General features: G+C 45.6%; 3 protein-coding genes across 6 annotated transcripts; 1 reads left to right on the plus strand and 2 right to left on the minus strand.

Moving 5' to 3' along the window:
- The first annotated feature begins 918 nt into the window (after window positions 1-918).
- LOC139418853 (NACHT, LRR and PYD domains-containing protein 3-like) lies at window positions 919-48,598 on the plus strand. 3 transcript variants are annotated; one of them, XM_071168608.1, is made up of 14 exons: window positions 1,167-1,437; window positions 5,043-5,189; window positions 6,273-6,386; window positions 7,167-7,608; window positions 8,037-8,253; window positions 8,431-10,201; window positions 10,405-10,566; window positions 10,800-10,973; window positions 11,090-11,263; window positions 44,069-44,242; window positions 44,409-44,582; window positions 44,697-44,743; window positions 46,068-46,445; window positions 48,544-48,598. In XM_071168608.1, the coding sequence occupies exons 2-14, from the start codon at window positions 5,071-5,073 to the stop codon at window positions 48,546-48,548; spliced, it is 3,951 nt and encodes a 1,316-aa protein (XP_071024709.1). In that variant the 5' UTR covers window positions 1,167-1,437; window positions 5,043-5,070; the 3' UTR covers window positions 48,549-48,598. The 3 variants fall into 3 exon arrangements, with proteins under 3 accessions (XP_071024708.1, XP_071024707.1, XP_071024709.1); XM_071168607.1 differs by lacking the exon at window positions 48,544-48,598 and having other exon boundaries at window positions 919-1,437; window positions 46,068-46,729; XM_071168606.1 differs by lacking the exon at window positions 48,544-48,598 and having other exon boundaries at window positions 1,093-1,194; window positions 46,068-46,729.
- A 1,227-nt stretch (window positions 48,599-49,825) lies between these two features.
- Window positions 49,826-58,740, minus strand: LOC139418854 (cytochrome P450 4V2-like). The gene is made up of 11 exons (XM_071168609.1): window positions 58,442-58,740; window positions 55,303-55,415; window positions 54,491-54,576; window positions 53,910-54,100; window positions 53,679-53,748; window positions 53,244-53,370; window positions 52,806-52,979; window positions 52,617-52,719; window positions 51,223-51,357; window positions 50,761-50,940; window positions 49,826-50,303 (listed from the first exon to the last, which is right to left on the minus strand). The coding sequence occupies exons 1-11, from the start codon at window positions 58,698-58,700 to the stop codon at window positions 50,134-50,136; spliced, it is 1,608 nt and encodes a 535-aa protein (XP_071024710.1). The 5' UTR covers window positions 58,701-58,740; the 3' UTR covers window positions 49,826-50,133.
- A 2,561-nt stretch (window positions 58,741-61,301) lies between these two features.
- On the minus strand, window positions 61,302-68,408 carry LOC139418855 (toll-like receptor 3). Of its 2 annotated transcripts, none has more exons than XM_071168610.1 (5): window positions 68,206-68,408; window positions 67,359-67,854; window positions 66,866-67,063; window positions 64,505-66,357; window positions 61,302-63,507 (listed from the first exon to the last, which is right to left on the minus strand). In XM_071168610.1, the coding sequence occupies exons 2-5, from the start codon at window positions 67,818-67,820 to the stop codon at window positions 63,279-63,281; spliced, it is 2,742 nt and encodes a 913-aa protein (XP_071024711.1). In that variant the 5' UTR covers window positions 67,821-67,854; window positions 68,206-68,408; the 3' UTR covers window positions 61,302-63,278. The 2 variants fall into 2 exon arrangements, with proteins under 2 accessions (XP_071024711.1, XP_071024712.1); XM_071168611.1 differs by having other exon boundaries at window positions 67,467-67,854; window positions 68,206-68,377.
- Between the last annotated feature and the right edge of the window lie 43,576 nt (window positions 68,409-111,984).

Here is a 111,984-nt window from a genome sequence, read left to right on the forward strand (position 1 = left end):
AGTTTATTTCTGTGATAAAAGCCGTTCCCAATGGTCTAACTACACTTATTAAAAGTCATCTTAACTTTGGGAATGATCACAAAGTTTATCGAGAACTCAGATTGGAAGGCGTGGGCTTACTTGAGAAATATTGTTGTAATAAATATATAAGACAAATTCTTCATTCACATAACCAACTTACACCGAGAGGAACATTTTTCTGGAACACGCTTATTCCTGACATTGTCTGGAAAAATGCATGGTTAAGACCTTACAAATACTGTATACCAAACAAAGTTAAGGAAGTGCACTTCAACATTTTGCATAAGATATATCCATGTAATTCTATGATGTCCAAATTTGTGGCTATTGATGATATCTGCGTTTTCTGTGAAAAAGAAGGTGAGAATCTGTCTCACTTGTTCTTTGAATGTAAATTTGTGTCCGAATTTTGGGAAAACCTTGCAAAGTACTTATTTACCATTATGAACACTGCCTATAATTTTAACATAAAATATATAATATGTTACTATTGCAATGATAACAAAACCACTGAAATGATTGTTAATGTTTTTATTCTAGTTGCCAAATACTTTATACACAAACAAAAATTCAAAAGATCTATACCAAAATTACACATTTTTCTGATTTAATTTAATTATCGTATTAAAACACTAACCCTAGTGAATAACAACAAGAATAACACCTTCATGAATCATTATAATAAGATATTTTCAGAGTGAGTATAATTGCACTTAAATTGTTTCTTTTTTGTATTTTATTTATATTTTGTGTATGTTTGAGCATTGTTAATACCTGTGTTTGGTTTGCTAGACATGTCTGATGTAGCAATGTAAGTTTATTTTTGTATTATGAATAATACATTTAAAAAATATATATATATTCTTTTTAAATGGCTACTTTCCATACTGAGGAGTTGGCAACGCCGTTTCCAACCCTACTTGCAAGGGTGCTCGAAGACCCGTCCTCCCACGTTCCCATTGAGCATGTTTAGGGATCAGATCTGTTTTATTTTTTTACATAAAAGTTGTTTGATTTAGTTTATTAGTATTAATATTTTTTGATAGTTTGGTAGTTGTTTTGGTGTTTTGTTCCTTTTTTGGGAATCTTGTTTGCATCCTGCACAGTAGGTGGCAGAATGCAAATTAAATTGTGCGATCGCTAATATAACATAGAAGAACTACAATAACTACAGTAAGTGCAATGTATGGTTCTGAATCATAATTCAAAGGTAACGCGAAGCAAATTCACCACTTGAATAATGTGATTTGTATGATGATTTCCACCTTTTAATCGGTTGATTGTAGTGTAATCGGGTTCGGGTTTCCGCAACAAATACTTTTTTTTGAAATCGAAAGTAAATCTTTTGAATGACACAGCGGATTTGACTGCTAAGCTACCAGGCTGAGGACATGTTGCTGGGTGTTGGCCTCTAAGGTTGGTGTTGTTGTTTTTTGTATTTGATTTAATGGTGTGTATGGTTGTTAAATAATTGCCATATAAAAGCCTACTGTGGTGGTAGACCAATATATAGTACTTTTAGCTGATTTTAAGAGTGTCTGGCCTTGTTGTGACCTATAGGTTTGCATTCATTAAAATAGTTTTGCTTTTCATCTATATGTATGTTGCAGACAATGTTGTAGTACTCGGTCTCGAGACGACAATTTGAGTGTCTCGGTCTTGTCTCGGTGTCGGACACAGTCGTACTCGGTCTCAGCCAGTGATGTAGGAGAGTGCACCTTTTGTAAAACACAATGGGACAGTGGTGTAGTGGATGCTATGCGCAGGTATACGCCTTATACTCACTTCTTAATACCCACTGATGTATATCAAAGTCGTTTGGTGGAGGTATATGAATGATCAATTATGTAGTACAATAGTGAAATCATGCACAAAGTAGCCTACACAATCGCAAAACACGTGTAGGCTGTACATATTGTCCAATTTCAGGGGAATATCATCTGCATTCAGCAAGAGCGTGCAGGTATGGGATCAATATCATGCCAAATGTATTGTGAACTGACAGCATGCTTTTTGTATTCGTGTATCTGTACGAATAAGTACCAATCCTCAAATGTAAATCACCAATCCGCATATCTCTGCTATGTGCAAATCTTTATGGAAGCCATTTTACTTAAGGCCCTTAGAAATGACCTGCATATCTGCAGTTATAAAACAATTCTAATGCAATATATCGATTTACAAATACAAATCAAACAGTGTTTGTTTGTGGATAGTGAATTGTATTTGTGGATAGTGATTTACATTTGTGAAAGGGGATTTACATTTGTGGATTGGTGATTTACATTTGTGGATTGGTACTTATAGATCACTACCTTACAAGTTGTACTTAATAATACGTGTTTCACTACTTATTTACTATGTACATGAGTGGTAAGTCAGGACTGATGTTGACTGATTTCCTTATATGAATTGTAACTCAGTAAAATCTCTGACATTTTTGCATGTTGCATTTATATTTCTGTTCAGTGCACATAATATTAAATTGTCTTTATACTGTATTTCACTCAATTTTAGGTCCCACAGGCTGTCCCAACACATAATGACATGCAAGTGAATTCTGACAGTGTAAAAGGCCCCTAGATGAATCTAAAATGTTGTATTCTGTACTGATTTGAAGAGAAACAAGTTATTACTGTGCTTGATAAGATTAAAGACTCTCTCAGGGGACCCTATTTTCATTTTAGGGGAACCCATGTGGGTCCTGGACCCTAGGTTTGGGAACCACTGTACCCACTATACTACTAACCTCTCTCCCTGCTTGCTTCAATGCTTCCTCTCTCTGTGTATCTATTTGCCTCCTCCATTGCAGCCTGATTCACCACCGTCTGTCTCACTATTCTCTACAAAGAAAAGGTATTTTGTTATGAGAACTTATAGTAGCCCATCTTTTGATTATAGCTAGCTTAATTTCAGTCAACTGCTCCTGCTGAGGTCAGGCTCTGTTCAACGTTAGCTGCTAATGTCGTCCTTCTAGCCACCTAGTTATAGCTAGCTACCTGGCTAATAGCCAGAGTCCTTGAGGTAACTAGCTAGCTAGACATCTGACTGAAATATCAGCGACTATTTACCAGTTGTACACTAATTTTCCAAGAGTCACGGGGGTTTGGGGGATGTCTGTTGACACGGCAAGAGTCGAGGGATGTTAAATGAATTCCCACTGACAGTGGCATTGTAGGTCTGGGCTGAGGTACACTACATGACCAAAAGTGTGTGGACACCTGCTCGTCGAACATCTCATCCCAAAATCATGGGCCTTAATATGGAGTTCGTCCCCCTTTTGCTGCTATAACAGCCTCCATTCTTCTGGGAAGGCTTTCCATTAGATGGAACATTGCTGCGGAGAATTGCTTCTATTCAGCCACAAGAGCATTAGTGAGGTCGGGCACTGATGTGGGGCAATTTTACCTGGTTCGCAGTCGGCGTTCCAATTCATCCCAAAGGTGTTCGATGGGGTTGTGGACAGGGCTCTGTGCAGACTTGTCAAGTTCTTCCACACCGATCTTGACAAACCATTTCTGTAAGGACCTCGCTTAGTGCACAGGGGCATTGTCATCCTGAAACAGGAAAGGGCCTTCCCCAAACTGTTGCCAAAAAGTTGGAAGCACAGAATCGTCTAGAATGTCATTGTATGCTCTAGCGTAAAGATGTCCCTTCACTTGAATTAAGGGGCCTAGCCCAAACCATGAAAAATAGCCCCAGACCATTATTCCTCCTCCACCAAACTTTACAGTTGGCACTATGCATTCCGTAAGGTAGCGTTCTCCTGGCATCTGCCAAACCCAGATTAGTCCGTCGGACTGCCAGATGGTGAAGTGTGAGTCATCACTCCAGAGAAGGCGTTTCCACTGCTCCAGAGTCCAATGCCGGTGAGCTTTACACCATTCCAGCTGACGCTTGGTATTGCACATGGTGATCCTAGACTTGTGCGCGGCTGCTCGGCCATGGAAACCCATTTCATCAAGCTCCCGACTAATACTTCTTCTCCTGGCATCCGCCAAACCCTGATTAGTCCGTCGGACTGCCAGATGGTGAAGTGTGAGTCATCACTCCAGAGAAGGCGTTTCCACTGCTCCAGAGTCCAATGGCGGTGAGCTTTACACCATTCCAGCTGACGCTTGGTATTGCACATGGTGATCTTAGACTTGTGTGCTGCTGCTCGGCCATGGAAACCCATTTCATCAAGCTCCCGACTAATACTTCTTGCGCTGACCTTGCTTCCAGAGGCAGTTTGGAACTCGGTAGTGAGTGTTGCAATCGAGGACAGATGATTTTTACATGCTTCAGCACTCAGCGGTCCCGTTCTGCACTCGGCGGTCCCGTTCGGTTCCGCTTGTGGGACCTACTACTTCGCGGCTGAGCTCGTTGCCCCTAGGTGTTTCCACTTCACAATAACAGCACTGACAGTTGACCGGAATACCTGTTCTAGGTGCCCAGCTTGTCTCTGTCTGAACTACCTTCACTGCTTCTGCATACGAGATGTTACACTCACTTCTCACCTGCTGCACTTCCACCTGTCTTTTCATCACTGCACAACTCTGATATGCCACACTATGGGCTCCCCCAAAGTTACAGCACTTTAACTGGACCCCATCTCCACATTCCTCATATGCATGTTCTCCCCCACACATCTCCTTTTGCCTGTGCACACCGTGCCCAAACCTTTCACAATTATAGCAACGCAGTGGTTTCTGAACATAAGCTTGCACATAGTAACTCATATACCCAATCCTAACTTTTCCCTTCAAGTGGTCCTTTATTTATTTAATGGTAACTATTTCTGGAACTCCCTTGGCTCACTGCCGTCCGGTTTTATCCGGCATGCTACTGTCAACCACTAGTTTACATACCTGCTTGAGTTTGAGCACCTTTTTTGATGCTGTTTAGCATTGATATACACCACCACCACCAAACTTCCATCGCAAAAAACTTAATCGGCCTAATGGCCAACAGCCGGCGCTTATGGAAAGCACTGTTGTTCATTGTTGGTTGATAAGTGTATTTCCCGTTGATCTGTTCAGTCTGTAGGTGTGACCCACTGCCTCTAAAATGAGTCTCTCTGGGGAGAGAGGGGAGGGGACCGCTGCCTCTAAAATGAGTCTCTGGGAAGAGAGAGGAGGGACCGCTGCCTCTAAAATGAGCCTCCCTCAAGACATCCGCTCTGAGAGGTAAAACGTTCATTCTGAAATATACATTTTCCTTTATGTAATATTTTTTTCAACCGTACATACTTACACGGACAAAGACAACATACAGACGCACACGAACATCAACAATGTCACACCTGCCCAGACCCACCTGTTCTCACCCCTATCTTCAATACCTGCATTACTGTCCGCCACAAGTCCTCAAATTGCACCATTTTGTTTCTCTCCGTCACCCACACTCTTTCAATATTTAGATAATGAAGCATGTGATTTTTCCATTGTCTTAACGATGGTATTTAAGTATACTTTTTTTCAAGATGATTGACGAGAAGAGTATCCTCCAACCCATCGGGTAGCTCACTGCACCCTCATATTTTGGGGCGGCAAGTAGCCTAGTGGTTAGAGCGTTGGATTAGTAACCGAAAGGTTGCAAGATCGAATCGCTGAGCTGACATGGTAAAAAGCTGTCGTTCTGCCCTTGAACAAGGCAGTTAACCCACTGTTCCTAGGCCGTCATTGAAAATAAGAATTTGTTCTTAACTGACTTGCCTAGTTAAATAAAGATACAAAAAATATAAATAACATGGCTTAAAATATGCAGACAGACGGATTAAAAGTACATTTACATTGTAATACTTCTGACAGCCAACTTTCTAACTCTGCCGATAACCTTTGAACTTTATAGCATTCCCAGAAAGCAAGAATTATTGAGTCATTGTTAGTTTTACACTTAAGACATGACGTTGCCGTTGTGCTATAGAATTTGTGAAACGTGTCTAATATATTCCACACGTTAATTTATACGGGATTAAGCGTACATTTTCATTAACTCATTTCGTAAGTTGAGTTCCAACATTCCCTCCATCTTGTGCCAATATCAGTTATTTTTAAGTCTTGTTCCAATAGTTTATATTATTTAACTAAGAGGTTGTCAGTTGGATATGCTCTCTGCAAGGTTTTGTATAGCTTACCTATCATATGAACATCCTTTTCTGACTCAAATAAGATTGCTCCAATGTCCAAAAGATGTATACATTCTGAGTTACAGTTATGGAACTGTTGAAACATAGTTGTTGAGGTGGTCTGTTTCCCTGTTTTGTTTAGTGTCCAGCATCACCGAGCAGAGTCATCTACACCCAGCCTGTTATCAATGAAGAGTGACAACTCAATGTTTCTTCCACCTACTTTCAACCAGGAAACACAAACCGCTGACAAAGGGTATGATAAGATATAAGCTACACTTGGGTAGACAATGGGTAATTGATGAAGCTTGGGTAGAGGATGGGTAATTGATGAAGCTTGGGTAGAGGATGGGTAATTGATGAAGCTTGGGTAGAGGATGGGTAATTGATGAAGCTTGGGTAGAGGATGGGTAATTGATGAAGCTTGGGTAGACGATGGGTAATTGATGAAGCTTGGGTAGAGGATGGGTAATTGATGAAGCTTGGGTAGAGGATGGGTAATTGATGAAGCTTGGGTAGAGGATGGGTAATTGATGAAGCTTGGATGGCGGATGGGTGATGAAACTGGAAGTCACATGTTAATGTTTCCATGGCTTTCTCCAGAGTCAGAAAGAGAGCAAAGTCACCTACACCCAGCCTGTTATCAATGAAGAGTGACAACTCAATGTTTCTTCCACCTACTTTCAACCAGCACCCCCTAAATGACAAAAGGATGGAAAGACATAAGCTCACAAATCAAATAACTATAGGCATAATAGAACAATGTCCAGAACACTTACTATTGCTATAGTTCTTGAATAAAACGGTTTATTGCAACTCACTGTATGGTCGTAAGAAATGCCTAATAAAAACACTATTTTTGAGAGGTAAACAGCAACATGCATCTCATGACTCGTCAGGACATAAATAAAGTGAATATGACAATGCATTGCAATAACACTCAACTTATGGCTCATTTATGCCTTGTGGTTCATTTGCATTGAACAAGCAGGTTGAGAAAGACATATAAACTGTTCTCCCTTCCTCATCTCTTTAGTGGGCTAACAATAGACCTGTGTGCCAAGTGTAAAAGAGGGCCAAAGGATCAGGTATCCATCCCCGGTGGACACAGTTACTGCAAGCAGTGCGTAAGTGTCTTGGTCTCACCTAAACCTCTCCAACATCAGCACTCCGAGTCAAGTCACCACTACGCTGGACCTGGAGACGTGGCCTGTGATCTCTGCACTGAGAAAAAGCTCAAAGCTGTGAGGTCCTGTCTGAACTGCACTGCCTCCTATTGTGAGAGCCACGTAAGGCAGCATTACATAGTAGCGGCACTGCAAAAACACACCCTGGTGGAGGTGACAGGAAACCTGGAGCAGAAACTCTGCCAGCTGCACCACAAAGCTCTGGAAGTCTTCTGTAAGACCGACCAGATACTCGTCTGTAATGTATGTGCCGTGGAGGACCACAGAGGCCACAGAAAATGCTACATAGAGGTAAGAAATGATGTTCTGTATCTATTCTTACTAGAGGAACACAACATTGAATAACCATCCCACTGGGCAAAAATGTTGAATCAACGTTGTTTCCACGTCATTTGAACACCCCAAAAATAAATGTGACGACGTTGAGTCAACGTGGAAAACTGACTGGATTTGAAAAGTCATCAACGTAGAAGCATTTCGGATTTTTTTCACCCAAATTTGAACCTAAATCCAATGACATGTTGAGGTGTTTTGTTAAATTCACGTTAGTTGACAACTCAACCAAATGTAAATCAAAACTAGACGTAGAACTGACGTCTGTTCCCAGTGGGATCTAGCGTTGTAGGCTGAACAACTTTTAAATCTTTCTCTTATCTTGCGGTCTTGTTTATATATTGACAGCTTTTTCACCAGATTGCTTTCCTCTGCCTTTTTCGTAGATCCCCATGTTGTTGGACACTTCATCTCTACTAGGTCAGTCACTGAAAAACATGAGTGATTTGAATCTCTTCAAAAATCATCTGATCCATTGTTACCCAGAGTGCTTTGAGACCCAGCTGGACAATGAAGATGTTCGAGATTTGGTTGAGAAGATGCTGGAGAGTTTTGGAACCGAGGGTGCCTTGAAGATCACACTGAACTTTCTAGACATAAGAAGTAAGACTGCATTTCAGACAAAGGATCAAAGGGGGTTACAACCACCATCTCTTACACTTCAACCTCCATTTATCTAAATCACTTCTAACGACATTGTCTTGATAAATTAGTTTCACTTTTGAACTACTGTATCTTCTTGTTTTGTGGTAACTGATATCAATCGTATTCTTTTCCTAGATAAAACTCTTTGGAAAGCCAGGGAAATTAAAACTAAACTGGGACAGAAGTTTCAACAAATATTTCAAGGAATTGGACACCATGGAAAGCAAACTCTCTTAAATGACATCTACACAGAGCTCTACATCACAGAAGGTGGAAGTGGAGAGGTCAATAATGAACATGAGGTGAGACATATCGAGGCGGTTTCTAAGGAACAAACCACACAAAAGACCGCAATCAAATGCAACAACATCTTCAAAAGGTTACCTGGACAAAGAAAACCTATCAGGACTGTGCTGACCAAAGGAATCGCTGGCATTGGAAAAACTGTTTCTGTGCAGAAGTTCATCCTTGACTGGGCAGAGGGAAAAGCAAATCAAGATATTCATTTCATATTTCCTCTTCCTTTCCGCGACCTTAACCTGAAAAAGGGTCAATATAGTCTGATGCAACTTCTGCAATACTACTGCCCAGATCTAAAAGATATTGACAGCATTCAGTGTGGTGAAATCAAAACTCTTTTCATTTTTGACGGTCTGGATGAGTGTCGACATCCTCTAAATTTCCAGAACAATGAGGACCTGTATGACATCACAGAGCCAACCTCAGTAGATGTGCTGCTGACAAACCTCATCAAAGGGAACCTGCTTCCCTCTTCTCATCTCTGGATAACCACACGGCCAGCAGCAGCCAATCAGATACCCTTTGAGTGTGTTCACCAGGTGACCGAAGTAAAAGGTTTCAGTGACCCACAGAAGGAGGAGTACTTCAGGAAGACAATCGGTGATGAGGACCTGGCCAGCAGAATCATCACACAGATGAAGACATCAAAAAGCCTCTACATCATGTGCCACATGCCAGTCTTCTGTTGGATATCAGCCACTGTCCTTGAAACAATGCTAAAAGAAACAAAGAATGTCGAAGTCCCCAAATCTCTGACACAGATGAACACCCACTTCCTGCTCATCCAAACCAGTGTGAAAAACAAAAAGTACAACAAAGCCACAGAGAAAAACCCAAAGAAACTGTCTCAGTCAGACAAAGGCATGATCCTGAAACTAGGAAATCTGGCTTTCCAACAGTTGCAGAAGGGTAACCTTATCTTCTATGAGGAAGACCTGACAGAGTGTGGCATCGATGTCACAGAGGCATCAGAGTACTCAGCCTTGTGTACAGAAATGTTTAAAGACAAATGTGGGCTATACGAAGACAAGGTCTTCAGCTTTGTCCATCTGAGCATTCAAGAGTTTCTGGCAGCAGTATATGCTTTAGAGTCATGGCTGGGGAAGTCTGAAAATGTGTTTGATGAATCATTCAAGTGTGACAAGTTGTCTGACTTACACATGAGTGCAGTGGACAAAGCCTTGCAGAGTAAGAATGGACACCTGGACCTGTTCCTTCGATTTCTTCTGGGCCTCTCACTGGAGTCCAATCAGAATCTCTTAAAAGGCCTTCTGACAAGGAGAGGAGGTCAAACACCGAGCATTGAGGAAACATTCAAGTACCTTTCAGACAAGATTAAGATGGAATCCTCACCAGAAAGGATCATCAACTTGTTCCACTGTCTGAATGAACTTGGGGATAACTCTGTAGTTGAAGAGATCCAGACCTCCCTGCGATCAGGAAGTCTTTCAGAAACAAAGCTACAACCTCACCAATGTTCAGCCCTGGCCTTTGTGTTACTGATGTCAGAGGGGGTGCTGGATGAGTTTGACCTGAAGACATATAACACATCAGTGGAAGGTCGTCTGAGGTTGCTGCCGGTAGTGAAAACCTGCAAGAAAGCATCGTAAGTTGTGTTGTATAATGAGATGCCGGACACCCGACATTAAACTCAGAAAATATAGGTGTAGATTGACCATCATCTGAGCTACTCTAAACATTGCATTTGTTTGAAGTAAGAGACTCCTTTTTCATTGTGTTTATGCATGTCATATTATTATTATTATTATTAAGGTTTTGAATATCTAAAAGTGTAATACATCTCTTTAGACTGGCTGGCTGTGACCTCACATATCCATCCTGTTGGACTCTGGCCTCAGCCCTGCGGACACCAAACTGCCCCCTGACAGAGCTAGACCTCAGCTACAATGACCTGGGAGACAGAGGAGTGAAGCTGCTATTCAGTCCACTCCACAACATACAGACACTTATGTGAGCATCCTGTGTGTGTGTGTGTGTGTGTGTGTGTGTGTGTGTGTGTGTGTGTGTGTGTGTGTGTGTGTGTGTGTGTGTGTGTGTGTGTGTGTGTGTGTGTGTGTGTGTGTGTGTGTGTGTGTGTGTGTGTGTGTGTGTGTGTGTGTGTGTGTGTGTGTGTGTGTGTGTGTGTGTGTGTGTGTGTGTGTGTGTGTGTATAATGTTAAAGTGTGTCCTCCTTTCCACTACAGTCTAGGTCCATGTGGTCTGACAGAGGGTTGCTGTTCATATCTGGCCTCAGTCCTGAGTGCACCCAACTCACAACTGAAACAACTGGAGCTGAGATACAACAACCTGCAGGACTCAGGAGTTACACTGCTGTGTGCTGGACTGAAGGATTCAAACTGCAAACTGCAGACACTAGGGTACGTGTGTTTGTGCGCGCTGCATGCACATGTTTGTTTATGTTCATGTACTATTGTGTGTGCGTGTGTGTGAGTAAGATCGTGTTAGCTATACAATGTTCCTCTACTCCCTCCAGCCTAAGTCAGTGTGGTCTGACAGAGGGTTGCTGTTCAGATCTGGCCTCAGTCCTGAGTGCACCCACCTCACAACTGAAACAACTGGAGCTGAGAGACAACAACCTGCAGGACTCAGGAGTTACACTGCTTTCTGATGGTCTGGTGGATCCAAACTGTAAACTACAGAAACTAGGGTAAGTGTGTGTGTGTGCACGTGTGTGTGTTAGGGCTAGTGTTGCACAGTTTACCAAACGTAGGTGCTTTTTCGATACTTAACATGACAAATGGTTCTGTTCTTACTTTCCTCCGGCCTGCCCAACTTAGCCTGCACTGTGCTGCATTATGTTAGCACCCCACTTAGCCTGCACTGTGCTGCATCATGTTAGCTCCCCACTTAACCTGCACTGTGCTGCATCATGTTAGCTCCCCACTTAGCCTGCACTGTGCTGCATCATGTTAGCACCCCACTTAGCCAGCACTGGGCTGCATCATGTTATCTCCCCACTTAGCCAGCACTGGGCTGCATCATGTTAGCTCCCCACTTAGCCAGCACTGGGCTGCATCATGTTAGCTCCCCACTTAGCCAGCACTGGGCTGCATCATGTTAGCTCCCCACTTAGCCAGCACTGGGCTGTATAATGTTAGCTCCCCACTTAGCCAGCACTGGGCTGCATCATGTTATCTCCCCACTTAGCCAGCACTGGGCTGCATCATGTTAGCTCCCCACTTAGCCTGCACTGTGCTGCATCAAGTTGGCTCCCCACTTAGCCAGCACTGGGTTGCATCATGTTAGCTCCCCACTTAGCCTGCACTGTGCTGCATCAAGTTAGCTCCCCACTTAGCCTGCACTGTGCTGCATCATGTTAGCTCCCCACTTAGCCAGCACTGGGCTGCATCATGTTAGCTCCGCACTTAGCCAGCACTGGGCTGCATCATGTTAGCTCCCCACTTAGCCAGCACTGGGCTGCATCATGTTAGCTCCCCACTTAACCTGCATCATGTTAACTACCCACTTAACCTTCACTGGACTGCATCATGTTAGCTCCCCACTTAGCCAGCACTGGGCTGCATCAAGTTAGCTACCCACTTAGCCTGCACTGTGCTGTATCATGTTAGCTCCCCACTTAGCCTGCACTGGGTTACATCATGTTAGCTCCCCACTTAGCCTGCACTGGGCTGCATCAAGTTAGCTCCCCACTTAGCCTGCACTGTGCTGCATCATGTTAGCTCCCCACTTAGCCAGCACTGGGCTGCATCATGTTAGCTCCGCACTTAGCCAGCACTGGGCTGCATCATGTTAGCTCCCCACTTAGCCAGCACTGGGCTGCATCATGTTAGCTCCCCACTTAACCTGCATCATGTTAGCTACCCACTTAACCTTCACTGGACTGCATCATGTTAGCTCCCCACTTAGCCAGCACTGGGCTGCATCATGTTAGCTCCCCACTTAACCTGCATCATGTTAACTACCCACTTAACCTTCACTGGACTGCATCATGTTAGCTCCCCACTTAGCCAGCACTGGGCTGCATCATGTTAGCTCCCCACTTAGCCTGCACTGGGTTACATCATGTTAGCTCCCCACTTAGCCTGCACTGGGCTGCATCAAGTTAGCTCCCCACTTAGCCTGCACTGTGCTGCATCATGTTAGCTCCCCACTTAGCCAGCACTGGGCTGCATCATGTTATCTCCCCACTTAGCCAGCACTGGGCTGCATCATGTTAGCTCCCCACTTAGCCAGCACTGGGCTGCATCATGTTAGCTCCCCACTTAGCCAGCACTGGGCTGCATCATGTTAGCTCCCCACTTAGCCAGCACTGGGCTGTATAATGTTAGCTCCCCACTTAGCCAGCACTGGGCTGCATCATGTTATCTCCCCACTTAGCCAGCACTGGGCTGCATCATGTTAGCTCCCCACTTAGCCTGCACTGTGCTGCATCAAGTTGGCTCCCCACTTAGCCAGCACTGGGTTGCATCATGTTAGCTCCCCACTTAGCCTGCACTGGGCTGCATCAAGTTAGCTCCCCACTTAGCCTGCACTGTGCTGCATCATGTTAGCTCCCCACTTAGCCAGCACTGGGCTGCATCATGTTAGCTCCGCACTTAGCCAGCACTGGGCTGCATCATGTTAGCTCCCCACTTAGCCAGCACTGGGCTGCATCATGTTAGCTCCCCACTTAACCTGCATCATGTTAGCTACCCACTTAACCTTCACTGGACTGCATCATGTTAGCTCCCCACTTAGCCAGCACTGGGCTGCATCAAGTTAGCTACCCACTTAGCCTGCACTGTGCTGTATCATGTTAGCTCCCCACTTAGCCTGCACTGGGTTACATCATGTTAGCTCCCCACTTAGCCTGCACTGGGCTGCATCAAGTTAGCTCCCCACTTAGCCTGCACTGTGCTGCATCATGTTAGCTCCCCACTTAGCCAGCACTGGGCTGCATCATGTTAGCTCTGCACTTAGCCAGCACTGGGCTGCATCATGTTAGCTCCCCACTTAGCCAGCACTGGGCTGCATCATGTTAGCTCCCCACTTAACCTGCATCATGTTAGCTACCCACTTAACCTTCACTGGACTGCATCATGTTAGCTCCCCACTTAGCCAGCACTGGGCTGCATCATGTTAGCTCCCCACTTAACCTGCATCATGTTAACTACCCACTTAACCTTCACTGGACTGCATCATGTTAGCTCCCCACTTAGCCAGCACTGGGCTGCATCATGTTAGCTCCCCACTTAGCCTGCACTGGGTTACATCATGTTAGCTCCCCACCCAGCACTGGGCTGCATCATGTTAGCTACCCACTTAACCTTCACTGGACTGCATCATGTTAGCTCCCCACTTAGCCAGCACTGGGCTGCATCATGTTAGCTACTGCACTTAGCCTGCATCATGTTAGCTCCCCACTTAGCCTGCACTGGGTTACATCATGTTAGCTCCCCACTTAGCCTGCACTGGGCTGCATCAAGTTAGCTCCCCACTTAGCCTGCACTGTGCTGCATCATGTTAGCTCCCCACTTAGCCAGCACTGGGCTGCATCATGTTAGCTCCGCACTTAGCCAGCACTGGGCTGCATCATGTTAGCTCCCCACTTAGCCAGCACTGGGCTGCATCATGTTAGCTCCCCACTTAACCTGCATCATGTTAGCTACCCACTTAACCTTCACTGGACTGCATCATGTTAGCTCCCCACTTAGCCAGCACTGGGCTGCATCATGTTAGCTCCCCACTTAACCTGCATCATGTTAACTACCCACTTAACCTTCACTGGACTGCATCATGTTAGCTCCCCACTTAGCCAGCACTGGGCTGCATCATGTTAGCTACCCACTTAACCTTCACTGGACTGCATCATGTTAGCTCCCCACTTAGCCAGCACTGGGCTGCATCATGTTAGCTACCCACTTAGCCTGCACTGTGCTGCATCAAGTTGGCTCCCCACTTAGCCAGCACTGGGCTGCATCAAGTTAGCTCCCCACTTAGCCTGCACTGTGCTGTATCATGTTAGCTCCCCACTTAGCCAGCACTGGGCTGCATCATGTTAGATACCCACTTAACCTGCACTGGGCTGCATCATGTTAGCTCCCCACTTAGCCAGCACTGGGCTGCATCATGTTAGCTTCCCACTTAACCTGCATCATGTTAGCTCCCCACTTAGCCTGCACTGTGCTGTATCATGTTAGCTCCCCACTTAGCCAGCACTGGGCTGCATCATGTTAGCTACCCACTTAACCTGCACTGGGCTGCATCATGTTATCTCCCCACTTAGCCAGCACTGGGCTGCATTATGTTAGCTCCCCACTTAGCCTGCACTGTGCTGCATCAAGTTGGCTCCCCACTTAGCCTGCACTGTGCTGTATCATGTTAGCTCCCCACTTAGCCAGCACTGGGTTGCATCATGTTAGCTCCCCACTTAGCCTGCACTGGGCTGCATCAAGTTAGCTCCCCACTTAGCCTGCACTGTGCTGCATCATGTTAGCTACCCACTTAACCTGCACTGGGCTGCATCATGTTAGCTCCCCACTTAGCCAGCACTGGGCTGCATCATGTTAGCTCCCCACTTAGCCAGCACTGGGCTGCATCACGTTAGCTCCCCACTTAGCCAGCACTTGGCTGCATCATGTTAGCTCCCCACTTAGCCAGCACTGGGCTGCATCATGTTAGCTCCCCACTTAGCCAGCACTGTGCTGCATCATGTTAGCTCCCCACTTAACCTGCATCATGTTAAATACCCACTTAACCTTCACTGGACTGCATCATGTTAGCTCCCCACTTAGCCAGCACTGGGCTGTATCATGTTAGCTCCCCACTTAGCCAGCACTGGGCTGCATCATGTTATCTCCCCACTTAGCCAGCACTGGGCTGCATCATGTTAGCTCCCCACTTAGCCTGCACTGTGCTGCATCATGCTAGCTCCCCACTTAGCCAGCACTGGGCTGCATCATGTTAGCTTCCCACTTAACCTGCATCATGTTAGCTACCCACTTAACCTTCACTGGACTGCATCATGTTAGCTCCCCACTTAGCCAGCACTGGGCTGCATCATGTTAGCTACCCACTTAGCCTGCACTGTGCTGCATCAAGTTGGCTCCCCACTTAGCCAGCACTGGGCTGCATCAAGTTAGCTCCCCACTTAGCCTGCACTGTGCTGTATCATGTTAGCTCCCCACTTAGCCAGCACTGGGCTGCATCATGTTAGCTACCCACTTAACCTGCACTGGGCTGCATCATGTTAGCTCCCCACTTAGCCAGCACTGGGCTGCATCATGTTAGCTCCCCACTTAGCCAGCACTGGGCTGCATCATGTTAGCTCCCCACTTAGCCTGCACTGGGCTGCATCAAGTTAGCTCCCCACTTAGCCTGCACTGTGCTGCATCATGTTAGCTCCCCACTTAGCCAGCACTGGGCTGCATCATGTTAGCTCCGCACTTAGCCAGCACTGGGCTGCATCATGTTAGCTCCCCACTTAGCCAGCACTGGGCTGCATCATGTTAGCTCCCCACTTAACCTGCATCATGTTAGCTAACCACTTAACCTTCACTGGACTGCATTATGTTAGCTCCCCACTTAGCCAGCACTGGGCTGCATCATGTTAGCTACCCACTTAAACTGCACTGGGCTGCATCATGTTAGCTCCCCACTTAGCCAGCACTGGGCTGCATCATGTTAGCTCCCCACTTAGCCAGCACTGGGCTGCATCATGTTAGCTCCCCACTTAGCCAGCACTGGGCTGCATCATGTTATCTCCCCACTTAGCCAGCACTGGGCTGCATCATGTTAGCTCCCCACTTAGCCAGCACTGGGCTGCATCATGTTAGCTCGCCACTTAACCTGCATCATGTTAGCTACCCACTTAACCTTCACTGGACTGCATCATGTTAGCTCCCCACTTAGCCAGCACTGTGCTGCATCATGTTAGCTACCCACTTAACCTGCACTGTGCTGTATCAAGTTAGCTCCCCACTTAGCCTGCACTGTGCTGCATCATGTTAGCTCCCCACTTAGCCAGCACTGGGCTGCATCATGTTAGCTCCGCACTTAGCCAGCACTGGGCTGCATTATGTTAGCTCCCCACTTAGCCAGCACTGGGCTGCATCATGTTAGCTCCCCACTTAACCTGCATCATGTTAGCTACCCACTTAACCTTCACTGGACTGCATCATGTTAGCTCCCCACTTAGCCAGCATCATGTTAAATACCCACTTAACCTTCACTGGACTGCATCATGTTAGCTCCCCACTTAGCCAGCACTGGGCTGCATCATGTTAGCTCCCCACTTAGCCAGCAATGGGCTCCATCATGTTAGCTCCCCACTTAGCCAGCACTGGGCTGTATCATGTTAGCTCCCCACTTAGCCAGCACTGGGCTGCATCATGTTATCTCCCCACTTAGCCAGCACTGGGCTGCATCATGTTAGCTCCCCACTTAGCCTGCACTGTGCTGCATCATGTTAGCTCCCCACTTAGCCAGCACTGGGCTGCATCATGTTAGCTCCCCACTTAGCCTGCACTGTGCTGTATCATGTTAGCTCCCCACTTAGCCAGCACTGGGCTGCATCATGTTATCTCCCCACTTAGCCAGCACTGGGCTGCATCATGTTAGCTCCCCACTTAGCCTGCACTGTGCTGCATCATGTTAGCTCCCCACTTAGCCAGCACTGGGCTGCATCATGTTAGCTCCCCACTTAACCTGCATCATGTTAGCTACCCACTTAACCTGCACTGGGCTGCATCATGTTAGCTCCCCACTTAGCCAGCACTGGGCTGCATCATGTTAGCTCCCCACTTAACCTGCATCATGTTTGCTACCCACTTAACCTTCACTGGACTGCATCATGTTAGCTCCCCACTTAGCCAGCACTGGGCTGCATCATGTTAGCTACCCACTTAACCTGCACTGGGCTGCATCATGTTAGCTCCCCACTTAGCCAGCACTGGGCTGCATCATGTTAGCTCCCCACTTAGCCAGCACTGGGCTGCATCATGTTAGCTCCCCACTTAGCCAGCACTGGGCTGTATCATGTTAGCTCCCCACTTAGCCAGCACTGGGCTGCATCATGTTATCTCCCCACTTAGCCAGCACTGGGCTGCATCATGTTAGCTCCCCACTTAACCTGCACTGGGCTGCATCATGTTAGCTCCCCACTTAGCCAGCACTGGGCTGCATCATGTTAGCTCCCCACTTAGCCAGCACTGGGCTGTATCATGTTAGCTCCCCACTTAGCCAGCACTGGGCTGCATCATGTTATCTCCCCACTTAGCCAGCACTGGGCTGCATCATGTTAGCTCCCCACTTAGCCTGCACTGTGCTGCATCATGTTAGCTCCCCACTTAGCCAGCACTGGGCTGCATCATGTTAGCTCCCCACTTAACCTGCATCATGTTTGCTACCCACTTAACCTTCACTGGACTGCATCATGTTAGCTCCCCACTTAGCCAGCACTGGGCTGCATCATGTTAGCTACCCACTTAACCTGCACTGGGCTGCATCATGTTAGCTCCCCACTTAGCCAGCACTGGGCTGCATCATGTTAGCTCCCCACTTAGCCAGCACTGGGCTGCATCATGTTAGCTCCCCACTTAGCCAGCACTGGGCTGTATCATGTTAGCTCCCCACTTAGCCAGCACTGGGCTGCATCATGTTATCTCCCCACTTAGCCAGCACTGGGCTGCATCATGTTAGCTCCCCACTTAGCCTGCACTGTGCTGCATCAAGTTGGCTCCCCACTTAGCCAGCACTGGGCTGCATCAAGTTAGCTCCCCACTTAGCCTGCACTGTGCTGTATCATGTTAGCTCCCCACTTAGCCAGCACTGGGTTGCATCATGTTAGCTCCCCACTTAGCCAGCACTGGGCTGTATCATGTTAGCTCCCCACTTAGCCAGCACTGGGCTGCATCATGTTATCTCCCCACTTAGCCAGCACTGGGCTGCATCATGTTAGCTCCCCACTTAGCCTGCACTGTGCTGCATCATGTTAGCTCCCCACTTAGCCAGCACTGGGCTGCATCATGTTAGCTCCCCACTTAACCTGCATCATGTTTGCTACCCACTTAACCTTCACTGGACTGCATCATGTTAGCTCCCCACTTTGCCAGCACTGGGCTGCATCATGTTAGCTCCCCACTTAGCCAGCACTGGGCTGCATCATGTTAGCTCCCCACTTAACCTGCATCATGTTAGCTACCCACTTAACCTGCACTGGGCTGCATCATGTTAGCTCCCCACTTAGCCAGCACTGGGCTGCATCATGTTAGCTCCCCACTTAGCCAGCACTGGGCTGTATCATGTTAGCTCCCCACTTAGCCAGCACTGGGCTGCATCATGTTATCTCCCCACTTAGCCAGCACTGGGCTGCATCATGTTAGCTCCCCACTTAGCCTGCACTGTGCTGCATCATGTTAGCTCCCCACTTAGCCAGCACTGGGCTGCATCATGTTAGCTCCCCACTTAGCCTGCACTGGGCTGCATCATGTTAGCTCCCCACTTAGCCAGCACTGGGCTGCATCATGTTAGCTCCCCACTTAACCTGCATCATGTTAGCTCCCCACTTAGCCAGCACTGGGCTGCATCATGTTAGCTCCCCACTTAGCCAGCACTGGGCTGCATCATGTTAGCTCCCCACTTAGCCAGCACTGGGCTGTATCATGTTAGCTCCCCACTTAGCCAGCACTGGGCTGCATCATGTTATCTCCCCACTTAGCCAGCATTGGGCTGCATCATGTTAGCTCCCCACTTAGCCTGCACTGTGCTGCATCAAGTTGGCTCCCCACTTAGCCAGCACTGGGCTGCATCAAGTTAGCTCCCCACTTAGCCTGCACTGTGCTGTATCATGTTAGCTCCCCACTTAGCCTGCACTGTGCTGCATCAAGTTGGCTCCCCACTTAGCCAGCACTGGGCTGCATCAAGTTAGCTCCCCACTTAACCTGCATCATGTTAGCTACCCACTTAACCTTCACTGGACTGCATCATGTTAGCTCCCCACTTAGCCAGCACTGGGCTGCATCATGTTAGCTACCCACTTAACCTGCACTGGGCTGCATCATGTTAGCTCCCCACTTAGCCAGCACTGGGCTGCATCATGTTAGCTCCCCACTTAGCCAGCACTGGGCTGTATCATGTTAGCTCCCCACTTAGCCAGCACTGGGCTGCGTCATGTTATCTCCCCACTTAGCCAGCACTGGGCTGCATCATGTTATCTCCCCACTTAGCCTGCACTGTGCTGCATCATGTTAGCTCCCCACTTAGCCAGCACTGGGCTGCATCATGTTAGCTCCCCACTTAACCTGCATCATGTTTGCTACCCACTTAACCTTCACTGGACTGCATCATGTTAGCTCCCCACTTAGCCAGCACTGGGCTGCATCATGTTAGCTACCCACTTAACCTGCACTGGGCTGCATCATGTTAGCTCCCCACTTAGCCAGCACTGGACTGCATCATGTTAGCTCCCCACTTAGCCAGCACTGGGCTGCATCATGTTAGCTCCCCACTTAGCCAGCACTGGGCTGTATCATGTTAGCTCCCCACTTAGCCAGCACTGGGCTGCATCATGTTATCTCCCCACTTAGCCAGCACTGGGCTGCATCATGTTAGCTCCCCACTTAGCCTGCACTGTGCTGCATCAAGTTGGCTCCCCACTTAGCCAGCACTGGGCTGCATCAAGTTAGCTCCCCACTTAGCCTGCACTGTGCTGTATCATGTTAGCTCCCCACTTAGCCAGCACTGGGTTGCATCATGTTAGCTCCCCACTTAGCCAGCACTGGGCTGTATCATGTTAGCTCCCCACTTAGCCAGCACTGGGCTGCATCATGTTATCTCCCCACTTAGCCAGCACTGGGCTGCATCATGTTAGCTCCCCACTTAGCCTGCACTGTGCTGCATCATGTTAGCTCCCCACTTAGCCAGCACTGGGCTGCATCATGTTAGCTCCCCACTTAACCTGCATCATGTTTGCTACCCACTTAACCTTCACTGGACTGCATCATGTTAGCTCCCCACTTAGCCAGCACTGGGCTGCATCATGTTAGCTACCCACTTAACCTGCACTGGGCTGCATCATGTTAGCTCCCCACTTAGCCAGCACTGGGCTGCATCATGTTAGCTCCCCACTTAGCCAGCACTGGGCTGCATCATGTTAGCTCCCCACTTAGCCAGCACTGGGCTGTATCATGTTAGCTCCCCACTTAGCCAGCACTGGGCTGCATCATGTTATCTCCCCACTTAGCCAGCACTGGGCTGCATCATGTTAGCTCCCCACTTAGCCTGCACTGTGCTGCATCAAGTTGGCTCCCCACTTAGCCAGCACTGGGCTGCATCAAGTTAGCTCCCCACTTAGCCTGCACTGTGCTGTATCATGTTAGCTCCCCACTTAGCCAGCACTGGGTTGCATCATGTTAGCTCCCCAATAAGCCTGCACTGGGCTGCATCAAGTTAGCTCCCCACTTAGCCTGCACTGTGCTGCATCATGTTAGCTCCCCACTTAGCCTGCACTGTGCTGTATCATGTTAGCTCCCCACTTAGCCAGCACTGGGTTGCATCATGTTAGCTCCCCACTTAGCCTGCACTGGGCTGCATCAAGTTAGCTCCCCACTTAGCCTGCACTGTGCTGCATCATGTTAGCTCCCCACTTAGCCAGCACTGGGCTGCATCATGTTAGCTCCGCACTTAGCCAGCACTGGGCTGCATCATGTTAGCTCCCCACTTAGCCAGCACTGGGCTGCATCATGTTAGCTCCCCACTTAACCTGCATCATGTTAGCTACCCACTTAACCTTCACTGGACTGCATCATGTTAGCTCCCCACTTAGCCAGCACTGTGCTGCATCATGTTAGCTACCCACTTAACCTGCACTGGGCTGCATCATGTTATCTCCCCACTTAGCCAGCACTGGGCTGCATCATGTTAGCTCCCCACTTAGCCTGCACTGTGCTGCATCAAGTTGGCTCCCCACTTAGCCAGCACTGGGCTGCATCAAGTTAGCTCCCCACTTAGCCTGCACTGTGCTGTATCATGTTAGCTCCCCACTTAGCCAGCACTGGGTTGCATCATGTTAGCTCCCCACTTAGCCTGCACTGGGCTGCATCAAGTTAGCTCCCCACTTAGCCTGCACTGTGCAGCATCATGTTAGCTCCCCACTTAGCCAGCACTGGGCTGCATCATGTTAGCTCCGCACTTAGCCAGCACTGGGCTGCATTATGTTAGCTCCCCACTTAGCCAGCACTGGGCTGCATCATGTTAGCTCCCCACTTAACCTGCATCATGTTAGCTACCCACTTAACCTTCACTGGACTGCATCATGTTAGCTCCCCACTTAGCCAGCACTGGGCTGCATCATGTTAGCTACCCACTTAACCTGCACTGGGCTGCATCATGTTAGCTCCCCACTTAGCCAGCACTGGGCTGCATCATGTTAGCTCCCCACTTAGCCAGCACTGGGCTGTATCATGTTAGCTCCCCACTTAGCCAGCACTGGGCTGCATCATGTTATCTCCCCACTTAGCCTGCACTGGGCTGCATCAAGTTAGCTCCCCACTTAGCCTGCACTGTGCTGCATCATGTTAGCTCCCCACTTAGCCAGCACTGGGCTGCATCATGTTAGCTCCGCACTTAGCCAGCACTGGGCTGCATCATGTTAGCTCCCCACTTAGCCAGCACTGGGCTGCATCATGTTAGCTCCCCACTTAACCTGCATCATGTTAGCTACCCACTTAACCTTCACTGGACTGCATTATGTTAGCTCCCCACTTAGCCAGCACTGGGCTGCATCATGTTAGCTACCCACTTAAACTGCACTGGGCTGCATCATGTTAGCTCCCCACTTAGCCAGCACTGGGCTGCATCATGTTAGCTCCCCACTTAGCCAGCACTGGGCTGCATCATGTTAGCTCCCCACTTAGCCAGCACTGGGCTGTATCATGTTAGCTCCCCACTTAGCCAGCACTGGGCTGCATCATGTTATCTCCCCACTTAGCCAGCACTGGGCTGCATCATGTTAGCTCCCCACTTAGCCAGCACTGGGCTGCATCATGTTAGCTCGCCACTTAACCTGCATCATGTTAGCTACCCACTTAACCTTCACTGGACTGCATCATGTTAGCTCCCCACTTAGCCAGCACTGGGCTGCATCATGTTAGCTCCCCACTTAACCTGCATCATGTTAAATACCCACTTAACCTTCACTGGACTGCATCATGTTAGCTCCCCACTTAGCCAGCACTGGGCTGCATCATGTTAGCTCCCCACTTAGCCAGCACTGGGCTCCATCATGTTAGCTCCCCACTTAGCCAGCACTGGGCTGTATCATGTTAGCTCCCCACTTAGCCAGCACTGGGCTGCATCATGTTAGCTCCCCACTTAACCTGCATCATGTTAGCTACCCACTTAGCCAGCACTGGGCTGCATCATGTTAGCTCCCCACTTAGCCAGCACTGGGCTGCATCATGTTAGCTCCCCACTTAGCCAGCACTGGGCTGTATCATGTTAGCTCCCCACTTAGCCAGCACTGGGCTGCATCATGTTATCTCCCCACTTAGCCAGCACTGGGCTGCATCATGTTAGCTCCCCACTTAGCCTGCACTGTGCTGCATCATGTTAGCTCCCCACTTAGCCAGCACTGGGCTGCATCATGTTAGCTCCCCACTTAGCCTGCACTGTGCTGCATCATGTTAGCTCCCCACTTAGCCAGCACTGGGCTGCATCATGTTAGCTCCCCACTTAACCTGCATCATGTTAGCTCCCCACTTAGCCAGCACTGGGCTGCATCATGTTAGCTCCCCACTTAGCCAGCACTGGGCTGCATCATGTTAGCTCCCCACTTAGCCAGCACTGGGCTGTATCATATTAGCTCCCCACTTAGCCAGCACTGGGCTGCATCATGTTATCTCCCCACTTAGCCAGCACTGGGCTGCATCATGTTAGCTCCCCACTTAGCCTGCACTGTGCTGCATCAAGTTGGCTCCCCACTTAGCCAGCACTGGGCTGCATCAAGTTAGCTCCCCACTTAGCCTGCACTGTGCTGTATCATGTTAGCTCCCCACTTAGCCTGCACTGTGCTGCATCAAGTTGGCTCCCCACTTAGCCAGCACTGGGCTGCATCAAGTTAGCTCCCCACTTAACCTGCATCATGTTAGCTACCCACTTAACCTTCACTGGACTGCATCATGTTAGCTCCCCACTTAGCCAGCACTGGGCTGCATCATGTTAGCTACCCACTTAACCTGCACTGGGCTGCATCATGTTAGCTCCCCACTTAGCCAGCACTGGGCTGCATCATGTTAGCTCCCCACTTAGCCAGCACTGGGCTGTATCATGTTAGCTCCCCACTTAGCCAGCACTGGGCTGCATCATGTTATCTCCCCACTTAGCCAGCACTGGGCTGCATCATGTTAGCTCCCCACTTAGCCTGCACTGTGCTGCATCATGTTAGCTCCCCACTTAGCCAGCACTGGGCTGCATCATGTTAGCTCCCCACTTAGCCTGCACTGTGCTGCATCATGTTAGCTCCCCACTTAGCCAGCACTGGGCTGCATCATGTTAGCTCCCCACTTAACCTGCATCATGTTAGCTACCCACTTAACCTTCACTGGACTGCATCATGTTAGCTCCCCACTTAGCCAGCACTGGGCTGCATCATGTTAGCTACCCACTTAACCTTCACTGGGCTGCATCATGTTAGCTCCCCACTTAGCCAGCACTGGGCTGCATCATGTTAGCTCCCCACTTAGCCAGCACTGGGCTGCATCATGTTAGCTCCCCACTTAGCCAGCACTGGGCTGTATCATGTTAGCTCCCCACTTAGCCAGCACTGGGCTGCATCATGTTATCTCCCCACTTAGCCAGCACTGGGCTGCATCATGTTAGCTCCCCACTTAGCCTGCACTGTGCTGCATCAAGTTGGCTCCCCACTTAGCCAGCACTGGGCTGCATCAAGTTAGCTCCCCACTTAGCCTGCACTGTGCTGTATCATGTTAGCTCCCCACTTAGCCAGCACTGGGTTGCATCATGTTAGCTCCCCACTTAGCCTGCACTGGGCTGCATCAAGTTAGCTCCCCACTTAGCCTGCACTGTGCTGCATCATGTTAGCTCCCCACTTAGCCTGCACTGTGCTGTATCATGTTAGCTCCCCACTTAGCCAGCACTGGGTTGCATCATGTTAGCTCCACACTTAGCCTGCACTGGGCTGCATCAAGTTAGCTCCCCACTTAGCCTGCACTGTGCTGTATCATGTTAGCTCCCCACTTAGCCAGCACTGGGCTGCATCATGTTAGCTCCCCACTTAGCCAGCACTGGGCTGTATCATGTTAGCTCCCCACTTAGCCAGCACTGGGCTGCATCATGTTATCTCCCCACTTAGCCAGCACTGGGCTGCATCATGTTAGCTCCCCACTTAGCCTGCACTGTGCTGCATCATGTTAGCTCCCCACTTAGCCAGCACTGGGCTGCATCATGTTAGCTCCCCACTTAGCCTGCACTGTGCTGCATCATGTTAGCTCCCCACTTAGCCAGCACTGGGCTGCATCATGTTAGCTCCCCACTTAACCTGCATCATGTTAGCTCCCCACTTAGCCAGCACTGGGCTGCATCATGTTAGCTCCCCACTTAGCCAGCACTGGGCTGCATCATGTTAGCTCCCCACTTAGCCAGCACTGGGCTGTATCATGTTAGCTCCCCACTTAGCCAGCACTGGGCTGCATCATGTTATCTCCCCACTTAGCCAGCACTGGGCTGCATCATGTTAGCTCCCCACTTAGCCTGCACTGTGCTGCATCAAGTTGGCTCCCCACTTAGCCAGCACTGGGCTGCATCAAGTTAGCTCCCCACTTAGCCTGCACTGTGCTGTATCATGTTAGCTCCCCACTTAGCCTGCACTGTGCTGCATCAAGTTGGCTCCCCACTTAGCCAGCACTGGGCTGCATCAAGTTAGCTCCCCACTTAACCTGCATCATGTTAGCTACCCACTTAACCTTCACTGGACTGCATCATGTTAGCTCCCCACTTAGCCAGCACTGGGCTGCATCATGTTAGCTACCCACTTAACCTGCACTGGGCTGCATCATGTTAGCTCCCCACTTAGCCAGCACTGGGCTGCATCATGTTAGCTCCCCACTTAGCCAGCACTGGGCTGTATCATGTTAGCTCCCCACTTAGCCAGCACTGGGCTGCATCATGTTATCTCCCCACTTAGCCAGCACTGGGCTGCATCATGTTAGCTCCCCACTTAGCCTGCACTGTGCTGCATCATGTTAGCTCCCCACTTAGCCAGCACTGGGCTGCATCATGTTAGCTCCCCACTTAGCCTGCACTGTGCTGCATCATGTTAGCTCCCCACTTAGCCAGCACTGGGCTGCATCATGTTAGCTCCCCACTTAACCTGCATCATGTTAGCTACCCACTTAACCTTCACTGGACTGCATCATGTTAGCTCCCCACTTAGCCAGCACTGGGCTGCATCATGTTAGCTACCCACTTAACCTGCACTGGGCTGCATCATGTTAGCTCCCCACTTAGCCAGCACTGGGCTGCATCATGTTAGCTCCCCACTTAGCCAGCACTGGGCTGCATCATGTTAGCTCCCCACTTAGCCAGCACTGGGCTGTATCATGTTAGCTCCCCACTTAGCCAGCACTGGGCTGCATCATGTTATCTCCCCACTTAGCCAGCACTGGGCTGCATCATGTTAGCTCCCCACTTAGCCTGCACTGTGCTGCATCAAGTTGGCTCCCCACTTAGCCAGCACTGGGCTGCATCAAGTTAGCTCCCCACTTAGCCTGCACTGTGCTGTATCATGTTAGCTCCCCACTTAGCCAGCACTGGGTTGCATCATGTTAGCTCCCCACTTAGCCTGCACTGGGCTGCATCAAGTTAGCTCCCCACTTAGCCTGCACTGTGCTGCATCATGTTAGCTCCCCACTTAGCCTGCACTGTGCTGTATCATGTTAGCTCCCCACTTAGCCAGCACTGGGTTGCATCATGTTAGCTCCACACTTAGCCTGCACTGGGCTGCATCAAGTTAGCTCCCCACTTAGCCTGCACTGTGCTGCATCATGTTAGCTCCCCACTTAGCCAGCACTGGGCTGCATCATGTTAGCTCCGCACTTAGCCAGCACTGGGCTGCATCATGTTAGCTCCCCACTTGGCCAGCACTGGGCTGCATCATGTTAGCTCCCCACTTAACCTGCATCATGTTAGCTACCCACTTAACCTTCACTGGACTGCATCATGTTAGCTCCCCACTTAGCCAGCACTGTGCTGCATCATGTTAGCTACCCACTTAACCTGCACTGGGCTGCATCATGTTATCTCCCCACTTAGCCAGCACTGGGCTGCATCATGTTAGCTCCCCACTTAGCCTGCACTGTGCTGCATCAAGTTGGCTCCCCACTTAGCCTGCACTGTGCTGTATCATGTTAGCTCCCCACTTAGCCAGCACTGGGTTGCATCATGTTAGCTCCCCACTTAGCCTGCACTGGGCTGCATCAAGTTAGCTCCCCACTTAGCCTGCACTGTGCAGCATCATGTTAGCTCCCCACTTAGCCAGCACTGGGCTGCATCATGTTAGCTCCGCACTTAGCCAGCACTGGGCTGCATTATGTTAGCTCCCCACTTAGCCAGCACTGGGCTGCATCATGTTAGCTCCCCACTTAACCTGCATCATGTTAGCTACCCACTTAACCTTCACTGGACTGCATCATGTTAGCTCCCCACTTAGCCAGCACTGGGCTGCATCATGTTAGCTACCCACTTAACCTGCACTGGGCTGCATCATGTTAGCTCCCCACTTAGCCAGCACTGGGCTGCATCATGTTAGCTCCCCACTTAGCCAGCGCTGGGCTGTATCATGTTAGCTCCCCACTTAGCCAGCACTGGGCTGCATCATGTTATCTCCCCACTTAGCCTGCACTGGGCTGCATCAAGTTAGCTCCCCACTTAGCCTGCACTGTGCTGCATCATGTTAGCTCCCCACTTAGCCTGCACTGGGCTGCATCATGTTAGCTCCGCACTTAGCCAGCACTGGGCTGCATCATGTTAGCTCCCCACTTAGCCAGCACTGGGCTGCATCATGTTAGCTACCCACTTAAACTGCACTGGGCTGCATCATGTTAGCTCCCCACTTAGCCAGCACTGGGCTGCATCATGTTAGCTCCCCACTTAGCCAGCACTGGGCTGCATCATGTTAGCTCCCCACTTAGCCAGCACTGGGCTGTATCATGTTAGCTCCCCACTTAGCCAGCACTGGGCTGCATCATGTTATCTCCCCACTTAGCCAGCACTGGGCTGCATCATGTTAGCTCCCCACTTAGCCAGCACTGGGCTGCATCATGTTAGCTCGCCACTTAACCTGCATCATGTTAGCTACCCACTTAACCTTCACTGGACTGCATCATGTTAGCTCCCCACTTAGCCAGCACTGGGCTGCATCATGTTAGCTCCCCACTTAACCTGCATCATGTTAAATACCCACTTAACCTTCACTGGACTGCATCATGTTAGCTCCCCACTTAGCCAGCACTGGGCTGCATCATGTTAGCTCCCCACTTAGCCAGCACTGGGCTCCATCATGTTAGCTCCGCACTTAGCCAGCACTGGGCTGTATCATGTTAGCTCCCCACTTAGCCAGCACTGGGCTGCATCATGTTATCTCCCCACTTAGCCAGCACTGGGCTGCATCATGTTAGCTCCCCACTTAGCCTGCACTGTGCTGCATCATGTTAGCTCCCCACTTAGCCAGCACTGGGCTGCATCATGTTAGCTCCCCACTTAACCTGCATCATGTTAGCTACCCACTTAACCTTCACTGGACTGCATCATGTTAGCTCCCCACTTAGCCAGCACTGGGCTGCATCATGTTAGCTCCCCACTTAGCCTGCACTGGGCTGCATCATGTTAGCTACCCACTTAACCTGCACTGGGCTGCATCATGTTAGCTCCCCACTTTGCCAGCACTGGGCTGCATCATGTTAGCGCCCCACTTAGCCAGCACTGGGCTGCATCATGTTAGCGCCCCACTTAGCCAGCACTGGGCTGCATCATGTTAGCTCCCCACTTAACCTGCATCATGTTAGCTACCCACTTAACCTTCACTGGACTGCATCATGTTAGCTCCCCACTTAGCCAGCACTGGGCTGCATCATGTTAGCTACCCACTTAACCTGCACTGGGCTGCATCATGTTAGCTCCCCACTTTGCCAGCACTGGGCTGCATCATGTTAGCTCCCCACTTAGCCTGCACTGGGCTGCATCATGTTAGCTCCGCACTTAGCCAGCACTGGGCTGCATCATGTTAGCTCCCCACTTAGCCAGCACTGGGCTGCATCATGTTAGCTCCCCACTTAACCTGCATCATGTTAGCTACCCACTTAACCTTCACTGGACTGCATCATGTTAGCTCCCCACTTAGCCAGCACTGGGCTGCATCATGTTAGCTACCCACTTAACCTGCACTGGGCTGCATCATGTTAGCTCCCCACTTAGCCAGCACTGGGCTGCATCATGTTAGCTCCCCACTTAGCCAGCACTGGGCTGTATCATGTTAGCTCCCCACTTAGCCAGCACTGGGCTGCATCATGTTATCTCCCCACTTAGCCAGCACTGGGCTGCATCATGTTAGCTCCCCACTTAGCCTGCACTGTGCTGCATCATGTTAGCTCCCCACTTAGCCAGCACTGGGCTGCATCATGTTAGCTCCCCACTTAGCCAGCACTGGGCTGCATCATGTTAGCTCCCCACTTAACCTGCATCATGTTAGCTCCCCACTTAGCCAGCACTGGGCTGCATCATGTTAGCTCCCCACTTAGCCAGCACTGGGCTGCATCATGTTAGCTCCCCACTTAGCCAGCACTGGGCTGTATCATGTTAGCTCCCCACTTAGCCAGCACTGGGCTGCATCATGTTATCTCCCCACTTAGCCAGCACTGGGCTGCATCATGTTAGCTCCCCACTTAGCCTGCACTGTGCTGCATCAAGTTGGCTCCCCACTTAGCCAGCACTGGGCTGCATCAAGTTAGCTCCCCACTTAGCCTGCACTGTGCTGTATCATGTTAGCTCCCCACTTAGCCAGCACTGGGTTGCATCATGTTAGCTCCCCACTTAGCCTGCACTGGGCTGCATCAAGTTAGCTCCCCACTTAGCCTGCACTGGGCTGCATCATGTTAGCTCCCCACTTAGCCTGCACTGTGCTGCATCATGTTAGCTCCCCACTTAGCCTGCACTGTGCTGCATCATGTTAGCTCCCCACTTAGCCAGCACTGGGCTGCATCATGTTAGCTCCCCACTTAACCTGCATCATGTTAGCTCCCCACTTAGCCAGCACTGGGCTGCATCATGTTAGCTCCCCACTTAGCCAGCACTGGGCTGCATCATGTTAGCTCCCCACTTAGCCAGCACTGGGCTGTATCATGTTAGCTCCCCACTTAGCCAGCACTGGGCTGCATCATGTTATCTCCCCACTTAGCCAGCACTGGGCTGCATCATGTTAGCTCCCCACTTAGCCTGCACTGTGCTGCATCAAGTTGGCTCCCCACTTAGCCAGCACTGGGCTGCATCAAGTTAGCTCCCCACTTAGCCTGCACTGTGCTGTATCATGTTAGCTCCCCACTTAGCCAGCACTGGGTTGCATCATGTTAGCTCCCCACTTAGCCTGCACTGGGCTGCATCAAGTTAGCTCCCCACTTAGCCTGCACTGGGCTGCATCATGTTAGCTCCCCACTTAGCCAGCACTGGGCTGCATCATGTTAGCTCCCCACTTAACCTGCATCATGTTAGCTACCCACTTAACCTTCACTGGACTGCATTATGTTAGCTCCCCACTTAGCCAGCACTGGGCTGCATCATGTTAGCTACCCACTTAAACTGCACTGGGCTGCATCATGTTAGCTCCCCACTTAGCCAGCACTGGGCTGCATCATGTTAGCTCCCCACTTAGCCAGCACTGGGCTGCATCATGTTAGCTCCCCACTTAGCCAGCACTGGGCTGTATCATGTTAGCTCCCCACTTAGCCAGCACTGGGCTGCATCATGTTATCTCCCCACTTAAACTGCACTGGGCTGCATCATGTTAGCTCCCCACTTAGCCAGCACTGGGCTGCATCATGTTAGCTCCCCACTTAGCCAGCACTGGGCTGCATCATGTTAGCTCCCCACTTAGCCAGCACTGGGCTGTATCATGTTAGCTCCCCACTTAGCCAGCACTGGGCTGCATCATGTTATCTCCCCACTTAGCCAGCACTGGGCTGCATCATGTTAGCTCCCCACTTAGCCAGCACTGGGCTGCATCATGTTAGCTCGCCACTTAACCTGCATCATGTTAGCTACCCACTTAACCTTCACTGGACTGCATCATGTTAGCTCCCCACTTAGCCAGCACTGGGCTGCATCATGTTAGCTACCCACTTAACCTGCACTGTGCTGTATCAAGTTAGCTCCCCACTTAGCCTGCACTGTGCTGCATCATGTTAGCTCCCCACTTAGCCAGCACTGGGCTGCATCATGTTAGCTCCGCACTTAGCCAGCACTGGGCTGCATCATGTTAGCTCCCCACTTAGCCAGCACTGGGCTGCATCATGTTAGCTCCCCACTTAACCTGCATCATGTTAGCTACCCACTTAACCTTCACTGGACTGCATCATGTTAGCTCCCCACTTAGCCAGCACTGGGCTGCATCATGTTAGCTACCCACTTAACCTGCACTGGGCTGCATCATGTTATCTCCCCACTTAGCCAGCACTGGGCTGCATCATGTTAGCTCCCCACTTAGCCTTCACTGTGCTGCATCAAGTTCGCTCCCCACTTAGCCAGCACTGGGCTGCATCATGTTAGCTCCCCACTTAGCCAGCACTGGGCTGTATCATGTTAGCTCCCCACTTAGCCAGCACTGGGCTGCATCATGTTATCTCCCCACTTAGCCAGCACTGGGCTGCATCATGTTAGCTCCCCACTTAGCCAGCACTGGGCTGCATCATGTTAGCTCGCCACTTAACCTGCATCATGTTAGCTACCCACTTAACCTTCACTGGACTGCATCATGTTAGCTCCCCACTTAGCCAGCACTGGGCTGCATCATGTTAGCTCCCCACTTAACCTGCATCATGTTAAATACCCACTTAACCTTCACTGGACTGCATCATGTTAGCTCCCCACTTAGCCAGCACTGGGCTGCATCATGTTAGCTCCCCACTTAGCCAGCACTGGGCTCCATCATGTTAGCTCCGCACTTAGCCAGCACTGGGCTGTATCATGTTAGCTCCCCACTTAGCCAGCACTGGGCTGCATCATGTTATCTCCCCACTTAGCCAGCACTGGGCTGCATCATGTTAGCTCCCCACTTAGCCTGCACTGTGCTGCATCATGTTAGCTCCCCACTTAGCCAGCACTGGGCTGCATCATGTTAGCTCCCCACTTAACCTGCATCATGTTAGCTACCCACTTAACCTTCACTGGACTGCATCATGTTAGCTCCCCACTTAGCCAGCACTGGGCTGCATCATGTTAGCTCCCCACTTAGCCTGCACTGGGCTGCATCATGTTAGCTACCCACTTAACCTGCACTGGGCTGCATCATGTTAGCTCCCCACTTTGCCAGCACTGGGCTGCATCATGTTAGCTCCCCACTTAGCCAGCACTGGGCTGCATCATGTTAGCTCCGCACTTAGCCAGCACTGGGCTGCATCATGTTAGCGCCCCACTTAGCCAGCACTGGGCTGCATCATGTTAGCTCCCCACTTAACCTGCATCATGTTAGCTACCCACTTAACCTTCACTGGACTGCATCATGTTAGCTCCCCACTTAGCCAGCACTGGGCTGCATCATGTTAGCTACCCACTTAACCTGCACTGGGCTGCATCATGTTAGCTCCCCACTTTGCCAGCACTGGGCTGCATCATGTTAGCTCCCCACTTAGCCTGCACTGGGCTGCATCATGTTAGCTCCGCACTTAGCCAGCACTGGGCTGCATCATGTTAGCTCCCCACTTAGCCAGCACTGGGCTGCATCATGTTAGCTCCCCACTTAACCTGCATCATGTTAGCTACCCACTTAACCTTCACTGGACTGCATCATGTTAGCTCCCCACTTAGCCAGCACTGGGCTGCATCATGTTAGCTACCCACTTAACCTGCACTGGGCTGCATCATGTTAGCTCCCCACTTAGCCAGCACTGGGCTGCATCATGTTAGCTCCCCACTTAGCCAGCACTGGGCTGTATCATGTTAGCTCCCCACTTAGCCAGCACTGGGCTGCATCATGTTATCTCCCCACTTAGCCAGCACTGGGCTGCATCATGTTAGCTCCCCACTTAGCCTGCACTGTGCTGCATCATGTTAGCTCCCCACTTAGCCAGCACTGGGCTGCATCATGTTAGCTCCCCACTTAGCCAGCACTGGGCTGCATCATGTTAGCTCCCCACTTAACCTGCATCATGTTAGCTCCCCACTTAGCCAGCACTGGGCTGCATCATGTTAGCTCCCCACTTAGCCAGCACTGGGCTGCATCATGTTAGCTCCCCACTTAGCCAGCACTGGGCTGTATCATGTTAGCTCCCCACTTAGCCAGCACTGGGCTGCATCATGTTATCTCCCCACTTAGCCAGCACTGGGCTGCATCATGTTAGCTCCCCACTTAGCCTGCACTGTGCTGCATCAAGTTGGCTCCCCACTTAGCCAGCACTGGGCTGCATCAAGTTAGCTCCCCACTTAGCCTGCACTGTGCTGTATCATGTTAGCTCCCCACTTAGCCAGCACTGGGTTGCATCATGTTAGCTCCCCACTTAGCCTGCACTGGGCTGCATCAAGTTAGCTCCCCACTTAGCCTGCACTGGGCTGCATCATGTTAGCTCCCCACTTAGCCTGCACTGTGCTGCATCATGTTAGCTCCCCACTTAGCCTGCACTGTGCTGCATCATGTTAGCTCCCCACTTAGCCAGCACTGGGCTGCATCATGTTAGCTCCCCACTTAACCTGCATCATGTTAGCTCCCCACTTAGCCAGCACTGGGCTGCATCATGTTAGCTCCCCACTTAGCCAGCACTGGGCTGCATCATGTTAGCTCCCCACTTAGCCAGCACTGGGCTGTATCATGTTAGCTCCCCACTTAGCCAGCACTGGGCTGCATCATGTTATCTCCCCACTTAGCCAGCACTGGGCTGCATCATGTTAGCTCCCCACTTAGCCTGCACTGTGCTGCATCAAGTTGGCTCCCCACTTAGCCAGCACTGGGCTGCATCAAGTTAGCTCCCCACTTAGCCTGCACTGTGCTGTAACATGTTAGCTCCCCACTTAGCCAGCACTGGGTTGCATCATGTTAGCTCCCCACTTAGCCTGCACTGGGCTGCATCAAGTTAGCTCCCCACTTAGCCTGCACTGGGCTGCATCATGTTAGCTCCCCACTTAGCCAGCACTGGGCTGCATCATGTTAGCTCCCCACTTAACCTGCATCATGTTAGCTACCCACTTAACCTTCACTGGACTGCATTATGTTAGCTCCCCACTTAGCCAGCACTGGGCTGCATCATGTTAGCTACCCACTTAAACTGCACTGGGCTGCATCATGTTAGCTCCCCACTTAGCCAGCACTGGGCTGCATCATGTTAGCTCCCCACTTAGCCAGCACTGGGCTGCATCATGTTAGCTCCCCACTTAGCCAGCACTGGGCTGTATCATGTTAGCTCCCCACTTAGCCAGCACTGGGCTGCATCATGTTATCTCCCCACTTAAACTGCACTGGGCTGCATCATGTTAGCTCCCCACTTAGCCAGCACTGGGCTGCATCATGTTAGCTCCCCACTTAGCCAGCACTGGGCTGCATCATGTTAGCTCCCCACTTAGCCAGCACTGGGCTGTATCATGTTAGCTCCCCACTTAGCCAGCACTGGGCTGCATCATGTTATCTCCCCACTTAGCCAGCACTGGGCTGCATCATGTTAGCTCCCCACTTAGCCAGCACTGGGCTGCATCATGTTAGCTCGCCACTTAACCTGCATCATGTTAGCTACCCACTTAACCTTCACTGGACTGCATCATGTTAGCTCCCCACTTAGCCAGCACTGGGCTGCATCATGTTAGCTACCCACTTAACCTGCACTGTGCTGTATCAAGTTAGCTCCCCACTTAGCCTGCACTGTGCTGCATCATGTTAGCTCCCCACTTAGCCAGCACTGGGCTGCATCATGTTAGCTCCGCACTTAGCCAGCACTGGGCTGCATCATGTTAGCTCCCCACTTAGCCAGCACTGGGCTGCATCATGTTAGCTCCCCACTTAACCTGCATCATGTTAGCTACCCACTTAACCTTCACTGGACTGCATCATGTTAGCTCCCCACTTAGCCAGCACTGGGCTGCATCATGTTAGCTACCCACTTAACCTGCACTGGGCTGCATCATGTTATCTCCCCACTTAGCCAGCACTGGGCTGCATCATGTTAGCTCCCCACTTAGCCTTCACTGTGCTGCATCAAGTTCGCTCCCCACTTAGCCAGCACTGGGCTGCATCAAGTTAGCTCCCCACTTAGCCTGCACTGTGCTGTATCATGTTAGCTCCCCACTTAGCCTGCATTGGGCTGCATCAAGTTAGCTCCCCACTTAGCCTGCACTGTGCTGCATCATGTTAGCTCCCCACTTAGCCAGCACTGGGCTGCATCATGTTAGCTCCGCACTTAGCCAGCACTGGGCTGCATTATGTTAGCTCCCCACTTAGCCAGCACTGGGCTGCATCATGTTAGCTCCCCACTTAACCTGCATCATGTTAGCTACCCACTTAACCTTCACTGGACTGCATCATGTTAGCTCCCCACTTAGCCAGCACTGGGCTGCATCATGTTATCTCCCCACTTAGCCAGCACTGGGCTGCATCATGTTAGCTCCCCACTTAGCCTGCACTGTGCTGCATCAAGTTGGCTCCCCACTTAGCCTGCACTGTGCTGTATCATGTTAGCTCCCCACTTAGCCAGCACTGGGTTGCATCATGTTAGCTCCCCACTTAGCCTGCACTGGGCTGCATCAAGTTAGCTCCCCACTTAGCCTGCACTGTGCTGCATCATGTTAGCTACCCACTTAACCTGCACTGGGCTGCATCATGTTAGCTCCCCACTTAGCCAGCACTGGGCTGCATCATGTTAGCTACCCACTTAACCTGCACTGTGCTGTATCAAGTTAGCTCCCCACTTAGCCTGCACTGTGCTGCATCATGTTAGCTCCCCACTTAGCCAGCACTGGGCTGCATCATGTTAGCTCCGCACTTAGCCAGCACTGGGCTGCATCATGTTAGCTCCCCACTTAGCCAGCACTGGGCTGCATCATGTTAGCTCCCCACTTAGCCAGCACTGGACTGCATCATGTTAGCTCCCCACTTAGCCAGCACTGGGCTGCATCATGTTAGCTACCCACTTAACCTGCACTGGGCTGCATCATGTTATCTCCCCACTTAGCCAGCACTGGGCTGCATCATGTTAGCTCCCCACTTAGCCAGCACTGGGCTGCATCATGTTAGCTCCGCACTTAGCCAGCACTGGGCTGCATCATGTTAGCTCCCCACTTAGCCAGCACTGGGCTGCATCATGTTAGCTCCCCACTTAACCTGCATCATGTTAGCTACCCACTTAACCTTCACTGGACTGCATCATGTTAGCTCCCCACTTAGCCAGCACTGGGCTGCATCATGTTAGCTACCCACTTAACCTGCACTGGGCTGCATCATGTTATCTCCCCACTTAGCCAGCACTGGGCTGCATCATGTTAGCTCCCCACTTAGCCTTCACTGTGCTGCATCAAGTTGGCTCCCCACTTAGCCAGCACTGGGCTGCATCAAGTTAGCTCCCCACTTAGCCTGCACTGTGCTGTATCATGTTAGCTCCCCACTTAGCCTGCATTGGGCTGCATCAAGTTAGCTCCCCACTTAGCCTGCACTGTGCTGCATCATGTTAGCTCCCCACTTAGCCAGCACTGGGCTGCATCATGTTAGCTCCGCACTTAGCCAGCACTGGGCTGCATTATGTTAGCTCCCCACTTAGCCAGCACTGGGCTGCATCATGTTAGCTCCCCACTTAACCTGCATCATGTTAGCTACCCACTTAACCTTCACTGGACTGCATCATGTTAGCTCCCCACTTAGCCAGCACTGGGCTGCATCATGTTAGCTACCCACTTAACCTGCACTGGGCTGCATCATGTTAGCTCCCCACTTAGCCAGCACTGGGCTGTATCATGTTAGCTCCCCACTTAGCCAGCACTGGGCTGCATCATGTTATCTCCCCACTTAGCCAGCACTGGGCTGCATCATGTTAGCTCCCCACTTAGCCTGCACTGTGCTGCATCAAGTTGGCTCCCCACTTAGCCTGCACTGTGCTGTATCATGTTAGCTCCCCACTTAGCCAGCACTGGGTTGCATCATGTTAGCTCCCCACTTAGCCTGCACTGGGCTGCATCAAGTTAGCTCCCCACTTAGCCTGCACTGTGCTGCATCATGTTAGCTACCCACTTAACCTGCACTGGGCTGCATCATGTTAGCTCCCCACTTAGCCAGCACTGGGCTGCATCATGTTAGCTCCCCACTTAGCCAGCACTGGGCTGCATCACGTTAGCTCCCCACTTAGCCAGCACTGGGCTGCATCATGTTAGCTCCCCACTTAGCCAGCACTGGGCTGCATCATGTTAGCTCCCCACTTAGCCAGCACTGGGCTGCATCATGTTAGCTACCCACTTAGCCTGCACTGGGCTGCATCAAGTTAGCTCCCCACTTAGCCTGCACTGTGCTGCATCATGTTAGCTACCCACTTAACCTGCACTGGGCTGCATCATGTTAGCTCCCCACTTAGCCAGCACTGGGCTGCATCATGTTAGCTCCCCACTTAGCCAGCACTGGGCTGCATCACGTTAGCTCCCCACTTAGCCAGCACTGGGCTGCATCATGTTAGCTCCCCACTTAGCCAGCACTGGGCTGCATCATGTTAGCTCCCCACTTAGCCAGCACTGGGCTGCATCATGTTAGCTACCCACTTAACCTTCACTGGACTGCATCATGTTAGCTCCCCACTTAGCCAGCACTGGGCTGTATCATGTTAGCTCCCCACTTAGCCAGCACTGGGCTGCATCATGTTAGCTCCCCATTCATGCTGCTCAGAAAACACACTTGAATAATGCAACACGGCATTGAAACTATTCTTCACCAGAGATGTGGACTCAAATGCTACTCGAGTCACAAATTTTGCAACTTGAGACTTGACTTGGTAAAAAGAGGAAACATTTGCCACTGGACTTCGACTTGAGCATCTATTATGCGTGACTTAACTTGGACTTCATCTGAATGACAATGTAGGCCTGTTTGACCTTCATATCGGAGTGCTGCAGGTTCTGTGCGTTCTGTTCTGTGCCTTGACCAATCAGATTCACTGAAATCACAGGTCCTGCAGGCTGGACACAAAGCAAGTCTTCTAGCAAAGCGCAAAGCGTGTGCCCCTCTCCACTGTCCTCCGGTATTCATTTAGCAAACTTGATAACACATCACAGACACAAGAAAGAACTCTTCACAGAAATGTTGCAGCAGCCTACACCTGAGCAATATGGGAATGTGATTTTCTTCAGCTGCAGGCTACAGCTCCCTGTCCCTTCTTGCGCTCTGGCCGGGGTAAACAAAGTGGGAATGTTATGTTTATAGCCTGTTTATAGCCCATTTATCTGTGTTAGGAGAAAATGTGAACGAGATCAAATTTGGTTTAGTCTATATTCAAACTTGGGCTGGCTAGGCCTCCTTGACTTTTTCAATCCAAAATTGTTAACTGAAATTAATCAAACACAATACTGATCACATAGACTGTGTGAGTTACTTTTTAATTACATATGCAAAGGCTCGGCCCTCTTAGTTCTATTGTCCAACTGCAATGGTTGTCTCCGTGTCTGTGTGAAGGAAACCCCTGTTAGCCTAGTTTTAAAATATAATTCATATGAACAAGTACAAGGTTGCTACAGTTTGACATCGTCCCTAGGGCCAGAGGTTTTTGCAGATTATTTTTTTTAAACCATGTGACCTGATTAGAAAATCTCTGGTCCCACTCCCATCATTGCCCATAGAGAAAAAAAAAAGTTTTTACAACTGATGAACTGTTGCATTCGGTTTCAAGGACTATGTGGTAGTGGGGAAAAAAATGGTTGCATTCGGTTTCAAGGACTATGTGGTAGTGGGAAAAAATGGTTGCATTCGGTTTCAAGGACTTTGGTAGTGGGAAAAAATGGTTGCATTTGGTTTCAAGGACTATGTGGTAGAGGGAAAAAATGGTTGCATTCGGTTTCAAGGACTATGTGGTAGTGGGAAAAATGGTTGCATTCGGTTTCAAGGACTATGTGGTAGAGGGAAAAAATGGTTGCATTCGGTTTCAAGGACTACGTGGTAGTGGAAAAAACTGGTTGCATTCGGTTTCAAGGACTATGTGGTAGAGGGAAAAAATGGTTGCATTCGGTTTCAAGGACTATGTGGTAGTGGGGAAAAATGGTTGCATTCGGTTTCAAGGACTATGTGGTAGTGGGAAAAACTGGTTCCAGTTTGTAAAACATGTGGGTCTAAAAACCCACTGATGCATTGCAATTTGAAAGAAATTGGCATAAAACACTTAACCATTGACTTGAGGACTCGAAACCCAAAATTGGGGACTTGACTCGACCTGAGCTGTGGAACTTAGGACTTTACCATTATTACATGGGACTTGACTCGAGACTCGAGGGTTAAGACTTGAGACTTGCTTAGGACTTGCAAATTGTGACTTGGTCCCATCTTTTAACTACTGTTTGCAAAACAATGTCCATACACAGTACAGACTAGAACACTTTACAATGCAAGGAGATACTGGTAGATTCCAGCTTTTGTAGGCTAACTTTCCTTGCTCGCTTACAGCTGACGGACGATAAGATCAATTCACTACCTTAGTACTTTGTTTTTGATAATCGATAAAGCTAAATATGCTGATTTCAAAGGTGATTGCCACCAAAAGTTTATTAATTTACTTCATCTCACTTCTCTCCCAAATATGATCTATTGCCTCAGCGGACTGTGTGTGTGTGTGTGTGTGTGTGTGTGTGTGTGTGTGTGTGTGTGTGTGTGTGTGTGTGTGTGTGTGTGTGTGTGTGTGTGTGTGTGTGTGTGTGTGTGTGTGTGTGTGTGTGTGTGTGTGTGTGTGTGTGTGTGTGTGTGTGTGTGTGTGTGTGTGTGAGAGAGAGAATAGGGCACGTTTTGCCTCGTCCCAAATGGAACGGAAACAGATTGTTTGTCATCTGTAGCCCCATGCTATCAGCCAAAGCAAGCTCAACTCCTATTGCACACACTCCTATTGAATATGCATTCACCTGCATTGTGAATAGGTCTAGGCTACATCTTGATTTACCCAGTTTATCAATAGAGGTTTACCATTCAAATAAATTATCACCATTTTGTTGTTACGTAATTAGATTGTTTTTTACCAAAGTCAAATTGATTGGATGATCGATTCGTTAATGCACGCAGGGCTGTCTCTGAAAAATGTTGATGTAAACATTTTCAAATGTAATGATATTGGACTCAAAAGATGCCCAACGATTGAACAGAGTTTATCTGTCTGGATCAAGTGCCATTCTGTGACTTTGGCTAATGTGCCTTCTTTTTTTGCCATGGAATCGTGATGGTATCGAGTGTGGTGATACTAGACCTGGTATCGGTAATCGAAGCCAGAATTCTGGTATCATGACAACACTAGTTAGGGCTGCGCAATTAATCTAATTCACATCAAAATTGCAATATTGACATGTGCAATATCCATATCGCAATATTTTGAAACAGCTGCATGTAACGTCCATTTTTATAGTTTACTCTGTTTGTCGTCTCTCTCCCTCTCGCCTCTTGCAGCTGCTTCCCACACACATAAAGACTCCTCCCCACTTTTAGATATAAGTTTGCATGCTGTTCTGTTAATTCAAATGCAGTCAACCGATTGCTCCAAACAAGAACGATGCTGCTTTAAAAAACTGCTACTTAATATACATTTCTGTGATTGAAAAAAATTTGCAGAAGTGTAACAATGTATTCTATATCGCAAATCAAATCGCAATTACATTTTCTGCCCATATCATGCAGTCCAAGCGTGTTTCTTTTGCTCTTTCTTTAGTATATATATATATATATATATATATATACAGTGCCTTGCGAAAGTATTCAGCCCCCTTGAACTTTGCGACCTTTTGCCACATTTCAGGCTTCAAACATAAAGATATAAAACTGTATTTTTTTGTGAAGAATCAACAACAAGTGGGACACAATCATGAAGTGGAACGACATTTATTGGATATTTCAAACTTTTTTAACAAATCAAAAACTGAAAAATTGGGCGTGCAAAATTATTCAGCCCCTTTACTTTCAGTGCAGCAAACTCTCTCCAGAAGTTCAGTGAGGATCTCTGAATGATCCAATGTTGACCTAAATGACTAATGATGATAAATACAATCCACCTGTGTGTAATCAAGTCTCTGTATAAATGCACCTGCACTGTGATAGTCTCAGAGGTCCGTTAAAAGCGCAGAGAGCATCACGAAGAACAAGGAACACACCAGGCAGGTCCGAGATACTGTTGTGAAGAAGTTTAAAGCCGGATTTGGATACAAAAAGATTTCCCAAGCTTTAAACATCCCAAGGAGCACTCTGCAAGCGATAATATTGAAATGGAAGGAGTATCAGACCACTGCAAATCTACCAAGACCTGGCCGTCCCTCTAAACTTTCAGCTCATACAAGGAGAAGACTGATCAGAGATGCAGCCAAGAGGCCCATGATCACTCTGGATGAACTGCAGAGATCTACAGCTGAGGTGGGAGACTCTGTCCATAGGACAACAATCAGTCGTATATTGCACAAATCTGGCCTTTATGGAAGAGTGGCAAGAAGAAAGCCATTTCTTAAAGATATCCATAAAATGTGTCGTTTAAAATTTGCCACAAGCCACCTGGGAGACACACCAAACATGTGGAAGAAGGTGCTCTGGTCAGATGAAACCAAAATTGAACCTTTTGGCAACAATGCAAAACGTTATGTTTGGCGTAAAAGCAACACAGCTCATCACCCTGAACACACCATCCCCACTGTCAAACATGGTGGTGGCAGCATCATGGTTTGGGCCTGCTTTTCTTCAGCAGGGACAGGGAAGATGGTTAAAATTGATGGGAAGATGGATGGAGCCAAATACAGGACCATTCTGGAAGAAAACCTGATGGAGTCTGCAAAAGACCTGAGACTGGGACGGAGATTTGTCTTCCAACAAGACAATGATCCAAAACATAAAGCAAAATCTACAATGGAATGGTTCAAAAATAAACATATCCAGGTGTTAGAATGGCCAAGTCAAAGTCCAGACCTGAATCCAATCGAGAATCTGTGGAAAGAACTGAAAACTGCTGTTCACAAATGCTCTCCATCCAACCTCACTGAGCTCGAGCTGTTTTGCAAGGAGGAATGGGAAAAAATGTCAGTCTCTCGATGTGCAAAACTGATAGAGACATACCCCAAGCGACTTACAGCTGTAATCGCAGCAAAAGGTGGCGCTACAAAGTATTAACTTAAGGGGGCTGAATAATTTTGCACGCCCAATTTTTCAGTTTTTGATTTGTTAAAAAAGTTTGAAATATCCAATAAATGTCGTTCCACTTCATGATTGTGTCCCACTTGTTGTTGATTCTTCACAAAAAAATACAGTTCTTATGTTTATGTTTGAAACCTGAAATGTGGCAAAAGGTCGCAAAGTTCAAGGGGGCCGAATACTTTCGCAAGGCACTGTATGTATATATATATATATATATATATATACACACACATATACATACACACATATACACACACACACACACACACACACACACACAGTGCAGTCAGAATGTATTCAGACCCTTTCCCTTTATCCACATTTTATTATGTTACAGCCTTATTCTAAAATCGATTAAATAGATTTTTCCCCCTCATCAATCTACACACAACACCCCATAATGACAAAGCAAAAACAGGATTTTAGAAATTTTTGCAAATGTATTACAAATAAAAAAACTAAATATTCAGACCCTTTATTCAGTACTTTGTTGAGGAACCTTTGGCAGCGATTACAGCCTCGAGACTTTGGTATGACACTACAAGCTTGGCACACCTGTATTTGGGGAGTTTCTCCCATTCTTCTCTGCAGGTCCTCTCAGGCTCTGTCAGGTTGGATGTGGAGTGTCACTGCACAGCTATTTTCAGGTCTCTCCAGAGATGTTAGATTGGGCTCTGGCTGGGCCACTCAAAGACATTCAGAGACTTGTCCGGAAGCCACTCCTGCGTTGTCTTGGCTGTGTGCTTAGGTTCATTGTTCTGTTGGAAGGTGAACCTTTGCCCCAGTCTGAGGTCCTGAGCGCTCTGGAGCAGGCTTTCATCAAGGATCTCTCTGTACTTTGCTCTGTTAAACATCCCCACAGCATGATGCTGCCTCCATGCTTCACCTTAGGGTGGTGCCAGGTTTCCTCCAGACGTGACGCTTGGCATTCAGGCCAAAGAGTTCAATCTTGGTTTCATCAGACCAGAGCATTTTGTTTCTCATGGTCTGAGAATCCTTTAGGTACCTTTTGGCAAACTCCAAGCAGACTGTCATGTGCCTTTTACTGAGGAGTGGCTTCTGTCTGGTCACTCTACCATAAAGACCTGAAGTGCTGAGAGATGGTTGTCCTTCTGGAAGGTTTTGCCATCTCCACAGAGGAACTCTGGCGCTCTGTCAGAGTGACCATCGGGTTCTTGGTCACTTCCCTGACCAAGGCCCTTCTCCCCCGATTGCTCAGTGGTTCCAAACTTCTTATATTTTAGAATAATGGAGGCCATTGTGTTCTTGGGGACCTTCAATGCTGCAAAAATGTTTTGGTACCCTTCCCCAGATCTGTGCCTTGACACAATACTGTCTCAGAGCTCTACGGACAATTCCTTCGACCTTGTGGCTTGGTTTTTGTTCTGATATGCACTGTCAACTGTGGGACCTTATATAGACAGGTATGTGCCTTTCCAAATCATGTCCAATTAATTGAATTTACCACAGGTGGACTCCAATCATAGAAACAACACAAGGATGATCAATGGAAACAGGATGCACCTGAGCTGAATTTCAATTCTCATAGCAAAGGGTCTGAATACTTATGGAAATAAATGTTTTTGATACATTTGCAAACATTTCTATTAAAAAAAACTGTTTTTGCATTGTCATTATGGGGTATTGTGTGTAGATTGAGGAAAGTTTTTATTTAATCCATTGTAGAATAAGGCTGTTATTGTAACAAAATGTGGATAAAGGGAAGGGGTCTGAATACATTCCGAATGCAACGTGTGTGTGTGTGTGTGTGTGTGTGTGTGTGTGTGTGTGTGTGTGTGTGTGTGTGTGTGTGTGTGTGTGTGTGTGTGTGTGTGTGTGTGTGTGTGTGTGTGGTGTGTGTGTTTATCTGTAATTATCATGAATCCATCCTCAACATACTCTTGTGAACCCATGCTGCAGCCTAAGTCAGTGTGGTCTGACAGAGGGTTGCTGTTCATATCTGGCCTCAGTCCTGAGTGCACCCAACTCACAACTGAAACAACTGGAGCTGAGAGACAACAACCTGCAGGACTCAGGAGTTACACTGCTTTCTGATGGCCTGGCGGATCCAAACTGTGAACTGCAGACACTAGGGTAAGTACAGCTGTTTAAAGAAGAACAATGTTGTGAATTATTTATGTTGTCATTATTGTCTGTCAAAGTCTGGTTTTGTTTGTGTCATGGACAAACGTATACTGTAGATGCCACGTGGTAGATCATTACACCAACCTAGACCGCTGTTGTGTCTGTCCCTCTGTAGACTGTCTGGCTGTGAAGTCACAGGGGAGGGCTGTGCTGCTCTGGCTTCTGCTCTGAGGTCAAACCCCTCCCACCTGAGAGAGCTGGACCTGAGCTACAATCACCCAGGAGACTCTGCAGGGGGACTGCTTTCAGCTGGTAAAGGGGATCCCAGATGCAAACTGATGAAGCTGAAGTAAGAAAACAATTATGCAGACAGTAAGACCTGGTAGTGTGAGGAGCTTTTCTATCACGAGTACGCGTGTGTGTTCCTTGTTACGTAATCACCGTGTTGTTGTTTTTACTACAGTGTGGATCACGGTGCAGAGTGCAGGCTGGTATCCGGGCTGAGAAAATGTAAGTCCCTTCAATTGTAATCAACTGCATCTTCAGAACTACAGATGTAGTAACTAATGCATACTTCCACGTACAAAATAACATTATATACGATTTCGTTTTTTCCGGCGTTGAACAAACAATTGACCTATTTTTTTATATCACATTCAGTATGTCTTACCAGTGTAAGAGATCTTAATTGAAGGGGCAATGTGCAGTTCAAACGACAGCAAGGTGGTAACCCCACCACCGTTTTTTGGTAAACAGCTGAGGGATGGGGCAAGGTGGTAACCCCACCACCGTTTTTTGGTAAACAGCTGAGGGATGGGGCAAGGTGGTAACCCCACCACCGTTTTTTGGTAAACAGCTGAGGGATGGGGCAAGGTGGTAACCCCACCACCGTTTTTTGGTAAACAGCTGAGGGATGGGGCAAGGTGGTAACCCCACCACCGTTTTTTGGTAAACAGCTGAGGGATGGGGCTGGAGAAATTGAACCACTTTCAAATTCATAGAGCCGTGGGTGCAAGGACTGACAATCAATGAGATCAAAGTTATAGTTTGAACCATGTTTTGAGGCTATACAGTGTTTGTTCACAAACATTGGAGTAAAACAAGCTTATATTTTGGGTTCTGATGGGGTACGACCATTGAACTAAGCTCACGAGTCATTTATTAGTTATATTCTTCAAGAATCAATGGATATAAAATATACACTGAGTATACCAAACATTAGGAACACTTTCCTAATATTGAGTTGGCCAACATACACAATCCATGTCTCAAGGCTTAAAAATCCTTCTTTAATCTGTCTCCTCCCCTTCATCTACACTGACTGAAGTGGGTTTAACAGGTGACATCAATACGGGATCATAGCTTTCAGCTGGATTCACCTAGGTCAGTCTGTCGTGGAAAGAACAGGTGTTCTTAATGTTTTGTACACTCTGTGTATATCGCTAACTTAAAAGTCCAAAGATGTATGTAGCGACTGCAGATTGCCCCTTTAACCATACCAGTGTTATACATGCGGTAGAACCTCAAAGAACTCTGGTTCTGGATTTACCTCAAACCCTGAGGTAAAAAATAGCTCTTGAGGTCATCGGGGGTAAAAAAAAAAAAACTGATTGTCAAAAACTATACAAAGTTTCCAGCCAGTAGGAGGGTGTTTGCCTGCTCTCCGTGTTACTGCAAAAAATAAATAATTTTTAAAAAATACTTTTGATTACATCATTGAGAATAATTCACTTAGTTTGACTACAGAACATAGAAAATGACTCGTTTCACTTATGTCGACACTGGTAGGGTGCTGGAGATAATGAATATGATCACGTGTCCCCATTGTCTACAGATGCCTGTCAGCTCACCATGGACCCAAACACAGCAAACGCACACCTGTTACTCTCTGAGGAGAACAGGAAGGTGACACGGGTGGACAAGGAGCAGCATTACGAAGACCATCCAGACAGATTTAAATGGCATCCCCAAGTTCTCTGCAGAGAAGGCCTATCTGGATCTCGATATTACTGGGAGGTGATGTGGGATTGTGGAGAGCCTGACATTGGAGTGACTTACAAAGGAATGAGTCGGATGGGATGGGGGTCTGACAGTTGGATTGGACAAAATACCAAGTCCTGGAGTTTGAACTGCGCTGGTGAAGGTTACTATTACTTTTACAATGCGGGAGGCAATATCACATTCTTCCGTGGTCCTGTTTTGCACAGAGTTGGTGTGTATCTTGACTGGCCTGCTGGTACTTTGTCCTTCTATAGTGTGTCCTTTGGTAAACAGAAACACCTTCACACATTCTACACCACATTCACTGAACCCCTCTATCCTGGGTTTTGGATATACCCACACTCTTCCTTGTCTACATAAGTAGGGGTGCTGCAGCTATCCCTGAAAATTGTTAATAATTTTCCAAAAATGTACAGTGTATAAATACAAATATTTTCCCCTAAATGATATTACTCCTGTCTGAACAGACCAATAAAACTCATTAAAAATACTGAACCAGAGAGCAAAAATCTGAGAATTAGTAGCATCTAGAAAGTTAGCTGTGGATTTTATCGTAAGCACTTCCAGTCAGGAAGGCTGCAGCACATGCAGCAAATATAGAACTTGTTATGGGGCGGCAGGTAGCCTAGTGGTTAGAGCGTTGGGCCAGTAACCGAAATGTTGCTAGATCAAATCCCTGAGCTGACAAGGTAAAAATCTGTCCTTCTGCCCCTGAACAAGGCAGTTAACCCACTGTTCCTAGGTGGTCAATTGTAAATAAGAATTTGTTCTTAACTGACTTGCCTAGTTAAATAAAGGTCACATAAAAAAATGACGTTGTGGTCATGTTGTCAATGGGAACTGCCATCTGTGGATTGTAATTCTATGGTTGGTTGCGGCTGTCAGTTTGCCTTAAACACTATTTCTGAAGGAACAGCACTGTTTTTCAAAGTAGCTTATCTTGAGATAAGATAATTGCAGTGTTTCCCAAACTTGGGGGTCGCCTGACTATAAAATTGCACTTTGTTCATAGAACCGGGGTTACCTGAGTAACCTCATGTAGTCACAAAATATGTTTTTTATTTTTTTATTCCTAAATGTCGATCTAACTTAACGGTTTAAGCTACAAAACATTATGACCCCATCACTGAAAGCTAATACTCTCAGGCACACATACACACACACAAAGGTATGTGGACACCCCTTCAAATTTTGTGATTTGGCTAGTTTAGCCACACCCGTTGCTGACAGGTGTATACAATCATGCACAGCCATGCAATCTTCATAGACAAACATTGGCAGTAGAATGGCCTTACTGAAGAGCTCAGTGACTTTCAACGTGGCATCGTCATAGGATGCCAAACAAGTCAGTTCGTCAAATTTCTGCACCGCTTGAGTTGTCCAGGTCAACTGTAAGTGCTGTTATTTTGAAGGCGAAATGTCGAGGAGCAACAATGGCGCAGGCATAAGGTGGTAGGCCCCACAAGCTCACAGAATAGGACCGCTGAGTGATGAAGTGCCTAGCACGTAAAAATGGTCTGTCCTCGGTTGCAGCACTCACTACCAAGATCCAAACTGCCTCTGGAAGCAATGTCATCACAAGAACTGTTCGTTGGGAACTTCATGGAATGGGTTCCATTGCCGAACAGCCGCGCACACAAGCCTAAGATCACCATGCGCAATGCCAAGCATCGGCTGGTGTGCTGTAAAGCTCGCCGCCATTGGACTCTGGATCAGTGGAAATGCGTTCTCTGGAGTGATAAATCACACTTCACCATCTGGCAGTCCGATGGATGAATCTGGGTTTGGCGGATGCCAGGAGAACGCTACCTGCCTTAATGCATAGTACCAACTTTAACAGTTTTGTGGAGGAGGAATAATGGTCTGGAGCTGTTTTTCATGGTTTGGGCTGGACAGTCTCATAGCAATACCTTGTCATTATGGGGTAGTGTGTGTAGATTGATGAGGAAAATGTTTTATTTCATCCATTTTAGAATAAGGCTGTATAGTAACAAAGTGGGAAAAGTGAAGGGGTCTGAATACTTTCTGAATGCACCAGGGTGGCTACCTTGAAGAATCTCAAATCTCAAATATATTTGGATTTGTTTAAACTTTTTTGGTTCCTACATGATTCCATGTGTGTTATTTCATAGTCTTCACTATTATTCTACAATGTAAAAAATAAAGAAAAACCTTGAGTAGGTGTTCTAAAGCTTTTGACCGGTTGTGTGTGTGTGTGTATGTTTGTGTGTAAATATATATATATATATATATACACACACACACTATGTGTACAAAACAAAGTAACACCTGCTCTTTCCATGAAATAGACTGACCAGATGAATCCAGGTGGAAGCTATGATCCCTTATTGATGTCACTTGTTAAATCCTCTTCAACCAGAGTAGATGAAGTGGAGAAGACCGGTTATAGAAGGATGTCTAAGCCGTGAGACAATTGACATGGATTGTGTACGTGCCATGCAGAAGGTGAAAGCTAGTGCAACTACATTAGGAAGGTGTTCCTAATGTTTTGTGCACTCAGTGTATATATTCCTCTTAATGTTGTACAATCTAGATTGTATGTTTGTCCATTGGCCTGGGCTATTGGTTTGCATTCAAGTCCAGGTTGTTTTTATTGCTCTGTTTCACTGTCAGAGTAGCCACTCATTTCAGTGAAGCTTTTTTATCATGTAAATTACATAGAATTGCTTTTTTTTTTTATATAGCTGATTTTTTTGTGGAAATCCTAAAAAAAAAAACTCTGCTCAACTGTATGCCACTATGCAAATGTGATTATAGATGCATGGAATGCTCCCCCCCCCCCCCCTTGAGTTTTTTTATTTCCATTATAATAAATCATTCCATGCATTTTATAATGCGATTTATAGGGGATTTCAACTCAAAACATTCTTCCCAAGGCTATGCTTGTCTACCCAGACTCATTCATGTTTGCAAGAAAAAGTTGTCTATCCTTTCTTTTGTGAAAAAGATCAAAACCGATTTTGTACGATATCGGGCCTGTTCATTACCATGCTCCTTCCCTGACTTTAGCGTCGAGGACCTGGCATTATGATATTAAAAGGTGACATAGTTCGGCAAGGTTATAATTCAAACCCCCAAAGTAACAAATAAATGCACAAATAAAAATACTCTTATTAAAATATACTATCCAAAGAACAGCTTTGATGTTGGTGAAAATGTTGACATGTTAAAGTAGCAACACATTTTCAAGTTAATAACACATGCCTTATAAATGAAGGTTGTGGTAAAGTGTTATTGGATAGGATAAGTATTCTTGGTAGTATAATTATGTGTTAATATGGTCTGTACCTCAGAAGCAGTGGAGGCTGGTGGGAGGAGCTATAGTAGGAAGGGCTCGTTGTAATGGCTGGAGTAGATTAAATGGAACGGTATCAAACACAAAACTATGGAAACCACCTTTTGACTCTGCTCCATGTATTCCCTTCCAGCCATTACAATGAGCCCGTCCTCCTATAGCTCCTCCCACCAGCCTCCATAAATAAAATAAAAATACCTATCTGAAGTCAATGTTGGGACAATAAATGTTCCCCTAGTTTTCCACTCGTATTTTTCACCTGGAATCTCAAACAATTTTGGATATCAGAAACCTGTTTATGACGATTACAAGAACTTTCTGCGAGTTTTGCAGTCTCGAGTTTTTGATTTTCCTGTTATACAGAGAGAACACAAATGCAATGTAAGCCTATGGGGTAAGGGTTTTATTCGGCCTTGTTTAAATACTTTAAGAATGTTTCCTTCCTTCCTGCCTGGATAGTTAACCTACAGTATTGTGCTATAACTATTTACTTATACCTATCAATTAGTGTTAGATCAGCGATTACTCCCGAGGGAGGAAGGAATGGTCTGTTTTAAAGTATTCAAACAGTTCCCTAGATTATCTAGTGCTGCTGCTTCCTCTTCTCAAGTTTGATCCAGATGCCTTTCTCGGGGCGCAGTATGAGCTCCCCTAGTGGACGGAGGTCCTCGCGCTTCTGACACGCCTCCACGTTGAAGTAGCGCAAGATGGACGCCAGGATCACCTTCTCCTCCATCACGGCAAATCGCTGACCTGAGGGTAGGGATGTAACCAAAGCATGTGAGGATGACATCTTTCATCGGACACACTTTTAATCGTCCATTTTGTTTTCACTATTTCAAATGCCTTATCGTCTTCAACCTTAATCTGTAACCATTATTAAAGTAGGGAGAGCATGTGAGGATGACAACCTCATCGGACACACGTAAACTGAACCACTGTATCAGCAAAACATTTACATAATGTACTGACAAATCATATTCAAAAAATAATCACTCTAAAATGGTTAAATATCACCCCCCCACTGTCGGCCCACTGTCGTAAAAAGTCAATTTGTTCCAAGCTGGTAAAAGATTGCCTGAGATTGATAAATACGAGTGATGTTCTACAACAACGTGACAAATCTTATGTCGTTGATTCTCAAATGTTCTCAAATGTTTGTACTATAGGCGCTATTTAGTTGAATGTCTTGAATGTTTCCTGTTCTCACCGATGCAGTTGCGGAGTCCAGCAGAGAAGGGGATGAAGGCATAAGGATGTCTCCCAACGCAGTTTTCCGGCATGAAGCGTTCCGGGCGGAACTCTTCAGGCTGGGGGAAGTGGCGCGGGTCGCGGTGAAGGGAGTAGGGCATGATGATGGCATTGGCACCTTTGGGAACCTTGAAACCATCTACAGGTGCAAACATGTGAAACAAGTTAGGTTATTAGGTCCACAAAATGTACACGTGAATAAATTAACTAATTAACACAACCACAAAAAAAGAACTAAACAAGATGACTGGAATGGAAAGGCGCTGGCATCTTCCACATGGCACAGGCCACCCGTTGTGAATATGTACATTAATTAGTATGAATTAAAAGTAGTGTATGGCTAAATCCTGTAAATGTAAATCAGTTAGAAAATGAATGACAGACTGAAATAAACATTAATGGTTAAGAAGGTGTCACTCACTGATGTGGCAGTCTTCACAGATGCTGCGGGCGAAGAAGGGGACAGAGGGGAACAGGCGCAGGGACTCTTTGATGACACACTCCAGGTAGTGCAGCTTCTTCAGATCCTCTGTGTTTATTGGCCGGTCGGACACACCTGAGCACGGGGGGGGGGGGGGTAAGAGAAGCGAGTATAGTGACGGGAGACTATGGGATTATAATTACCAAGTACTTCCTGCAGAACCTATGGTCTAGCAGTAATGCGTCCATCTTCTCTAAATACTTCTCCGAGATCAGGGTTCAATCCCAGCGTCTTCTCATTCTGACTGTCTCTCCCACTTACCAGTCACCATTGTCTAAATCAAGTGCAATAAAACTCATTCCACTGAGGGCCGAGTGGCTGTGGGGTTTTCACTCCGCCTTGTACTTGATTGATGAGGAACTCCCCATACTGTACCTGGCTGTCTATGGCTTAACTGAAAGGAAAAAAACTAAAACCTGCAGAAACTAGGCCCTCCATGGAATGCGTTTGACTCTACTGCATACATAATGATAGAACCATGCAAGAAAATGTTGGATTCTGTTGTTTTTTTTTAAACTTAAAATGGCCCCAATTAAGCAAATGTAAAATATTATTTAGGAGTGTTTTTTAAGTGTCATTTTAGGATTTTTTTGCCGTATGGCAACACTGCGACAACGGTAAAAATATCTATATTTTTTTTACCCTAAAAAAACTATTGATAACATACAATTTTTTATTTTCTTATATAAATGAGGTGTTTGAATTATAATTTGATTGTTTTTATTCCTTCACAGTATCATATTTATTTTGTTCTTGTAAAAATAATATACTCTGGCCATATTTATTTTTAAGTAAATAGGATTACTCTGTTATTCACATTTAACAGAATTGTTTTATACACCCATATATAGCAAAAATATTATATTATTACCCAAAAAATACAGAAAATTATGATTTGGCCCCTCTCACCTGAATTGCAGTTCCACTATCGCCCAGATTTGCCGTTTGCCAACAAATGCATTTGGTCAATTTCCCGATAACAAATTCTATGTAAATTGTATTTAATGTTTAATATCACCTCTTAACTAACATGAGATCGAGTTCACATTTTTAATTGCAGGGGAAATGTAAAAATTATTGTTTTATGAGAACAAGGTGAATGGCATGTATGTGCCTGGGAAAGGAAGCCCCATGTGGGTGCATGTCATGTGACTACCAAAGCACATAATTGGCTATTTTACTATTTTACTACCCTCTTCTGTAAAAAGCAATGGTGTTTGTATTTTTTTATTCAGGTAAGCAAGGGGTGAAGAGAAATTATATGTTGCCATACAGCAACAGCAGGCACTAAAGGGTTGAAAAAAAATAAAGGGTTAAAAAGAGGGTTGGATTACCGAACACCTCCTGAAGTTCTTGTTGAACCTTCCTCTGAACCTCTGGATGGGAGCCCAGCAGGTGAATGGCCCAATTCATGGCTGCGGCTGTAGTGTCATGACCCTGTAAGACGGGGACAATAAAAACACCAATGATAAATCTGGAACACATTCTACATGGAGAATGTGATAGTGGTTTTGACCTCTGACCCTGAACATGAAGGTGTCCACTTCCTCCTGGATGTCCTGGTGGGTGAGCTTGTTGCCCTCCTCGTCCGTGGTCTTCAGCAACATGTCCAGGAAGGCCCGCCTCTTCCTCATTCCCTGGTCCGATTCGCTGTCCGACTCGATGTAGGCGATGTATTCCGCCCTCTCGTAGATGACCTGGGGTGTTTTCAGTGAAAACATTTGACGTGTTTCTGAACATTGCAGATAGAAATGTAATGAATAGAGCTGACAGGACTTCTTATTCTATCGTATAGACAATCATTGATGTTCTACACAATGCATTTCTATCTGAACATTCTGTAATGGTCATCCTTCTGAACAGGCCCTTGGCTGGATGAATGGGGTCTGATGGATGACAGCATATTTCCCTGGGTGCAGCTAAATAGTCAAAAGCCCCTTTTTGATTGGCTGATGACTCACATTGGAGGTGAAGGAGTGGAGGACCTTGAGGCTCCTGTTGTGCTCCCAGCCCTCGCCAAAGAAGTTGTAAAACAAGTCAGGCCAGAACCACGGCATCCTCTGTCGCCGTGTGATGATGTCACTCATCCTGGGGACAGTAGGAGGGATGCAAGGTAGAGTAAATTATGTTCATTTGATGCAATTTGATTCCACTCTATTACATTTTCTGCAATTAATATTATCCCCAAACGTCTGTTTATTTGAAACACTTACAGAGTATAACATGTGTGGTACAAGATGGCTACAACTTGCAACCAACTACCAACAGTGCAGACAGAAGGAGAGAGAGAGAGATATGCAGGGACAGGGAGCAATGGTTGGCTGTCAATGCCCTCTACTCCAAAACAAAACCGGGCATGACAACATCTGTCTGTTGCATTCAGGACGAGGACTCACTTGTACACACATTGGACATACTCTGAGTCATAGTTACTCTGAGCGTAGATTTTCTTCCCCATTGCAGTCTCTGAAAGGAAAATCATATGCAGAGATATTTATTGCAAGATTGGTAGCAATTTTGATATATATTTTTAGTTGATTTGAAATGGCCACAAGAATGTGAAATCTTTTTAACCCACTGAGCCTTTGGACCCGCTAGAACCACCCCACATCCAGACCCGGACTCACCACAGATGATGTCGAGAGCACAGAGGGTGATGTGGTTGAAGCAGTTGAAGGGGCCCTTGCCTGCCTCCTTGTCCAGCTTCTCCACCAGCACCTCGGCCTGCTCGTTCATCACCTCCAGGAACTCCGTCAGGATGGAGAAGTGGAAGGTGGGGGTGAGCAACTTCCGCCGCCGCCGCCACTTGACCCCCGTGCTGGGGAGAGGGCGGTGGGGAGCGAGGGAGGATGGGGGGGGAAATAGAGGAAGAGAGAGACAGAGGGGGACAGAGAGAGAGGGTGACAAAGAAAGAGTGAGACAGACAGACAAATAAAGGGAGGGGGAGCAGGGAGAGGGAGATGCAGAACAAGTGACACAGAGAGAGACCGTGTGAGAGAGAGACAAACGATGGAGTTCAGAAAATATGGAGGGAATGTGTTGACTGGAAAGTATTGACGGTTCTCAGAATGTATTGTTCTTTGTCATAAAATAAGGAAGTGTTTTCCCAAGACTTGTCAAAGGCTTATCTAAGAATTCCACGTTCCTATCTTGCGTTATAATACATATTTTCTGTTGTCTCAAATGCGATCTGTTTTGAAACACCCACCTGGTTAGTAGGCCAGTGCCGAGCCAAGGGTGCAGGAACTTGTAAGCATAGGCCTTGTCCATATGAACAGGGTTGTTAAGAACCGTCTACAGAATCGAAAATAATAAATAAAATCAAATAGACAATCAAACAGAAAATAGAATAGAATATGGTTGGCCGGATGTATTTCTCTGAGGGAATGTTGGTCATTGGCATGGCATCATCAACAGACAGTTAACAGCAAATACAAAAAAAATTAAAACCCCAAGTACATCAAAATAATTGTTAAAGTTAATTATTTTTGCTTTAGTAAATTATGATTTTATGGAAAATGCAACACTTCCTCTAGTATAGCCATGCTATTGTTTTTTACTGCTGATCAGTAATTATTTGTTATTCTTCTCTTACTTTTTTGGGGGTATTTTCTTAAAACTGCATTGTTGGTTAAGGGCTTGTAAGTAAGCATTTCATTGTAAGGTTGTATTCGGCGCATGTGACAAATACGTTGATTTTGATTTAGTATTCGATACAGTCTGTGTTTGCATTGGTACGCTTAAACCGAAAACAGCAGGCCAGAATGGGTTTTGCTATTTGATAGCAGTAACCATATATCGGTTGTCAGGCTACCTGTATGTGGTGTAATTACTAACTTATTTATGGAGAGTAGATTTCCATCTCCGGAGTGAAACGATGTAGTGTTCAGTAGACAGAAATGTTGAGGTTTCAAAACAAGTGTGACAACTTGTATGTGTCACCCTATTTAAACATTTTGCAAAACATTCAGGTGTTATGCATCAAGTTGATTCAAGTCAATTCTTTGATTAATAGCCTACCTCAATGGTTTCTGCATGGAACAGAACGAGGAAGGGTACTGGTCCGATCCAAATCTTCAACAGTGGGGAGTCCCTGAACTGCTCTGTGTAGCCAATGACTTGACGGAAGAAATCTGAAGCCAAAGAAAGATAACTCTGAAGTCATTCACTAGTTCATGCTTCTGACTGAGGTAATAGTAGATACATACAGTTGAAGTCGGAAGTTTAAATACACTTAGGTTGGAGTCATTAAAAATCGTTTTTCAACCACTCCACAAATTTCTTGTTAACAAACTATAGTTTTGGCAAGTCGGTTGGGACATCTACTTTGTGCATGACACCAAGTAATTTTTTCCAACAATTGTTTACAGACAGAGTGAATTATAAGAGAAATATTCTATCACAATTCCAGTGAGTCAGAAGTTTACATACACTAAGTTGACTGTGCCTTAAAACAACTTGGAAAATTCCAGAAAATGATGTCATGGCTTTAGAAGGTTCTGATAGGCTAATTGACATCATTTGAGTAAATTGGAGGTGTACCTGTGGATGTATTTCAAGGCCTACCTTCAAACTCAGTGCCTCTTTGCTTGACATCATGGGAAAAAAATAATAATAATTGTAGACCTCCACAAGTCTGGTTCATCATTGGGAGCAATTTCCAAATGCCTGAAGGTACCACGTTCATCTGTACAAACAATAGTACGCAAGTGTAAACACCATTGGACCACGCAGCCGTCACACCGATCAGGAAGAAGACGCGTTCTGTCTCCTAGAGATGAACGTACTTTGGCGCGAAAAGTGCAAATCATTCCCAGAACAACAGCAAAGAACCTTGTGAAGATGCTGGAGGAAACAGGTACAAAAGTATCTATATCCACAGTAAAACGAGTCCAATATCGACATAACATGAAAGGCCGCTCAGCAAGGAAGAAGCCACTGCTCCCAAACCACCATAAAAAAGCCAGACTACGGTTTGCAACTGCACATGGGGACAAAGATCAGACATTTTGGAGAGATGTCCTCAGGTCTGATTAAACAAAAATAGAACCGTTTGGCCAGAATGACCATCGTTATGTTTGGAGGAACACCATCTCAACCGTGAAGCATGGGGGTGGCAGCATCATGTTGTGGGGGTGCTTTGCTGCAAGAGGGACTGGTGCACTTCACAAAATAGATGGCATCATGAGGTAGGAAAATTATGTGAATATATTGAAACAACATCTCAAGACATCAGTCAGGAAGTTAAAGCTTGGTCGCAAATGGGTCTTCCAAATGGACAATGATCCCAAGCATACTTCCAAAGTTGTGGCAAAATGGCTTAAGGACAACAAAGTCAAGGTATTGGAGTGGCCATCACAAAGCCCTGACCTCAATCCTATAGAAAATATGTGGGCAGAACTGAAAAAAATGTGTGTGAGCAAGGAGGCCTACAAACCTGACTCAGTTACACCATCTCTGTCAGGAGGAATGGGCCAAAATTCACCCAAGTTATTGTGGGAAGCTTGTGGAAGGCTACCCGAAACGTTTGACCCAAGTTAAACAATTTAAATGCAATGCTACCAAATACTAATTGGGTGTATGTAAACTTCTGACCGACTGGGAATGTGAAGAAATAAAAGTTGAAATAAATCATTCTCTCTACTATTATTCTGACATTTTACAAGTGGTGATCTTAACTGACCTAAGACAGGGAATTTTTACCTGGATTAAATGTCAGGAATGATGAAAAACTGAGTTTAAATGTATTTGGCTAAGGTGTATGTAAACTTCCAACTTCAACTGTATGTAGGTAGATTGGGAGAGCAATGAATGACTGAATGATTGAGTGAGTGTTCGAAGCTCCCCTCCCTAAACTACTGTCCTCTCGTCTCTCTTCCCTTCTCCTCGGTCCTCTCTTCCCACGTCTCCTCTCCTTGCTCAATTCCGGCGTTGAACTACAGTGCGATCCCTATGAGGGGGTATGTGCCTTCAATCTCTGGTATGGACTTCATCTCCCTCCATTTATACAGGTAACTGCTGAGTAGCTGGTAGGTGACGTAGGTCAGCATTGCAAAGAAGAGGCTCACCCCCAGCAGTTCCAAATTGTAAGCCCCCAAAACAATCACCATCTCTGGGTAGTACGTGGCCGTAACAACCTCGCTGGATGTCTGAAACCTGCTGGCTTCACCTGTCAGGTGGACTTTAATCCTGACCTGTTTCCCAAATGTCCCTGTCATTCCGGCTACTAGTTATGATGAATGATTAACCAATAGCGAGGGGGTTGACTGTAAACATGGATGTTTATTAAGGGACACTATTTTTGTCATGCACACGCATACACACAGAAACACTTAAATATGCAAACATGGACAAATATTGAATACAGTTGTGATGTTTCACTTGGAAATAATAATTTTAGATGTTGCTTACAATGCTGCCCTGCACATTTATAATTCTCTAGAATCTAGATCGATGCTTCCTCTTTATGAAGTTATAGAAGAAGAAAAACCATAGCTTTAAATAGTAGCTTTTTAATAGTAGCTTTTCAAACCATAGCTTTAATAGTTGGTCGCCCATTCCTTGCCAGTAAAGTTGGGCCCTCTAATGTATTGCACAGTCACAAGGTCTAATGCCCCGTATACATCTCATTACTCCATACTTCATTTTCACGCAATCTTGTCCAGCTACTGGACGGAGAGCATAGGGTTTCACAACGCAAAACAAGATGGAGGCTAGTCTCTCGTCAGAGATCGCATTTATTTTGGGAGATTGCAAAATATGACCTTTTCATTCAAGACAGGATAAACATATTGTTTCAGGTGATAATAAAACATGTTTTGTCAAGTTACTTTTTCTCAACTTGTTTCTCTAACTTCTAGCAAGTCACGCTAGAGTACAGATTAGCTAGCTAGCTAGCTAGCTAGCTAGCTAAAAGCAAGGCTAGGTTGACTATACTGTAGCTAGCAACTGCCACCTAATAATTATCAAAAACAAGCGTCAGTACCATCACAATAAGCTTAACAAGTTAACAAGTACTTCTTCAAGTTATTATGGAAAGGCTAGCATCATTTGTCATCATGGTTAGAACCCAAATGTTAAACTAATAAAAGCAACCCCTCTTCAAAATACCCTTCTCGACTCCTTTCCCCCCCTCTCCTCATAACCTCTCCTCTCTCACCTCCGGCGTTGGATTTGAACTGCAGTGCGTTCCCTATGAGGGGGTATGTGCCTTCAATCTCTGGTATGGGCTTCATCTCCCTCCATTTATACAGATAACTGCTGAGTAGCTGGTAGGTGGCGTAGGTCAGCATTGAAACGAAGAGGCTCACCCCCAGCAGCCCCAACGTGTAAGCCCCCAAAACTATCGCCATCTCTGGGTAGTACGTGGCCTTAACAACCTCCAAATTAATGTCTGAGACCTGCTGGATACACTTCATATCAGGTGGACTTTAATCCTGACCTGTTCCCCACTTTTCCCTGATATCCCGGCCTCTAGTTAAGAATGATTAACCAGTAGGGAAGGGGTAAGAGGTAAACCTGGATGTTCATCAAAAGATAGTATTTTGTACTGTCATGCACCCACATGTAGTACACAGGACAAAAAAAGTATGAAAATGTATGCACTCGCTATTTATTGTAAGTTGTTCTGCTAAAGGACTAAAATGTAAAATACAAATGTAAACATGCAGACACAGACAGGTGCACACACACACACACACACACACACACACACACACACACACACACACACAGATGATAACTCCCTATCATAACACAGTAACGTTTTATTCACAGACAGTTATAAACCAAAACATGGTTAAAACGATCATTTTTATATCATGGATGGTCAGTCCTTGAATCAATAGCTATGTCTATAAAGTTGAGTGGTTACATTTTCCAGCCCAATCAGCTTTTTACCAAAACAGTGGCAGCTTGACCGCTGTTGTTGTTGTATGAACGGCAGATTGCATCTTTAAAGTGGGGGGGGCTCCAAAATATTTAGGAGTCACACCAGGTCTGAAGAAGTTGCCGTGCAACGAATCTCCATACAGCAACCATGCAGACAATATATTGTGTTAATGAGAACAGCCTAATTTCTAGGACATTTGGGACAAACAGATTAACGTGATTCACCATTCAAATTGGATATTGTATTCACATATCTTTTGAATCAATTTATTTATTTTTCTTTCTTTAATGCTACAAATGTATTTCCTAAAGATATTATGGATGGCATAATTTAAGTCTTCATGGTTAGAATCTTCCCAGTGCTGAATTGATAAAAAGCACACCCTCTTCAAAATTCTCATTATTCTTATATAGAAAAAAAAGGTATACACCTTACCTCTCGCATTACCTTTAAATGACAGAGTACTGCCCAGAAACAGGTAGCTTGGACTTATCCCTGGTATTGGTTTCATCTGGGTCCATCTGTGCAGAGAGCTGCTGAGGAACTGCCAGGTGAAGACGCCGGTCAATATGGTCAGGAGTAAGACCAAAACGATCGAACCAATCAGCACCGATATCCACAGTCATCTTGGTTAGTTAGGTGGTGGTCCAATATTGACTCATAAATGTACATTTGCTTCAGAGTCTCATTCTTTCGCAATAGCAGACAAAAGGTTCCGTGTAATTATGGAAAGATATCCAACCACTGACCTTGTAATGCTCCTTGGTCAGTGGTTGGTCAGAAGTCGGGTAGGCTACCCCTACGAGTACCCCTGAAGTGAGCCACAATAGCAGGCTACTAATACAGTCAACTTGCTTAGGATGCAGGCCCCCTTGGCAAGCCACAGTGAGATGCCCCTAAAAAAGGGGTGTTACTTTTGTAGTGAATGAAGGGGGAAGAGCTATGATTGAAGCTTGAAAAAAGTATAAAATCGGGAAAAGGGGCCCACTTGCAATCCCCAAAACAAATCGGGTGGGTGTTGGACTTCCAATGAAGGCCTTGGATACTTTGCAATCTAAGGAGGGAGGGGGGTCTGGGCTTGAACTAGCAACCCGGCAGCGTAAGTGTCATTTGGGCCTCTAAGGTCTTAAGGTCCAGACCTCTTGGAAGGACTTTGTGATATCACACAAGGGAACATTTCATTCTTAGGATATATATTTTTTTAATCAATAGTACATTTCCATACTCTATACCCCGCCAACTCAACTCTGGACCTGGAAGCCAGTTTTACTGGATTTTTTCATTGTTCCCTTCTAATCAGGGACTGATTTAGACCTGGGACACCAGGTGTGCACAATTAATTATCAGGTAGAACAGAAAACCATCAGGCTCCGGATCTCGTGGGGTAAGAGTTGATGACCCCTGCTCTATACTATTTCCAAACATTTCCGACACACATAAAGGACTCTGGCAAGACTAGCCCTTGGTGGCAAGACTAGCCCTTGGTGGCAAGACTAGCCCTTGGTGGGCTAAAAGAGATCCGAATAAATAAGCATAGTCCAATGTGTCCCCCCAAGCATATACAAATAGGGTAATATCACGTAGAGTATAATAAAGAACTGATGAATTACTGGCTGCTTATGAATGAAAATATGATTGTAATGATGTTGAATCGATGTGGTAAACTGCTTGGATTTCTTTTTTTCCCACCCAACTTTGAACCTAAATCCAATGACATGGTGAATTGTTTTTGTTGATTTGACGTTGACAACTCAACCAATTGTAAATCAAGACTAGATTTTAAAATGATGTTTGTGCCCAGTGGGAGTGTTCATTATCAATTGAACCAGGGGAGAAGGTTAATCTACCAGCTGTATCTCGGTAGCAATTAGCCTGTGAATGAGGTTGTTGCTAATATAAATCCAACACGTGTGAGAAAGGACAGTGTTTATCCCTTTTTCCTCCCTTTCTTAATCCACAAACCCTTGAAGTAATCCTCCTTTCTTTAAAATTAGCAAAGTTTAGTTATTCCTCTCCTTTAAAAAAAATGTAAGTTAAGGAATGTTTTAAGTTACCCTTACTGTCAGGTTCCCATAGTTCCTGTGCCGTTGGTTAGAAGTCCATTTTAAGGATGAGGCCCGAAGCTGGCTAGTTTTTGAAATGCTTTTTTATTTTTTAAGTTATTCCTCGAAATAAAAAGAAAACAGGAGAATGTCACATTTAAAACCTAGCTTTTTCTCGACCACTTGAGGGCAGAGGATTTCAGTTCATTTGTTAATTTTTTCACAAAGTTTTGAAGTAAAGACTAATAATACGAATGGCAGAATCCAACAGATGGAAAAAAACAGAATGTGTTCAAATATACTTGCAGTTCACTCAAATCAACACTACGTCTCATGCGACAAATACAAAGAGATTTTGGTGGAACCATACTCTATTAAACAAAATTGGAACTTTCAAGTAAGTGTACAAAAGTGCTGAAACAAATATATTTAAATATAGAGTTGTCCCAAACCCCTAACCTGAAATTACCTAATTAAAGCAGTTCCCACAGTGGAAAAACAAGAATATGTAGGTTTGTTAAAGTTCTAAATTCATCTGACATTTTGGTTATGAAGAGAACATTACATGGTTAATGAGTGCAATAGTGGGTTATTTTTCAGTGTAGTTGTAATACTCCTGCTAGCAATACTAAAGTAATGCTGTAAAATAACCCTACTGTAATTGACCATGAAACCACATTTTAAAGCATTTTGTTAAGTCAATGATCTACTCTGTCAGTGATCTGCAAATCACCTTGTAAATAACTACTCATTATGATTTGTAGATCAGTCAACGATCAGCGGCAGCTCTCTGCACAGATGGACCCAGATGAAACCAATCATGGTTTCAATTGACTGATAATTCACTTACAATTGGTGATATGTGTTTTTTCTTACCAAGCTAAATGACGTTAGATAATTTAGCTTGCTAAGAATTTTTTTTATTTCATCAATCATTTAGCTTGGTAAGAAAAAACACATCTTCTATTTGAAAAAATATTTTTCTTATCAATTCCTCAATATTCTAAGATATTTAGGCTTGCTTAGATTTCACCTTTTGCATGTCACTCGGCTACTGAAACAGTACACTTACTTTCTCATTCAGCGGTTAAATGAGACGTGCAATATTGCACACTTTCTAGTGTACACTTCCTTGTATCCTCGACCATTGTTTGAAACCTACAGTATTGTACTTTCAAGTACACTTCCTTAAAATCTTAGCCACTGAATGAAAGCTGCAGTAGTGCACACCGCTAACTTGACTCTGAACCATACAATGAGAGCAACAGTTTTGCACACTTTCCACACCCTTGCACTCACTGTCATTATTTAAGAAATATAGCCAAGTATTACATAAACGTAATAATACCGTCGGCAAGCGCAGGGCTCTCCAGAGGGTGGTGTGGTCAGATGTCCTGGAGGGCACACTGCCTGCCCTCCAGGACATCTACAGCACCCGGTGTCACAGGAAGGCCAAGAAGATCATCAAGGACCTCAGCCACCTGAGCCACGGCCTGTTCACCCGCTACAGTCTAGAAGGCAGAGACGGTACAGGTGCATCAAAACCGAGAGACTGATAAAACAGCTTCTATCTCCAGGCCTTCGGACTGTTAAACAGTCACCACTAGCCGGCCTCCGCCCAGTATCCCGCTCTGAACTTTAGTCACTGTTACTAGCAGGCTACCACCTGGTACTCTACCCTGCACCTTAGAGTCATTGAACACTGGTTGCTATAATAATGTTACATCCTGTTTGACACACTTCATATGTACAGTATATACTGTATTCTAGTCAAGGCTTATCCAATTGAACTACTGCCGTGCACACCTTTTCTATTCATATAGTGTCCATACACACCATCAAATGCATACAGTATATATTCATATTCCAAACTCTGACATTTCTTTCTTTACATTTTGGGGATTTGTTTGTATTGCTAGGTATTACTGCACTGTTGGAGCTAGAAACATAAGCATTTCACTGAACCTGTGATAACATCTGGAAAATGAGTACGCAACCAATATATTTGATTTGGCTGAAGTAAAATTGTCAGTACACTTCTAAGCATAATGGCATGGAGAAAGTTACTGCACTCGATTGGTGGTGCCCAGGGCGATGCGGAGCCTCTGGTGGAAGGCGGGCACCCTCTCCCTCTGCAGGGGCCAGTTGAGGAGGCAATTTGGACGAAGCATGCCCCTGCGCAGGAGCAGACAGTGGGACAACTTGTAGTCCTGCACGTCCTCCAGGAAGACCAGCACCACCGAGTCCCGGCTGTCCTCGATCACCTGGTGCAGGGCGTGGTGGGCCATGAACCTGGGGTGGAAAGGGAGAGAATGGTGGGAGGTGAGGGGAGGAGAGTGAAAGGAAATGGGAGGAAGTGGTTTCCAGGGAGAGGAAAGGGGAGAAACGCAGAGAGACAGAAGAGGGCATTTGTCAGAGCGGGCAAATAAAAGAGGCTCAAAGTACCGAAGCATAACAGGAATTACATTTCAGATCTCAATCATATACATGTAACACTTATCCAGAGAGACTTGCAATCAAATCAATCAAAAGGGTGAAACATGAACATAGAATAAAATACAATCAATGAATGGCAACATTTAACACTGGTTTATACTGTACTGTTAGAGCAGCTTTCAAGAACACAGATTAAGCCAATAACCTCAACACTTCAAGGGTTTAGACAGAAACACCTGCCTTGGATCAGTGCTGTGGTGATACTTTAAATGTTCATTCTTCACTTAGACATTCTTTGAGCATTATGGTCCATAGCCAAAAAAAAAAGGTAATGAGTTCAGAATAATTGTATTTTACATTTGTCATTTAGCAGACGCTCATATCCACAGCGACTTGAGTTGTGGGTGTACTTACATAGTTTACACATTAATAGAATCTTTCGAATTATTATTGAACTGATCGTTTTTTTTCAATGAAGAAATGGTTATCCAGACGCTGAGAGAATTTTCTGTGTAAAATGTTTTTTTTTTACTGCTCGTTTGGGTTTCATATCTTCTTCCAGAATTGCCCAAACTCACTTACCCACTTCACACAGTCTCCACTTCCCCTGTTTGAGTAAAACTTGTCCAGTTCAATTTTAAAACAGAAAAATCATGGTATTATTACTATAATAACACATTAAAACGTCAACATGATTTACTTTCATTTCCTGAAATAAATATCCCTGCAGATTTTCCAACCACTGTCCTTATCAATGTTCTCTTTTTCCATGACCAGTGACCACACATGCTCTACCAATGTTTATGTAACGTGAATGTTCGGAAAAAAATATATCTATGTTCATTCTACTTACTGTCGACACATGGAGTCTTCGAGAAGAGTTTCGGTGACCACAAATAGTATTTTCCTGGACCTTCTCATATTCTCCACAATGGACTCCAGTCGCGAATCACCTGGCACTGCATCTCGATCCTGCAGATAAAATGTATACCCCTGTTCGTCCTCTAGAGGGAGCAAGCTTCGTTCCACCCAGGTTTTATCCTTTGCAGCATGAATGACGTACGCGTCGTAGTTGAACTCTCTCCCCTCCCCGGAACTGGCGTCGCTCAATCCGAGCGTACGGTTGATCAGAACGTTCCAGTAGAACTGAATCCTCCAACCCTGGAAGCGCACTAGGAGTGAGGTCACCATTAAAGTCAGGACCGCAGTGCTGGTGAGCACGTAGAGCGCCTGGAATGGTGTCATGTCCTGGCAGGAGAGCCTGTCAAACTCCATGATCGAGCGGTTGTAGTAGGCTTGCGGCGTGTTGCACACATACTCATCCCTGAGGCCCGGCACACTGGCGTTTGTTCCGTTCAGCCACGCCACAAACCACAGGATGCTCTCGCAGGTGCAGTCGAACGGGTTCTTCTCCATGACCAGCTGGCTGAGGTTGGCCAAAGCCGGCCCAAACACTTCCTTCCTCACCGACGTGATTAGGTTCTTCTGGAGCCGAAGCACCCGGAGCGACCCCAAGTCGTTGAAGACTGAGTCCCTGAGTTGGTTCAGAATGTTCCCACTGAGGCTGAGCTCTTGAAGGTTGGTTAATCCATGAAGGGCCTCATCGGGGATCTCATCCAGACCATTGAAGTCCATCTCCAGGGCAACAAGGCTGCGGAGCCCCCTAAGAAACAGCACCGGCCCACCTGGGTTAGCACTCTTCCACAGCCGGGCCAAGTTGTTGTGCTGAAACTTCAGCACCTTCAGATTCTCTAGTCCATCAAGAAGATCAATTTTTATGTTGGCGATGTTGTTGTTGCTGAGGTCCAGGATGGTGAGGTTGGACAGAGGCTTGAACGGAGAGGTATTCATATACAGGGTGCTGGTCAGAGCTCTCCCCAGCATCAGAGTCCTGAGAGCGGGCACATGGACAAACGACATAGGGCTGAGGATGAGCTTCTGGTTGCCGTTAGAGAGGTAGATCTCCTGTAGCTGGCCCAAACCCTGGAACTCTTTCCCCGTCAGGGTCTGGGAGATGGAGTTGTTGCCCAGCAGAAGGGTGGTGAGATTGCCCAGGCTGGAGAAGGCTCCAGGGTCTAGACGGGAGATTGCTGTGCTTGTAAGCTTTAGCATAAGAAGTGGTGAACCTGCGAGGGACACAAAGGTCTGGTTGGTGATGATTTTGAGCGACATGCAGCTGGTCCTACTCAGGTGGAGTTGGCGGAGACTCATCAAACCCGCAAAGGTGAGCACCGAGATGTTTCGAAAGGCAGTATTCTCCATGCTCAGGCTCTCCAGTGCCCTTAGTGGCTGGAAGGAGAAGTCGTCGATAATAGGGTAAGAAGAAGTGCGACTCTTCACCAGCGCCATATTCAGGTTGAGCCGTGTCAGATACCCCAGCCCGTTGAAAGTGTTCTTAGTCAGGCGCTTGAGGTTGTTCTGCTCCAGAGAAAGAACTTCCAGCATGGACAGCCACTGGAAAGAACCATCCCCGATCTTAGCTATGCTGTTGTGGGATAGATCCAAAGTAGTGAGGTGGGTCTTCCCCAGGCCTTTGAAGGTGGTGTTGTCTAGTGTAACTAGCTGTGTCTTTTGGAGGGAGAGGCTGCGGATCGCTGTCCCAGAAAGCTCTGTGCAGAGTTTAGACGTGAGTGAAGGGCCAAGTTTGCTCCCATTCATGACTAACTCATATATGCTTGCAATGGGCTTCAAGCAATCAGGCTCAAACTGCAAGGGGGGGGAAAAAACACTGATTAGTTGCTGCACAAGATGCTGCCATAGACTGTAGATACGTTGTCAAACTGGTTCAATCAATGTTGTTTCCATGTAATTTCAACTAAATTACGTTGAACCAACGTGGAATAAATGTTGAATTGTGGCAAGTGAGCTGTGGAGTCTGTGGCAAGTGAGCTGTCGCATTATTACAATCTTTCTTGTGCGGCGTTGAGTGATCCCGTTTTCACTATCATTGTATTTGTCCGGACCCTGCCTTGCTCTGTTCCTCTTTTTCCTAATTTGGCATCAATTAGTTTAATATGAAAATGTTGGTTCAAAATGCCCTAGATGTTAATTTGGTGGCTTTGCACTACGCCTAGAAAATAAGAGAGGAAACACTGAAGGGATCTTGACAACCTAAACAAAAGGTGTGATTGGTTGAGCATGGTGCTTATTCCTAGTGTCAGCAGCTGAGAGCATTAACATCCTTTTATTTCCCATTTCACAGGATCTTTTGTACCTTTGCTAGAGTTGTTAGATTCGACAGGTGGAGGACTCGTAGGGATGAGGAATTACTGAGAAAATAGAAGTCATCCTTTTTGAAGGTTGATATGCTGTTGCTAGACAAGATGAGAGTCACCAGGCTTGGAAGCTGAAGGCGGGTGCCCAAGTTGGCTGTCTTCAGGTCATTTTTGGACACGTCCAGCAGTGTCAGACTCTGGTGAAAAATGGAAAGATATTCTAAGAGGGTTTGAGAGAAAATGTAACTGAGGCAACTGCAATCAAATCATAATTTGCCTATGGTTTAGGCTTGAAAGAGAATAACCCAAATCCATTTCATGGTAAATGAAAGAAAGAAAATAAAATGGTTCCAAAATATTGTCCTGCAGAGTCAAGAGCATCCCCCCCGCTCTCTCATCTGTATCATCATCTAGTACTGTATATCACCATTATCAACACATCCACAACCCCTGCCATCCTTGTCTTCACCATGACACCAGGCAGATCCCTACCTGTAAGGCAGCAAAGGGCTCTCCCCGTAGCTTCAACCTGTTGCCAGCCAGGTTAAGCTCTGTCAGATTGGTGCAGTTGCTCAGGTCCTTCTCTTTCAGCCAATGTACCTCGTTGTGCTGTACGGTCAGTGTCCTCAGCAGGCCCAGGGTCTGACACAGGCTGTCCTCCAGCTTGGTGAGGCTGTTGAAGCCCACATCCAGGTGCACAAGCCCAGGGTAAGTGGCCAGCGATGCTGGGGGTAGCTCCACCAGCCTGTTGTGGGAGACATCCAGGCCGGTGATATTCCAGGGCAGGTTGGGAGGGATCTCCTTGAGGCGGAGGTGGCTGCAGTCCGCCCAGCCGTTTCGCACCTGGCATTCGGATTTCTGACGCTTTTGAGAGGCGTGGCATAGGGTAGGGCCAGTGATGAGGTCACCCAGATTGACAGCCAATAGAATGAGGATTATATCTGGCCAATTCATGGCTTCAGATGGTTTTAACAGCGTTTCATAAAAACTGCAAAAGAAATGGATAGGTATATAGTAAGCAGAGCTATATAAAGAGTCAAATTATTTGTCTATTAATATTTGTGAACAGGTTTGGCAACGTATTTTTGTATGGTGATTTATCATGAGTCATCAGCGACAGAGAGAGAAAACACACATAGCTTCTCCCATATAGTAATACAGTTGCACTATCAGAACCATTGTGTCATCTTGCACACAAGATAATCACAATCTACATTTTCATAAATTGAAACAGTTAAACTGACAACTGCTGAAAAACTCTGCAGAGCAAAATAAACTACACATTGGCTACAGAAACCTATTTCGATTCTAATATTTGAAAGAAGAAAACTGAACATACCAGATGTCGTTTATTGAGACGGAGAGTGTTGCTCGTCAGTCATTTTGAACGTAAAAGTTGCAGAGTTATATACACGGTAAATCCGAGGAAGCATAGAAGGCTATGTGACATGAACAGCTGCAGACTGTTGTGGAAGTGAAATGACACGGATCCGCATATCTGTAGCGGTGCGTTGTTCCGTCAGACCACGTGCTGGCCCACAGACAATTTTTAATTTCTTCAAAAACGAAACTGGCAAGGAGTCAAAGTTTGTGGGTACATTTGGATCTTTGGCGGCCACTTTCGGTGTTGGCGGGATGGCATTGGAAAGATGACCTAAACAACTGTGCAAACCTTTTAAAGGCATCACCTTTGAAAGTTTCTGGTTCATGTCCGGGTCTGTGTCAATGTACTTTAATAGACATGCAGTTATCAGTCATATAAAATATGAATTATGTTTAGAAGATAGTTTTCCATAAATGTGTATTTTTTTTGCTCACTGTTAGGACACTTGAAGTAAGCCTATAGTGAAACATGTGCGTCGCTTTCATTGCCCATCCAATTACACAATAGTCTTGTGTAATTTAACTGTCTAGGGGCCACTTTCACAGACTTCCCCCACTAGCCTAGCTTTTTGCCTTTCGATTAAAATATATATATATACAGTGGGGAGAACAAGTATTTGATACACTGCCGATTTTGCAGGTTTTCCTACTTACAAAGCATGTAGAGGTCTGTAATTTTTATCATAGGTACACTTAAACTGTGAGAGACGGAATCTAAAACAAATATCCAGAAAATCACATTGTATGATTTTTAAGTAAGTCATTTGCATTTTATTGCATGACATAAGTATTTGATACATCAGAAAAGCAGAACTTAATATTTGGTACAGAAACCTTCGTTTGCAATTACAGAGATCATACGTTTCCTGTAGTTCTTGACCAGGTTTGCACACACTGCAACAGGGATTTTGGCCCACTCTTCCATACAGACCTTCTCCAGATCCTTCAGGTTTCGGGGCTGTCGCTGGGCAATACGGACTTTCAGCTCCCTCCAAAGATGTTCTATTGGGTTCAGGTCTGGAGACTGGCTAGGCCACTCCAGGACCTTCAGACCTTCTCCAATCGGCAGTGTATCAAATACTTGTTCTCCCCACTGTATAAACATAAATTAAAGCGATAGTCTGCGATTGGTGCATCAATTTGTTTACTTTTAAACTAATGATACATTGATTATTGAAGAATATAATATGTAAATGCCAAATAACCTTAGTTCAACTGAACCCAAAATATAATGGCTATTATTAATTCTAAGTCCAAAAATGGACCAATTGCAGACTGCACTTTTAACAATATTTGATGAACTTAATGTCAATGACTTGTTCAGCCTTGCGATAACTGCAAAGCTCACTAAACAGGGTCGGCAGGTAGCCTAGTGGTTAGAGCATCAGGCCTGTTGTATCCGAAAGGTTGCTGGAATGAATCCAGACCATTTCTAAACATACTGGCTGTTGTCCAGTAGATGGCGATAGTGATCAAGCAAAAAGTTAATTGGAAAATGTGTAAATTATTAAAATAAGTAGGTTGCGTAATAGAAAATGACTCAAGTCAAAGTCACTCAGTAAAACAATTTTTTAGTGAAAGTCTAAAATTATTTTGTTTTAAATATATTTAAATATGAAAAGTAAAAATAATTTCAAATCCCTTACATTAAGCAAACCAGACAACACCCTTTTCTTGTTGTTTTAATTTACAGAGGCACACCAACACTCAGACATCACAAACAAACTAAGTATGTGTGTTTAGTGAGTCTGCCAGATCAGAGGCAGTAGGGATGACCAGCGATGTTCTCTTCCTGTCCTGCTAAGCATTCAAAATGTAACAAGTACTTTTGGGTGTCAGGGAAAATGTATGGAGTAAAAAGTACATTATTTTCTTTAAGAATGTAGTAAAAGTAGTTTATAAATAGTAAAGTACCGATACCATCAAAAATATCTACTTAAATAGAGAACTTCAAATGAATTGTGTAAACACGATAAACTGTTCCATTACAACAATCTACCATTTCCTTAAGTCTATTTTCACTTCCCTCTTTGTGTATCGGGATTTCCCTCTCAATCCCTAAAATAGCAGTTTATCCCTTTGAAGAGTAGAGTAAGACAAAGAGTAAGACAAAGAGTAAGACAAAATTCCACAATTTATTCCAAAATCAGCATGGCTATGAATTAATCTGAATCTAAGTAGTATAAAATAGTTTGGTAAATAAACATAACTCTAATTTCTGCTTTGTCATAGTCTGAGATTTCTAACTTCTCTGTGGTACTTTCGCATCCCCATTCACAAAATGTAAGTCTGTTTAAATGTACTGTTTGTAAACAATGCAATTGTAAAGCTTCAAAACATGGTTTAAAGTATAATTGGGATCTCATGGATGGTCAGTCCTTGTGTCCATATCTTTGTGTGTGAATTTGAGAGTACTTACATTTATCCTGCCCCATCCGTCAGTTGTGGCACTTTGTTATTGTATGAAATTCAGATTTCCCCTTTAAGTGTGCGTATCGGAACAGTTCCAGTCTGGCACTAAATTACTTTGAAACATGTTAATTGCAGAGCTGTCTGGGAGCTTCCCGTGTGAAATTACAGCCCTCTGATTCGCAGTTGTGTCGTTACCTGGCAACAACAGCAGGAAGAGAGCTGCGGTGACAGGAACTGTGCGGAGATAACTAATTGACAGAGCGCGCTTTACAGTTCCTGAGAATAGATAAGAGGATGAGGAAACTGTGGGGCTCAATTTGCTCAAACTTGAACTGATTATCACTTTCCTTTGATGATATTCAGAATATGAAGTCTGTAATGATGAGGATGAAGTTCATTATAACTCACTTTGAATCTTTGGTAATTGGAGAATGAGATAATCCTGTCCAGCGGGAATGATGGCAAAGGTGAAGGGATCCGTTTGCCTGCTCTGATTGTGTCTATGAGTATCATTTCCTCAGAAAGTCTTACATCTAGTGGCCATCTTTTTTCTCTCTCAATCTGTCTCTCTCTCTCTCCTCCCTCCTCCCTCTTTACTCTACCATTTCTTTCTCTCTCTGTCTCTATTGATCTCACTGGCTGCTGGAAGTAAATAGGGGGGGGGGGGGGTCTTTCCACTTCCACTCCAGCTCTTCTGCAGGGCCGATCACTGATCACTCCTTCGGCCGTATGAATCTCTCCCGTCAAATGGATTACTGTGCTACCGAGTGACAGAGGATGTTCAATATGCTAGCCTGGTGCTATAGAGCGCGTATCGTGTTGTATTTGTATACCTTATTGAGACAGGTAAGAAGTGTAGGAGGGGAGGTAAAGTCAGAAGGGTACACATGGGGATTGAACTCCGGTCTCCGGTGGGGAGACACACACAACATATTATGTGACTAGCCATAGCTTTGGACATACAGTTGTGAACTGCTATTTGTGTTTTATTTCAGCAATATCGTCCTCATTGATATAATAGGATGACTGATGCCATTGAGATTAAAAGCATCCTAGATTGTAATGGAGATGTATCCCAAGTGTGTGGAAAGCTACCAATTAACAATTTAAGTCTTACAGTTCACATAATACACTTTCTACACATTATTGTTTGGAAATTTACATTATGTTTATGGTAGTTTTACCATACACTTACTGTAATACATTTTAGGATAAGGTACGGAACAAAAGGACTCAAGTTTTTGCCTGACTAAAACTGCATTTTAAACAGATTCAATGGAATTACTTATTTATAGAGACAAGGGGTTCCTATGAGGCTTAGAGGGCTCTGGAAACACCAATAAATGACGATAACCACATAGTCATTCTCTGTCGATACTTATCTGACCACAAAATGAATCTTTGTTTTTATAATACACACCCGAGGGTCGTAATTTTAAAGCACATTGGATCGACGGGTGAGGTTAGTGCTGTTGTAAGCAAAAGCCCAATTAGCTCCAAGTCTCAGGATTGCACTTGATCAGAGTTTCTGGATTTGTTTATTGATCGCAATGTGGTTATTAGATTCTGGCAAGGTATCTATTAAAAAGATACGGAGGAGCCGAACAGTAGCTTGTTTGTGAACGTTTCATTGAGATAAACAGCATTGCAGTGGGATTCAGAAATCCCTGTTCATTCACAGTCAGTGGTTGCTTGACTTATAAGTTGTGTATAGCTCAACTTTCTCCTCCAGTATGTCTGTTATTAGTGTGTATGCTGAAACCAAGAGCACTAGTGTTATCCACCATACTTATTAGTACTGTATGCACTACTGTAATCCGCTTTACTCATTAAACATAAACAAGTCATGTAGTTGGCGTTTTGTTCTTCATTCGACATTGCATTACCCTCCATACATGCACAACCAACAATAGTACAATATTATAATCACTATTCCATGTGACCATTAGAGATTTCAGTTGAGTTTGAGAAATGCTATTGACAATTAATTTATTGTACAAATAATTCCTTTCGAAATTTCTATGAGAGGAACATCTCCCTTCAAGTGCCTTCCGAAACAGCTTCTAAGTTCCCTCACTTATTCATGTGCACGGCAACACTTGTTTGCTACATGATTTGCCCGTCTGTCTCAGGAGAGCTGAACCTGCTTTTGTTCCCGCTCTCTTTATGATCCCCCCTTTCATTCCATCTCTCCCATGAGACCTTTCACTCAGAGCTGTGACCCTACCGTGACCTTTTGTCAAAACAATCTCTCGCTCTCTCTTTCAGAAACATTTCAGTCATGTTACTGTGAAGGAGAAGCATAATCATAATCACACAAACTATGTTGGTTCCCCTGTAGGGATTTTGGTTGTGTTATTAGAAGCAGCTAGATCCAAGATCATCACTGACATTTGACGTCATTAAGTAGTAGCCTAAATTGGTGTACAGGCTAGCAGGAAGCATCAACACAAGCACACTGTTGGTTCTCTTACGGATGTTTTGTGTGATTTGAAGGAGTCATATCCAACCTGATGGACATATCTTGGAGGTTTAGGAGTAGTAGCCTGTACTGGTGTATACTGTAGTCTACCAGGGTTTGGCTCAATTCCATTTTAATTCAGTTCATTCAGGAAGTTAATTCTCATCCTCGTAGAATCATTTAATTTGATTTCAATTCTGGTTGCAGTACTTCCTGCCGTGACTGAGTTGAAATGGCATGAACCGTGCTGTGAGTGGCTGAAAAGCGGAACATAATTGGACCATAGGTCAATGCAGATGTTCCTCTATTGGTCTTTTTTTTATTTCTAACTGTCATACTTACACATACTGAATATTTTCAGGGTTTGGGGTAAATACGGTATTTTATTGCTTCAAGGTTATTAAGAACCATGGTCAAACGTGCACCTCTTGAACCCTTCTAGGATTCCGGTACAAATGAACATTTGCCTCCATGATCTGTAATTTGAACAGTATGTTATTACAGCAACATGTGTTGGAAAATTCATGTCATTCAAAATGTTTCATTTGCATGTCTCTGTAAGGAACGACCCTGCAGAAGAGAAGCAGGTGGCGGGAGTTTACATTTCATTTGGAACGGACATGCAACAGGACAGGAACAGCGTCAGAACCGGGAAACACAAAGACAGACGACAATCAATGCAGCAGCGGGGAACTGACACATACAGGGGAGGTAATAAACAGGTGATTGAGTCCAGGTGAGTCCAATATCGCTGATGCGCGTGACGAGGGAAGACAGGTGTGCGTAATGACGGTGGCAGGAGTGTGTAATGCAGGGCAGCCTGGCGCCCTCGAGCGCCAGGGGGGAGAAGAGCGGGAGCTGGCGTGACAATTTCAAACACTCTCACGTACACTATCCACATGAGCCGCAATATAGTGGAGGCTGCTGAGGGGAGGATGGCTCGTAGAGGCTGGAGTGGAGCAAATGGAATTGTAACAAACATGTTTTTTGTGTGTTTGATGCCATTCTATTCACTCCATTCCAGTCCCAACACTCCATTCCAGCCATTATTATGAGCCTATCAAGGCACAAGGCGAGACCCAAATGCAGACACAGGAGGCAGATGGTTGGAGTCTTACAATGTTTATTAATCCAAAGGGGTAGGCAAGAGAATGGTCGTGGACAGGCAAAAAGGTCAAAACCAGATCTGAGTCCAGGAGGTACAAAGTGGCAGACAGGCTCGTGGTCAGGCAGGTGGGTACAGAGTCTAGAAACAGGCAAGGGTCAAAACCGGGAGGACAAGACAAAGGAGAAAGCAAAAAGCAGGAGAACGGGAAAACCGCTGGTTGACTTGGAACACACAAGACGAACTGGCACAGAGAGACAGGAAACACAGGGATAAATACACTGGGGAAAATAAGCGACACCTGGAGGGGGTGGAGACAATCACAAGGACAGGTGAAACAGATCAGGGTGTGACAGAGTCGTCCTCCCCTCAGCAGCCTCCACAGCCGCAAAAAGATGGATTGCCCGTCTATAGTGAGCCGCTCTATGGCTGCATCCTAAATGATAGCCTATTCCCTATATAGTGCACTACTTTTGACCAGGGCCCATAGCGTCTCATACCCTGGGTCAGTGTCTGTGGATACAGGACAGTACCTTGTAGACATGGTGCAGTAGTGGGGCCCAGCTATTGAAAACTGAGGTTGGCTGTTATAATACTAGCCCTCCTGAGACAGGTTTCTATAACTGTGGAAGATAGTTGCAGCGATAGAGAGATATGAGGAAAAGAGAGTGAGGATTTAGAGGTAGATAGAGAGAGAGATACTGAAAGGGAGACCAGAGAGGAAGAGAGAGAGGCAGATAGGGAGACAAAGAGGAGAGAGGGAGGCAGATGCCTAGAAAGATAGACAGACAGAGGGAGACGGAGAGAGGAGAGGGAAGCAGAAAAGGAGACAGTGGAGAGGGGGAGTTAGAAAGACAGAGAGAAACTGACAGTGAGGGGAAAAAAGAGTAGAGCGAGGGAGATAGAGAGAGAGGGAAACTGACAGGATTCCAATGCGGATCAGATATCCCCACAGGAGTAAAACGACTTGCACTGGAGCCAGTGAGCAGGGGCTTGTGGGAAAAGGAGTACACCCAATCGTAGTACTTACTGACAGGCACAATGTGTTCTATCTACTGCAAGAGAGGTTAGTGTGTGTGCATTCGTATGTGTGTTTGTGTTTGTGTTTGTGTTTGTGCGTGCAAGTGTGTCTGTGCATGTTTGAGTGCACTCATGCAGAAGGGATAACTGGGGGGGTGGTGGATCCATCATTGATCGAGTGTGTGTGTGTGTGTGTGTGTGTGTGTGTGTGTCACGCTCCTGACCTCCCCAACCTGGCTCGGTCAGTTGCCGACTGCATCTCTCGGGTGCTGGAATACCACGCAAATGACAGAAAGTTTTACCTTCTGCTTCTCTTGTGTTTTCGCACACTTAGTCTTGTGCTCAGTGTGTGTCACTGTGTCTGTATGGTTGTGTTTCTGTGTAGTAAGTCAGTTTGATCTATATGTTTACATGTGTCTCTGCATGTTTCTTCTGCCGATGTGATTGGCTATTGATTTCAGTGTTGTTTTCCTAATTGCATTGTGGTCAACCTAACACTTTATAACATGTACTGTATGGTGCATTGCCTGAGTTTAAAGGCACAGTCTGCAAGATTTCCTGCAGTTCAATAGTTATTTCAATTGGACTATACGATAGTTTCAAGTACCGTTGTTATTGATGGCTTCTGTTCATTTGACTCCTGAGGACCTTACAGATGTAGTCATTAATTTGATCGCCCTGTTGCCGGAAAACTTTAAAACTTGCAGTCTATTTGAGGTTTAAAGAAGCTTCTGAAGTTTGGAATTACCACATCGATTTCAGACTTGACAAAAATGTCCATGAATTGTAATCCACATAATAATTCACATTTCTTGTTGCTGCAAGATTACTTTCATGCTGTAGCAGACTGGCTCAAATTAAGATACTACACCTGTGTCTGAAAAATATCTTTGCAATTGGATTAGGAACATTACATCGGATAAGCAAATGTAGTTAAATAACAATCAAAAAGACACATGTGCTCTTATCTTCTTATGGGAAGTCACATAATGTTAGCATAAAGTATATTTTCTATGTAAACATGGTAATTGAACAGACAGTTGCAACAAGGGTTCCTACTGAGCAGAACAGCTGAGGTAAATAGAGCCCTCAACAGATCTAGGATCGAGCCTTCAACAGATTTCCCAAACCCCAGGAGGGTAGAGAGTGGAAGGGGGAGAGGGAGAAGAAGAGAGAGCAAGCAGGAGAGGAGAGAAAAGAGAGAGGGTAGTAAACGCGAGAAATAGAGAGCGGAAGATAGAGACAGAGGGGTGTGGAGAGTTTAGAGACAGAGAGAGAAATAGAGAGGGGGTACATCAAAAATGTAGAGACAGAGAGGAGAGCTTAGCACGAGAGAAAGAGGGGGAGAGCAAGTGGGAGAGCAAGAGAGAGCTAGGAAGGGGAAGGAGAGAAGGGGGAGAGAGGGAGAGGTGAAGCAGGAGAGGGGAGGAAAAGAGAGAGGGCTAGCGAAAGAAACAGAAAGATATAGAGACAGAGGGGAACAGAGACAGAGTGAGAGAAAAAGGGAGTGGGATAGGGGGAGGGAGAAGGCAGCAGTACTACATTATCTCTCCTTGTAAAAAAAAGGAAAATCTCTGCAGTACAGCTCCCCCTCCTCATTTGCTGACAGATGATGTTTAGAGATCAGACACAGGCAGGTGGCAGCGGTGGGATCCAGAACACACTGGGCTTGCGTTCCCAATTGCATTCTATTCCCTACATATGAGGTCAAAAAAGGTCCAAAGTAGTGCACTATTAAGGAATAGGGTGCCATTGGGGACACTGTCTGGGTAGTACTGGATCAGAAAGTCAAGGACACAGAGTGCGTCCCAAATTACACCCTAGTCTCTATGTAATGCATTACCTTTGACCAGGTCAAAAGCAGTGCACTATGGGCCATGTTCAAAATGTGTGCACTATATAGGAAGTATGCGGCCATTTTGGAATCATCCAAACACAAAAACATGGTCTGCTCAGAGCCATACTGCATGACATAGCCATTAGTCATAGTGACAAGGACTCAACAAGGGCATTACATGCTGGAAAATGGATTATAGCCATATACAAATATTTTAACTTTTTATGCTTATATGGTGACTTTCAATATTCAAAAATCTGAAATCATGTTCATCCATTTCTTATACTGTGTAGTTGTAACTCATTTGATTAAGACAATTCAAATACAAAGTCAAAGTATTGCATCTTCATTATCATTTCCCGCCAATCCGCTACCAACCCTAATCAAAGAGCCCCTACTGCATATACAGTAGCCAGCAGACCCTGTTATCATCAATGAGGTCAGTGGCATAGTGATTTTGAACAATGGCTGATGGTGTGTTTTTCTCATTGTTGGCTCGTAGACAGGGACAGACTGGGACCAGAAATAAGCCCTGGCATTTCTAACACACTGGCACAATATTTTTTCTTGAGGGCCCCACACTTTCACATTTTGTTTTCCCTTGAGGCTCCCTTATTAGCCAAATAATGTTATTTCTGCATGCAAACTCAAACTTAGACAGACCTGCTGGGCTATATGTGGACCAGCCCATCTGGCATTTGCCAGATTTTCCCTATGGTCAGTCCATCTCTGTCCGGGTGCTGAGTCAGGTCTCTTCTCAATCTAATGCCCTGGGGGGTGACAGAACATCAATAACTGAACTGGGATCAGCAGCGTGGCTACTCTAGGCTCTCCCCTCTGCACTGCACTGTAATGTAATAAGATGACATCAACACTGAACTGGGATCAGCAGTGTAGATCTACAGTACTAGGATCTCCCCTCTGTAGTGTATTGCAGGTAATAATGTAATGAATTGAGAGGCCCACCATGGTTGACAAATCAATCTGCTATCGGTGCTACATGACATCAATACTGAACTGGGATCAGTACCGTGGATATACATCGCTGTGTTTTGCTCTGTACTGTAATGTAATGACATTAATACTGAACTGGGATCAGTAGTGTTGATCTATTAGGCCTGAGAGCAGACAACTTCAATGTCAGTCTGTGTGCAGGGCCTTTTAAATGGCCATTTGATACATATGCAAATCAAACGATAAAAGGCCAGTTGATTTGATTGATCATTGTTCTAAATCACATGCACAGTGAGGCTAGGGTGCATATGTGTGTGTAGGTGTATGTGTGACTAAGGAACACACTCTCTAAGTCAAAATGTGCAAGCCCTCAGCAAAAATCTCCTTTCCACACTCTCACAGGCTCTCCAACCCTGAGCTCTGACAGATGTGTGTGTGCATGTGTGCTTGTGAGTAAGTGCATGTGATTGTGTGTGCATGTTTCTGTATTTCCTCACACACACCACACACACACACACACTCACGCACACACATACACACACACTGTGCATAGCCTAGGCACTCTTGGCCGCGGCTGTGGGAGATGTGTCTGTTGGGCAGATAGAGGAGGGCTTGGTGGTGAAAGTGAGTGGTGGTAGTGATACTGACTGCTGGTATTGTGGCCGCGGCCGTGGGAGATGTGTCTGTTGGGCAGATAGAGGAGGGCTTGGTGGTGAAAGTGAGTGGTGGTAGTGATACTGACTGCTGGTAGTGTGGCCGCGGCCGTGGGAGATGTGTCTGTTGGGCAGATAGAGGAGGGCTTGGTGGTGAAAGTGAGTGGTGGTAATGATACTGACTGCTGGTAGTGATACTGACTGCTGGTGGTGGTGTTGGTGTTGATAGTGAGTGGATGTGGTGGTGGTGGTGATAGTGAGTGGATGTGGTGGTGTTGATATTGAGTGGATGTGGTGGTGGTGGTGGTGATAGTGAGTGTTGGTGGTGGTGATAGTGAGTGGATGCGGTGTTGGTGGTGATAGTGAGTGGTGGTGGTGGTGATAGTGAGTGATGGGGATAGTGAGTGGATGTGGTGTTGGTGGTGGTGGTGGTGATAGTGAGTGGTGGTGATAGTGAGTGGATGTGGTGGGGGTGAAAGTGATAGTGAGTGGTGGTGGTGGTCGTAGTGAGTGGATGTGGTGTTGGTGTTGATAGTGAGTGGTGGTGGTGATAGTGAGTGGTGGTGGTGATAGTGGTGGTGATAGTGAGTGGATGTGGTGGTGGTGGTGGTAGTGAGTGGTGGTGGTGGATGTGGTGGTGGTGGTGATGATAGTGAGTGGTGGTGGTGGTAATAGTGGGTGGTGGTAGTGAGTGGATGTGGTGGTGGTGGTGATAAAGAGTGGTGGTGGTGATAGTGAGTGGTGGTAGTGAGTGGGTGTGGTAGTGGTGGTGGTGGGGGTGGTAGTGAGTGGTGGTGGGGGTGGTAGTGAGTGGTGGTGGTGGTGGTATGAGTGGTGGTGGTGGTGGTGGTGGTGGTGGTGGTGGTGGTGGTGGTAGTGAGTGGATGTGGTGGTTGTGATAGTGAGTGGTGGTGGTGGTGGTAGTGAGTGGATGTGGTGGTGGTGATAGTGAGTGGTGGTGGTGATTGTAAGTGGTGGTGGTGGTGGTAGTGAGTGGTGGTGGTGGATGTGGTGGTGGTGGTGATGATAGTGAGTGGTGGTGGTGGTAATAGTGGGTGGTGGTAGTGAGTGGATGTGGTGGTGGTGGTGATAGTGAGTGGTGGTGGTGATAGTGAGTGGTGGTAGTGAGTGGATGTGGTAGTGGTGGTGGTGGGGGTGGTAGTGAGTGGTGGTGGGGGTGGTAGTGAGTGGTAGTGGTGGTGGTATGAGTGGTGGTGGTGGTGGTAGTGAGTGGATGTGGTGGTTGTGATAGTGAGTGGTGGTGGTGGTGGTAGTGAGTGGATGTGGTGGTGGTGATAGTGAGTGGTGGTGGTGATTGTAAGTGGTGGTGGTGGTGGTAGTGAGTGGATGTGGTGTTGGTGTTGATAGTGAGTGGTGGTGGTGGTGGTAGTGAGTGGATGTGATGTTGGTAGTGGTGGTGGTGGTGATAGTGAGTGGTGGTGGTGATAGTGAGTGCTGGGCATTAGCACCAAGCAACTAGCTGTGATGCAAGTGGCTTTATCGGGGGATGATTACACTCAGACAACCCCAGCTTAAGTGCACCGAAGCCAAAGAGATCATGATCCTTAGTGCCCTCAGCTTGCCTGCCAGCTTGGCAGAGTCTATCCACCAGCTGGGTTGGGGCTTGATGCATGGACATCTCATTGGAGTAGGCAGATGGTAGTTAGAGTATGGTGCTGGAGAGTGGTAACATTAGGGTTCTGGGTTTCATTGCTTCATGGGTGTTTCAAAGTTATTTGTAAGTCAAATGACACCCTATTCCCTAGATAGTGCATTACTTTTGTAGTATTTTATTATTGGAGAACTCTGCTCTGCCAAAAAGAGGCACCCCTGGACAAAACCACCACTGATGATTATACATGTGATGCAGCTTTACTTCCTGGTCATACATTGACAGGGTTACATGAGAATATCCCAACCTGTACAGATTTTTTGGAATAATATGCCGTTTAGCAGACACGTCCAAAGCGGTGCTTGCATACATTTTTCTGTAGGTGGCCCCAGCGGGAATTGAACCCACGATCCTGACGTCAGAAGCACCACGCTCTTCTACCGAGCTATATAGGAGAGGAATAGCGGGGTTTGTAAATATCAAGGAAAAAATATGTTTGGCGCTCTTATCTGTCAGGTGCTGAGATGAGTCATGAGAGCAGCCGTGACCATTTGCATTTAGGTGTTTGAATTTGATTATGCAAATACTGTATCATGGACAGGGACTGTCGTTAAACATGAACTTTTGGCCTGTTAAAACCTGTAGACAAAATGCCCATTGCCACATTATTTTTGCTTTCCACTGCATGCTGTAAAATGAGATCTGTTTCAGTTGTACGAACATGTACATTACCATGTAACACAGATGTTGTTACCTAGTTCTGTCAACCCACCTTGATTCCCCGAGTTGACATAACTTAACCTTTTATCTCAGTGAAAATAAATATAATTTTTTAAGTTGAAACACTACACATTTTACCGTTAATATATAAATGATGATGTATGTATACTGCTGAAATGTTTTGTTTTTACAAGTCAAATAGAGTAGGCAATTGGAAATGGAAGCTACAGTTTAACTACCATGGTTTTGACAATCTTTGTGTCCCAAGCTAGGCTTGGGCAGTATACTGTATATACCGTATACCAGGGTATTTTGAAATACACATGGTATGATTTTCAATACCATCAACAACAAAAAAATTGAGGTGCCCAAAACCTTGTTAACTATATAAGTTGCCTATCTAAGATGTTCCTATGAAATTATCTCCAGCTCAGGGCTCTAGCCTGGCATTTGGTTCGCTAACTTGCTAGCTAAGTGGCTAGAATTCAAGATTAACTTCTTGGTTCATTTGTAATGCTGAGCCGTGTGTTTCAGACTGCACACACAGATGTCTGTCTCGGGTGGTAAACAACATGTCCAACACGTTATATAACTCTGATCAACACACACACTAACACACACACACACACACCCACCCCATGTATGCATATACGTATGCACACCAGTCGCGCACACACACACACACACACACACCCACCCCATGTATGCATATACGTATGCACACCAGTCACGAACACACACACACACACACACACACACACACACACACACACACACACACACACACACACACACACACACACACACACACACACACACACACTCTCTCTCAATCAACACAGAGTGACACAAGGGTGACCTTTGCCATTCCCACTATGGGTAAAAACTTCCATGTGTAATTTGAGCACCAGTCAAGTCATGACTTGACATGTGCAGTCAGCTGTTAGGGATGCAGTGAGGGGAAGGAAGCTTTCCATCAGCTCCAGTCAACCTGGCGGCATTAATGGCTGCGTCTCAATAGTACAGAGTTGCCTCCTTTCCTCGCCTCCCTTCCTTCGTCTGCACTGATCTGACATTTTTATAATAGAAAGCGACGCACAGGTGAAAACAATATGCCTCTGTCATTACTGAGTGAAGTTTAGAATGACATTTGCTTCGCTCACCCTTTTCCTATTTGTCTTGATGTCCTTTGATTTGGTCAACCAGGAGGCTGTTCAGTTGAGTTTGTTGGCAGTGGAACCATAGTCAACACACACATTTCCTCTGTGAGGCTTTATAAGAGTTGTGACGCAGAACAACACTTCTGACTCATGGTTGGCACAGAGTACATGTCATCTTGCTCTCTGGGTTCACGAACTGTGGACTTCGTCACTCACTGAAGAAAAAAAATGGCATGCAGTTGCTTATTCTGAACACACGAGAGCATGGTTGTCTTCCTGAGTGTGTTTCTGCAGACATGGCCAAAACTTGACAGATTGTTCCACTGACCTGGCCTTCCGTTGTGAACATCTGTCCAGCATGACTCTTGCAAAATATATGTTGTTGAACAGCACCATTTCATTACTCAGACACATTTTGTGCCAGTTTCTGCTATTTCAGATATTAATGTGTTAAAAGCTGAAACCACACAACACAATCACATTCCGAATCCGACTTTGTGCCTCTGTGCCAGGCCCCCTCACTGTGGCCCACAAGCAGCACACTATGAAGAGTTCAACTGACAGCCTGGAGTGAGCCAGCCAGCAGGAGGAATACGAAACAAGGTAAATGTGATCTTTATCTCAATGAGGTGAACATTTAATTGCTAACGTTTTAGCCCTGATTCATACAAATATTAGGTGTCTAAGACGGGTTTGATCCTGTTTCCTGGCTTGCTAGGTTAGTCAAGTTAGAGAGCTAGCTAGATAGTTAGCTTGGTTGGACTTTTCGACCAACACCGATATACTCTCATAAATGTGAGGCTGACACAAAGCTTGGTTAATTCTCTCAATAAGTGTACATTTCTGAGGCGTCCCAGTAAATGTATTTTAATAACTTGACTTTCATTCTTGTCTAAAGGTACTGGGACATATCCAGCTTGGTAGTTAGCTAGCCACATGCGAAGGAACAGAGCTGCTTGTGTGTGCGCCGTTGCTGTGACCTTCTCCCACTCTCGTTTACGGCAGAATTAAGTGGGGAAAGTCTCGAAATTCTATCAAAACCTCGGTGACAAAACTCCCTAAAGGCAGCCTGAAAAGTAGCTGAATTTGTTGCTAGCCTCTTTTACCAGTAAAAGCCGCTGGAGGGGTCTGAAGACTCGCTAAATATAGTGACAACGTTGCTAAATTGGCAACACTGACGACAATGTCGCCACCCCCCTGGAGGATGAGAACCTGCGCCATTGACAAACTTCAAGCTATACTGGGTTTGCAACAAATCATATCCTATCCAACTACAGTTCATTCTTCTATATCTCAGGTACACAATTGTCTGAGTTGGTTTCTCTGGACAGCATATCTGACTGGCTAAAAATCTAATAAATATATTGTTTGATATGTTTCAAGAAGGATATTTTGTGTGCACAAAATGTGTTTCCTGCAAAATTCTGTATGGGGAACACTGTAGTAAATGTGTACTCATGACATAGATGCAGAAAGTAAACAGCATAGTGGGTAAATTTCCACAACAACTAAGAGAGTTGAAGCGCGAGGCTCAACTTCCCTGCTGTTTTGGTTCCCTTGGCGTCCACGCTGTGAACACTGTCAAGAAAACTCGTGCACGTGGGCCGATACTGTGTGTGACTCACTCATCTCAATATCTGCAATGCTGCTCATGGCAACATCATTTCACTGAGTCTAACTTTAATTGAATAAATGGCTATCGTTTCACAGTGGAATATAACACAATGTGTAAAAAAAAATAAAAAAATACATATTTTGACACACCCCTCCCACTGGGCAAAAACTGGTTGAATCAACATTGTTTCCACATAATTTCAACACACAAAAAAATCTTGCGATGATGTTGAATCAACGTGGAAAACTGATTGGATCTGATAAAAGTAATCAACGTACAGGACATTTAGCATTTTTTTCACCTAACTTTTAACCTAAATTCAATGACATAGTGACTTTTTATATTCAATTCAACCAAATGTAAATCAAAACTAAACGTAGAACTGACGTCTGTGCCTTTTGGCCTGTGTCTAGTTAGGGACAACACATGCTGTGTTACTTTTAACATGATCACTGTGTTGGAAAATGAGCACAACATGCATCATCTCCAACTAGACACATGGATGTGTTAAGAAACAGCACAACATCTGTTGTTGTTTTTTTTTTAACACATTTGTTCTAAGAGTGTGGGTTCAAACCCAGGTCTCCTGCATACCACATGAGTGTTACCCCGCTGAGCTAAAGCCTAGCTTAGCTCTGGGATTTAACACAATTATTCAGGTCTCAGATTGATTAATCATGCCACCTCCATTACATTCTATCAAGCTATATCAAAGCTTGTTGGATAAAAACATTCTGAAAAGAGGAGGAGTATTCGTTCAGCGGAGGAGGCAAAAGAGGAGAGATATTTATTCTCTTTTATCAGTCTGTGGGGTCAGAAGAGTTAGCTTTTCTGAATGTCTTAATCCTTTTAACTGAGGTGCTGGAATTTACAAAACGGCCAAATCGGGTTCCTCCCAACAGATTCCGGCTCATTCCGTTTGGAATGTGAAAGCTTGTTCTGAGAAGAAATCCATCATTCTTAACATTTTTCTTCCTTTTCATTCCTCTTCAGGGAATCCAGCCCTTTTCGGTCATGGTGTGCCTACTTTCCTGTGTCATGTGGTCAAATACTGATCTCCAGATGTAGATTTTTTTCTGAAGTGAGGGAATGTTGATACCAAAGAAGGAGAAAAAGGAGAGGACAAAGGAATGTTTGAAATTCCATCCTAAAAATGTATGCTGTAAGAAAAAAATCTCACAGAAGACATTGGTTGTGGTGGGTCTGCAGAGGGTGTTTTAACCAGTTGTATTACATTTCATACCTCTTCATCTCTCCTCTTCAGTCTATCATATTTGTATTTGTCTCCCTCCCTCTTTGACCTTTTGACCACCTGTCTCTTCTCACATATATTTTTTTAATCTTCCTCTCTCGCTCTCTCTTTCCCTCCCTTAACCCAACATCTTTCTTTTCTCTCTCTCTCCACCCTCCCTCTCTTGACCTCCCCCTCCACTCTCTATTTTTCTCACCAGTTCTCTTGTTTCTGCTTTCAATCCCCCCCTTTTCCAGTTGACATAAGGTTAAGCCTCCGGGTCATTTTAAATTCTTTAACGCGTGTCGGTTATTAGAGTACATTTTAATTCCCCAAAGCCAGGCATTACCAGACCTGAGGTGCTTTAGGGCAAACTAAATTGCATTGTTCATCACCTTCATCCACCTGCAAAGCTGCACAGTCAGTGGTAGAGATCAGGGTTTAAAATTACATTGCCGCGCAGAGCTGTGGTAACACTTCAGGCCCGACACATACTGCTTCCCACCAGAGACCGGGGTAAATCCGGGGTAAATCCCCACGTCCACCCTTCCCACTGTTTCTCCAACCTGCCTGTATCCCCATTCTGATTTCCGTTCGGTCTCAATAAAGTTTCAAAATACCCGAAAGTAAGTGTAGCCATGTAGAATTCCCTCTGGTAACAAGACCACTGTAGGCCTGTGCCTGGCTTGATCCCTAGCGTACCTCTGGCTCTAACTGAATAGAGCTGCTCTCTCCGTGGCAGCCTTGGCTTGATAGGATTAAATGAGCCATTACTTAATTACAGACCAGAGGAAAATCAAGCCAATCGCTAAAGCTGATTTTCCATAGAAATGCCTTCGACTACAGCCGGTAATGAGAGAGAGAGAGAGGGAGAGAGACTAATATTCTATTCCGATCTTCGACATCACATCCTTCAGGCAGTCTGCTCAACAGAGCATGACCGATCTTACTCAGGATCAAACTGGATTCACTAAAGCACCAACGCACAGCACTAACCCCAGGCAGTTAGCCAGCAACGTCAGCTGTTGAGGTTGTACCCTCACCAACCTGTGCTTGTTTTGTGCCCCTTGCCAATGCCCTCTGGGTCTATCTGTGCCACCCTATTCTGTCCTTCCCTGGCACTGCTGGCATGCTGTCCATCCCAAATTCAACAGCAGGCATCCACGTATTTATCACAGACATTGTGTGTGTGTGTGTGTGTGTGTGTGTGTGTGTGTGTGTGTGTGTGTGTGTGTGTGTGTGTGTGTGTGTGTGTGTGTGTGTGTGTGTGTGTGTGTGTGTGTGTGTGTGTGTGTGTCTGTATGTGCGCGTGCGTCCTTGTGTGTGTGCATGCTTGTGTTCCCACTAAGCGGTGAAAGTGAGGAAGACACAAGACGTAAACCAACAGCCATGGGAGCCAAACTGATACACTACTGAACCAGCCACGCTTGTTGATATCTCTCTGTCTCTCTCATTGATACTTTATACCTCTCACACACGCACGCACTCTCTCTCCTTTCTTTCTTTCTTTCTTTCTTTCTTTCTTTCTTTCTTTCTTTCTTTCTTTGTTTCTTTCTTTCTTTGCCTTTCTTTCTTTCTCTCTCTCGCTCTCTCTCTCTCTTCTTTTCCCCCCATACCTTCATCAACATGATAAAAGACACCTGTTCTTTTGGTATCACATATCAGACCTTGCATCATCGTCGAGCTACAGTAACCTCGGGAAGTATTCAGACCCGTTTTCCACATGTTATTATGCTACAGTCTTATTCTAAAATTGATTAAATACATGAAAATCCTCAGCAATCTACACACAATACCCCATTAGCGATAAAAAACAGATATACCTTCTCTAAATAAGTATTCAGACCCTTTGCATTCAGACTTGACATTGATCTCATGTGCATCCTGTTTCCATTGATCATCCTTGAGATGTTTCTACAACTTAATTGGAGTCCACCTGTGGTAAATTCAATTGATTGGACATGATTTGGAAAGGCACACACCTGTCTATATAAGGTCCCACAGTTGACAGTGCATGTCCGAGCAAAAACTAAGCCATGAGGTCAAAGGAATTGTCCGTAGAGCTCCGAGACAGGATTGTGTCGAGGCACAGATCTGGAGAAGGGTACCAAAACATTTCTGCAGCATTGAAGGTCCCCAAGAACACAGTTGCCTCCATCATCCTTAAATGGAAGAAGTTTGGAACCACCAAGACTCTTCCTAGAGCTGGCCTCCCGGCCAAACTGAGCAATCGGGGGAGAAGGGCCTTGGTCAGGGAGGTGACCAAGAACCGAATGGTCACTCTGACAGAGCTTTAGAGTTCCTCTGTGGAGAAGAGAGAACCTTCCAGAAGGACAACCATCTCTACAGCACTCCACCAATCAGTCCATTATGGTAGAGTGGCCAGACAGAAGCCACTCCTCAGTAAAAGGCAGATGACGGCCCGCTTGAAGTTTGCCAAAAGGCACCTAAAGGACTATCAGACCATGACAAACAAGATTCTCTGGTCTGAAGAAACCAAGATTGAACTCTTTGGCCTAAATGCCAAGCATCACATCTGGAGGAAACCTGGCACCATCCCTACAATGAAGCGTGGTGGTGGCAGTATCATGCTGTGGGGATGTTTTTCAGCAGCAGGGACTGGGAGACTAGTCAGGATTGAGGGAAAGATGAACGGCGCAAAGTACAGAGAGATCCTTGATGGAAAACCTACTCCAGAGCGCTCAGGACCTCAGACTGGAGCAAAGGTTCACCTTCCAACCGGACAACGAACCTAAGCACACCGCTGGCTTCGGGAGAAGTCTCTGAATGTCATTGAGTGGCCCAGCCAGAGCCCGGACTTGAACACGATCGAACATCTATGGAGAGACCTGAAAATAGCTGTGCAGTGACGCTCCCCATCCAACCTGACAGAGCTTGAGAGGTTCTGCAGAGAAGAATGGGAGAAACTCCACAAATATATATATGTGGAAAAAGTCAAGGGGTCTGAATACTTTCCGAAGGCATTGTATGCCCCGTCCTCTCAATCAACCACCCACTTATCGAGCCAGCCAGCAATCAGACTGAAGAGACCTTGCTGGATGTGTGACTAAACTACACTACAGTGCACCATCTAACAGGGGTGTTGGTGTAAATTCCTGTGTCGAGGGCAAATATTGAATAAAAAAAATTGCAACAGAAGACAATCTGAGTCTCTAATTGGACAAGTCCAGGAAGTCCCTCTCTGTTTGTTTTTCTTTTCAGTTTTCTTCCATTCCATGCCGAATAAAGCACATGGGAAAATGTGAAGGATAATGTTACTTAATAAAGTGTATCCTACGTACCTAGGGAAAAGGTGAGAAGTATTAGGTGGGTTGTGAACTTGTTAAGTATGAGTGGCACACCCCCTCAAAATACTTTCAATATTATTAATTTCCATGTCGGCTCTATGCCTGGAAAAGTCCTTGTCCGGAGAAGAAGGATCCCAATTTCAAACTCTCCAAAAAAGTGTTTCAAATGGAAAAATCTGCCATTTTTTTAAAATTTAAAATTTTATTTCACCTTGATTTAACCAGGTAGGCTAGTTGAGAACAAGTTCTCATTTACAACTGCGACCTGGCCAAGATAAAGCAAAGCAGTGCGACACAAACAACAACACAGAGTTACACATGGAATAAACAAGCGTACAGTCAATTACACAATATAAAAAAAGAAAGTATTTTTAGTGTGTGCAAATAGCATGAGGAGGACGGCAATAAATAGGCCATAGTAGCAAAGTAATTACAATTTAGCAGATTAACACTGGAGTGAGCAGATGATGATGTGTAAGTAGAGATACTGGTGTGCAAAAGAGCAGAAAAGTAAATAAAAACAATATGGGGATGAGGTAGGTAGATTGGGTGGGCTATTTACAGATGGACTATGTACAGCTGCAGCAATCGGTTTGCTGCTCAGATAGCTGATGTTTAAAGTTATTGAGGGAAATAAAAGTCTCTAGCTTCAGCGATTTTTGTCATTCGTTCCAGTCACTGGCAGCAGAGAACTGGAAGGAAAGGCTTTGGGGATGACCAGTGAGATATACCTGCTGGAGCGCGTGCTATGGGTGGGTGTTTTTATCGTCACCAGTGAGCTGAGATAAAGCGGAACTTTACCTAGCAAAGATGACCTGGAGCCAGTGGGTCTGGCGACGAATATGTAGCGAGGGCCAGCCGACTAGAGCATACAGGTCGCAGTGATGGGTGGCATAAGGGGCTTTGGTAACAAAACGGATGGCACTGTGGTAGACTGCATCCAGTTTGCTGAGTAGAGTATTGGATGCTATTTTGTAGATGACATCACCGAAGTCGAGGATCGGTAGGATAGTCAGTTTTACTGGAGTAAGTTTGGCGGCGTGAGTGAAGAAGACTTTGTTGCGAAATAGAAAGACAATTCTAGATTTGATTTTGGATTCGAAATGTTTTTTTATGAGTCTGGAAGGAGAGTTTACAGTCTAGCCAGACACCTAGGTATTTATAGTTGTCCACATATTCTAGGTCAGAACCGTCCAGAGTAGTGATGGTAGTCGGTTGGGCGGGTACGGGCAGTGAACGGTTGAAAAGCATGCATTTGGTTTTACTAGCGTTTAAGAGCAGTTGGAGGCCACGGAAGTTGTGTTGTATGGCATTGAAGCTCGTTTTGAGGTTAGTTATAGTGTCCAAAGAAGGGCGAGATGTATACAGAATGGTGTCGTCTGCATAGAGGTGGATCAGGGAATCGCCCACAGCAAGAGCGACATCATTGATATATACAGAGAAAAGAGTCGGCCTGAGAATTTAACCCTGTGGTACCCTCATAGAGACTGCCAGTGGTCCGGACAACAGGCCCTCCGATATGACACACTGAACTCTATCTGTGAAGTAGTTGGTGAACCAGGCAAGGCAGTCATTTGAGAAACCAAGGCTGTTGAGTCTGCCGATCAGAAAACGGTGATTGACAGAGTCGAAAGCCTTGGCCAGGTTGATGAAGACGGCTGCACAGTACTGTCTTTTATCGATGGTGGTTATGATATTGTTTAGTACCTTGAGCGTGGCTGAGGAGCACCTATGACCAGCTCGGAAACCGGATTGCAAAGCGGAGAAGGTACGGTGGGATTGGAAATGGTCAGTGATCTGTTTATTAACTTGGTTTTCGAAGACTTTAGAGAGACAGGGCAGGATGGATATACAGTGCCTTGCGAAAGTATTCGGCCCCCTTGAACTTTGCGACCTTTTGCCACATTTCAGGCTTCAAACATAAAGATATAAAACTGTATTTTTTTGTGAAGAATCAACAACAAGTGGGACACAATCATGAAGTGGAACGACATTTATTGGATATTTCAAACTTTTTTAACAAATCAAAAACTGAAAAATTGGGCGTGCAAAATTATTCAGCCCCCTTAAGTTAATACTTTGTAGCGCCACCTTTTGCTGCGATTACAGCTGTAAGTCGCTTGGGGTATGTCTCTATCAGTTTTGCACATCGAGAGACTGAAATGTTTTCCCATTCCTCCTTGCAAAACAGCTCGAGCTCAGTGAGGTTGGATGGAGAGCATTTGTGAACAGCAGTTTTCAGTTCTTTCCACAGATTCTCGATTGGATTCAGGTCTGGACTTTGACTTGGCCATTCTAACACCTGGATATGTTTATTTTTGAACCATTCCATTGTAGATTTTGCTTTGTGTTTTGGATCATTGTCTTGTTGGAAGACAAATCTCCGTCCCAGTCTCAGGTCTTTTGCAGACTCCATCAGGTTTTCTTCCAGAATGGTCCTGTATTTGGCTCCATCCATCTTCCCATCAATTTTAACCATCTTCCCTGTCCCTGCTGAAGAAAAGCAGGCCCAAACCATGATGCTGACACCACCATGTTTGACAGTGGGGATGGTGTGTTCAGCTGTGTTGCTTTTACGCCAAACATAACGTTTTGCATTGTTGCCAAAAAGTTCAATTTTGGTTTCATCTGACCAGAGCACCTTCTTCCACATGTTTGGTGTGTCTCCCAGGTGGCTTGTGGCAAACTTTAAACAACACTTTTTATGGATATCTTTAAGAAATGGCTTTCTTCTTGCCACTCTTCCATAAAGGCCAGATTTGTGCAATATACGACTGGTTGTTGTCCTATGGACAGAGTCTCCCACCTCAGCTGTAGATTTCTGCAGTTCATCCAGAGTGATCATGGGACTCTTGGCTGCATCTCTGATCAGTCTTCTCCTTGTATGCGCTGAAAGTTTAGAGGGACGGCCAGGTCTTGGTAGATTTGCAGTGGTCTGATACTCCTTCCATTTCAATATTATCGCTTGCACAGTGCTCCTTGGGATGTTTAAAGCTTGGGAAATATTTTTGTATCCAAATCCGGCTTTAAACTTCTTCACAACAGTATCTCGGACCTGCCTGGTGTGTTCCTTGTTCTTCATGATGCTCTCTGCGCTTTTAACGGACCTCTGAGACTATCACAGTGCAGGTGCATTTATACGGAGACTTGATTACACACAGGTGGATTGTATTTATCATCATTAGTCATTTAGGTCAACATTGGATCATTCAGAGATCCTCAATGAACTTCTGGAGAGAGTTTGCTGCACTGAAAGTAAAGGGGCTGAATAATTTTGCACGCCCAATTTTTCAGTTTTTGATTTGTTAAAAAAGTTTGAAATATCCAATAAATGTCGTTCCACTTCATGATTGTGTCCCACTTTTTGTTGATTCTTCACAAAAAAATACAGTTTTATATCTTTATGTTTGAAGCCTGAAATGTGGCAAAAGGTCGCAAAGTTCAAGGGGGCCGAATACTTTCGCAAGGCACTGTAGGTCTATAACAGTTTGGGTCTATAGTGTCACCCCCTTTGAAGAGGGGGATGACCGCGGCAGCTTTCCAATCTTTAGGGATCTCGGACGATACAAAAGAGAGGTTGAACAGAATAGTAATAGGGGTTGCAGCAATGGAAGCAGATAGTTTTAGAAAGAGAGGGTCCAGATTGCCTAGCCCAGTTGATTTGTACAGGTCCAGGTTTTGCAGCTCTTTCAGAACATCTGCTATCTGGATTTGGGTGAAGGAGAAGCTCGGGGAGGCTCGTGCAAGTAGCTGTGGGGGGAGGGGGGCGGAGCTGTTGGTCGGGGTAGCCATGCGGCAGGCATGGCATGCCAGAGAAATGCTTATTGAAATGTTCGATTATCATGAATTTATCGGTGGTGACCGTGTTACCTAGCCCCAGTGCAGTGGGCAGCTGGGAGGAGGTGCTCTTGTTCACCATGGACTTTACAGTGTCCCAAAACTTTTTGGAGTTAGAGCTACAGGATGCAAATTTTTGTTTGCAAAAGCTAGCTTTTGCCTTCCTTGACTGACTGCGTGTATTGGTTCCTGACTTCCCTGAACAGTTGCATATCGTGGGGACTATTCGATGCTATTGCAGTCCGCCATAGGATGTTTTTGTGCTTGTCAAGGGCAGTCAGGTCTGGAGTGAACCAAGGGCTATATCTGTTCTTAGTTCTACATTCTTTGAAAGGGGCATGCTTATTTAAGATGGTGAGGAAATTACTTTTAAAGAACAACCAGGCATCCTCGACTGACGGGGTGAGGTCAATATCCTTCCAGGATACTCGGGCCAGGTCGATTAGAAAGGCCTGCTCGCAGAAGTGTTTTAGGGAGCGTTTGACAGTGATGAGGGGTGGTCGTTTGACCGCGGACCCATAGCGGATGCAGGCAATGAGGCAGTGATCACTGAGATCCTGATTGAAAACAGCAGAAGTGTATTTAGAGGGCAAGTTTACGGATTTAGGGTTGTACCTGGTGGGTTCCTTGATGATTTGTGTCAGATTGAGGGCATCTAGCTTAGATTGTAGGACTTTCGGGGTGTTAAGCATATCCCAGTTTAGGTCACTTAACAGAACGAACTCTGAAGATAGATGAGGGGCAATCAATTCACATATGGTGTCCAGGGCACAGCTGGAAGCTGAGGGGGATCAATAACAGGCGGCAACAGTGAGAGACTTATTTCTGGAGAGATTAATTTTTACAATTAGAAGCTCGAACTGTTTGGACATAGACCTGGAAAGTATGACAGAACTTTGCAAACTATCTCTGTAGTAGATTGCAACTCCTCCCCCTTTGGTAGTTCTATCTTGATGGAAAATGTTGTAGTTGGGTATGGAAATCTCAGAATTTTTGGTGGCCTTCCTAAGTCAGGATTCAGACACGGCAAGGACATCGGGGTCGGCGGAGTAAAACAAACTTAGGGAGGAGGCTTCGGATGTTGACATGCATGAAACCAAGGCTTTTTCGATTACAGAAGTCAACAAATGAGAGTGCCTGTGGTCACGCAGGGCCTGGGTTAACCTCCACAACAACCGAGGAAAACAGAGGAGGAATAGGATGAGGGTACAGCTAAAGGCTATCAAAACCGGTCGTCTAGTGCGTTGGGGACAGAGAATAAAAGGAGCAGATTTCTGGGCGTGGTAGAATAAATTCAGGGCATAATGTGCAGACAGGGGTATGGTGGGGTGCGGGTACAGTGGAGGTAAGCCCAGGCACTGAGTGATGATAAGAGAGGTTGCATCTCTGGATGTGTTGGTTATATTGGGTGAGGTCACCTCATGTGTGGGGGGTGGGACAAAGGAGGAATCTGAGGCATGTAGAGTGGGACTAGGGGCTCCACTGTAAACTAAAACAATGATAACTATCCTAAACAACAGTTTACAAGGCATATTGACCTTTGAGAGAGACATAAAGCAAGGCATAAAGCAATCACAGGTGTTGATTGGGAGAGCTAGCTAGACAACAACAGGTAAGACAACAACAGCTGATCAGCTAAGTCAACAACAACAGGCAAAATGGCGATGAATGGGCAGAGAGAGTCGGTTAACTACACACAGGGCCTGAGTTCGGGGCTAGGGCCGACAAGTAAACAAAAAAACAAAAAAAATGGAGTACCGCGATAAAAAACAATGATGGATATTAACTGAAAAAATGACCTGATGTAGTTTCTTTGATGGGGGGGGGGGGGCTTGATCGAACCTTGCGGGGGCCCCGCGAAACTGTGCTACACTACTGATGAGTGGTATGTTATTGGAGATACTAGTCTACAGTTAGGTATTTCCTGTGATGAGGTAGGGGGTTATGGTTGGAGGTGTATCACCAGGGACGGAGACAATGTGAGCTATGAATCTAATATTTAATCATTAGTCAAAGGTTTGCCTTTGGCATTTTCAGTTGCGTCGCAATTTTGCAAACCAGACAGGTCCTCTTCTTCTTTTGTTGTTTTACTGGGGAGTGACTGGCAGGTTGCTGGCACAGCTGTCAGACAAAATGCCATCTCCCATCAGAGATAGGAAGAGATTGAGAGAAAAAGGTCCAGACAGAGAAAGACAGTGGTTGAGACAGACGTGGAAGCATCCTGGTTGTGATGTGTGACGCTTACTGGTCCTGGCTACACACACACACACACACACACACACACACACACACACACACACACACACACACACACACACACACACACACACACACACACACACACACACACACACACACACACACACACACACACACACACATACACACACACACACACACACACGCTCTCTCTTTCCCTCTCTCTCCTTTTCTCTCCCTCTCTCTTCCCCTCTCTCACACACACACACTGAGCCAGCCATCTGTGTCTGAGCAGAGGTGTGAGAGGCAGATATACATTGCTAAAACAGTGGCTGCAGCTAAATTACCATGCGAATGTGACGAAGGTGAAATGGTGTCATTGGTCAAGTGTACAACCTTTCCTGTCAGTGGAAATGGGAGTTCACTTTTTCATTTGATATTCTGTCAGACTAAATGTGTTTTATGAAGTTGTGGTTTCGGGGAAGGTGAGCACCAAGTTGACAATATGGCACCTTGTGTTTGTGTGTGTCAAGTCAAATAAAATTGTATTGGTCAAATACACGTGTTTAGCAGATGTTATTGCGGGTGTAGCGAAATGCTTGTGTTTCTAGCTCCAACTGTCACGCCCTGACCTTATAGAGCCTTTTTATGTCTCTGTTTGGTTTGGCCAGGGTGTGATTTGGGTGGGCATTTTATGTTCTGTTTTCTATGTTTTTGTGTTTCTATGTTTTGGCCTGGTATGGTTCTCAATCAGGGACAGCTGTCTATCGTTGTCTCTGATTGGGAATCATACTTAGGCACCCTTTTGTCATTGTGGGAAGTTATCTTTGTTAGGGGTACTATAGCCCTTGTAAGTGTAACAGTTGTTGAAGTACTATGTGAATTTCACCAGGTTCATATATCAATATGTTGTGTTGATTTGTTATGCATGCCTGCATCCTGGGAGAAGGGGAGTGTGTACTTACGTTTTGCCCGGCGTGCTCGTGCTCAAATCATTTTGATGCACTGAGAGAGGTAGGCACGCTTTTTCTGTCTTCAGAAAAGTTTGATTCTTTTAAGTACAAAGTCATACACACAATGTTTTGTTCATGAATAATGATGTATATTTAGAGGTTACTCATAAATGGATGGTATTGTTAAGATGCACTTGTAATTGTACTTTTTAGGACGATATCAATATTCTGAATTCAACATGTGGTTAATAGCTAGCTAAGGTATTAGCAGGCTATTGTATGTGTGAACGATGGCTAGCTCCTCGAATGATCCCAGTCCCTCCTATTGTGCATCTGTTGTAGAAAGAGGCGACGATTCTCAGAACAGATGTGCTCTACAAATGTTTTATTTCCTTTTGGATGCAGGTATGTGGTTTTATCAATGTAAAATATGTTATGTATAATAAGGAGAGAGTGTATTAATTTTTGTAGTCAAATCATTTTGATGCACTGAGAGAGAAAGAGGCGACGATTCTCAGAACAGATGTGCTCTACAAATGTTTTATTTCCTTTTGGATGCAGATGCAAGATGCAGAGAGTCAGTTCTGCTTGATTAAAACTACCTGATCTCCAAAGTCCACGTTTATGGTCTCTATCAACCACACACAACGCAGAGTTACAGCGGTGTAGTATAGCACCGGCTACATTGGTGCCTTCTAGACCCGGATTCATCGTTGATCGACGTCAGCTCAATCACCGCGGCGCTGCTGCTCTAGAGACTAAAAATATCATTGAGGTACTCTTGCCGCCTTGTGGCAGAAATCGGAACTACAGTTTTTTTTCTTTTCTTTTTTCTGACAACGATGTATTGAGAGCGCTGTTTATCGTTAACCAACATAGAAGTGTGTTCATCAACAGACATTTTAACGTAACTTTAGTGGCATGGCATCTTATAATGGTGATGAACCCAAATTCACTGCTGGGAGGGGGAGGTTTTTCTCATACTCTGATCAAACCCCGGTAAAGTGTGTAGGTGCAGGAGGTTCCCCCATGTTTTGCTCCACAAAAAAATTGGATGAAAGCCCTTCATCTAGTGTTAATCCAAATGCCCCTGTAGATGGTCTAGCTGAGCTGGTCACTCAGCTAGCCCGGGAAATAGGGAGCTCCATTAGGGAAGAACTACAGAGTGGCAGGTCCAGTACTTATGAGCCACCAGTAAGTACAGAAAAGATAAGTGATCATCATTCAGACTCAGTAGGATATGTAGATCTCAGTCAAATTAAGTTCATCATGCAATCAGACATAAAGGAACCTCCTACATATAGAGGAGATGGTACAGACAAATGCTCCATTCATGAATGGGAGGAGTTGATGAGAATATACTTGAGGAGAAAGGGTTGTCTTGTTGGGGAACAATCAGATGAGTTGATTAGTCGATTATCTGGCAAAGCAAGAGACATGGTAAAGATAAATTTACGCAATGAGACAACAGTTGATCCTACAGAGAAGCCAGAGATTGTATTTGACATTCTGAAACAGAATTTCAGTGAATTGGCCTATTCGTGCATGCCCTTGGCTGATTTTTACAATACTAAACCTGTACCCGGAGAGGCTGTTATGGAGTACTGGGTTCGATTGAACAAGGCCGTAGATGTCGCTGACGAGGGCCTTAAGAGACAAGGTAAGAAGATTGACAGCTCCAACTCTGATGTCGTTAGGATGTTTGTAACATACTGCCCTGACCCCAAACTGGCAGCAGTATTCCAATACAAGTCTGCTGAGAAATGGACTGCGAGTGAAGTACAGGAGAGAATCTATGAACATGAACGCCGCAGGAAGGCCACCATGTGTCAATCTACCGCTGTATCCTCAAAGCAAGTAACAGTACATCCCCAGATAACTCCATGTGAAGGCGGGGTCAATGCTGGTACGTGCAGTGACACTTCTCTCACACCAAGCGCCAAACAAGATGGGCAGAGTGCAAGTATCGAGAGACTCATTCACCTGCTTGAACGTACCTTAGAGAAGAGCATACCACCCGTTATGGTTTCACAGACACAGGCCAAGGCACCATCTTTCCCCACCCAGCCCTTCAGGCGTAGGGAATGCAGGGTTTGTGGCTCAACAGATCACTCCACTGTGATGCACTGTAGACATGAGAACCTGTGCCTCCTGTGCTTTTCCCCAGATCATTGGAAGTCAAATTGTCCTAAACCGGGGGAACGCTATGCCAATCCCGGTGGTGAAAGACGCCCACCACAACAGCAGAGAAACTCACCACCACAGCAGCAACCGTTAAACTGACACGCCCACAGGTGAAGGGGGGAAATGTGGGTGTTCAACTGTCTACCCCCAAGAAAGAATTTGATGATCTTGAGAAAACGTATGAGATTTTGTGCTCTGATGCGAAAGAAGGAGAGAAAATTGTTATGTTAGGTTCACAAGAAGTTGAGGCTTTTTCAGATTTGTTTTACACCTCTGTGTCTGTACATGGGAAAGTGCAGCTTAAGGGCATGCTTGACACTGGGTCTATGGCCTGTACATTAAGTGAACATGCGGAGCAGAGACTTTTGGAAGCAGGTGCCCTTCCTCAGCATTATCAGCCTCCCACAGAGTTAGTATTAGTGGGGTGTGGGGGGAAGAAGACCTCAACAAAGTGTTTCTATGATTTGGAGATGCAAATCTATGGGATTGATGTTAAAGTGCCCACTCTAGTTGTTCCTGGACAGCGTGATGATCTCATCCTGGGATCGAATGTCATTAAGCATCTATTGCATGAGATGAAAGGCACGGATGAATACTGGAAGCTCGTCAACAACATGGATGGCCAGACCCACTCACCAGAGGGTGAGCAGTTTCTGCAGATGATGACAAGTGTCACAAGATGGAAGGGACAGCAAGTCGATGGCAAGATTGGGACAGTGAAGCTCACTCAAGCTGTGACTCTTTCGCCCAAGACTGAACACTTAGTTTGGGGTAAACTTCCTAAAAATGTGGCATTGTCTCCAGGCAGCACTGTAATAGTCGAACCTACCAGGTCAAAGGTCATGCCCAGAAACATACTCGTGGGTAGAGTTATTACACCCATGTGGGGAGATGGCTGGGTGCCTTTAAAGGTAGTAAACTGTTCTGACAAACATCTCACCCTAAGACGTAACATGAAGTTGGCAGATGTGTCTACATGCTTGGCTGTTGAGGATGCAACAATATTTCAGGGCCTTCATGAGGTGAGGAAAACCCCAATGGAACAGAAGCAGGATGACAATGGCTGCCACAATCTGAAACAAAGACTGTCTGATCTAGGATTAGTAGACATTGACATTGATGGATGCCAGGTAGCTGACCAGTGGAAGGAAAAGCTTGTGAATACCATCACAAAATATGAAGACATCTTCTCAAGACATAATCTGGACTGCGGAGAAGCCAGGGGTTATGTTCACCGTATCCACCTGGTTGATGACAGACCCTTCCGGCTACCATACAGAAGAGTTCCGCCTGCTCATTACCTGAAGCTGAGGAAGGTATTGACAGATATGGAAGAAGTAGGTCTTATACGCAAGTCAGTTAGTGAGTATGCCTCCCCTTTAGTCATGGTATGGAAGAAAGACGGGAGTCTGAGGTTATGCACTGACTTCAGGTGGATGAATGCACGAACGGTGAAGGACGCTCATCCCCTTCCTCATCAAGCAGATTGCCTCGCAGCCCTTGGTGGCAGTGCATTTTTCAGCACCATGGACTTGACCTCAGGATTTTATAACATTCCAGTTCACGAAGAGGACAAGAAGTACACAGCCTTTACCACACCAATGGGACTTTATGAGTACAATCGCATGCCACAAGGTCTGTGTAACAGCCCGGCCTCTTTCATGAGAATGATGTTGAGTATATTTGGGGACCTAAACTTCTCAAATCTCCTTTGTTACTTAGATGACTTGTTGGTCTTTGCACCCACCGAGGAACAGGCTCTACAGCGACTTGAAGTTGTGTTTAGCCGTCTAAGAGCCAACAATCTCAAGCTAGCACCCAAAAAATGCCACTTTCTACGAAGAACAGTGAAATTCCTCGGACATATCATTAAAGAGGACGGTGTGTCAGTGGATCCTGAGAAGGTGGAGGCCATTGCCAAGATGAGCCAAGCTCAGCTGATGGAGGCAGATGGATGCACTCCCTCTGCTCGGAGGCTGAAATCCTTCTTGGGTATGGTATTATATTACCAGCACTTCATTCCTGACTGTTCTGCTATAGCCAGACCTTTGTTTGCACTCACTGGGGGTCAAAAGAGAAGAGGAAGAGATGGGAAGAAGGGCAACAGTGGGATTTTCCGGAAGCTGACGCTATCGGATTGGACTGAGGAGTGTGTTGTTGCATTCCAGAAGCTGAAGGATGCTCTTTTGAATTGTGTCATGCTAGCTCACCCTGATTTCGAGAGGCCGTTCATTCTCTTCACTGACGCTTCCTTGGATGGTCTTGGGGCTGTGCTTTGCCAAGTACCTGAAGGTGAAGATAAGGCAAGGCCCATAGCATTTGCGAGCAAGACACTGAGTAAGTCGCAGAGAAGGTACCCGGCACACAGACTTGAATTTCTAGCACTGAAATGGAGTGTGTGTGAGAAATTCAGTCACTGGCTTAAGGGGCACGAGTTCACTGTCTGGACAGATAGTAACCCGTTAACGTACATCATGACAAAACCCAAGCTGGACGCTTGCGAGCAAAGATGGGTTGCCAAGCTGGCACCGTACAACTTTGATTTGAAGCGTATCCCAGGCAGCAAGAACACAGTAGCAGATGCACTGAGCCGCGATCCCTTTGCAGTGACTGTCGCGCAGAGACTGATGAGGGAGTCCTACCTAGCACTTCTGTCTGAGGCTGTTGGGACACTGAATGATGATGTCCAAGATGCCTTCCGTTGGGCTTCTTATCCCCAGGAGATAACCTCTTTGACCACTGCTGAAGTGAAGGCCATATGTCAGCTCCATATTGACTGGGAATGTTCAATGGAGATGCAAGCAATCCAGCTTGGTTCCAACACCCAACGGCTGCTTTCTCCTGGTATTGACACTTTGCCTGAACTCTCGCACGAGGAACTTCGAGATTTCCAGCTGCAAGACTCTGTGACTTCCAAGGTCATCCCTTTCGTCTTCAATAAGAAACGGCCCACCAGACGAGATCGATACAGTGTTTCTTCTAAAGTGTTGTTGCTGATGAAACAGTGGGATCGCTTGATCCTAAGAGAGGGAGTTCTGTATCGTGTCATTAAGGAGAGTCACACAAACCGGAGAAGGTTCCAGTATGTCTTGCCAGAGGTGTTGAGACTCAAAGCGATGACTGGCATTCACGACCTTGCAGGACATCAAGGCCAAGCTAGAACTCTAGCTCTGGCCAGGCAGAGATTTTTCTGGCCGGCAATGGAGAGAGACATCAAGGAGTATGTGCGCTGCTGCCAGAGATGCGTTCTAGCAAAGACACCAGAGCCAGCGGCTAGAGCCCCGTTAGAGAGCATCAAAACTTGCTCTCCCATGGAGTTGGTGTGTTTGGATTTTTGGACAGCGGAAGACAGTAAGAAGAACTCAGTTGATGTTCTGGTGGTGACTGACCACTTCACTAAACTTGCCCATGCATGGCCATGCAGAAACCAGACAGCCAAGCAAGTAGCTCGTAAACTGTGGGATCATGTCTTCTGTGTCTACGGCTTTGCATCAAGGATCCATACTGATCAAGGCGCAAATTTTGAGAGTGAGCTAATAGCAGAACTGCTTAAGCTCTCCGGTGTCCAAAAGTCCAGAACCACAGCATATCACCCAATGGGGAATGGAGAAACTGAACGCTTCAACAGGACTTTAGGTAGCATGCTCAGGAGTCTGCCCTTGAAAACCAAAGAACATTGGCCTGAACAAATCCAGTCATTAACATTTGCCTACAATGCCACTGTTCACGAGACTACGGGCTATGCTCCATTCTTTCTCATGTTTGGTAGAGTCCCTCGGCTACCAGTGGATGTTATGTTCCGCAATGTTTTGGATGACTCCAGTGTTGTGGATTGCAACAAGTATGTCGAGACTCTGATCACTGGGCTGAAGGAAGCTATGAGTGTTGCCCAAAGGCACACTGACAAGCAACAGAGACGACAAGGTCGGGAGTATGACAAGCGGGTTAAAGGCATCGGTTTGTCCATGGGGGATCGTGTCCTCATCGCCAACAAGGGTGAAAGGGGCCGCCGCAAGTTGGCTGACAAGTGGAACCCCGAGATTTTCACAGTGACTTCAGTCAATCCACAAACTCACACGTACATAATCCAAGATCGTTATGGCAGAGAGAAAGTGGTTCACAGGAATCTACTGCTGCAGGTGAATTTCCTGCCATTTGAAATTGATGATTCAGTACACTTCAATGACAGTGATGCTGCAGGGCCTTCAATCAATGTAGATGCAGGAGAGGCCACCCACTCCGGCGATGGACTGGACAGGGAAGACATGGAGGACTCTGGGGAGGAAAGTGCATCCTGGCTGGCGGAGGATTCAAGCGATTACTCCGAACTCTGGACATCGGATGGAAAGTCAGACCCAGAAGAACCTTGTTTTCTTGAGGAAAATGACCGGGGAAGCACCTCTGAGATTCTGGAGCTGATTCCTTCAAACTCACCTCTGATCAATGATCTAAGGCCAGAGCCACCGTTAGTTACTATGGCCCCTAGCCCAGTGGCAGGTCGCACAAGGGCGGGGAGGGTAGTTAAACCAGTAAAGAGACTAATAGAGTCAACCCACCAGAAGGTGTAAGTTTAACATAGTACAGAGATGATTTAGTACAGGATTTTTTTTTAAGGCTAAGAATGTAGATATAGTGTAAGAGGCACTATGCATCTAGGGGCAGTTGAAGGCCTGACCAACTTTCACTTGCCCTGAACCCTATGGGTAGCTTTGAGCTGAATTCAGAATTAAGCCTTGAGCTTGGTAGGTTATTTTGTTGTTTTACAAGGTTGGTGAAATTCAGGAGGGGTGAATGTAACAGTTGTTGAAGTACTATGTGAATTTCACCAGGTTCATATATCAATATGTTGTGTTGATTTGTTATGCATGCCTGCATCCTGGGAGAAGGGGAGTGTGTACTTACGTTTTGCCCGGCGTGCTCGTGCTCAAATCATTTTGATGCACTGAGAGAGGTAGGCACGCTTTTTCTGTCTTCAGAAAAGTTTGATTCTTTTAAGTACAAAGTCATACACACAATGTTTTGTTCATGAATAATGATGTATATTTAGAGGTTACTCATAAATGGATGGTATTGTTAAGATGCACTTGTAATTGTACTTTTTAGGACGATATCAATATTCTGAATTCAACATGTGGTTAATAGCTAGCTAAGGTATTAGCAGGCTATTGTATGTGTGAACGATGGCTAGCTCCTCGAATGATCCCAGTCCCTCCTATTGTGCATCTGTTGTAGAAAGAGGCGACGATTCTCAGAACAGATGTGCTCTACAAATGTTTTATTTCCTTTTGGATGCAGGTATGTGGTTTTATCAATGTAAAATATGTTATGTATAATAAGGAGAGAGTGTATTAATTTTTGTAGTCAAATCATTTTGATGCACTGAGAGAGAAAGAGGCGACGATTCTCAGAACAGATGTGCTCTACAAATGTTTTATTTCCTTTTGGATGCAGATGCAAGATGCAGAGAGTCAGTTCTGCTTGATTAAAACTACCTGATCTCCAAAGTCCACGTTTATGGTCTCTATCAACCACACACAACGCAGAGTTACAGCGGTGTAGTATAGCACCGGCTACATAAGCTTCACGGTCGTGTTGTTGTTGTTGTTGTTATTTCTTGTTTTGTTGGTGACATTTTAACAAATAAAAGGAAAATGTAGGCTCACCACGCCGCACCTTGGTCTCATTCCGACGATGGCCATGACACCAACAGTGCAGTAATATTTAACAAGAAATATCTAACAATATCACAAAAATACACAGTGTGTGTGTGCACGTGCCTGACTTTGGGCATGTGTGTGCGCGTGCACGCTGGTGCACATTTGTTCATGTACTCATTTGTGTACAGATGTAGGATCTTCAACTTAAGATCCTACACCTGTATGTGCGCACAGGCACTTTTGTGATTGTCTGTGTGTGTCACATTCTGTGTATTACAGCCTTTCCAGTAGGTGTGATGTCTGGTTACACCGGTCATTCCCTCGTCTCTAGCCCTCTCAGCACATCCCAGTATTACTGATAAGGCTGTTCTGAGAACTGCTTGGACAAGCCTTTTCACAGTGGCTGGATACAGGATGAAGTCACTGTATTTTATATAAACCGGCTTTGATGCCTGGAGAGCCTGTGGTTGTGTGGTTATCTCATAGGAGCTGGTGTTGAGAGATGTGAGGAAGGATGTTATTCAGTTCTTCACTACATTCAGTTCTTCATATCATAGATATTATACAGTGTGCGTTTAATATAGTTGCTACATCCATTTTTGGACTTATAAACGAATGGTATACCCATTGATTCTTGAAGAATATAACTTATAAATGCCTCATGAGCTTAGTTCAATTGTCATTCCGCATCAGAACCCAAAATATAAGCTTGTTTTACTCCAATGTTTGTAATGAATGTAATTGTAAACAAATACTAAATAGGCTGAAAACCAGCCAGGTCACCCATGATACAAGTCAGTATTCAACGTCCATCTAAACTCAGCAAAAAAAAAGAAACGTCCCTTTTTCAGGACCCTGTCTTTCAAAGGTCATTTGTAAAAATCCAAATAACTTCACAGATCTTCATTGTAAATGGTTTAAACACTGTTTCCCATGCTTGTTCAATGAATCATAAACAATTCATGAACATGCACCTATGGAACGGTCGTTAAGACACTAACAGCTTACAGACGGTAGGCAATTAAGGTCACAGTTATGAAAATGTAGGATACTAAAGAGGCCTTTCTGCTGACTCTGAAAAACACCAAAAGAAAGATGCCCAGGGTCCCTCATCTGTGTGAACGTGCCTTAGGCATTCTGCAAGGAGGCATTGGGACTGCAGATGTGGCCAGGGCAATACATTGAAATGTCCATACTGTGAGACACCTAAGACAGCGATACAGGGAGACAGGACCGACAGCTGATCGTCCTCGCAGTGGCAGACCACGTGTAACAACACCTGCACAGGATCGGTACATCTTAACATCACACCTGCGGGATAGGTACAGGGTGGCAACAACAACTGCCTGAGTTACATAAGGAACACACAATCCCTGCATCAGTGCTCAGACTGTCCGCAGTAGGCTGAGAGAGGCTGGACAGAGGGCTTGTAGGCCTGTTGTAAGGCAGGTCCTCACAAGATATCACCGGCAACAACGTCACCTATGGGCACAAACCCACGGTCGTTGGACCAGATAGGACTGGCAAAAAGTGCTCTTCTCTGACAAGTCGCGGTTTTGTCTCACCAGGGGTGATGGTCGGATTCGCGTTTATCGTCGAAGGAATGAGCGTTACACCGAGGCCTGTACTCTGGAGCGGGATCGATTTGGAGATGGAGGGTTCGTCATGGTCTGGGGCGGTGTGTCACAGCATCATCGGACTGAGCTTGTTGTCATTGCAGTCAATCTCAACACTGTACATTACAGGGAAGACATCCTGACATGACCCTCCAAAATGACATTGCCACCAGCCGTACTGCTCGTTCTGTGCGTGATTTCCTGCAAGACAGGAATGTCAGTGTTCTGCCATGGCCCATTGAGCATGTCTGGGACCTTTTGGATCGGAGAGTGAGGGCTAGGGCCATTCCCCCAGAAATGTCTGGGAACTTGCAGGTGCCTTGGTGGAAGAGTGGGGTAACATTTCACAGCAAGAACTGGTAAATCTGGTGCAGTCCATGAGGAGAAGATGCACTGCAGTACTTAATGCAGATGGTGGCCACACCAGATACTGACTGTTACTTTTGATTTTGACCCCCCTTAGTTCAGGGACACATTATTCCATTTCTGTTAGTCACATGTCTGTGGAACTTGTTCATTTTATGTCTCAGGTGTTGAATCTTGTTATGTTCATACAAATATTTACACGTTAAGTTTGCTGAAAATAAACGCAGTTGACAGAGGACGTTTCTTTTTTTGCTGAGTTTATGTCTAAGGACATTGGTAGATAACGTGGATACCGGCCACTAGGGGCAACAGTGACCGCTGTTTCCTTCAAGTAGGTTTTGGTTTTGCTACGGAAATGTAAGCATCTTTCTCTGATCCCAAAGGTTGCAAGTTCAAGTCCAGCAATAGAAAGTCGTTTTTGATATTTTTGTTTTAAGCCTATTCCAAACCTTAACCATTACCTTAAACATTCAGAGTTAATGCCTGAACTTAATCTTATACAATTTGACGTTTAGGAACAACTTCGAAATTTGACGTTTGAGAAACATGGATCAACGTCTAATTCTGACATGAGACTGTGATATCTGGTTGCTGAAAACATGGTTAAAACAACCATTTTTATACCGTGGATAGTCATTCCTTGCATCCATAGCTCTGTTTATGAATTTGGGAGTGGTTACATTTCTCCAGGCCCATTCCTTTTGCTTTTTACCAAAATAGAGGCGGGGTGCGGCTTTGTTACAAGTACATAAGCATTTCAGAAATGCTTTAGTTAACTTTAGTTAACAACTGCAGTGGATGTCATGCAGTTGATGCTTAAATGGATTTATTTTAACAAATCTAATTATTTTTGAGAAAAGGATGTTGTCGTTTGCATCAGAGATTTAGGACAATACTACAGTCAGGTGTTTTTTGGCTTGACAAGCATGTCCCTCTATGGCTGACAAGTGGTGGTTACGACACATTTCAAAATCCTCACTGTTATCCGAAGGCATTCATCCATCTACCTCTCTCTCTCTTTCTCTCTCTCTCTCTCTGTCTCTCTCTCTCTCTCTGTCTTGTCCTCTCTCTCTCTTTCTCTCACTGTGGGTGTCTCTCTCTCTCCCTCTCTCTTTCCCTCACTGTCTGTCTCTGTCTCATTATTTATCTCTGTCTGTCCCCCACTGACGTGCATCAAATAACACCAGAATGCCAGCTGGCCTAATGTGAAATGCAGTGCCATGAATAAGAATGGCACTTTCAGCTGGCAGTGCCCGCTGTGTGGATTAATGCAGGCAGGTGGGGGGTGGAGCTTGGGGAAAGGAATAGCGGGCATAATCTGTGCTAGGCTGGTCAAGGGAGGTGGGTGGGTGACAGAATCAGCATCTCTATCCCCTCCACTCCTCCGGAGCGAGGTGGAAATCGATGCCAGCTTTAATTGTTTTTAATCAAATGTTGGCAGGAGTCAATGCCTCTTAATAGTGATGGAGGTCTGACTAAGACCAGGTAATGAAGCGTATAGGAGGGAGGTTAGGGTCTGACAGGAAAATAAAAAGGGTCTAGATGACAGGGACAATGTATAAAACAGGTCCTGAATTTAAAGGTAAAACGTAGCATGGTCAACCAACTCCATGACGATTCAGGAGATATTAGATTTGCCTAGACCCGGATCAACTGTGTTACAAATGAGTCATACTAAATCGGGTATATTAATTATTTGTATTACAATACCCTAAAAGGACCTGCGTCAGCAACCTTGGTCTATCACATTTCTGGTCAGGCACTTGACGTGGCCAGCCCTCAAAGCAATATCATCAAAGACAAGTCTGTCTGGAATTTACAGTGGAAGTGGCAACATAGTGTAATGCCCCAACAATGTCCCTGCCTGTGCCCTCTTTGCATACCTGCCAACCATCCATTCAGCACCACAGGGCAGTGCCCTTAACGCTCACCAGGCCACCGATAAAGACAATATCGGTTGTTTGGTATGTGTACCCCTCTGGAAGCCAACAGAAGGGAACAGCCATGTGAGAGGAAAATCTCAGATAAAGAAGTTATTTTGTCCTATGGAGTGTCGAGTCGACCTTTCTAGCTCTTTTATTGTGGGCTGTGTGAACGGCCATTGACGAGGCATGGCGCTATGTTTAACCCTCGGACGTGAGATCCTTAAAATTAAAGAGAGACAGGGAGAAAAGGGAGCCCCCCTTTTCACTGCGGTAGTTTAAAAAAATATATATACATTTGACCTTTTTTTTAACTAGGCAAGTCTGGTAACAAATTCTTATTTACAATGACGGCCTACCACGGCCAAACCCTAACCCAGACGACGTTGGGCCAACTGTGCATTGCCCTATGGTACTCCCAATCACCGGTTGTGATACAGCCTGGTATCGAACCATCGAACCAGGGTCTGTAGTGATGCCTCTAGCACTGAGATGCAGTGCAGTGCCTTAGACTGCTACGCCACATCTACTTGAGAGGTGGGATGGGCGGTGCCAAAAGATGTCACACCTTAGTTATGCCAGACTGAATTCTGTGCTGGACCCCTTGTGTTTATGAATCAACCTTCAGCTATTAGCTCCTACATTCACAGACACCTTGAAGGCAGGTTGTCTGTGAATGCCCAAGAACCAAGGGTTTATTTCTTAGACTCTCAGACCTTGTTCCAATAATTAGAAAATACACATTTCCTTCTTTCCTCCCCATGTTGAAGTGACTACTGGGCTGAGATGATTGGACAAGTTCTGGGGTCAGATAGGAAGTATTTACCTATCCAGTCATGTCTTATCAGTGATTATTCCCATGAAAGAAAAGAAAGATGCATTTGACAGTTTCTAAATCCTTGGTTCAGTGAGGCCTAGTTCCAATCCTGACTGGGTTTGAGCTGAAAGCAAATCAAGCCAAGAGACCCAACAGACAACCCCGACCTCCATGAAACTAGCTGGCTTTTTCCATGAACCACCAGTCCGCCAGTGTATTGGAATGGCCCCAGCCGCCACCCCTAAGTATATCTTCATGTGTCCCTGTCACCGGCGGGTCCCTGCATTCTAGACGCCACCGCAGCGTCACCTTCTCTCTCCAGACCCAGCGAGGGGCCTGTCCCATGTCTGTCCCCCTGGAGTCGACGGGATAAGGGTGCTATTTAAGGGCCCACTATGCCCTGCGGATAACACCCCCCCCCCCCCCCCTAAAATAAGGGCTCCACTTGACAACAGTAGGATGCTTTTGGATTTTGCAGTATGAGTATATTGTTTCAAGATGGTAGCAGAAATTAAACAGACCACACACACACACATATTTGGATACACACACGCCTGCGCGCACACACACACTCTTTGATGTTGTTGCCACCCCTCAAAGGTCATCTATCAACGAAAGGTTATATTTGGCCATCTTTGACCTTGCGTAGAGAGAGGGGCGGGGGACACCAAACTGGATGGAAGCTTCAAAACGCTTCATATACAATGTGCCCTTAACCACAGATCTAGGATCAGTTACCCTGAACCCCGATCCTAACCTTAACCATCAGGGGCGGGTGATAACATCTAGATCAGTGGTTGGGGCAACTTCTACCAACTCCATTCAAAGGACCACAATGGAAATAAGCCTTCAAGCTTTGTTGTGATTTTATCCTTGATAATGTTTAATATGTGTAATGTTATCTCCGGCTGGAGCAGCCTACTACTTTTCATTATCATATAAATTCAATCAATCAGTCAACATGACTACTGTAGGATAAGCGCCTCGGCTGGAAATACAAGGCCACTTTCCTGTCTTCCAACTAATGTTTTTCTTTCAGGGGCATTTCTTATGTCTTCACTTCCTTATGAGGTCCCCCCCCCCACTGATATGCCCACTAGACTGTTCATAACAACCTGCATTGGAAAAACATTTTAAGAATTCATAAGCGATATGGGTTCCTCTGGTCGTGTGTGCGTGCAAGTGTGTGTATGTGTGTGTGTGTGTGTGCCCCCTTTCCGCTAGTCTCATTCATTTCTGTCCCAGTGGTGTTTACGATGCATTAGTACTCCACGTAAACTCAGTTTGTTCTTACTCATGTTATTCCACTATGACACCCGTTATGGGTTTACAACTGTCTGGGCAAGTGTAGCAAAACACCAGCGGTCTAGCGTCTGCTATAGAACTGGTAATGAAGCAGAGAATGTAAAGAAAAGCCCTGGGCACTGAGGCTAAATGATTCCTTATCTGTTCAATCAATCAATCAATGAAATGTATTTTATAAAGCCCTTTTTACATCAGCATTTGTCAGAAAGTGCTGTACAGAAAACCCAGCCTAAAACCCCAAAGAGCAAGCAATGCAGATGTAGAATCACGGTGGCATGAAAAACTTCCTAGAAAGACAGGAACCTACACTGGAAGACTTTTCTGTCATTTCAACAGTAAAACACTGTAGAATGCACAGTAAAATACCTTAAATGTGTTTTACAGCATTCATGCTGTAGATAACACTGCATTATGGGTAAAATGCTGAAAAAGACTGTTTAACTGTCATTGTAAGCCTCCTGTAAAAATAACTATGTTACTGTATTTCTTTACACTAGTACTCGCACACTGCTGTAGTTGGCGGCGCCAAACTTCTGTGGTAAGTGTGTGTGAGAGAGAGAGAGCTGTCATCTCATCGTTGAAACCAATACTGTTCTCAGGGCAGGTCTGTCGGTTTTGACTAGCAGAAGTTGCTTTTCTTAGCAGGTTACGAGAATTAACGCAGCAGGTTAGCATAATTAGGGAACGGTTAGGGAAAGCTAAAATGCTAACAATGTCCCCAACGCGACTCGCACCTATATACAAACAGGCCTGCCCTGAGAACAGACTTGATTTCCACTAATGCGATGCTCCGTGCCAAACAGTCTGTGAGGGAAGACTAATGAGAAAATAAGCTTTCTGTTCTACTCAAGCTATTTTATTTTGTATTTTCGTGGAAAAGTCGCCAACATATTTTTGAGAAGCTGCTAGGTATGTACTAATTCCATATACTTCTATATACCTACTGCATGTTTTCTCTAGGGTAGGGGGCAGCATTCGGAATTTTGGATGAAAAGCATGCCCAAATTCAACGGCCTGCTACTCGGGCCCAGAATATATGATATGCATATAAAGATTTGGATAGAAAACACTCTAAAGTTTCACAAAACTGTTAAAATAGTGTCTGTGAGTATAACATAACTGATTTAGCAGGCAAAAACCTGAGAAAAATCCATTCAGTAAGTCGTTTTTTGTTGTTGGTTTTGTAGTTTTCTATTCAATGCTATTACAGTATCCATTGACTTAGGACTCCAATTGCAGTTCCTATGCCTTCCACTAGATGTCAACAGTCTTTAGAAATGGTTTCAGGCTTGTATTCTTATAAATGAGGGAGTAAGACCAGTCTGAACGAGTGGACCCTAACGGTCGCAGAGCTTTTTCAGGCGCATGTGCATTTCTTGTTTACCTTTTATATTGACGAAGTTATTGTCCGGTTGAAATATTATAGATCATTTAGGCTAAAAACAACCTGAGGATAGAATATAAACATCGTTTGACATGTTTCTATGAACTTTACGGATACAATTTGGATTTTTTGTCTGATTGTGTTGACTGAGTTTGAGCCTGTGGATTACTGAAGAAAACGGCTAACAAAACTGAGGTTTTTGGATATAAAGAGACTTCATTGAACAACAGGAACATTTATTGAGTAAATGAATGTCTTCTGATTGTCACCATATGAAAATCATCAAAGGTAAGGGATTCATTTTATCTCTATTTCTGATTTTTATAACGCTTCTGCTTAGCTGGTTACTGTTTGTAATAATTTGTCAACTGGGCTATGTTCTGGGCTAGGTATGTTCTCTGCACGGTATGCTTTCGCCGAAAAGCATTTTATAAATATGACACTGGTTGGTTTAACAAGAAGTTAATCTTTAAACCTATGTAAAATCTGTTTTGTTTTCTGAATTTTTATAATGAGCATTTCTGTTATTGAATTTGGCGCTCTGCAACCTCCCTGGATGTTGGCCAGATGGGACGCTAGCGTCACACTACCCTAGAGAGGTTAACTCTAAGCTACTAACTAGCTAGCTAACGTTAGCTTGTTTGGATTGTGTTAGCTAACAGTATAGCCAAGTTGACATCTCGGTCTGTTGCATTGATCTTTATTGCTGGTAAAATAATCTGTGATATTGTAACTATAGAGCAAATCATTTTAGTATTAACAACGTGCAGAAATCCATATGTGTGTTTCCTTGGATAGGCTACTTAACCGGTGGGTGCATGACATGGGTGACATGGTGCTAACGCTATGGTTTAGTGGCAAAGTGGTTGTAGGCTTCACCGGACAAAAATACAGTTCGGAGCGAGTTTAGCTATCTCGAATACGATGTTGCATTGGGATGTATACTTTTTGGGTGATGGGTGATTCTGCAGTTGGGATGAGAGGAATGGAAGCTCTCAGATGAAATGGGAATTGTGCTTGCTAACGTTAGCTATAGTTCAGAGATGAGGAACTCCATTGGACACCTTTCTCTAAATATCTCTGATTAACGTTAACTTGAACCCCGAGACTGAATAGTGTGATTTAGCAAAAGTGTACTGGAATATTCCCTCTATGCTTTTGTTGCCCTTATTAGTCCATTCAATTAATTAATTCAGAAACAACAGGCACAGGCTGATATTTTACCCTGCAGGGTATTCATGTTATCTTTTATTTTCGTTTTCTTCAGATTGTGTGGTTAGCTTGCTAGCATTATTTAGGGCGATGGTCGTTGCATTTTCCCATGTGGTTTCGCTAATCTTTCAGAAGTGATCCTTATCCAACCATTAATTAGGCAACTTAAATGAATGATTTCTGAAACATCAGGCA

This window comes from Oncorhynchus clarkii, chromosome 10 (assembly GCF_045791955.1).
Source record: "Oncorhynchus clarkii lewisi isolate Uvic-CL-2024 chromosome 10, UVic_Ocla_1.0, whole genome shotgun sequence".
NCBI classification, from domain to species: domain Eukaryota; kingdom Metazoa; phylum Chordata; class Actinopteri; order Salmoniformes; family Salmonidae; genus Oncorhynchus; species Oncorhynchus clarkii.

Coding starts and splice junctions, on each gene's coding strand:
- LOC139418853 (XM_071168607.1), top strand. CDS start 5,071: ATGAGTCTCTCTGGGGAGAGAGGGGAGGGGACCGCTGCCTCTAAAATG. Junction 10,202..10,404: donor AAAACCTGCAAGAAAGCATC/GTAAGTTGTGTT, acceptor ACATCTCTTTAG/ACTGGCTGGCTGTGACCTCA. Junction 44,583..44,696: donor TGCAAACTGATGAAGCTGAA/GTAAGAAAACAA, acceptor TTTTTACTACAG/TGTGGATCACGGTGCAGAGT.
- LOC139418854 (XM_071168609.1), bottom strand. CDS start 58,700: ATGAAGTGTATCCAGCAGGTCTCAGACATTAATTTGGAGGTTGTTAAG. Junction 54,101..54,490: donor GGCACTGGCCTACTAACCAG/GTGGGTGTTTCA, acceptor CCCTCTCCCCAG/CACGGGGGTCAAGTGGCGGC. Junction 52,720..52,805: donor TGGACACCTTCATGTTCAGG/GTCAGAGGTCAA, acceptor CCCGTCTTACAG/GGTCATGACACTACAGCCGC.
- LOC139418855 (XM_071168610.1), bottom strand. CDS start 67,820: ATGAATTGGCCAGATATAATCCTCATTCTATTGGCTGTCAATCTGGGT. Junction 67,064..67,358: donor AGCCCTTTGCTGCCTTACAG/GTAGGGATCTGC, acceptor ATTTTTCACCAG/AGTCTGACACTGCTGGACGT. Junction 66,358..66,865: donor ATCTAACAACTCTAGCAAAG/GTACAAAAGATC, acceptor CCCCCCTTGCAG/TTTGAGCCTGATTGCTTGAA.